The sequence below is a fragment of the Marmota monax genome, unplaced genomic scaffold (assembly GCF_021218885.2).
Source record: "Marmota monax isolate L192 unplaced genomic scaffold, Marmota_monax_Labrador192_F-V1.1 WCK01_AAM20220418_F8-fsc00033, whole genome shotgun sequence".
NCBI lineage: Eukaryota > Metazoa > Chordata > Mammalia > Rodentia > Sciuridae > Marmota > Marmota monax.
The window spans coordinates 10,053,193-10,197,371 of record NW_026694282.1 but is presented as its reverse complement, the minus strand read 5'-3'; positions in this window follow the sequence as shown (position 1 = coordinate 10,197,371).

Genomic DNA, 144,179 nt, shown 5'->3' with positions numbered 1-144,179 from the left:
TTGATAAAATGTCAGGGTAGGAGTTCAGAAGGTTCATAATTAAAATGACCTGTGAATTAAAGAATGAACTAAATAAGCAAATATAGGCAGAAATTGATCACTCCAACAAAAAGAGAACAAATACAGGTAGCAAAAGATTATTTCAACAGAGAGAGACTCTGAAAAAAAGAGAAAAGAAAAAACAGTCTGAAATCCTTGAAATGAAGGGTACAATAAATCAAATTTAAAAAAAAAAACTCAAAAGAAAGCATAACCAATAGACTAGATCACTTGGAAGAAAGAACATCAGATAATAAAGACAAAATATACAACCTAGAACATAAAGTTGATCACACAGTGAAGAAAGTTAGAAACCATGAACAGAATATCCAAGAATTATGAGACAGCATCAAGAGACCAAATCTAAGAGTTATTGGAATGTAGGAAGTCACAGAATTTCAAACCAAAGGAATGCACAATCTCTTCAATGAGACAATATATCAGAAAATTTCCCAAGTATGAAGAACGAATTGGAAAACCAAATACAGGAGGCTTACAGGACACCAAATGTACAAAATTACAACAGATCCACACCAAGGCACATTATAATGAAATACCTACCATACAAAATAAGGATAGAATCTTAAAGTCTCAAGAGAGAGGATTCAGATCACATAGAGGGGGAGACCAATTCGTATCTCAGCAGATTTTTCAACCCAGACAGTAAAAGCCAGGAGATCATGGAACAACATATACCAAGCTCTGAAAGAAAATGGATGCCAAAAAGAATCTTATATCCAGCAAAACTAAATTTTAGATTTGATGATGAAATAAAAACCTTCCATGATAAACAAAAGTTTAAAAAAATTTACAACTACAAAGCCTACACTACAGAACATCCTCAGCAAAATATTCCATTAAGAGAAAATGAAAAACAATGATGAAAATCAGCAGAGGGAGGTATATACTAAGGGAAAATCTAACCAGAAGAGAAACCAAGTCACATTAAATACCAAAAATAAACAAAAATGGCTGGGAATACAAATCATGTCTCAATAATAATCCTGACTGTTAGTGGCCTAAATTCACCAATCAAAAGACATAGACTAGCATATTGTATAAAAAAATACCCAATAATAGGTTGCCTCCAAGAGACTCATCTCATAGGAAAAGATATCCACAGACTGAAGGTAAAGAGTTAGGAAAAATCATACCACTTATGTGGTCTACAGAAGCAAGCAGGGGTTTCCATCCCCATATCAAATAAAATAGACTTCAAACTAAAGTCAATCAAAAAGGATAAAGAAGGACACTACATACTGCTCAAGAGAACGATACACCAACATGACTTCACAATTATAAATACATATGCCCAAAACAATGGAGCAGCTATGTTCATCAAACTCTTCTTGAATTCAAAAGTCAAATAGACCACAACACAATAATTTTGTGTGACTTTAACACATCTCTGTCATCACTAGATAGACCTTCCAAACACAAGCTGAACAAAGAAACTACAGAACTCAATAATACAATCAATAACTTAGACTTAACTGACACATATAGAATATTTTATCCTTCAAAGAGAAAATACACTTTCTTCTCAGCATCACATGGACCCTTCTCTAAAACAGACCACATATTATGCCACAAAGCAACTCTTAACAAATATAAAAAGATAGAAATACTACCCTGTATTCTATCAGAAAATAATAAATGAAATTAGAAATTAATGATTAAATAAGAAATAAAAGCTACTCCAACACCATGAGACAAAATAATATGCTACTGAATGAACAGAGGGATGTAGAAGACATCAAAGAGGAGATTAAAAATTTTTTAAAGGTGAATGAGAACACAAATACAAAATATCAAAGTCTCTGGGACACTATGAAAGCAGTTCTAAGGGGAATGTTCATTGCATGGAGTTTATTCTTTAAAAAAAGAAAAAGTCAACAAATAAATGACTTAACATTACATCTCAAAGACCTAGGGGAAAAAAAGAACGAATTAACACCCAAAACAGTAGAACACAACAAATAATTAAAATCAGAGCTGAAATCAATGAAATTGAAACAAAAGAAACAATTGGAAAAATTGACAGAACAAAAAGTGGGTTCCTTGAAAAAATAAATAAAATTGACAGACCCTTAGCCATGCTAACAAAGAGAAGGAGAGAGGAAACTCAAATCATTAACATATGTGATGAAAAAGGAAATATCACATCAGACACTACAGATATACAGAAGATAATTAGAAATTATTTTGAAAACCTGTACTCCAATAAAATAGAAAATATTGAAGACATCAACAAATTTCTAGAGGCATATAATTTTCCCAAATTGAATCAGGATGAGACACAGTTTAAACAGATCAATTTCAAATGACAAAATATCAGACACCATCAAAAGTCTACCAAACAAGAAAAGTCCAGGACCAGATGGATACACAGCAGAGTTCTACAAGACCTTTAAGGAAGAACTAATACCAATACTCTTCAATTTATTTCAGGAAATAGTAAAAGAGGCAACACTTCCAAACTCATTCTATGAGTCCACTATTACCCCCATTCCAAAACTAGGAAAAGACACAACAAAAAAAAAAAAAAAGAAAAGAAAACTCAGAGCAATATCTCTAATGAACATAAAAGCAAAAATTCTCAGTAAAATTCTGGCAAATCGAATACAAAACCATATCAAAAAGACCATGCACCACAATCAAGTGGGATACATCCCAGGGATGCAAGGTTGGTTCAACATAGGGAAATCAATAAATGTAATCCTTTACATCAATAGACTTAAAGATAAGAATAATATAATCCTCTCAGTAGACAACAGAAAAAGCATTTGAAAAAATACAGCACCCCTTCATATTCAAAACACTAGAAAAACTAGGGGTAACAGGAACATATCTCAACATCATAAAGGCTATCTATGCTAAGCCCCAGGCCAACATCATTCTAAATGGAGAAAATTTGAAGGCATTCCCTCTAAAAACTGGAACAAGACAGGGATGAACTCTTTCACCACTTCTCTTTAACATAGTTCTTGAAACACTGGCCAGAGCAATTAGACAGACCAAAGAAACTAAAGTTAAAAAAAAATAAATAACTCAAATTGGCACTATTTGACGATGACATGATTCTACACCTAGAAGACCCTAAAAGTTCCATCAGAAAACTTCTAGAGCTAGTAAATGAATTAAACAAAGTAGCAGGATATAAAATCAACACCCATAAACCAAAGGCATTTCTGTATATCAGTGACAAATCCTCAAAAAGGGAAATGAGGAAAACTACTCCATTCTCAATAGCTTTAACAAAAAGAAATTAAAAAAAAAATACTTGGGAATCAAACTAAAAAAAGAGGTGAAAGAGCTATATAATGAAAATTACAGAGCCCTAAAAAAAAGAAATCAAAAAATACCTTAGAAGATGGAAAGATATACCTTGCTTTTGCATAGGCAGAATTAATATTATCAAAATGACCATACTTCCAAAAGCACTGTACAGATTTGATGCAATTGTGATCAAAATCCCAATGACATTCCTCAGAGAAATAGAAAAAGCAATCATGAAATTCATCTGGAAAAATAAGAGACCCAGAATAGCTAAAGCAATCCTTAGCAGGAAGAGTGAAGCAGGTGGCATCACTATACCAGACCTCAAACTATACTACAGGGAAATAGGAACAAAAAAATATGGTATTGGCACCAAAACAGACTGGTAGACCAATGGTACAGAATGGAGGATGCAGAGACTAACCTACAAAACTACAATTGTCTTATGTTAGACAAAGGTGCCAAGAACATGCACTACAGAAAAGATAGCCTCTTCAACAAATGGTGCTGGGAAAACTGGAAATCCATATGCAGTAAAATGAAATTAAACCCCTATCTCTCACCATGCACAAAACTCAACTCAAAATGGATCAAAGACCTAGGAATAAAACCAGAGACCCTGCATCTAATAGAAGAAAAAGTAGGCTCTAATCTCTATCATGTGGGATTAGGTCCCAACTTCCTTAATAAGACTCCTTTGGCATTAAGAATTAAAATCAAGAATCAATAATTGGGATGGACTCAAACTAAAATGTTTATTCTCAGCAAAAGAAACAATATGTAAAGTGAATACAGAGCCTACACCTTGGGAACAAATCTTTACCCCTCACACATCAGATAGAGGACTAATCTAAGTTAAGCACCAAAAAAACAAATAACCCAATAAATAAATGGGCCAAGGACCTGAAGAGACACTTCTCAGAAGAGGATATACAATCAATCAACAAATTTATGAAAAAATGTTTATCATCACTAGCAATTAGAGAAATGCAAATCAAAACTACTCTAAGATTTCATCTCACTCCAGTGAGAATGGCAGCTATTATGCATATAAACAACAATAAGTGTTGGCGAGGATGTGGGGGAAAAGGTACACTCATACACTGCTGGTAGGACTGCAAATTGGTACAGCCAATATGAAAAGCAATATGGAGATTTCTTGGAAAATTGGGAATGGAACCATCATTTGACCCAGCTATCCCTCTCCTGGGTCTATACCCAAAGAACTTTAAACCAGCATACTGCAGGGACACAGCCACATCAATGTTTATAGCAGCACAATTCACAATAGCTAATCTGAGGAACCTACCTAGATACCCTTCAATAGATAAATGGATAAAAAAAATGTGGCATACATACACAATGAAATATTACTCAGCAATAAAAGAGAATAAAATAATGGCATTTGCAGGTAAATAGATGGAGTTAGAGAAGATAATGCTAAATGAAATTAGCCAATCCCAAAAAACTAAATACCAAATGTTTTCTCTGATATAAGGAGGCTGATTCATAGTGGGATGGGGAGTGGGAGCATGGGAGGAATAGATGAACTCTAGATAGGACAGAGGGGTTGGAAGGGAAGGGAGAAGGCATGGGGTTATTAATAATGGTAGAATGTGATGGACATTATTATCCAAATTACATGTATGAAGACACAAATTGTTGTGAATATACTATGGATACAACCAGAGATATGAAAAATTGTACTCTGTATGTGTAATAAGAATTGTAATGCATTTCACCATCATCTACAAATAAAAAAATAAATTAAAAAATATTTTAAAAAATAAAGAGTGCCTATTTTTATTTCTAGGGTAGCCACTGTTTAAGTCAGCTTTTTCACTGCTGTAAGTCAAGGACACACCAGAACAACTATAGAGGAGGAAAAGTTTATTTGAGGGCTCAGGTTTCAGAGATGTCAATAGACAGTAAGCTCCATTCCTCAGGTCCCAAGGTAAGACAAGAAAAATCTGGTAGAAAAGTGTGGCAGAGGGAAGCTTACCTCGTGATTCGCAAGCTGAAAGAGAGTCTCCACTTGTCAGATACAAATATATTCCCCAAAGCCAGTCCCCAATTCCCACCTCCTCCAGCCATACTCTACCACTTCAATTACCATTCAGTTAATCCCTATCAGGGGATTAATTCACTGATTGGGTTAAGACTCTTATAACCCAATTGTTTTCCCTCTGATCTTTGCATTGTCTTATAAGTAAGCTTTTGGAGGAAATCTCACATCCATAAAACACTCATAATAGGAAAAAAAAAACTTATAACCTTCAAACTTGTAAATACATGGTGTGTTGGTGTGTTTGTCTGTGTGTGAATGTACATGTGCAGGAATCAAGAGAAAAAAGGAATATGGAATAGGCAAAACAATTCTAATCACATAAGAGTATAAACAATTTAAAACCAAATAGTTAAAAAATTATAGTACATGGAAATCAACTAAAAGCCATGTTTGTTATACTACTTATTTTTAAAAATAACAATTAGTTATAAATGTTTTGTAACATACATATTTGAAACTGGGGAGTTTACAGAAAGTTCGAAAGTAAAATGATAGAAAAAAGAAGATAAGCCAAACACCAGAAAAAGCTAATGTTACTACTAAAAACATCAATTAAAATATATTTTAAGACAAAAATAGAGAGCCGCCCCCTCCCCCTGCACCGGCAAGGTAGAGGGAACTGTGACCACGCACAGAGCAGGCCCAGCGGCCTGCTGAGGGGCAGAGCCACCCCCCACCCCCCGCGCCTGCCAGGTAGGGGAACTGTGACCACGGACAGAAAAGGCCCAGCAGCCCTCGGCGGGACAGAGCTTCCAATCACTCCTGCAAGGTAGGCGGGCCTGAGACCCACCAGCAGAGGAGGAGCAGCGACCTGCTGAGAGGCAGAGCCGCCCCCTCCCCCTGCGCCGGCAAAGTAGAGGGAACTGTGACCACGCACAGAGCAGGCCCAGCGGCCTGCTGAGGGGCAGAGCCGCCCCCCACCCCCCGCGCCTGCCAGGTAGGGGAACTGTGACCACGGACAGAAAAGGCCCAGCGGCCCGCGGCGGGACAGAGCTTCCAATCACTCCTGCAAGGTAGGCGGGCCTGCGACCCACCGGCAGAGGAGGAGCAGCGACCTGCTGAGAGGCAGAGCCGCCCCCTCCCCCTGCACCGGCAAGGTAGAGGGAACTGTGACCACGCACAGAGCAGGCCCATCGGCCTGCTGAGGGGCAGAGCAGCCCCCCACCCCTCACGCCTGCCAGGTAGGGGAACTGTGACCACGGACAGAAAAGGCCCAGTGGCCCGCGGCGGGGCAGAGCTTCCAATCACTCCTGCAAGGTAGGCGGGCCTGCGACCCACCTGCAGAAGAGGAGCAGCGACCTGCTGAGAGGCAGAGCCGCCCCCTCCCCCTGCACCGGCAAGGTAGAGGGAACTGTGACCACGCACAGAGCAGGCCCAGCGGCCTGCTGAGGGGCAGAGCCACCCACCACCCCCCGCCCCTGCCAGGTGACCACCGACAGAAAAGGCCCAGTGGCCCGCGGCGGGACAGAGCTTCCAATCACTCCTGCAAGGTAGGCGGGCCTGCGACCCACCTGCAGAAGAGGAGCAGCGGCCTGCTGAGAGGCAGAGCCGCCCCCTCCCCCTGCACCGGCAAGGTAGAGGGAACTGTGACCACGCACAGAGCAGGCCCAGCGGCCTGCTGAGGGGCAGAGCCACCCCCCACCCCCCGCGCCTGCCAGGTAGGTGGAACTGTGACCACCGACAGAAAAGGCCGAGTGGCCCGCGGCAGGACAGAGCTTCCAATCACTCCTGCAAGGTAGGCGGGCCTGCGACCCACTGGCAGAAGAGGAGCAGCGGCCTGCTGAGAGGCAGAGCCGCCCCCTCCCCCTGCACCGGCAAGGTAGAGGGAACTGTGACCACGCACAGAGCAGGCCCAGGGGCCTGCTGGGGGGCAGAGCCGCCCCCCACCCCCCGCGCCTGCCAGGTAGGTGGAACTGTGACCACCATCAGAACAGGCCAGACCTGCAACCGAGAGACAGAACAGGCCCAGTGGCCTGAGGAAGGGTAGAGCCGCCCCCCCTCCCCGCACCTGCAAGGTAGGCGGACCTGCGACCCACTGGCAGTACAGCCCCAGAGGCCTGCAGAGGGGCAGTGCCGCTGCCTGCACCTGCAAAGTAGACAGAACTGTGACCACCCACAGAACAAGCCTAGCGGCCCGCAGAGGGACAGAGCCGCTGCCCGCGCCTGCGAGGGAGACTTTGCAACTATACAAGACCAATATAAATATATAGGGGGAAAATTCAATAACACAACAGTTTCACTAAGTAGAAAGGAACGCGAACAGTATGAAGAGACAAGGAAAGAAAGGACCACAAGCAATGCAGGTCAACTCAACGTTAGAAGAGGTAATAGCTGCAGCAGAAGGAATGTCAGATAAAGAATTCAGGATATACATGCTTCAGATGATCTGGAGTCTCAAGGAAGACATCAGACAGCAAAATCAGACAATGAAAGATCACTTCAACAATGAATTACATAAACAAATCCAAGAAGCAAAAGATCAACTACACAGGGAAATAGAGGTTATAAAAAACAAACAAACAGAAATCCTAGAAATGCAGGAAGCAATAAGCCAACTTAAAAACTCAATTGAGAATACTACCAGCAGAGTAGAACACTTAGAAGACAGAACATCAGACAATGAAGATAAAGTATTTCAACTTGAAAAGAACATAGACAGCTCAGCAAGACTGTTAAGAAACCATGAGCAGAACATCCAAGAAATATGGGATAACATCAAGAGACCAAATTTAAGAGTCATTGGGATACAGGAAGGGACAGAGTTTCAAACCAAAGGATTGAGCAATCTATTCAATGAAATAATACGAGAAAACTTCCCAGACTTGAAGAATGAGACAGAACCCAAATCCTAGAAGCCTACAGGACGCCGAATGTGCAAAATCATAAGAGACCCACACCTAGACACATTATAATGAAGATGCCCAACATACAGAATAAGGAGAGAATTTTAAAAGCTACAAGAGAAAGGAAGCAGATCACATTTAGGGGTAAGCCAATCAGGATAACAGCTGATCTTTCAACACAGACTCTGAAAGCTAGAAGATCCTGGAATAACATATTTCAAACACTGAAAGAAAATGGGTTCCAACCAAGAATTGTGTTTCCAGCGAAATTAAGCTTCAGGATGGAAGATGAAATTAAAACCTTCCACGATAAACAAAAGTTAAAAGAATTTGCAGCTAGAAAACCATCTCTTCAAAACATCCTTGGCAAAACATTACAGGAAGAGGAAATGGAAAATAACAATGAAAACCAACAGAGGGAGGTAGGACACTAAAGGGGGGAAAATAATCAAAGAGGAAAACAAACCATGTTTAGTAACATAAATAAACAAATATGGCTGGAAGAACAACCCATATCTCAATAATAACCCTAAATGTTAATGGCTTAAACTCACCAATCAAGAGACACAGGCTAGTAGAATGGGTCACAAAACAAGACCCAACAATATGCTGCCTACAGGAGACGCATTTGATAGGAAAAGACATACATAGGCTGAAGGTGAAAGGTTGGGAAAAATCATATCACTCATATGGACTTCGGAAACAAGCAGGAGTATCCATACTCATATCAAATAAAATAGATTTCAAGCCAAAGTTAATCAAAAGGGATAAAGAGGGATACTACATACTGCTCAAGGGAACCATACACCAACAAGACATAACAATCTTAAATATATATGCCCCAAACAATGGTGCAGCTATGTTCATCAAACAAACTCTTCTCAAGTTCAAGAGTCTAATAGACCACCATACAATAATCATGGGAGACTTCAACACACCTCTATCACCACTGGACAGATCTTCCAAACAAAAGTTGAATAAGGAAACTATAGAACTCAATAACACAATTAATAACCTAGACTTAATTGACATATATAGAGTATACCACCCAACATCAAGCAGTTACACTTTTTTCTCAGCAGCACATGGATCCTTCTCAAAAATAGATCATATATTATGTCACAGGGAAACTCTTAGACAATATAAAGGAGTAGAGATAATACCATGCATCCTATCTGATCATAATGGAATGAAACTGAAAATCAACGATAAAAGAAGGAAGGGAAAAGAATACATCACTTGGAGAATGAACAATAGGTTACTGAATGATCAATGGGTTATAGAAGACATCAAGGAAGAAATTAAAAAATTCTTAGAGATTAATGAAAACACAGACACAACATATCGGAATCTATGGGACACATTGAAAGCAGTTCTAAGAGGAAAATTCATTGCTTGGAGTTCATTCCTTAAAAAAAGAAAAAACCAACAAATAAATGATCTCATACTTCATCTCAAAATCCTAGAAAAAGAAGAGCAAAACAACAGCAAAAGAAGTAGAAGGCAAGAAATAATTAAAATCAGAGCTGAAATTAATGAAATCGAAACAAAAGAAACAATTGAAAAAATTGACAAAACTAAAAGTTGGTTCTTTGAAAAAATAAACAAAATTGACAGACCCTTAGCCATGCTAGCGAAGAGAAGAAGAGAGAGAACTCAAATTACTAACATACGGGATGAAAGAGGCAATATCACAACAGACACTTCAGAAATACAGAAGATAATCAAAAATTATTTTGAATCCTTATACTCCAATAAATTAGAAGATAGTGAAGGCATAGATAAATTTCTTAAGTCATATGATCTGCCCAGATTGAGTCAGGAGGATATAGACAACCTAAACAGACCAATATCAATTGAGGAAATAGAAGAAACCATCAAAAGACTACCAGCTAAGAAAAGCCCAGGACCGGATGGGTATACAGCAGAGTTTTACAAAACCTTTAAAGAGGAACTAATACCAATACTTTTCAAGCTACTTCGGGAAATAGAAAAAGAGGGAGAACTTCCAAATTCATTCTACGAGGCCAACATCACCCTGATACCTAAACCAGACAAAGACACTTCAAAGAAAGAAAACTACAGACCAATATCTCTAATGAACCTAGATGCAAAAATCCTCAATAAAATTCTGGCCACTCGGATACAAAAACTTATCAAAAAAATTGTGCACCATGATCAAGTAGGATTCATCCCTGGGATGCAAGGCTGGTTCAATATACGGAAATCAATAAATGTTATTCACCACATCAATAGACTTAAAAATAAGAATCATATGATCATCTCGATAGATGCGGAAAAAGCATTCGACAAAGTACAGCATCCCTTTATGTTCAAAACTCTAGAAAAACTAGGGATAACAGGAACATACCTCAATATTGTAAAAGCAATCTATGCTAAGCCTCAGGCTAGCATCATTCTGAATGGAGAAAAATTGAAGGCATTCCCTCTAAAATCTGGAACAAGACAGGGATGCCCTCTCTCTCCACTTCTGTTCAACATAGTTCTCGAAACACTGGCCAGAGCAATTAGACAGACGAAAGAAATTAAAGGCATCAAAATAGGAAAAGAAGAACTTAAATTATCACTATTTGCAGATGACATGATTCTATACCTAGCAGACCCAAAAGGGTCTACAAAGAAACTATTAGAGCTAATAAATGAATTCAGCAAAGTGGCAGGATATAAAATCAACACGCATAAATCAAAGGCATTCCTGTATATCAGCGACAAATCCTCTGAAATGGAAATGAGGACAACCACTCCATTCACAATATCTTCAAAAAAAATAAAATACTTGGGAATCAACCTAACAAAAGAGGTGAAAGACTTATACAATGAAAACTACAGAACCCTAAAGAGAGAAATAGAAGAAGATCTTAGAAGATGGAAAAATATACCCTGTTCATGGATAGGCAGAACTAACATCATCAAAATGGCGATATTACCAAAAGTTCTCTACAGGTTTAATGCAATACCAATCAAAATCCCAACGGCATTTCTTGTAGAAATAGAGAAAGCAATCATGAAATTCATATGGAAAAACAAAAGACCCAGAATAGCAAAAACAATGCTAAGCAGGAAGGGTGAATCAGGCGGTATAGCGATACCAGACTTCAAACTATACTACAGAGCAATAGTAACAAAAACAGCATGGTACTGGTACCAAAACAGGCGGGTGGACCAATGGTACAGAATAGAGGACACAGAAACCAATCCACAAAACTACAACTACCTTATATTTGATAAAGGGGCTAAAAGCATGCAATGGAGGAAGGATAGCATCTTCAACAAATGGTGCTGGGAAAACTGGAAATCCATATGCAACAAAATGAAACTGAATCCCTTTCTCTCGCCATGCACAAAAGTTAATTCAAAATGGATCAAGGAGCTTGATATCAAATCAGAGACACGCCGTCTGATAGAAGAAAAAGTTGGCTACGATCTACATACTGTGGGGTCGGGCTCCAAATTCCTCAATAGGACACCCATAGCACAAAAGTTAATAACTAGAATCAACAAATGGGACTTACTCAAACTAAAAAGTTTTTTCTCAGCAAAAGATACAATAAGAGAGGTAAATAGAGAGCCTATATCCTGGGAACAAATCTTTACTCCTCACACTTCAGATAGAGCCCTAATATCCAGAGTATACAAAGAACTCAAAAAATTAGACAATAAGAGAACAAACAACCCAATCAACAAATGGGCCAAGGACCTGAACAGACACTTCTCAGAGGAGGACATACAATCAATCAACAAGTACATGAAAAAATGCTCACCATCTCTAGCAGTCAGAGAAATGCAAATCAAAACCACCCTAAGATACCATCTCACTCCAGTTAGATTGGCAGCCATTATGAAGTCAAACAACAACAAGTGCTGGCGAGGATGTGGGGAAAAGGGTACACTTGTACATTGCTGGTGGGACTGCAAATTGGTGCAGCCAATTTGGAAAGCAGTATGGAGATTTCTTGGAAAGCTGGGAATGGAGCCACCATTTGACCCAGCTATTCCCCTTCTCGGTCTATTCCCTAAAGACCTAAAAAGAGCATGCTACAGGGACACTGCTACATCGATGTTCATAGCAGCACAATTCACAATAGCTAGACTGTGGAACCAACCTAGATGCCCTTCAATGGATGAATGGATAAAAAAAATGTGGCATTTATACACAATGGAGTATTACTCTGCATTAAAAAATGACAAAATCATAGAATTTACAGGGAAATGGATGGCATTAGAGCAGATTATGCTAAGTGAAGCTAGCCAATCCCTAAAAAACAAATGCCAAATGTCTTCTTTGATATAAGGAGAGTAACTAAGAACAGAGTAGGGTCGAAGAGCATGAGAAGAAGATTAACATTAAACAGGGATGAGAGGTGGGAGGGAAAGGGAGAGAGAAGGGAAAATGCATGGAAATGGAAGGAGACCCTCAGAGTTATACAAAAGTACATACAAGAGGAAGTGAGGGGAAGGGGAAAAATAATATAAGGGGGACAAACGAATGTCAGTAGAGGGAGCAGAGAGAGAAGAGGGGAGGGGAGGGGAGGGGAGGGGAGGGGAGGGGAGGGGGGATAGTAGAGGATAGGAAAGGCAGCAGAATACAACAGACACTAGTATGGCAATATGTAAATCAATGGATGTGTAACTGATGTGATTCTGCAATCTGTATATGGGGTAAAAATGGGAGCTCATAACCCACTTGAATCAAATTGTGAAATATGATATATCAAGAACTATGTAATGTTTTGAACAGCCAACAATAAAAAATTAAAAAAAAAAAAAAAGACAAAAATAACCATAGAGCAATGGTTGCATGTGGAAAAAAAATGCTAAGTATACCAAAAATACAGATTAACAGACACCAAGTGTTAGAATAAAAGTAAAAGAATTCAGACCTTGTGATATAATAATGGTAAAGATTAGTAGTAGACAAATTGTCAGAATAGGGTTCTAAGAGATTCATGAACATATGACACTTGATGATAAAATGTGTTTGTTTTGGTTACCAGAGTTTTGAACCCAGAAGCATTTAACCACTAAGCCACACACCCAATCCCTTTTATTTTGAGACAAGGTCTTGCTAAGTTGCTTAGGGCCTTGTTGAGGCTGGCTTTGAACTCATAATCCTCCTTCCTCAGCTTCCAGAGCTGCTGGGATTACAGGTGTGCACCACCATGCCTGGCAGGAAAACAATTTTTAATATGTGATGTTGGGACAAGCAAGCATGCATATAAACAGAAAGAAATTAATTACTAATCTTATAGCACACATAATAATCAATTCTAGGTGAATCATGAGTCAGAATGTGAAAGGCAATTCTAACAATAATAGTTTAAATAAAGCTTTGAGAAGATAATAAAAAATAGCATCACAGACTTCATGTATGAAGTTTGCATAACAGAGTCCCAAAGTATTAGCCATTAAGGAAAAGACTAAAAATTGGAACTCTGCTAAAATTAAGAATGTCTCTTTTTTACACCATATGTAAAAAAGAAAGCCAGAATGGGAAAAAATGTTTATGGGACTTAAAATCAAATGTGTTATATTCAAATTACATAAAGAACTCTACAAATAAATAAGTAAAATAACCCAACAGGAAAAAAAACAGGCAAAGAAAGAAATTTTAAAAAATTGTAAATGAATGTCACAAAAATCCAAATGATATAAAATAAAAATATATCCAAACTTTTATAATTGTAATACAAATTTAAACTACTGTGGATTCATTATACTTTAGAATTTTTAAGTGTAAAAATCTGACAATTAGTAATAGGACATAGGGCAATAAGAATTCTTTTATATTATTTTTTGGTATGTAAAAATGATATAACTCTGGCACACTATTGGTATTAACCCACTAAATTGAAGATATGAAGACTCTTGACCTCACACTTCCACTGCTAGACACATGGTAGTATTTCCCCAAGCATGGACCCCAGACCAGCAGCATCAGCATCACTTGAGAAAATGTTAGGATGCAAATCCCATCACAGGTCTTCTGTAACAGAAATTCTAGGTTTGGGTCCAAGCAAACCCATCCCTGTTTTCATAAGACCATCCAATGATTCTTACACTTGCAAAAGTTTGAGAAGCCCTGTCCCACACAAAAGTGAGATTATGTGCATCAGGATACATGCATAATTGTTTTCATAATGGCATAGCTTACAATAGCAAAAAAGAAACCAAAATTAGCAATATGCCCCCAAATATAATGAACAATGTGTTGTTTTTATTAAATGAAATATTACTGAGAAGTAAAAATAAGTAAATTACAATATAGAAAAATCTTAAAAATACAATAAATTATGTTTAGAAATCAATTATGCTTATGAATAAGAATGAGAGGGGAAAACAGAAAAAATAAGCACAAAATGCATTAATTCAAATAAATGAAATTTAAAAACAGTCAAAACTAGTCTAAATTGGCTAGGGATGTGTGATAGACTCTTAAGATGCTCCACGATCTCTGCCTTCTTATGTTCACTCTTTTGTAACTCTTTCCTCTTGCATGTGTACAGGACAAGTAACTTACTTTTAACCGATAGAGCACAGCAAGAGATAGGAAGTATATAATTATATGTGCATGATTACATTATATAAGATGTTAGCAGCAGCAGGGTGACTAGGTAACAATAATGTGCTGTATATTAAAAAAATAGAAACTAGAAGGATTTTGAACATTTTCCCCCACATATGTAAGGACGCAGATGTATTCACCCTGATTTGAAAAATATACAATGTATACATGGATCAAACATCACGTAATATTCCAAAAATATGTAAATTTTACATGCCCATTAATTAATTTTTAATAACTTCATTTACTGGTTGTCTCACTTTCTGGTTCTGATGAAGCAATGTTGGGGACCACATGTGAAAAGGATTTCCAGGTCAGTGCCTGCAACAGTTTCCAGATGAATGACAGACAGCAAGAAGAGGAAGCCCTCATTCCTACAGCTGGAAGGCAAGGAATTCTGCCCCCAATTTGAGTGAGCAAAACCTTCCATAGCCATCTATTTAGGTAAGACCCCAGTCCCAGCCCACATTTCAGTTGCAGTCATGCAGTTAAGGCATAACTTACCTGCTCTGACCCAAAGAAACTGGGATGTGATAAATATGTGTTTCTTCAAGCCATGAAGTTTGTTGTGATTTGTTAGGCAGCAATAGAAAACTTATATGGGGTGTGTGTTAGCTCTGCCCTAGAATCAGACACAAGGCAGGGGTTCCTATTCATGTGATTCATTTGATGGGAGGAGCGCTACTAAGAGAAGGGAAATAAAGGAGACAGGATAGGTTAGAGAAAGAAGCCAAAAAGAGATCTCAGCTAGAGACCAGCGTGAGTCTGATCTCAAGGCCAAGCCCTGGAGCATCCACAGTTCATCCCACCTTGAATTAGGAAACTGGCCTTTGGGGCCACAGTCAATAATGAGGTTGCAGGGAGAGAAGAGGCAGGATCTCCTCAGCAGCGGTTCTCACTTGACCAAGGGCAATTCTCCAGCTAAGCAGGCAGCTGTGAGCTTTTGTCCTGTAAAATTCACAGCTTTTGGTAAAGATGTGGGAGACATCTTTTAAAACAGACTGCATAACTGAGGTAATATTTGAAGAAAAGTTAGGAAGTGAAGAACAAAAAACACAGCAAGTTTGGGATGGGTCATGCAGAGACTTTCTGGATTCTGGAAATGTTTTATCTTTATTTTATGCATTTTCTACATGTCCATTATATTCACAATAAGACAGTATTTTAAAAATTCTGCAGGTGCAGAAATGGAATCTCTAAGCTAAGGAAATCTGGAGAGTATCTGAGGATTTCATTGGCCTCTGTAATACTGTTGACATTTCACTGTACTTTGGTACATCTGATACATTTTAATTGTGCTATCCCCATTAGTATACTGTTATTATTGCCAGATCAAAAACTCAGAACATTTTGTCACACTATTATGGAAAAAGTTGGTGCCACATCCCTGAGGGACTAGACAGGAAGCTAGCTCTGGGGTAGAGAAGGGGAGAAAATGTTCAAAGGGTAAATATATTAACCAGAAAACAAAAGACCCATCATGATCCTGAAATTTCTATTCATCAAAAAAAAAATTTTTTGGATGAAGATGATTCTTTTCATTCTAATCACTCGAATTCTCTAATTAAAAAAAAAGTCTAGAGAAGAGCAAAGATATGTAGAATAAGCAAAATAAATACAGCTCAAATTTTAAATATGAAGATTTTCACTAAATAAAATTTAAATAATAAATCCCAATTTTCATAATAAAAATGAAAAATATCAGACAGGATCTAGCATAAGCCACTTGGGTCATTTTAGGCTGAAATTCCTTCTGTTTCTCATACTGTTTTTCCAACAACATGATGGAACCCCAGGAGACAGATTCCAATGTGATGGCCATCCACATACTCTCTGGAAAATTCCAAGCAGTTACATCAATTACAGGCAAGTAATTATCTCTTGGTGACTACCATAAACCATTAGTTTTCTCTAAATACAGAAAAGAAATTAAAAAGGTAAATGAGGATGAATATCTAAGGAAATTAATATATTAGCATGCTTCTACCATGCCAACAAATAATTAAGAAGGTTTCACTTTCTTATAATTTTTTCCAGCTAGATTGTCAAGTTAGGATGGGAAGATAAAATACACAAAGACAGAAAGTATTTCAGAGAAAAGACATAAAATGTGATATCAGTGCTGGTGAATTCTCATGGAGTCTGAAAGTTGGAGTTAGAGAGCATTATTTGGGACATATACCAGCCAAGCCAATGCAGTCGTGTCACTTCCCAGAATCCTGGTTTTCTCATCTGTAATTTAAGAACCATGACATTGGTTGAATCCCTTTCATAAGACCACTATCTATCAAATAAGATGATACACAGAAAAACATTTTTGCAAGCTACTCTATTTTAGAAAAATCAAAGGTATTTTTGATTACTTATATTCATTTTTAGCTGAATAACTTGGAAAGCAGATTTTTTCTGACTTGTAAGTCATATTTCAGAACATTTTAAGTAAGGGTTAGTGAAAAAATATAAAATTTTGATGATAGTCGAAAATTACCAGTTTATCTGTGGTACTAGCTTTTTACACAGAAGCATGACCCACTGTATCAGAAGCATGGGAAAACATTTTCACCTGGGAATGCACTGTGAAAATATTCCAAGCCACAACTCAGGACATAATGTTGGAGGAAAAGATAGCTCCCCAGGTAAAACTTTTTTCCTTTTCCACTAAGTGGATCATGAATCAGTTTTAGCCTATGGTGTTCTACTTCATTGAGCCCATAACATCCAGCAGCTTCCAGAATCTGCCAAACCATCAAGCACAGCAGACAATTCCCTTTAAGCCAATTCAAGTGCTGAAAAGCAGTGGGCTAGAACTTTTCCCCAAAATCTAGAGCTCAATGATGTGTGGGCTTCATTCTCCTTAAGAAAAATAACTCAAACTCTCTGGTACTTCTGCAGCATTCAGTTAAGATATATTTCTAATTTGAGTACTTTCCATTTCATGCTTTTCTTTTGTTTTATTTCTAGGTGAATATAGAACGTTGTTGGAATTCTGATCATGACATTTGCTTCTTATCTTTCTAAACACTTTTCAAATGTATATTTGCAAAATAATTTATTTTATATGAATGAGATAGTGGAAATAGTAGAAAATTAAAATTATGAAATGAAAGCATTAAATTAGGAAAATATATCAAAGGTGATATAGTGCCGGGCAGTAATCAAATACCCAAATAATACACTAGTAGAATATAATTGGTAATAGATGACCAATCCATCAATAGATAGATAGGTGAGAGTGATAGGTGATAGATATATAGATAGGTGATAGATATATAAGAGCACAGCTCAATATATATCCACTGAAGAAGAGCATTAAATAGAATTAAAATAATAAAGGAATACAAATGTAGCATAGTGATAATAGAATATTATATCATAGAGCAGGATGATCATTAGAGAGCTGTGGGGATAAGTAATCCTAAGAGAGACTAGAACTTACTCTCTACCAGTAAAAGAAAAATAAAATTGACAGAGACACACGTGGGATAACCAACCTTTTACTTTGTAATTTACTATAATTATTGTCAACAATAATCCCCACTATTTGCTTTTATAATGAATATTTAAACATCTAAGAAGAGGTAAAATACTTTAAATTTTTGTAAAAAATAGACTTAATTTAGCTTCATAAGAATACATCACACTGTTTTTATTTTTTTATCTCCTTGACTGACTAGACATATTTGTCAGACTCTCTTCATCCACGGATAGTCATTTTAATTTTTTGAGTCATCATCATAGATCATTTGAGATATACATTCTTATAACCATAAGAGATAAGCATCCCAGCTGACTCAAAAGCTGACCTGTGATGTAATGCCAACCTTCCAAACACATGGTTCGGTTGAAAAAGATCATCAACATATGGGAATTTTGAAGGCATCAGGAATTTGGAATTTCTTATTAGCTTTGTAGTTGCCATACACCCTGTTTAACTATATTAAATTTATAGTCAGGTAGTTACATTGCTTATTATGCTCAAATTTTATTTTGAATATTTTCAGAGTTGTCTAGAAAGGTGATCTAAGTGAAAATTTTGGGAAATTTGACAGTGCACTGACATGGGCAATATGTTCATAAGTTTCAAGTTAGTATTGAGTACCTTCTTCAATAATGTAGTTTCTTCAGATCTAATGATATGGGTGTGCATAAATAGTAGCTATTGACTAATATTTTTTAAAAGTTTTGACTAATACTTTATAATCCAAAGGTGTCAATTCGGCACCCACTTTTAACTAAGACACTGGAGAAATCTATCTGGCAAAGTAAATAAAAATGTTCTGGTTCTATCTCTGAAGAAAATCTTTGATTCAAAGCACTTAATTATCCAATGAAACATTATTTCCCCCATTATAGTATGAATAAAAGCTCTAATACAAGTGCTTTACTTCTCTCACTATAAATAAAATCATCATCATAACTGTTAATATTAACTGAGCTTTTACTATGTGCTTAGCAAGGCACAGAGTGTTTTGCCTGTATTATTTAATGTAATCCTCACAATAATCTTATAAGGCAAGCACTGTTATTACTTTTATTTTATACATGAGAAAATTTAAGGCTTTAAAATTTAAGCAGCTTGTCCAAAATGTTCCATATGTTTTGTTTTCCTATTTTGTTCTTTCATTTATTCAACAAATACAGGTGTCCCTTAGTATCTATAGGGAATAGGTTCCAGGACACTGTCCCTCCTCTACAATAGCAAAATCCACGGATGTTTAAGTCCTTTATACAAAATGGTACAGTATTTATATAGAACCTGTGCACATCCTCTTCTATACTTTAAATTATTTCTAGATTATTTATAACACATTACTATTTACAATGTAAATAGTATAGCAACGGTTGTTACACTATATTATTCAGGGAATAATGGCCAAAAAATCATATATATATTCATATATATATATATTTATATATATCATATATATATTATATATATATGTGTGTGTGTGTGTGTGTGTATTCAGTAGAAATGTGACTTTTAGATTTTAAAAAATATTTTCAATTTTCACTTGATCGAATCCTCAAATGCTAAACCCAAAGGTACGAAGTGTCAATTTTATTATTGACTACGTAGTGTATATAAGATCTTCAAGTACTATAGAGATTCCTAACAGCTCTTAAATAAGGATCTACCTGAACAACAAAACATTTTTCCTCTACAGACTACCTGCCCTAGTCTATTGAACAAAGGTATACTTTGAAATTTTCAAGAAAATGGCATTCTCTCTCTGTCTGGAGTTTTGCTCCCAAATCAAACTGCTTATCAGCAAACCCATGTTGCAAAAGTAAATTTGGAGGCATTCTGTGAATCTACCTACAAGAAAAAATCCTGCTGACCTGACATTGAGAAGCCATGAATGCCACAAAACAATAGAAGATCTTTTGTGGAGCATTTATACTGAATGCAGTTTAATAAATCTGGTCACTATCTTCTCTTAGATGTCTTACTTAAAAAAAATTGAAATGTTTTAAGATAGTTAAATTAGAAGGAAACATGTGTCATCTATATCTATTAAATATTTACTTTAGCCAACATGAATCATCAAAGTATGTTCATTATTATTCATCCAGAAATCTTTCTTCTATGTACAGGTGTATGTGTGTCTTATGAAAAAGGCATCTTAAAACGTTCTTGATGAAATGATAAAGACTAGGAATAATTTGGCATTTGCAGATATGCCCTGAAAAAAAATAGAAGTAAAAACTTATGTCTGAGAATAACAACTGTATAAATTTTCTTCTTTGTTGATTACTAGCAATTGTTGCAGTGACCTTTTTGTAACTGCAGATAATCAGGCTTCATCTCAAGAGCACAGCTCTGGCACTTCAAATTTTCCTGACATGTTGCCATTTATTTTAAATAGTCCTCAAAGTTGTTTTATTATTTAAAAAATAGTAATAAGATAGTAACACATAATAATAAAAATCAGCAAGATATTAGCTTCATCTGACAATCAGTACATGAAGAGCAAGTTAAAAATTGTACGCTGACTGATGCAATTGTAGAGATAAGCAGTTTCACATACTGTTGATGATATTGTGAATTAGTACAAACAAATCAGGAGAGAAAAAAAATGCCAATATCTATAAACAATTTTTAAATGCACATATATTCTTAGATACAGCAATTACACTTTCAGAAATTCGTCAGATACACTCATATGTATATGCAATGATAAATAGCCATAGGTTTTGCTAGTAAAAATGGCTGCCTCAAGCAAAGGGAGCTGGATAACTGGAGGGCTGGGTGAAATGACTGAATGATTTCTCACTATGTCTTTCTATACTTATTATATTCATTTCATGTATATGTACTACCACTTAAAATAGATGAGTTTAAATAAATAATTAAATATACAAATGGAATGAAAAAGGAAAACAGCACTTTAGAAACTTGCAACCAACCATCTTTCTACCCCTATCAATTAACATCTTCTCACCTGTAACCATGTATAAAATAAGAGCATTTGGATATATTTTTATAGCATTACTCATCACCATTTCCAACATATGCTATTAAGTCATGTTAATAAATTTCTATTACTCTGAAAACAGGTCAAAAATTGTTAAATTGTTTATATTTATAGGTTGTTTATTTGTGCGGAATGGTATTCTTAGAAACGAATGCAAAATTTTACACTAACAATAATCCTGGAAGGAGGGTAATATGACACAATCTTTTGATGAGTGAACTATGCTCTGCAATGCTGTTCACTAAACCACTCTGCTGTGCACATGCCATGGAGAGTATGTTTATGTGATTGTGCTCTCTGATTTCTATTTTAAACATCTCCGCAGGTCCACTAATTAACTGCTTTATATTGTGCAGCCCATGGTTTTCTAGCCTGCATGTGAAGCAGCAGATAACGTTTCCAAATGTACCTCCCCAGATCAGGATTGATTCTACACTGCCACAGTATAAATATGATCCAAAATTTAACAGTGATTTAAAATGGTAAAATTCAAATCTCACCTTTCAGTTCAAGAGTAGCTTTCCAATTACCTATTCAACATTTCAACTTAAATATGGAATATATATCTCAGATATAGCATGCCTCAAATTCATCTTTTCTTATGCCCTTTGCTCATTTCAACGGAACCAGTCCTACTCACAGTCTTCCTCATCTCCTTTAAGAGCTCAGCTCTCTTCTACTAGTTGCTTGGACACCCCCCTACCTCTCTCCCCCTCTCTCCCTCTCTCTCACTCTCCTTTATTAGCCTTCCTCCTTAGTTCCCTCCCGCCCTTCTCTTCTCCCTGTCCTATATGCAACGTATTGACCTATGCTGTTTACTGTCCAAACTTTTCTCACTAGTTAACCAACTATTCCTGTAGTTCTAACCATCACTAAGATCTGGTGACCCAGATCCACCCACTCCAACTGGATTACTGAAAATACCTTTTTAGAACTCTCCCTGCTTCTACCAATGTCCCCTATTATATAATTTTTACTCAGCAGCCAGAGTTACCCATTTTAAACATGTGAGATCATGTTATCTCCACGCCCTCAAACCTCTAATGACTTGGAAAAAGAGCCAGATGTCTCCACCCCACATACTGTGACGCCCTCATCTCTCCATCTCCAGCTCTACCACTTGCCCCTCCATGCCCTCTCATCCTCTAGCCATGCTGGCCACTGTGCCAGTTCTCACAGCTTCCCAACCTCAAGGCCTTCACACTTGCTCCTTCTCTCTGGAAAACACTAAAGCACACACATATTGGCACAACTTTCTCCACCGCCCTCTTCAAATCTCTGTTCAAATGTCACTCTTCCTAAGAAGAATTTCAAGATAACCCATTACAAACTCTCGTCTCACTCCTAGAAACCTGTGTATTTCACACCGCAGTGGCTCCTTCACCTTCTAATATACTTTATCATTTTTTTTGCTATTTTCTTTATTGAGTATCTTCCCTACCAAATGTTGTTTCCAAGAGGATAAGATTTTTTTGTACTATTTTAATTTCTTTCATGTTTCTAGTACCTGACACATAAATATTTATTGATAGAATGAATGAATAAGTGACATTTTTATAACATATTCCATATTAGATTATTCTTCTGAGATGCTGTATTTAAAAAATAGGGTAGAATGGGCTCATGATGAATTAAATTTGGAAAGTTTTACCCACTACATTCTCTTTTTGCATATTTCTCTCTACATATATAAATAAATATATCTAACAAATGATTATAAAAATTAACAGTATAGGCCCCTTCTGACCCGTGAAGTATGGCGGGAGCCAAGATCCAGCCCAGCCCACCCATACCAGCCCACACAGGTTCCAGGCTCTCAGTAGGCCTGGTTCACCCTTCCCCCCCGGTGGGGCCAGATACCATCAGAGCATAGCCTTTGGCACAGGACTGCCCCTTCCAACCAGCAGACTACCACAGGAGCAAGCCCAGGGGCCCAGATCCACCCACACCCACCTGCTCTGAACCCAGGAGCACAGCAGGCCCAGTCCACCCCTCCCCAGGCGGGCCAGACAACTAACAGAGCCTAGCCTCTGGCACAGGACTGCCCCTTCCAATCAGCAGACTACATCAGGAGGTCAAGCCCAGTGGCCCAGCCGCTCCAACTTACACAAGCCCCAGATCCAGAATGCAGTAGTATCCATTGAGGGACACCAGCAGGGTCTGGAAGCCCAACATCAAGGTGAGGTACAGACAATCTACATGGGTACTACAAGAATATAGGGAAGAAACTGTAGTATCTCAGATCCACACTGAAAGAAAAAAAGACACTTAGACAACATGAAAAAATAAGGGAGGAAAGTGTCCCAAACAAACCAGGACCTATGGACAGCAAAGTTGATGAAATGTCAGAGAAAGATTTCAGAAGATTCATAATTAAAATTATCTGTGAATTAAAGTATGACCTAAAGGAGCAAATACAAGCAAAAACTGATCACTCCAACAATGAGATAAGAGAGCACATACAAGTAGCAAAAGATTAATTCAAGAGAGAGATAGAGACCCTGAAACAAAAACAATCAGAAACTTTGAAATGAAGGATACAATAAATCTAATAAAAAAAAAAAAACTCAATAGAAAGCATAACCAATAGACTAGATCACTTGGAAGAAAGAACATCAGATAATGAACACAAAGTATACAACCTGGAAAATAAAGTTGATCACACAGTGAAGAAAGTTAGAAACCATTCACAGAACATCCAAGAATTATGGGACAGCATCAAAAGACCAAATATAAGAGTTATTGGAAGAGAGGAAGGCACAGAGTCTCAAACCAAAGGAATGCATGATCTATTTAATGAGATAAGATCAGAAAATTTCCCAAGCATGAAGAACGAATTGGAAAACCAAATATAGGAGGCTTACAGGACACCAAATGTACAAAATTACAACAGATCTACACCAAGGCACATTATAATGAAAATACCTAGCACATAGAATAAGGATAAAATCTTAAAAGCCGCAAGAGAGAGGAATCAGATCACATATAGGGAGAGACCAATTCATATCAGCATATTATTCAACCCAAACCCTCAAATCCAGGAGATCATGGAACAACATATATCAACCTCTGAAAGAAAATGGATGCCAAAAAGAATCTTATATTCAGCAAAACTAAGTTTTAGATTTGATGATGAACTAAAAACATTCCTCTTGAAACACTGGCCAGAGCAATTAGACAGACCAAAGAAACTAAAGGGATACACAGAGGAAAAGAAGAACTCAAATTGGCACTATTTGTTGATGACATGATTCTATACGTAGAAGACCCTAAAAGTTCCACCAGAAAACTTCTAGAACTAGTAAATGATTCAGCAAAGTTGCAGGATACAAAATCAACACCCATAAATCAATGACATTTCTGTACATCAGTGGCAAATCCTCAGAAAGGGAAATGAGGAAAACTACTCCATTCTCAATAGCCTAAAAAAATTAAATTTAATTTTAAAAACTACTTGGGAATCAACTTAATGAAAGAGATGAAAGAGCTATATAATAAAAATTTCAGAACCCTGAAGAAAGAAATCAAAGACCTTAGAAGATGGAAAGATATACCTTGCTCTTGCATAGGCAGAATTGATATTATCAAAATGACCATACTTCCAAAAACACTATACAGATTTAATGCAATTCTGATCAAAATCCCAATGACATTCCTCAGAGAAATAGAAAAATCAATCATGAAATTCATCTGGAAAATAAGAGACACAGAATAAAGCAATCCTTAGCAGGAAGAATGAAGCAGGGTGGCATCACTATACCAGAACTTAAACTATACTACAGAGCAATCATAACAAAAATAGCATGGAATTGGCACCAGAACAGACTGGCAGACCAATGGTACAGAATAGAAGATCCCCCAAATTACAATTATCTTATATTAGACAAAGGTGCCAAGAACATCCATTGGAAAACAGATAGCCTCTTCAACAAATAGTTCTGGGAAAACTGGAAATCCATATGCAACAAAATGAAATTAAATACCTATCTCTCACTATGCAAAAAACTCAACTCAAAATGGATCGAGGATTTAGGAATATAACCAGAGAGCCTACGTCTAATAGAAGAAAAATTAGGCCCTAATCTCTATAATATGGTATTAGGCCCCAACTTCCTTAATAAGACTCCTTTGGCATAAAAATTAAAATCAAGAATGAATAAATGGGATGACTCAAACTAAAACGTTACTTCTCAGCAAAAAAATAATAATAATCTGTGAAATGAATAGAGAGCCTACACTTGGGAGCAAATTTTTACCCCTCACACATCAGATAGAGCACTAATCATTAGGGTATATAAAGAACTCAAAAAGCTAAGCACCAAAAAACCCCCAAATAACCCAATCAATAAATGGGCCAAGGACCTGAAGAGACACTTCTCAGAAGATGATGTACAATCAATCAACAAATACATGAAAAAATGTTCATCATCACTAGCAATTAGATAAATGCAAATCAAAACCACTCTAAGATTTCATCTCACTCCAGTCAGAATAGTAGCTATTATGCATATAAACAACAATAAGTGTTGGCGAGGATGTGGGGAAAAAGGTACACTCATACATTGCTGGTGGAACTGCAAATTGGTATAGCTAATATGGAAAGCAGTATGGAGATTTCTTGGAAAATTGGGAATGGAACCATCATTTGACCCAGCTAGCTATCCCTCTCCTCGGTCTATACCCAAAGGACTTTAAACCAGCATACTATAAGGACACTGCCACATCAATGTTTACAGCAGCACAATTCACAATAGCTAATTTGTGGAATCTACCTAGATGCCCTTCAATAGATAAATGGATAAAAAAATGTGGCATATATGCACAATGGAATATTACTCAGCAATAAAAGAGAATAAAATCATGGCATTTGCAGGTAAATGGATGGAATTAGGGAAGGTAATGCTAAGTGAAGTTAGCGAAACCCAAAAAATTCAAATGCCAAATGTTTTATTTTATATAAGGAGGCTGATTCATAGTGGGATAGGGCAAGGGAGAATGGGAGGAATAGATGAACTCTAGACAGGGCAGAGGGGTTGGAGGGGAAGGGAGGGGGCATGGGGTAATTAATGATGGTGGAATGTGATGATCATTATTATCCAAAGTACGGGTATGAAGACATGAATTGTTGTGAATATACTTGTATACAACCAGAGATATGTAATAAGAATTGTAACACATTCTGCTGTTATATGTAAATTTAAAAAATTAACAGTATATAGTATTTTCACAATATTACATAAATGTATCAAGTGTTTACACACAAATATATAATATATTACTAACCATATGCATATAAATTTTAAACTAATTTAAATGAATTTAAAGATGGTAAATGTGCTGTCAGAATAAAAATAAGAGTTCCAACTAATAAGAGAGAAAAAGTCAAGAATCACTACAGATATTAGAAATGAGAAAGAAAATATTTAATGGAATTAGGTGAGATTAAAAAAACATTGTGAATGTAGTTCAAATGTTTGAACTTATATCAAAAAGTCACTACAAGAAGGAACAGAGAGATAAAATGCAGATAATGAACATTAAAAATGTTGTATGTCTAGAAATTATTCTAAATTCTTCTTCATTTTTCATAGAAATTATTTATTGGCATATGCTAACAAATCTTACTCTTTTAGAATGCAAAATAGGGGAAGTAGATACAGGGACCCCATCTGTGAGTTCATAATAATCTAAAAATTTTAAATCAGATATGCATGGGACTAAACAAAAATATATATTATCACAGTAAGGACAATGTGGGATTTTGTGTTCTTCCCAATTTATGTCATCACCTTAACACTACTAGACACAAGAACTGATGAAACTTTTTTCAAGCTTATCCTGAACTTGACTGCGCTGGATTTGCTTACATTAGCATTGATTATTTTACTTTTCCTTGAATGAAGAAGTTGTTGTTTTAGATTGGGAACCAGAAAGTAAGACTTTCCTCTCATAGCCAGTTCCCCACTTGATTAAATATAAGATAGAAAAGTTTTCTTATTCTCAATATAACTCTCAACCCAAGGCTAAAACACAGTGCACAATCATTCTATTGGAGTCCACTACATGGCTACAAGTCATGAGTATAGAACTACACTGATAAAAGAATATTTTTCTTCCATCTGCGGGCAGGGGGGGTTCACAGTTAATTTAGTAAAACTGTCCATTTAAAGACTAGATAGTGCTTACAAATGAAAAACAGGTTAGGTAGAACTTAGATCCTAGAATAGGGTATGGCTTAATAGCATACAAATTTGAAAAAGAACTATTTTCCATATTCCTCTGTTATGCAATTCAGATGATTAATTTTTAAAAAATAAAAAGATTAATCATATTTGCCAAAATGAAAACAGATCTGTATAAAAAAATCTAACCCAGGTTTAGAGGTGATGGAATTGATCACATAGCTAACTTTGTTAAAGGTTCTGAGAAAAACAAACTGTTGACTTCAGTTATAAGGGCAATTTATTTTCCCAATAATTTTTTTAAATATCATGAATTAATGTAACATCAAATTATAAAGGCACATAAATTAGGTCCTGGAAGCAACACCAGGGCTTGGGATAAGAAAACAAAGAAAATCCATTATTTACAAATTGCCAGTTAGCTTGAAGTCACTAATAATGGAAAACCATTTGAACTCATTTATTCATTGAGCAATGTTTGTGTAGTAGGAGCCTCAACAAAGTATAGTAAAAGCAAATGAAAATAATGATATTGCTTCAAAAGTATTCTTAAAGAGAAAAAGGGTCTAAGACATAAAATAAATATATACATAATAAGGTAATCCACAAAGCATCATAGAACCAACTTAATTTCCATCAGGGAATTGGAGAATCAGTGTTTTCTGGTCTTCTAGATGTAGAATTATAGAAATTATCTTACTCTCTTGCCACTATGGGTGATCATAAGTGTGTTCCACTGGCTTAGGGGGTCATTTAACTTAGGTTTGGGTCAATTAGAGAAATCTCTCTTTTTGCAAAACCTCTCTTGTGGAGCAGCAATGGACAGCTATGCTGTTTGCAGCTGGTAGCTAACTGGCTGCAGAAGGGAGAGTTCTAAATTGCTCAGTTCTCAAAGTTAAATTACAGGAGAGCTTTCTCCATTGTACCTTCTCCAGGAGGTGAACTTCGAATGTTTAACTTGAATAATTCACATGAAAATAAAACGATTTGGGGCTTGTCACTGCTTAATGTAGAAATCCATCATGATTTTAAACAATTGGATACACTTGGTTCTTCAGTTTTACCAGAGAAACTCAGGAGGCTTATAACTATATATTCATTCTCAGTAAAACTCTTTGTTGCCAAGATGAAGTATAAAAGCTGAGAGGTCAGAAAAAGGGTACATTCTTCCAGTGTTTCAGTTCTGAGGTGACTTCACTAGATTGCAGAACACTTGACCCCAATCACATCTGGCCTTCTTCACAAGAGTGGCGTGCAAGGCTTTAGATGTACTGCAATGATTTCCCAGAAGCATTCCCTCCTCTTCTGGGATTTGAAAGAAACCCTAGTCTTGAATCAAATAAAACACCCTTGGCAAGAATATCAGCATTGTCATCAGAGGTGGCATTAAAGAATGCAGTTTGAGAACTAAACGAAAAGAGACACACAGTTCAACTGGAGATAAAGACATGTAGTTTTATTGATAGCCGTTTCTAGGAAAATTCCTCTTCAAGAGTCAGGACCTTCTAGAAAATACTACTTCAAAGGCTTTTCCTTTTGTCACAAGATGGTCTTCTAATCCACAATAAGTGAAACTTATTGAGGTTCTACATTATTGGAATAAAAATAATCGAATTCTTTAAGTTGAGATTATTTGAACTGAGGTATAACTGCTATGTTTATTTATTAGAGGGAGACATAACTAGATAGATGGATAGATAGATAGATAGATAGATAGATAGATAGATAGGTAGATAGATGATAGATAGAGATATAAACTTAAAATGATCCCCAAATTATTTACATGAACTTGTGACTCATCTCTGGAATCCCTCCCTGATTATACTCAGATCCAGAAAGGAAAAGTCTAACCTTCCTCCATTGCTGAGAGCAGAATTTGAATGAAGATTTTAAGATGAGCTTGCACTGGATCAGCTTAACAAAGGATGGCACATGATTCTGTCCTTGGCATTGATGTTGCATCTGTGGGGATATGCTAACCCGAAAAGCTGTCCCTGTCCTGCTTGAACAATACACACACCAACATCAGCATGTGCCCTGCCTGAGTGGTGAGACATTATACCTCTCCTCCCCTCTAACTATAGAAAGACTGGAGGTGGAAGAAGCTAATTCTCTGTTTTGCTTTTATGATTTGAGTCTCTGTTATTTCTCTCCTTGATCAGAGGAAGGATCTGCTTTGAGTTTCATTTTCAGATCTAAGAAAGTCTTCTTCAAGCAGACCAAAATAATAGTGCCAAAAGAGAAGCATGTACAGATACATCATGGCAGGAAGGAGGCAGGGAACCTCTAAACCTGGGATAAACAGAGCTGAGTACTTCATAGAGGAGGTATACTTAATAGAATTCACCTTCCTAGAGTGGGTGACTCTTGAACTTGTCCTTGAAGAATACATAGATATTTTCCATGAGAGTAAAGCAGAAAGAGTACAACCAGCAACAGAAACAGAATTTGCAAAGTTATAAATAAAATGGCAATATTTTCCTGAAGAAATTAAACAAAATGTATTAATGAAGCCTAAAGTATAAAAGCAGGGGTGACTCTAGTAGTTAAGGGCTCCAATTGTGAACTGTATGCAAATGATACTAGGCTTTGATTTCTAAAGGTTATAACTATGCAACTCAGGGAGTGCTCTAGTACAGAGCTATATCCCCAACCCTTTTTATTTCTTATTTTGAAACGTTTTCTCTAAGTTGCCTAGACTGGCCTTTAACTTGCGATCCTTCTGCTTCAGTCTCCAGAGTAGCTGGGATTACAGATGTGGGCCACCACACCTAGCTTCAATGAAGGGTTTTGATCAGGAAAGGGCATGATTAGATTAACACTGTAGGCTGACCATGAAGACTGTCACAATCAAAAGGCTCAGGAAAGCAACTTCTCACATCATAGAGATAAGTGTGTTAAACTACTCCTTGTCTTGCTATCTACCTCACACAAAAAAAGGTCTATGGTCATATAACAAAATATCAAAATTAGTCTCAGGCTATATGTGTATGTCTTTTGGTCTCACATCAGCATCTAGAGAATGATGCAATTTACAAGAAATGCCAGCAAGCATATTTTTTGGATGGAGAGGGGTGACATTTGGCCACAAGAAAATGCCAAGGTAAATAAATTAACACTATCTCCTGCTCTCAGCAAAAAAGCATAGAACATACATACACTCTCCAGGGATTTGGAGTCATAGGACTTTGATTTTACCCTAGGCACCATCCTCTACTTAGCTAATAACAAAAATATTATCATGTTCCTTAAATTGTTTTTAAGTTTAATCTATCATATAAACAATATGACATCCCAATGACAACCTGTAGAGGTAGGCAAGAACAACTATCATTTTTTTTAAGATACAGATATAAATATAGTTCTCAAAATAAAAGCCACACAGCTAGAATGTAGCAGCATCCAAGTAGTAGGTCTAGAATCCATGTCTAACTTGGGTTTATTGTTTTTTTCTTCTACTCAAAATAGTATAAAAATAACAGACGTCTGTACATCCCTTCCTCTAACAACTAAGGATTTTGGAAAAACCAAGCTAACTAGTTTTGAATTGACTGGGCAAGCTCCTCTTAAGATCTCCATTCAATTCCTGCTCTCAGCAATGGATGAAAGTCAGGTAAAGTAGGTCATCTCAAAGACAAATCCACTGGACACTCCCTGTGATCTCTGTAGCACTTTTGCCCCCAATGTGTCCTTCCTGCCCCTTTATTCCCTCCCATGGAATTATTACTCTTTCAGTGGGTTAATTTTACTCTTCAGAATACCAGCATGATAATAAAAACAACCTTTCATTTATATAGTATTTTTTATTTCCAGAAAGTCAAAGTACTTTTGTAATTGCTTCAGGGGAATTGGTGGGGAGTTTTTAAAGAGTCTTTCTTTCCCTCTGAGCCAAGTTGTTTGACTCTGTGGTATTTTCCCTTTCTGACCCCCTGCATCTACTGAAAAGTAGCAGATGAAATGGAAGGAAAAGAAGATAGCATATGATCATCACATAATTAAAATCCCCACCACCATCTTTCAAACATGGTTTATGAGAGAGGAATGCCTAAAAAGCTGGATATTAATTCAAAACTGGAGTATAATCAGACCACTGGGCAGTTCAGCTTTCTGGGTTTTCCTATGGGGTGGTAACCAGCGCTCTCCTGTCTGCCACGAACACCATTGTGTAGCATAAAAGAGCTGCGATAGCTAGCGTTTGAATTACACAGTAGTCAAGCTAGATAATTAAATTTCCCTTCCAGAAAGAATATGTCCCTGCTGAGTAAACCTTATTGCATACTGCTGTTCATGGTGACCATTATTAAATTTGTAGGACATGTCCCTGTATTATAACGATTCATTTGAAAGTTATCATTACACAACCCAATAAGGTTAGAAAAGGGAGCAAAAATTCCAGCATAGTCTGAAAAAGGATCTGAAATTCTCCCAAGATTTACTCAACAAAGTGCATCCTAGCTCTGCATCACCAGCAAAGAGAACAATTGCCCAAAGAGTTCTGCCTTTTCTTGATGGAGGATGAGTGGGGAACTCTCTGCCTCAGGAAAAGCATATCCCTTAGCAGCTTCTTTTCAAGTGTTCCTTTGGGACATTTCAGCGACTTGAGTTGATTCTGTATGGAAAGAAGGTGAGATGGTGACCTACAACATGAAAATCAGTCCTGTTTACGTTTCAGAGAATCAAATTCCCATAGAGATTCCAGTTTGGAGCATAAGTTACTCTAATTTAGAGTATATATTAGTGTGAATTCTTTCCTCAAATATTAAGCAGGCACATTATTGCGCTGTATTTTTCACATATGGCACAGACACAATTTCATTAGGATCATAATGATCTCTCCAAAGTTTTGGCTGTTGTGGATATTTTTCATATTTTAAAGAAATATGAAAGAAAAAGAAGGGCACAAATGTCATTATTATACAGTGTGACCTTAAAGTGCATATGTCTGTTGGCTCTGTATGTTTGGAAACAAATGTAACAGCCAATGACCAGTAGCTATATCATATGCCTTAATAAATCCTCAATAACATCTAGTTCAGAGTTAGTGCCAAAAAATAAAAATAAGAAAGAATTCATCAATCACAAAATAATTACTATCTTCTGTGTATCATGTAAAATGCTCTGCACGATGAAGGATAATAACTCATAAGAAAATGACCTTGCTTTTAAGAATCCTATGATATTGTTGCAGAAACAAGTTCAAGTTAGATGCACAAAATACTAATATTTCCAAATGTCAAGATTTTAATCATCACAACAATTTTAAACTAGACCCACAACTATACATGTAATTTGGGCCTTTGAGGGTATATATTTTTTGAATTTATCATATCAAACTATTTTATTGCTCATTTTTTTTTCTGCATCCCTCATATATTTCAAAAGAATAGGTATTTTCCCATCAGTAAGAGTAATGTAAATAGTTGTGCAATACAGGGGAAGTTTTTAAAAAAGTACTGTTTGCTTAATTACTGTAGGACTTTTATAAAATATATGCTCCCAGGTATTTTTCCTGCTCTGGATTCAAATGACATTTATCAGTGGAAAAAAGCATATCATATTTTAAAATGGTAATATATTTTGACAAGGGGCTGGGGATGTGGCTCAAGCGGTAGCGCGATTGCCTGGCATGCGTGCGGCCCGGGTTCGATCCTCAGCACCACATGCAAAACAAAGATGTTGTATCTGCTGAGAACTAAAAAATAAATATTAAAATTCTCTCTCTCTCTCTCTCTCTCACAATCAATCTCATCTCTATCTCTCTCTATCTATCTCATCTCTTAAAAATAAAAATATATATATATATATTCTGACAAATTTGGGGTTGAGATTACAGATATAGTTTATTTTCTATTACTGAGGGGGCCTTAGTTGGACTCCTTCTACTAGCTGCTTTCTGATTTTATCATTAAAATTTTTTACTCCAACTGAAATGTATCACATCACTCCCCTCTTAAAAAATGCACCTGGTTAACTGTCACATAGGATAGGATCCAAGCATTGTACCTTGGCAGAAAAAAGTCTTTTCATAATGACCTCTTATCTACATTTCCAGTCTCATCTTGGGAGGAGGAAGACAGCAATTTCCTAGTTGGCTTTGGGAAAGTAGACAAGGAGGGTCACTCCTCTTTGGGCTGAAAGTGGAATCTAACATTTTGGAAATTTTCACCTAAAAAAAAGACTTATAACTGTACTTGATTCAAAAGAGATTAATTTAACAGCACAAAAAGAGGCAAGGAAGCCTAGATGTTATCAAGGAATCAAGAGCATGGGTTTGAGCAAATTCTGCAGCTGATTGCTTTTTATTAGACTGCAACATATATCAAAGAAGTAGAAATTCCAGACAGCTCATAGTTAAACAGAAAGATGAATAAAAGCAGACTGCATTTTATCTAAGTTATCCAGCTGATCAATCAATTCAAATGAGACTTTCTATTACAGGGATATCAGCCAACCTGGCACTCCAATCACTGATTGATAGGGGAGAGTAGGATTAATTTTAGGTCATAAGAAAAGAATGAAACAACCATTCTCTTTTTTACTTATAAATCTCCTAAAGAGATGATATGTTCTTAGATGGTTACATAAATAAGCAAGCATATCTAGGACGATGTTTCTGAAAATTCCATACCACTGTTTGTATAATTTGAGTGCTAAAGAGCTATCATATAATTCTCTCTTCTTGCTCATAAGAATTTAAATTCCCAATGACTCAACTCAGATTCCAAGAATTGTAACACGTCTTATAAAAAAAAGTTGGGGTATCTGTCTTCACCCTTCATACTTGATACAACCCAATAAAGGGGTCTTTGGGCTACCCATGGTTTTGACTAGATTTGTGCTTCCTTATCAGCTCTTCTGCCCCTTCGCCTAGCTTGAAGGTCCCAGGGATGCTATGTTGATCTTAAATGGGCAGTCTGAAATGTGCTGCAAGTGACAGATTATGGTCAGGAGCCAGCTGCTCACATATTTGATCAGCCAGCGGGAAATCTTTCAGCAGCTCTTAAATAAAAAATACAGGATGGTGTCGGTGTTTGGTGACACTGTTTTTAATCTTCACATTTCTCACTGGCAGGAGGTAATGGTTATCCATGGGAGACCTGTCACATGACAGCAGCTTCTTTACTACCAGGAGAGTCACAATATGGCCTCTCAAACTACTTTAATAGTCAGAGCATTTGGGACTATTTGTTCCGAAAAGACCATCTCAGGCCAGGGAAGAAAAAGAGAGAAAGAGAGTCACAGAGAGAGATCTTTATTAGTTTTTAAATTTCTTTTCAACTTGTAAATAATCATAAAAGGCCTTCTCTGATATCCCTGTTACTATAATCACAGAATTTAAAACAGAACATAAGGTTGCATTTCTATTCTAATAGCCTTAGAATTAGACCATGAAGGAAGCAGAGTTATTGGTAGGTCAAATTTATCAAATAATTAGTAGCACTATACTGAAATCTACAATTCCAGTAATCATCTTCAGGAAGAAAAACCTTACTTCTACTATTGATCAGCATGGAACAATGTGTTTCATTAGAAAGTCCTGTGCTAAAGAATATTTTATTCCTAATTCCCAAACTGTTTCAGTAATATTTATCATCAATTTATAGAAGGTCCAGGGATGACTTTATTGTATTTTGTACTCATTCACTAAAAATCAGCATATCTAATAACAATGCAAACTATCCTGACATAATGCTATATAAAGCCATAAGTTGATGAATAGTTTTTAAAAAGAAAGCTTCAAAACAAAACAAAGCATCAAATTAAAACAAGATCAGAAAGAAACTAGTCCTATTTTTTGTGACCATAGCTTTAATTTAAGTTTTATTAGTTTGTTTTCATGTAGTGATGAGGGAAAATAAAATGTGAGATAATTTCCAAAGCTCACTGCCATATCAATGATAGAGAAGATAAGTGAAGGAGAGTTTTTTTCCTAATGTGTGTGAGTGTATGTATATGCACACACACATACGCAGGTAGTTTACTTTGACATTAGAATGTGGAGACTGATGATAGAATATATTCGTTTGAATATATCAACCACAATTTACCTCAAGCTTTCCTAGGCCCATAAAGCAATCCCTTCGAAATATCTAAAGTCCAGTGTTTCTCAACCTCAGCGCTAATGACATGTTGGATCTGATTGTTCTTTATTGTGAACAGCTATCCTTTGCATTGTAGAATGTTCAATAATATCTCTGGCCTCTATCCACTAGATATCAGTAGTCTTCCTTCCCCTCACCCCAAATTGTGATCATCAAAAATATCTCCAAGCTGCGCATGGTAGTACATGCCTATAATCCCAGTGGCTGCAGAGGCTGAGGCAGGAGGATCACAAGTTCAAAGCCAACCTTATCAACTTAGCAAGGCTGTAAGCAAACTAGTAAGATCCTGTCTCAAAAATTAAAAAAAAAAAAATGGGGAGGGGTGCTGGGGATGTGGCTCAGTACCCTTGTTCAATCTTTGGTACCAAAAAAAAAGTCTTTGGGCATTGCCAAATATGGCTTGGGTGACAAAATCATTCTCAGTTGAGACCCTGATCTAAATAACCAAAGATTAGTTCCTTCCATTCTTTTTATTTATTTATTTATTTATTTATTTATTTATTTTTGTAGTTGTAGATGGACAAAATGCCTTTATTTTATTTGTACATGGTGCTAAAGATTGCACATGCTAGGCAAGTACTTTGCCACTGAGTTACAACCCCAGCCCTCTTTGCATTCTTTTACCATGTAAATTCCCTAAGAAGGACTGAAACTAAGCTGTTAACTTTTACTTAAACATTACTGAAGGTTTGAAGATTTAAAAACTAATGTAGTTCAAGAATAACTTAGAGTGTTATATATAGTAGTTCACAATCCTCTGATTCCGTTCCTGGAAGTCATTCTGCCTAGCTCCCATGTGACTCTTACATCGGAACAAAATAATTCCCCACTTCCAACTATGTTCTGAACACATTTTACCTCAGACATCAGGGTTTCAAAATGCGCAAAGAAAGGAAGAATTTCTTAACTGCCATTCAATCAGCACATCATTCAGAGCTGCCCTTTCTCTTCAGGGCAGGTAACAGCAATGAACCAATATCAGGAACAACTGAAACTCTCATTAGCTGTGAATTAAGTCCTGGGTTTAGAGGCTGAAACATGAGAAATCTAACTTCTTATAAGTTTATAACTAAAGATGATCTATTTTTTTTTTTAATTTTCTACCAAATCACTTATGGGCCTAAATCTATGACTTCAAAAACAATAAACAAACCAACAGTTTTCATCACTCTGCTCTGATTATCCATTCTTCACTAGTACCATCTATCAACTATTCACCATCTAATTCCTTTTTTATACTTTTTACTCTAACGTGAGTGGGTTCCACAGTTGTCATCATCTTCCGCTAGAGATGACATACTCATCATCTGCATTCATCATCTTCCACTAATTTGGGGCAAATGTAAAGCATCCAAAACTATTTGGACAAGTCACGTTTTGTGTTCTAAATACATACAAAATCAATCCTTTTCTTCTCTGAGAGATGGGGGCAGGGCGAGAGGGGGAGGGGGACAGAAGGAGGAGGAGAAGGAAAGAAGGAGAGAAGGAAAGGAGGAGGAGAAGAGCAAAGTTCCTGAGGAACAGACTCATAATTTGCACCTTTGCACACTCAATCTCTTTGTGTGAAACGGAGGCATCAGCAGTAGTACTTTACATTCAGAATCATTTAAAGACTGGAGTTTCAAAGCAATGAAACTGTTTGTAGCTTTGAAAGGGAAGCTTTTAGGAATCTAACTTAAGATTTCAGAAATTATAGAGGCTAATCTCAGCCAGATGCCCCATTCCATGTGTGCTTCAGTGAACACAGTCTGGCTTCTCTTAAGTATTTATCAGCTATTCACGTATGCTATGCAGGTAGCAAACAAAAGTATTAGAGTTTTAATAGATGCATAAATATCTTTGTGTTTGAGCAATAGGGAACATGAAAATGTCATGCACTGAATAAAAAAGGACAATGAAATGTTTAGAATGTTACCATAGAGAACTGCCTTAAACATTTTTAAATACATAGAACATGAATATTTATAATTATGTTGTTGATCTAAGTAAAACTATATTTAGGTTATTTTTATCAACATCTGTCAAATTTTTACAACCGCTGGAGTTTTGAATTTATACTTTTAACATACTTACAGTGTTTACTGATGCTGAAATCATTGGAAATGTATAAAAATTAATCACAGCTGACAAAAGTAAAAGTCTTTCTAAGTCTTTTAAACTGCATTATTGTGCTAATAAAACCAATTTTCTCATTTATAGTGGTCCAAAAGGCCTATTTAAAGTGAAGTAGACAGTTCAAAGGTAGATAGGTAAATATGTAGGAGGCAGATAAATTGGAAAGATTGGCATTTTCCTTTTTGAATTCCCAGGACATGTATTCTTCACTATGCCACTTTTCCTAGTGAAAGGGTCACTGAAAGCACGGAAATGGTGTAATCCAGGGAAATCATAGACAGCTAGTTCAGCTGATAATTTTTTCAATAATCCAATTCTGGTTTTATTTCAGATAAGTACAGAATTTGGAAGTCATCATTCTTATCTTTAAAAAGCTGAATAAACTGAAAATGAATGGGAGAAATATCACAAGTAATGAAAGGAGAAATTCAGAATACTCCTTTATATATGCCTGGTATTATATATTCAGCAATTTGGTATTATTTAATGATAATTTTAAAATGGAAGTAGATCAGTTCAAATACGTACTACAAAATCTGGTAGAACCAGTAAAACAAACAAACAAAAACAACAATAGCAAAAAACTACCAGAATAAGAAGTATCGATACCCTGAGAAGAGATAAAATAAAATAACACAAAATACTCAACTAAAATGAGAGGAGTCTCTTTAAAAGAGCAGTGGGAAGAAAATAATATATAAATGTGACAAATAGAACAGAGTTTCAAATATAAAATACATTATCTAACTATGTTAACAATCACTTTAAATGTTATTGATCCAAATTCAGCAATTAAAAGTCAAAGACTATCAAAGTGCTTGAAATTTAAAAAAAAAAAAAAGACCAGTGTACATGTTGTCTACAAGAAACCTCCCTTAAATACGAAGATTCAGATAGGGGCAAAGATATGGGTAGGGAAATGTATACCAAACTAACATAAAACAAAAAATATCTGGAATAACTGCAATGATTACAAGCATTGTGGACTTTAAAACAATAAAAATTATCAAAGATAATAGTGGTAATACAAAAATTATAGCTAGATTACCATAAAGATCACCATTCTATCAACTATTTCTCATCTTCTTCCAAGTCATTTAGTTATGGGCCTGAGTCTGTGACTTCAAAAACAACAGTATTATCATCACTATAATCTGGATTGTTCATTCTTCCTTAATACCATGTATTGACTATTTATAGTCCAGTTCCTTTTTCATATTTTTTACTCCAACTTGAATTGATGCTATAGTTGCCATCCTTTTTCCTTGAAGATGATGTAATCATCATCTGCATTCATTATCTTCTGCTAATTTGGAGCAAATGAAAAACTTCCAAAACTATTTGGTCAAGTCATGGCTCCTTATAGAATGGTGTATTCTAAATACTGACAAAAAACAAATTTTTTCTCTCCACAGAAAATAAAGAGAAGGAGGACAAGGAGAAGGGAGGGGAGGAGAAAAGAAGAGATGCTCCTGAGAAAACTCACAACTAGCACAGGGAGCAGTTATCCACATAAATATAATAATTTCTAATGTTTAAGGCAAAAAAATATAGAACTGAAATATGAATTAGGTAATTCTAATTTATAGTTAGTGATGCAATGCTTTCTTTTAAAAATTGATATGTAGAGCAAACAATAAAACAGCAAGGGCCTAGTTGACCTACATAGCACTGTCAATCACTTTGATCTAATTTACATTTATAGAACAGTCTACCCAACAATACCAACATTTTTTTCACATGAAACACTTATCAAGATAAGATTATTCACACTCAAAAGTTTAAAAATAGTTGAAAAATCCAAACCATTTGGATATTAAATAGCATACTCTTAAAACAATATGAGTAAAAGAAAAGGTTCAAAGATGATATTTTAATTAAACCAATGAAATAAAAATACAACTCATCAATATTTTGGCGATTATGAAAATAATAATTAGTAGAAAATTTATATAATCAAATAAATATATATTAGAAAAGAAGAATGAACTAAAATAAGTCATAAAGAACATTTACCAAGTAAGAACACAAAGAATAAAAAGATCAGAATTCTAATACCTCCCCCCACCCAAAATACTAAAGCTCCAATAATGGGCCCTGATAGAGACCTATGAAATGAACTGCCAAAGAATTCAACATAATCCCCTTTGAAAAGTTCAGTGACCACAGAAATTATAGGTAGAAAATTTAGTAAAATTTGAAAACAATACACAAAATTCGACATAAAAATAGAAATTCTCAATGAATAATACAATAACTGAAATGAAAAATTCAATAAAAAGCTTCCACACCACACTTAATAAAACAGAAGAAAGAATTAATAAGCTCAAAGACAGCACATTTTAAATTATTCAGCAAAAAGAAAGCAGAATGAAAAAAAATTATGGGAATTATCAAGAAATGTAAGTTTTCCATAAGAGGAATATGAAAAGGATGATCATGAGAAAAAAGAACACAGAGAGAGCTTATTGAAAGAAATAATGACTGAAACTTCCCAAATCTGAAGAAAGACGCTAATATCAGGATATAGTAAACTCAAAAATCTCCAACAGAATTCAAAGCAGAGCTCACCAAGACACACCATAATCAAACTAACAGAAAGCAAAATGAGGAAAGAATTCTGAAGTACACAAATGATAAAAAAAATCATATTCCATACAAGTAAGTTTAAGTATAGTTATCACTGGATTTCTTAGCAAAAACTCTATAGGCTAGAAGAGAGAGGGATAATATATTCAAAGTGCTAAAGGACAGTAACTGCCAAACAAGAATCCTTCACATGATACAGCTGTCTCAAAAATTAGATAAAAATAAAAAATTTCCCAAACAAGCGAAAGCTAAGAGAAAACATCACCAGTCTGCCTTTCAGGAATTACTAACTGGAGTTCTTTAAGTTGATGATTAATAATCTAAAACACATAAAAGGACAAAGTCAATGGTATAATAAATACAAGTTCAGAATACTCTATTATTGCACTGTTGGCATATAAAGCACTTAGCTCTAGTATGAGGATTAAAAGACAAAATCATTAAAAACAACTGTAGCTACAATAATTTCTAAAGAGATACCTTTTTAAAAAATTTTGTTCTAATTAGTTATACCTGGAAGTAGAATGCATTTTGACATCATACATAAATGGAATATACCTTCTCATTCTTCTGGTTGTACGTGATGTAGAATTACAATGGTCATGTAATCATATATGCACATAGGGTAATAATGTCAGATTCATTCCACTATCCTTCATACCTCCATACCCCCTCCCCTCCCTTCATTCCCCTCTGTCTAATCCAAAGTACCTCTATTCTTCCCTAGACCCCCCAGCTTATTGTGAAGTAACATCCACCTCTCAGAGAAAATATTTGGCCTTTGGTTCTTTGGGATTGGTTTATTTCACTTAGCATGATATTTTCCAGCTCCATCCATTTACCTGCAAACGCCATGATTTCATTCATCTTTAAAGCTGAGTAATATTCCATTGTGTTTATATACCACATTTTCTTTATCCATTCATCTGTTGAAGGGCACCTAGGTTGGAATCCATAGTTTAGCTATAGTGAACTGAGCTGCTATAAACATCAATGTGGCTGCATAGCTGTAGTATGCTGATTTTAAGTCCTTTGGGTATAAACCGAGGTGTAGGATAACTGGGTCAAATTGTCGTTCAATTCCAATTTTTCTGAGGAATCTCCATACTATTTTCCATCATGATTGCACCAATTTGCGGCCCCACCAGCAATATATGAACATATCTTTTCCCCCACATCCTTGCTAACATATATTGTTGCTTATATTCTTGATAATTGCCATTCTCACTGGAGAAATAAAATCTTAAGGTAATTTTGATTTGCATTTCTCTAATTGCTAGAGATATCCAACATTTTTTCATATGTTTGTTGATTGATTGCATTTCTTCTGTGAAGTGTCTGTTCAGTTCCTGAGCTCATTTATTGATTGGGTTATTTGTTCTTTTGGTGTTAAGTTTTTGAGTTCTTTATGTATCTTGGAGATTAATGCTCTATGTGAGGTGTATGTGGTAAAGATTTTCTCCCATTCTGTCGACTGTTTCTTCACAAGGGATACCATTTTTTAAAGTACGTAAATGTTGACATCAAGATAATAAAATGGGGAAGAATCAAATTGTAAGTTTTTTATATGCCATCACATTTAAGTTTTGTTCAGTATAAGAGAGTTTATTTCGGGTATAAGATGTTTTCTTAAGCTTCATGGTAACCACAATGCAAACCCTTACAAAAGAAGTACAAGACATAAAAGAAAGGAATCAAAGCGTACCACTACAGAAAATCATCCAACGACCAAGGAAGACCACAGGAGAAAAAGACTGAAACCAAAAATATATAAACAACTACAAAACAAATCGCAAAATGGTAGTACTATGTTCTTATCCATCAAAATTATTTTTAATGTGTATTTATTAAAAGTTTAAATGACATACACTGTCAGAATGAATTTTTTAACACTCAGCTATATGAGACTCACTTTATTTTTAAGATGACATATAGAAAGCAAAACGCATGGAAAAGGGTATTCCATACAAATGGAAACCAAAGAGAATTATGGTAACCATATTTGCACATAAAAAAATAGACTAAGCCAAAAATTATAAAAAAGAGATAGTCATTTTATAATGATAAATGGTCAATTCTTCAAGAAGATATAAATATTGTAAACATTTCAACACCCAACATTGGAGCACCTAAATATATAAAGCAAGTATTAAAATATTAAATAATATGAAGGGATAAATAGACTACAGTAAAACAACAGATCTTAATATCCAACTTTTAACAATGGATATCTTATCCAAACAAAAAAATCAATAAGGAAACACTGGACTTCTAGGTGTATACATAAAGAATTGAAATAAGGATACAGAAAATATGGCTGCACCCCCTACTCATTGCATCAGTTCATACAGTAATGCAGGTGGAGAATCACCATGAATGTCCATCATTCAATGAATAAAGAAAATGTGGTATATATACACAATGTAATATTATCCTGCCATTTTTTTATTAAAAAAGCAAATTCTGTCATTTCTGACATCATGGATAATCTTGAAAGAAATTATGCCAAGTGAAATAAGTCAGGCACAAAAATCCATTATCCAATGATCATTTATACATGGTATCTTAAAAGACAAAATTATTGAGTAGATAGTAGGTAGAATGGTGGTTACCAGAAGACTGGGCAAAGGTGGGCATGGAGAATGGGGAGATGTTGATCAAAAGTTTCAAAGTTCCAGTTAGACAAGAGTAATACATTTTCAAGATCTATTGCATAGCAATGTGTTCACAATTAATAATAAAGCATATTTTAAATTACTAAAAAAGATTTTAAATGTTCTCACTATAAAAAATGATATGTGAGAAATTAGATACTTTAATTAGCATCATATATAATTCCACAACGTCTATGTATATGAATATCGCATGATATCCCACAAACATATACAATTATTATTTGTCAATCAAAAATAAAAACTTTAATTAAAAATCCCCAGTAAGTTATTCTGTAGATCTTAACAAATTGATTTTAAAGCCTATGTAAGGGCAAAAGAGCAAGATAGCCAACACAATACTAAAGAAGAAAATTAAACTTGGAGGATTTATCTACTCAGATTCAAATTTGATTATTAAGTTTACATAATCAACACAATATGGTAGAGGCAAAAAAAAGAAAGAAAGAAAGCCACATAGATGAGTGAAACAGTAAATAAGCCACAAATAAATCCACACAAGTATAGTCAACTGATAAAGAGGGCAAACACCTCACAAATGTGATTAGCCCCTTTATAGGGTAAAACAGGAACCTGTTTGCCCCTTCTATGCGGTAAGGACACATTGAAAAGGCTCCATTTACAAAGCAGAGAGCAAACCATCTAAACACCAAATCTGTTGTCACTTTGATCCTGGACATTGCAGCTTCTATAACTATAAGAACTACATTTTTGTTGTTTGTAAGCCACACAGTTTATGAAACTTGTTGTAGAGCAGCCTGATTTGACTGACCCCACTCAAACTGCTATATGAGAAATGCTAAGGGGAGTTCTTCAAACTGAAATGAAAGGACACTAATTAGCACCATGAAAAGACATGAAAGTATAAAGCTCACAAAAAGATAAGTGCTTAGTCAAATATAGAACACTTTAGGGTTGTAATGGTAGTGCATAAATCACTCCAGCATAAAAGTTGAAGTAAAAACAACTCTAAGTATAATAATTTGTTAAGGGATACATAACACAGAAAGTTGCAATTAGTGACATCTGTAGCATAAACTGCTACAGGAAGGAGGAGGGGGAAAAATAGAAGAATGGAGTTTTTTGTATGCAAAGTTGAGTTGTTAGCAGCATAATATAGACTGCTAAAATTATATAATGTTCTCTGTAGGCCCCCTGGTAACACAAATAACAAACAATAGAAGAAGAATGTTTTAGTCAGCTATTTTGCTGCAGTGACTAAAATATCTGACTAGAACAATTTTAGAGGAGGAAAAGTTTATTTGAGGGCTCAAGGTTTCAGAAATCTTAGTCCAAAGAAGGCCAGCTCCATTTCTCAGGGCTCAGGGTGAGGCAGGACTTCATGGCAGAAGAGTGTGGCAGAGGGAACCAGCTCACATGGTGATCAGAAAGCAGAGAGAGAGAGAGACTCCACTTGCCAGATACAAATATATACTCCAAAGCCACACCCCAATTCTCACCTCCTCCAGCCACACTCTACCACTTAAATTACCACTCAGTTAATCCCTAACAGGGGATTAATTCACTGATTGGGTTAAGACTCTTACAACCAAATCATTTCTCCCCTGAATCTTCTTGCATTGTCTCACATGTAAGCTATTAGGGGCGGGGGGGGGACACTTTACATCCAAACCATAACAGAAAAATAGTAGGAGACTTTGGTAACCCACTTTAAACAAGGACTAGGTCATTTAGACAAAAAAAAATGAAGAAGAAAACAGAACTTGAACAGCATTATAGCCCAATAGACAAGAAATGTATAGAACATACCATCCAACAGTATCAGATAAAGATTCCTCTCAATGCACATATAATGTCTTCAGGATAGATCATATTTTAGGCCAAAATAAGTCTTAACAAATTTAAGATTAGATTCAAATCAAGGATCTTTTTTAACCTCAACAGTATATAACTAGAAATGAAAAGTTGAAAAATTCACAATTATGTGGACTTACAACTTGCTTCTGAACAACCAATAGGTCAAAGCAGAAATCAAAAGGGAAAAATTGTCAGGAAATAAGTAAAAATGGAAACACAATCTATCTAAACCCCATGCTGTGAAAAAGCAGTTCTAGGGATGAAATTTATAGTGATAATTGCTACATCAAGAATAAACTAAAACCACCAGACATTACAGTCCAAAGAATGAGAAAAAGAAAAACAGACAAAACAGAGTTAGCACAAGAAAGATATTAACACGTATCAGAGGAGAAATAAATGAAATATAGAATAGAAAAGCAATGAAAAGGGGCTGGGGATGTGGCTCAAGCGGTAGCGCGCTCGCCTGGCATGCGTGCGGCCCGGGTTCGATCCTCAGCACCACATACAAACAAAGATGTTGTGCCTGCCGAAAACTAAAAAATAAATATTAAAAAAAAATTCTCTCTCACTATCTCTCTCTCTCTCTCTGTCTCTCACCCTCTCTTTAAAAAAAAAAAAAAAGAAAAGCAATGAAAAAGGTAAATGCCAGTAAGAAGCGGTTTTTGGAAAAGATAAAATCGACAAACCTTAGCTAGACTAAGAAAAAAAACAGGCAAATAAATTCAATTAAAATCAAAGATAGAGATATTACAATAATTCCACAGAAACACAAAGGATCATAAGTGGTACTATGAATAATGATATGCTATCTGAATATATAAGCTAACAGAATCTGCATGAATTCCTAAACACAATGAGACTGAATCATAAACAAAGAGAAGATCTGAGCACACCAATATCAAGGAAGAAGATTGAACCAGTAATCCAAAACTTCCCAAAAAAGAAACACTTAGAACCAGATAGCTTAACTGGTGGATTCCACTAAACATTTTGAAAAGACTTAAGTGCCAATTCATCTCTAATTCTTCCAAAAAAAAAAAAAAAAAACCTGAAGAAAAGGAACATTTCCAAATTCATTTTATGAGATTAACATTTCTCTGACACCAAAGCTAGAAAAGGACTCTACAAGAAAAGAAAATTACAGGCTCAAATTCCCAAATACTATCCCCAAATACTATCAAACTGAATTCAACAGCACATTGAAATGATCATATATCATGGTTCAATAATACTTTCCCCTGGGATGCAAGTTCAATAGATGCAAATTGATGAATGTGATATAAACAGAATAAAGGATGAAATAACATGATTATCTCAGTAGCTTCAGAAAAAGCATACAACAAAACTCAACATCTTTTCAGGATTTAGGTGTAGGAGAAATGTACTTTGACATAATAATGACATTTTGGGAAAGCCTGCAGACAACATCCTAGTCAACAATGAAAAACTATAGAATTTTCCTCTAAATTCAGAACAAGACAAAGAAGTCCAGTTTACCACTTCTATTTAGCATATACTAGAAGTCCTAACCACAACCAAATGTTTCCATATTTCTAGTTAAAGCTTCAGTACCAAACCCAAACAAAAACTAATGGGAAGCAATGGTGTCTAGAAAAGTCCCTTGACAATTTGCTTATTAAAATTGAAAAAGAGATACTAGACTGGAAACACATTACAGTTGGAATTTTTCAAAGCTCAGCTCAATAGCTATACAACTCAGCTACTTTTCCCATCAAACCTAGAAAATTATCTTGTTGTCATTACTATGTTTTCTCTCTCTCTCTCTCTCTCTCTCTCTCTCTCTCTCTCTCTCTCTCCTCTCTCTCTCTCTCCCCCCTACACTCACACACACACACACACACACACACGCACACACACGCACACGCGCACACATATACAAAGTGTTTAAGGTATATTATCTCTCTAACTGAAATAGTGATTGCTGAGATAACATCATTGATTTTTAGGCCATCGGGTGTATTCCAGAAGTCTGTTTTCTCTAATGGTTAGAGATTTTATTGCCCAGTTTTCAGTTCATAGATGGGTCTCTGTTCCACCTCAGAGAAATAGCTTCACTGTAGGTATAATGGCCTTTTGATTCTTGTGCAAGTTATCTAGGGCCTCCCTAGAAGAGTGCCACAAATTGAGTGGCTTAACAGATATTTAAAAGCCAAGCACAATGGTACACACCTGTAAACCCAAATAACTGGGGAGGCTGAGGCAGAAAGATAGCAAATTGGAGATCATCTTGGTCAACTTAACAAAACCCTCTCTCAAATTTAAAACATAAAATTAAAAGGGTTAGGTAAGTAACTCAGTGGTAGAAGCTTTTTTCAAAATGTGTGAGGTCCTGGATTCAATCCCGAGCACCACAAGAAAAGAAAAAAGGAAAGGAATTTATTCTGTCACATTTTGGAGACTAAAAGTCTTAAATCAAGCTGTCAACAGGATGATTCCTCTTGGAGGCTTTGACAGAGAATCTGTTTTAAATCTCTTCTCCTAGCTTCTGATAGTTACCAGCAATCTTTGGTCTTCCTGGGCTTGAAGATTACCATTGCAGTCTCTCTTTACCTTCTCATGGTGCTCTCCTCTTGTCTTTGTGTCCCCATGTGATCACATGACCTCCTTCTAAAGATATCAGTCATCAGATTCAGGGTCCACCTTCATTCAGTATGATCTTATCTTGACAACCTCTGTAGATAAGGCCTCATTTCCAAATAACATCACATATTTAAGATACCAGAGATTAGGACTTCAACACAACTTTGCGGGAGACACAAGTGAAGTATCAGCCGCTCTATTCTGGAACTTTCTCCCAAATAAAGCACACAAGATTACCATGGATAAATATATACACCTTTTCTGAGTGTTAAGAATATAGTACATTTTTAGTGAGACAGAGTTGACTCTTCAGCATAGCCTCCTGAATCACACAAGCAAAGGGACCTTGGAGTTAAGCCTTGGAAAAGAAGGGGATCTCCATACTTTCCTTTCCTCTTTGCTATTTTCTTTTCCTCAGGCAGACTTCTCTTTTGAGCCTCTGAGTGTAACCTTCCATTGCCTTCAGGGGTAAACTCCAGGGAAGTTTTTCATTCTTCTTTTCTTGTGACCTATATAGGCTTACGTCTCTGATAACTCAAACCCTGCTTGGCTGCTGCTGACTCTAGTGCTGGAAAGTGGTGTTCCAAAGAGGTCAGCAGTAGGTGCTCCAGGTTCTGTGTAATGGTTAATTTGAATTGTCAACTTGATTGGATTAAGAGATGCCAAGGATTCAGAAGCTTATGAGTGTGTCATTGAGGGAGTGTCTAGGAATAATTGGCATGGGGGATAGCCAACTGAAATGGAGACCCTCCCTAAGTGTGGGCAGCACCGCCCAATAGGATGATGGCTTGGATGGAATACAAGTTGGAAGAACAAGGAAGCAGCAGCAGATGCAAACTCGACTCTTCTTGAAGGGGTTCTTGACTGCTGCTGTGATAGTCTGAGGATATTGGACTCTCGCTTCTTCACTCTTCCAAAGAGGACTCTGTCAGTGATTCTCCAGAAACCTTTGGTCTCACACGAGGGTAGCACCCTTGATCCCTCTTGTTCTGGGGCTTCAGCCTCTTGGATTGCGCAGCTACTGGTTCTTCCAGCTTCTGGTGGATAAATCCCCTTTTTATAATTATACTTCCTGTTGATTCTGTTCCTCTAGAGAACCATGACTGACACACCCTGCTTTTACACCAGCAAGAACAGAAAGTTCTTCATCTGAAAAGTTAACACATCTCTCCAAAGCAGATGTGGATTTTTCTTCAAGGAACAAAATCTAGTTCTCATATCAAGGAAAGAATAAAGCTCTCTTGAGCACACTCTCATCTCATTTTGAGGAAAAAACAGTTTTTCTTGGAGGGTATTTAAAGTGACCCTACCAGACTATACACATACTGTCCTCCTGGTAACTACAACTTCCTCTTCTTTCAGTCACCCTCTCTGTGACAGCCACATTGTCCTCTTTTGTTTTACTTAAATAAACTAGGCACATTCCAACCTCAGGGTCTTTGCACTTGCTGTCCCTTCTGCCTGGGCGCTCTACTTCAAACTGTCTATAAAGTTATTCCTTTACTTCCTTGAGGTATTTCTTACATGAAATCCAAGATCCTTGTAAAATAGCAACACCCTTATACCTCCATTTTCATTACTTATCCTCTTTATCTGATTTTTCCCCTCAGCTCTTAAGTCTTTGTGGTATATTAGATATTTCACTTGACATTTTCTGTCTTCCCTCACTTAAAAATTCCATAACAGCAGGAGTACTAGCACATATTTTTTCACTGATGCATCTTCAGTAGAAAAGAGCCTCATTAATGTAGGTGCTCAATATATAACTGTAATTGTTAAACGGACAAATAAATTGTGCAAAGACCATTTGACTTCTTTTGAAACCTGGCTTACATTGGAAAGACCTAACTCAAGAGCTGTAGGTAACTCTTTTGGAGGAAAGACAGAAAATCCTATAGCAGAACTGACTCCAATTTTTCTTCTGAAGGGAGCGATGTGAGTGTACATGTACCTATGGGGGCGGGGAGGAAAGGTACAGTCCATCATCCTGGTGAAATCTTACCAAGACATTGTATTTAAATCATTCATATGCCATCCAATTACATAGTTCCTTTATATATAATAGTATAACCTTATAATGTCAATTAAATTTCAGCATATTAGCCAGCCGTGGTGGCACATGCCTGTATTCCCAGCAACTTGGGAGGCTAAAGCAAGAGACTGAAGCAAGGTTAGTCTCAGGAATTTACCAAGATCCTAAGAAACTTAGTGAGATCCTGTCTTGATCTTGAAGATGTCATTCATGGTAAAGCATCCCTGGGTTCAATCCCCAGTACCAAAAACAAATTGTTATGGTTTAGATATGAGTTGTCCCTCAAAAGCTTATGTCTTAGACAATGCAAGAATTTCCAGAGGTGAAATGATTAGGTTATGAGAGCTTTAAACTAATCGGTGGATTAATTCACTGATATGGATTAACTGGGCAGTGATTTTAGGAAGGTAGGATGTAGCTGGAGAAGGTATGTCACTAGATGAATGCACTTCAGATGTATATATCGTGTCACTGGTGAGAAGAGTGGGATTTATACATCGTGTTTGGCTTCCTGATTGCCATGTCCTGAGATGCTTTCCTCCTCCACACCCTTTAATCATCCTGTTCTGCCTCATGTCAGGTCCAGAGATATGAGGCTGGCCATCTATGGACTGAGAACTTTGAAACTGTGAGCCAAAGAAACTTTCCTCCCCTATATTGTTCTCATTGGATCTTCTGGTCACAGTGGAAAAAAAAAAAAAAAAAACTAACTAAAACAAAATCCTAGTAATACTATGTTAAATGTGGTAAATGTTTGACACAGGTTCTAGGTACTTAATAATTTTCAGTAAAGCTGGGAACAATGAATGACACATGCTTGTAATTCCAGTGACTCAAGAGTATGAGTCAGAAGGAACACAAATTTTAGTACTTTAGGTAGGCTGTAAGCAACTTAGGCCCTATCTCAAAATAAAAAATAAAGAGGGCTGAAGGTATATCTCAGTATTAAGCACCCCTGGGTTCAATTCCCAGCACCAAAAATAAATAAATAAAATAAAACTAAAAAATAATAATTTCTCAGTAAATGTTAGTTGCTGAACAATGTCCTCTGGGAACGTGTATCTGCTATTTCTTTAAATAATCACCAGATGGCATTCTGGTTCACTTTGGATGTCTTCACAATATACAAATTTCCTCTGGAGAAAATCAAGAACATTAAGAAATGTTGACCTCACCTTTGGCTAGGCTAGTGATTTACTATAAAAAATTAAACATCAAAATTGACATAATTAATCATCTACATATGTCATAAACAAAAATCCATTACCATCACTCTATCTCAAAAGGGCTCATAAAAATCCTACATTGTTTAATACTGGTCAATTCACTCTTTCTTAAGTTCTCTAACTCAGTGAGTTTCTCTATCTCTCTACTTTGCAAGCCAAATATCTAGAAATCATGCTTCTCTCCCCCCCCTTCCACACATCAGAGCTATCTATTTCCAAATGCAGTTGACTTGATTCTCAAAATATTTCTCAAACCCAGCTCTGTTGGGATCATACCCAAACCCTGGATCAAGAAGCTATGGCCAAAAATTTAATATTAGGAATAGAGATGGGGGGTTACTAAGGGCTCACATATTTTTCCCAAATAAGCAGAGATAACTTTAAGCCAGAAGCTCAATGATTATCCTCTAGAAAAACCTACCACACAGGATTTTTACATGGAACTCATAATCACAGTGGTATAAGAAATGTGAACAATCAGGATGCTTTGGAAATTCTCATGAGAAAATCATACCAAATACCACAGAAGACCAAAGTGAGAAAAATAAAAGCCACAAGGTTCAGGCAACCAGATTTTCTTCATGGATATTCAAATGTGCACATGAAACATTCTCTTTCATAAACTGCTATTGGGTGTTTTATTCCTTCACAGGACAAATATGGAACCTACTCTCCTTTTCACTTAAAAAGCCTTAAAAAGGTTTCCCAAATTCCTAACTGCTGGCATCTATCAGCTATAGAAAAGCCCGACTCCAGTAAACATTTCCTTTTTTCTACAAAAACCCATTTTCCTACAATTTAACAGTGAAAGAGCTTCCCTAATAGTTTAAATTTTGTAAAGATTAGGATGGGAGGCAGATGGTGACTTACAGAGACTCCACATCTGTGATAACTTTCAAGTATCGATTCTCTCTTGCATTCCTTGATTCCTGGGCCTCCAGACTAAAATTGGATTTTTCCTCCAAGTGACTAATATTCTAATTTTCTCAGTTTTAAAGAAACTAGCTAACCAAACAGCAGAAATACCAACTTTCAAGCAATTGTTAACATCATGGGGCAGAGGGAGAATGTGAGTCTCAGTAAGAGCTGGTTCTGAAACAGTTGATTGGGCATAAAATATGTCATGCAATTACTTGGGTTTGACTAGTTTATAACGTAAGTTTTCTTTCAGAATTATATATTGAATCCAAACCTTTAAAAATCTATGGCTAATTCCTCTGAGACAGCACACACAACTCCTAAGCAATAGGCTTCCCTTTTATCATTTAGTAAACTGAAGTGCCCCCACCCAATCTGAATTGAAATTTCATTATAAATGTTAGATAGTTACTTCTAAGGGGCTCATATTATGTATACCATCATGAAGAAAAAGTCTATTTATTTTTGCTATCTGTAGTTCTCCATGTTTCTTTCCACTCATTATATATATATATATATATATATATATATATATATATATATATATATATATATATATGTGTATATATATATATACACACACACAGTAAGCTTTTTTAAAGCATATATATATATATATATATATATATATATGCTTAGTAAGCTTTTTTAAAGCAATTAATTCATTTTAGAATAAATTGCTCTTACCTTGCCTTATTAACCTATCACTTAGGAGTAGGAAGGATAAAGTGTACCTTCCTTCAGTATCTTACTTACACTAGAAATACACGAACATTTAACTGAAAACAAAAACCTCTGATCACGTAGAATGTGATATTAAAATGGATGTGATGAACCCGCAATCAAGCCTGAGTCAATGAACACACTATGCTCACATGACCAAAAGCACACACCGTGGATCAGCTCTCTAAAAACACGTCAGAGCAAATATTCGTAAATTTGCATTCACTTCTGTTGCACCATTGATCTCACCTTCTGAAAATGCTTGCTTCAGAGACAAAGCAAGTCACCCATGTTCAGAATCAGCAAAAAGAAATAAATGAACCACAATTACACATCACCGGGAGAAGAAAAGGTCTGTTGATTTGAACAATGAAGTGCACTAACGAGGGCTCCTAAAAAGGCCCAGAACTGCACACGACACTAACTCCCAACCCCAAATGCACAAGTGACACTGTGAAAGGAAGTGAAGGAGGTGTTCTGACAACTACATCTGTTACCAAAATAGATATGGTGACAAATAAAAATAGCAAGAACAAGCCTTGTAATGGGATTAAGACAGAGCATGGGAAACTAATGACGGAGGATAAAGACAAACGTGGAGGCAATGGCAGGTAGTGTGACAAATGAAATGCTTGGATAAGCAAAATCCAGGAAACCAGACAGCTGAAAGACCCAAGACCAAGACTAAGACAAATCTGTCAGCAATACAGATAGCATCACACTGTGCCAGAAGACAATGCTAAATTATAAATGTTAATGATCGATGGATTCAGCAAAGCCATAAGCAGAACAAAAGAAATGAAATGGAAAAGTACCCATGCTGCCGTGTTTGATTCAGGTCTTCATTCTAAGGAAGATACAATAGTCATGCTCTTCTCTCTTAGGAAGAGGATTTTGATTTCAGACAGAATGGCAGCATGCTATGAAGTACCACCAACTCTTTTGTACCATCATCCTTTAGTCATCAGAAAAAAAAACTCACTTCCATACAGAATCTTGAACTCAGCACTAAGAATCTTCAGAAAGTAACATGAGATGGGTATACAGGGGATGTAGATTAACAGAGGGAAAAAATGAATGTAAAAGGATTAAAAAAGAAAGACAAAAGATTAAAGAAAGCAGGAAAAGGAGGGAGAATTTCAAAATCAGCTATTCAAATAGTCATTGAGCAACTACTATGTGACAGATACCATACAAGTTAGTAATGATAATTAGATAGGGGAAAAAAAGAGCCACAGTTTCTGGTCTAAGGCGCTTATAATTTGGTAGCAAAAAAAAGATAGTAGTTAAATAACCACACCAAGAAATACAAAATTAAATGTTGCTATGTTCTGAAGAAAGGATGTGTGATACTACAATTGCATATAACAGAAATTGTAGGAAGGTCAGGGGAGCCCTCTCTAAAGAATTAATAATGAAACTGAAATGTAAAATGGGTAGTTTGGAGATGTTGGTGCCGAGTCCTCCAGACAGTGGGACTGGCATACAGAAAGGCCCTGTGGTGAGAACAGAAGAGAGAGAAGAGCCAAAAGAGACTAGAGGAAAGAACCTAGGAGAGTGTGGCATGCCAACGAAGCTGTGGCAGAGGACAGGCCATGTGAGCTTTCGCATCTTCATCCCACAAGCAATAACAGCCACAGAAAATTTTAAACCAAGAGTCTTATTATTCCTTACTGAAGAGCCCTCACTCCCACCCTATAGGGCAGCTTGGCTGTCCAAACTCCTCATACCTCACTCCTCCATCATCCACACAAGTCTTCTCACTTTTTCTTCCAGATGGCCTGACTATTTCTCAACAGAGAGACTTGGCACTTGCTTCTCCTCTGCATGCAACCCTTTCTCCCAACACCCACAGATCTTACCCCTTCCGCACCTCAGGCCTCTGCTCAAATGTCTTCTTGTGCATACCTTTCCTAAAAATTGAAACAGAAGTCCCATGCTACCCCTATACTTCTGTACCTTCTTAGTCTGCTTTGTTTTCACTATTTGTTAACTTTATAAAACATACGTGCATGCACATAGGTGTGCACGTGCACAAGACACACACATACACACACACACATACAAATAGAATTTGGCTCCTCGAAGGCAGAGAGTTCACAACTAGTGCATGAAGTATTCAACAAGTATTAAGTGAATGCACAAATGATTCATCCAGAACACACATGAGACCTGTATATTCTGGCCTGACAATTTTATTATATAACTTCTCTCCACAATTTCATCCAAACAAAAAAGCCTTGAATTTAGAAAGAATTATCAATCAATCAGAACTGTCTACCTTCCTTTCCTAGTGGCATCAGAACATAAGGGAAAAAACATGCACATAAGATCAATCTTCATTACACAAACCAAACAAAGAATATTTGCAACATCACATATAGAACTGGTAGGAATAAGTAAATATTATTTGCAAAACCAAGAAAGAAAAAAGAAAAGAGGTGTTGCTGTCCTAATTTAAAAGGGCACAAATACATAAAGAACTAAGAATATGTGCATCACTGGCACGGAAAAATGGAAAACCCAGAACCCACTTATATTATCCTTATGTCATTAAGAACCATCATGAAAAGGAGCTACCTCTAAGAGTCAGGGTAATCAAATGCCATGAACACTTATATAGTGTGTATTCATATAATGAGAATTTATTATACAGACAATTTTAATGTACTTAGCACCATTCTAGAGATTGCAGCAAAATTAAGCCATATTGCTAGATACATTCTGTAAGATTGGTAGAGGGAAGAATTTTTTTTTACTGTGGTTTTGAAAAGACAATTACAGAGAACAAGAAAAGCAAAGTAAAAGATATGTTTTAGAAAAACAGAATGCCATAGGGGCTGGGGAGAAAAGAAGAAAGAAAACAAGTCTCCCAAGTTGAAATAAGAACCCACTGCTCTGATCACTTAAGAAATAAAGAACATTTAGTATGCATGTGTGTGTGTATTCTTCATAAGGCAGATAAAATAAAGTCAGCTTCTTGTGTATGAGAAACTCTAAAACTACATTTGAGAGAAAGAGAAAGAGAGACTATGAAGTCACCTGCTGGTGGCTGAAATTTGTGATGTAAAGGGAAATGTGCCTGATCTTCAGGACCACCACAAAATGAGTCCAAAGGGGTTTACAGAGTGGACCTGATTGAAAGGCATAATAACACCTGAGCAGATGTCAGGATAAAAGGATTATAAAAAACACTCCTGCCTAAAAGTTTCATGCTGTCATTTTTAGGTTAAAATATTGATGTCCACCATTAAAATACAAGTATGTTATCTATCATAACAATTGCCAATTGCCTTGTTGGTCAGGGTGTGATCAGTGTTCAAACAGCAACAGCATCTCCAAAGAGCCAACATATAAGTGCAGAATCTCAGGCCCCATCCATTCTGCATTTTAACTGGCATGCACGTTAAAGTTTGAGACACACTGGTTTATTATCTATTCCCTTGGAAGGTAATTCATTAAAGAGTTGTTTGTCTCAATAGCCTCATATGACTTTCACTCTATCCTGAGAGAAACAAAGAATTCCAGAATGACTTAAAAAACAAATAAAGTGTTTTTGGATCAAGAATAACAGGAAAGTTATGAATCTCTGGACAGAGCCAAAAGGATACATTTGAATCTAAGACAACAGTAAATGTATGTAAAGATCCAAGGTCCAGCGGAGCACAGTGGCACATGTCTGTAATCCCAGTGGCTTGGGAGGCTAAGACAGAAGAATCAAAAGTTCAAAGCCAGCCTCAGCAATGGCCAGGCGAGGCATAAAGCCTCATATGAGTCTCAAATACAAAATAGGGCTGGGGATGTGGTTCAGTGGTCAAGTGCCCCTAAGCTCAATCTCTGGTTGTACAATTGTACACAATACCATCCCAGTTGTATTGTATCTATCTATAACTTAAAAATATTTTTAAAAAAATTAAAGTGACTATGCACCTTAAGAAAATGCTGGTGTGTGGAAGGGTTGCTCTTAACAGGGCAGAGCAGCTCGTTCTGTTTATAACCATCTGTTCTTCTCTTCTCTTCTTCAAACTTCAAATCTCATTCCCAAGAGAAATTTTCTCTCTCAGTATCAAGGTGAAAGAGGCATAAAGGATCTAGAATTAAAGCCATAAAAGAGATCTTAAGTATGTGTGTATCCAACAAACTCAACAGATGTACCTACATCCACAAGCATTTATTATTTAGAAGCTGTAACACTTTTCTTGTATCATCCCTAATATTTCATGAACTTTTTACTTTAATTTTACAGTTGTTTTAGTTATCACAGAAAGAAATTGATGGAAATGATCCCTCTTTACATGTGGAAAATGCATTAACCTGAGGGAATCCCTACGTAAGATATTGCACAGGAAGACTTCAGAAGGGGCCTGGTTTATGAGTGGAGTGAAACCATGCCCCCAGAACAACTTTGTATAACATACACACATCCTCCAAGAAGTCCCCCAAACCTTGAGAAGGTGATCCTACTAAAAAACTCTCTCCTTTGCTAATGAATGATAAAGACATCAAATTTGAATTTGAGGTTTAATTACAGAAATTTTACAAAAGTACATTAAAAAAAAAGCACTAGTCTTGGTGGTTTAGATCTGTGTGTGTGTTTTTAAGTTAACTTCATATTTTGTGGGAGCAGGATTACTGACAATTTTCTAAACTGACGTGATGGGAGAAGATTGTGCTTGGAGGGCTGGTGCTGACCTAATACTTGGATTTGTTGAATTAGGATCCTTTTGTAAATGAATGATACATCTGGTTATATTGTAGTGAATACAGAGATGAATCAGACCCAAATAAAATCAAAGTCTCTGCCCTTTCTGCTGGTACCCACATAGGCTAGAAGGTGTGAATGAGAATTCTCCTTAAGTTTCTCTCTGCCTAGTATTCCCACTCTGGGATGTAAAGTTCCCAATGTGGCTTCTGAAAATGTCCCTTTTCCTGCTATTTCACAGACTAGAGAAAACCTTCTTGATTTAATATGCCACCGTATTCTTTCCACATTTTGATTCTTTCATCAATGTTGTTATTAAGTCAGCCACAGATGAGTCTCCTTATATTCAACAGAAACATCAGCTCCTGATCCATGTATCTGCACTCCATGAACCAACCACCTTGTTTTGTAGGTTATGTTCTCTTTTCTTTGGTAATCTGCCCAATTGTACAATAGTAAACAGCTGGGTAGTAGCAGGGCCTGCTGATCTGAGCACAAGTCAGGGAGTCAGAAACTTTGAATTCAGATTCCTCCTCCACCACACATCTGTGCTGAAGATAGGGGGCTATCCTATGGAAGCACACACCATGGTGGCCTTCCAACAACTCTGGAAGCTGACATGCTAATACCAAGAAATCTATGAGGTAGCATTTTTTGAATAGTCTTCTAATGGAGGTTTTGGTTTGCCATGAAAAAAGAAAAAAGGAAAGGGAAAGAGAGAGAGAGAGAGAGAAAAAAAAAACATAGTAAAAGACAAAGAAAACAAGAGAGGCATAACTAGCCCTTCAGTCAGAAAAACTGTGACTGCTCAGAGTCCAGTACACAGCAAAAGGAAGATTTCAAGGTCAAGTTCCTCACCTTTCAAACCTCTGATTTCATATTAGAGGAGCAGGCTGTCAGCCTTCCTGTGTCAACAATTCTCTCTGGGAAGGTTAATGTCACTTCTAAGCTTAATAATGGCCCCAAAGTTAGGAATGTACTGTAAACATCCTGAATGTGATGAATAAGTCAAAATAAACAAGAATGATAAATGCAGACTGTTACTGAAATTCTTTAAAGCTAATATTGGTTACAAAAGAAGAGGAAAAGTTAGCTAAAGTTGTATCCATCAGGGATCAAGTTTGTATATGAAAATAAGAGCCTCCGCATACTGTAGAATTGATACTTCCACTAGGAAACTGTACAACATATAATGCAAACCTTCAGGAAAGTACCAATATCAGTACATAATGAAATTTACAAAATTGCTGGAAGATTTCAACATTCTCTTCTATCAAATGAGTATAGCATCATCTGTCTTGCTCAAGTCACAAGATCATGGTGGGTTTAATTGTGAGGTTTGTATTTAGGGAATGAAATGAATTATTATGGATTTAGCCATTGATCTTGAAAAATTGTCAAACTTTTTTTTCAGTTATTTGAAGTTAATTTTGCTTCCCTCTAGTACAAAATCTAGTGAATTTTATCATAAGTTGTACTTTTCTCTAATGCAGTGGTAAAGGGTCTGGCTGCACATTACAACATCTACAGAGGTTTTTTTATACACTTCCAGTTCCATTTATAATAGGATGTTTTCTCCCAAAATTCATAACTACCAGTGAGATGGTATTATGTGGAGGGGCTAATGGGAGGTAGTTTGGTCATAGAGCAGTGTCTTTGTGAGTGAGATTAAAGCCCTTTTAAAAGAGGCCCTAGAGAATTGCTTTGCCCCTTCCACTCTGTAAGGACGGGGCAAGAAAATGGGCCCTCTCTGAGTATTAAATCTGACACCTTGATCATGGACTTCCTAGTCTCCAGAACTATAAGAAATAAATTTCTGTTATTTATAAGATTCCTAGCCTCTGATATTTTTTTTTTTTTAATTTTTTATTGTGGGTTGTTCAAAACATTACAAATTTCTTGACATATCATATTCCACACTTTGATTCTAGTGGGTTATGAACTCCCACCTTCACCCCATACACAGATTGCAGATTCACATCAGTTACACATCCATTGATTTACAAATTGCCATACTAGTGTCTGTTGTGCTCCGCTGCCTTTCCCATCATCCAACCTCCCCCCTCCCCACCTCTCCCCTCCCCTCCCCTCCTCTCTCTCTACCCCCTCCACTGTATAACCCTGAGGGTCTCCTTCCATTACCGTGCAATTTACCTTCTCTCTCCCTTTCCCTCCCACCTCTCATCCCTGTTAAATGTTAATCTTCTTCTCCTGTTCTTCGTCCCTACTCTGTTCTTAGTTACTTTCCTTATATCAAAGAAGACATTTGGCATTTGTTTTTTAGGGATTGGCTAGCTTCACTTAGCATAATCTGCTCTAATGCCATCCATTTCCCTGTAAATTCTATGATTTTGTCATTTTTTAATGCAGAGTAATACTCCATTGTGTATAAATGCCACATTTTTTTTATCCATTCGTCTATTGAAGGGCATCTAGGTTGGTTCCACAGTCTTGCTATTGTGAACTGTGCTGCTATAAACATCGATGTAGCAGTGTCCCTGTAGCATGCTCTTTTTAGGTCTTTAGGGAATAGACCAAGAAGGGGAATAGCTGGGTCAAATGGTGGCTCCATTCCCAGCGTTCCAAGAAATCTCCATACTGCTTTCCAAATTGGCTGCACCAATCTGCAGTCCCACCAGCAATGTACAAGTGTACCCTTTTCCCCACATCCTCGCCAGCACTTGTTGTTGTTTGACTTCCTAATGGCTGCCAATCTTACTGGAGTGAGATGGTATCTTAGGGTGGTTTTGATTTGCATTTCTCTGACAGCTAGAGATGTTGAGCATTTTTTCATGTACTTGTTGATTGACTGTATGTCCTCCTCTGTGAAGTGTCTGTTCAGGTCCTTGGCCCATTTGTTGATTGGGTTGTTTGTTCTCTTATTGTCTAATTTTTTGAGTTCTTTGTATACTCTGGATATTAGGGCTCTATCTGAAGTGTGAGGAGTAAAGATTTGTTCCCAGGATGTAGGCTCCCTATTTACCTCTCTTATTGTTTCTTTTGCTGAGAAAAAACTTCTTAGTTTGAGTAAGTCCCATTTGTTGATTCTAGTTATTAACTTTTGTGCTATGGGTGTCCTATTGAGGAATTTGGAGCCCGACCCCACCGACTGTAGATCGTAGCCAACTTTTTCTTCTATCAGACGGCGCGTCTCTGATTTGATATCAAGTTCCTTGATCCATTCCCTCTAAAATCTGGAACAAGACAGGGATGCCCTCTCTCTCCACTTCTCTTCAACATAGTTCTCGAAACACTGGCCAGAGCAATTAGACAGACGAAAGAAATTAAAGGCATAAAAATAGGAAAAGAAGAAATTAAATTATCACTATTTGCAGATGATATGATTCTATATCTAGCAGACCCAAAAGGCTCTACAAAGAAACTATTAGAGCTAATAAATGAATTCAGCAAAGTGGCAGGATTTAAAATCAACACGCATAAATCAAAGGCATTCCTGTATATCAGCGACAAATCCTCTGAAATGGAAATGAGGACAACCACTCCATTCAAAATATCTTCAAAAAAAATAAAATACTTGGGAATCAACCTAACAAAAGAGGTGAAAGACTTATACAATGAAAACTACAGAACCCTAAAGAGAGAAATAGAAGAAGATCTTAGAAGATGGAAAAATATACCCTGTTCATGGATAGGCAGAACTAACATCATCAAAATGGCGATATTACCAAAAGTTCTCTATAGGTTTAATGCAATGCCAATCAAAATCCCAATGGCATTTCTTGTAGAAATAGAGAAAGCAATCATGAAATTCATATGGAAAAATAAAAGACCCAGAATAGCAAAAACAATGCTAAGCAAGAAGTGTGAATCAGGCGGTATAGCGATACCAGACTTCAAACTATACTACAGAGCAATAGTAACAAAAACAGCATGGTACTGGTACCAACACAGGCGTGTGGACCAATGGTACAGAATAGAGGACACAGAAACCAATCCACAAAACTACAACTATCTTATATTTGATAAAGGGGCTAAAAGCATGCAATGGAGGAAGGATAGCATCTTCAACAAATGGTGCTGGGAAAACTGGAAATCCATATGCAACAAAATGAAACTGAATCCCTTTCTCTCGCCATGCACAAAAGTGAATTCAAAATGGATCTAGCCTCTGATATTTTGTTACAGCAGACTAAACAGACTAAGGCATCCCTCCTAGACCAAGATCTAGAGGAGAGACTAGGAATCACTACTTTCAAACACTGCCTTGAATATGTCCCATAGATAGAAAGTAATTCTCAAAATTGCAGAATCATTGCTTTAAGGGTTGAATAAAATTTGAAGAGTAGTTACTAATATTAATGAGTACTAAATTATGAGAGTCCCCAAAACACCATTCTTCAGACAGTATCCCATCCCTTATTAATATTCTCCAGTGTCCCTGTCCTCCTGTCCTTACTTTTATTCCATAGTAATGCTGAGATCCTGCCACTATCTAGTCATTATCATGCCTCCATTTTCACGAATATGAAAATGTTTATTAAACTACCATCTGGAACAGTCATGAATGAATGTACCCACTGCCTCAAGCAACAACCAATCCTACATCAACTTCCTCAACAATGCAAATTATCCTGGTTTGTCCAACTTACATAGCGGTGATTTCCTAAACCAAGATTGAATGAATTAATCCTTGAGCTTTGTACAGCAAAGTACCTGACTATAGTCTACAGCTAAATGTGTCAGTTAACCTCAATATTAACTCATCTTCAAACTGAGGAATTCAGTTCTGAACACCTCATGTTTGAAATGACTGTTAGATATCTAACAGAAGCTGTAATGTGGGAAGTACACAGAGGAGTGCACGTAATGTGGAGTAATGTGGGAAGTACACAGAGTTCAGGGGCAATTACAAGCTGGAACTATCCATGTGTGAATAGTCGATAGACAAATGATACTCAAAACCATGAGACTAGATGAGATCACCCCTGTTAGTTCAGGTATAGAATGGTACTGAGCCAGTACTGAGCCTTAGGAAAAAAAAATCAGTACAGGACAATGACAGGAACCAAATAGGAGCTCTGGGCTCAAAGTTTTCTGTCACTAGAACTTGCTATAGAGTCAGTAGAGTAATAAACATTGAGTACTTACTACCTGCCAGGCACAATTCTGTATAAAGTATAAATGTCTGATAATATTAAATTGAATTAATAATGAAGATAAGATTTTATGAGGAAATCCTACCCTAGCTAAGGAGGAATAATTTTGTTTCAGTTAGCCCAGTTTGAAAATAAATGGTATCTAAATTAAGGAAAATTTACTGTTCTCATTGTAAACTTATAAAACAAACAACCAAAAATAATTCTAATGTTATAAACTAATATTATATTTCCCCTAAATGTCTAAATGCCAGATCTTCCCTGAAATATGTCCTGATTGAAAACCATCAAAATTCTTCTTACTTTTAACCAACTACATAAATATTTCCGAGTTCCTCCTAACTATATGTTAATTCTCCTTCTTAACTTTCCACCACTAATGGGTTTGTTGACCAACACTTAAGCATCCAATTTACTTCAACTTGTAGTAGACATTAACAGATGTTTTTTTTTTTTTTTTTTTTTCCCAACATTCTGCATTCACGAATGTCTTCACCATTTATTCCATCAAGGAATAAGCATGTGCTAGGTTCTGTCCTCAGGGTATGACCCCTATTTCACTTGCATCTGTAACCTGGCAGGGACCCTTGCATTCTTCAGGACAACAAGAAATATAAGGTAATTTAAAGAATAAATTTCTCAACTGTTTTTCTGGAAAATGTCTTTTTCCTTAAGTCCAAATATCTGTATCACTCCATAAGCAGAGTCCAAGCAACAGAACAATGTGAGAGAGTTTGGCAGGTAGTCTCACTCTTTTAGAACACAGCTTAGTAGCTGTTGGTCTACTGATTTTAGTGCTGATTTACAAAGAAGAACACAAAAAGTTGAAATGGGCCTCAAAGCCCCATGCACAAATTCAGGCCCAATAATACAATCAGAATTCAGCAGGAGCTCACTCTCAATTGGATGATTTACTTCTAAGACTAACTCAGTAGCCATATCTGCCTTTTGGTTCCTTGTTCAAACATTCTTTTCTTTTTTAAAAAAATGAAGTACAGCTTAATTATTTCACAAGAAAAGGAGCAAACACCTTCTTTGTTGTATTTATGATCAAATTGTTGCATGCTTAACCAAGCAGCTAAGTTTTCAACGTTCCTCACTTTCCTTTTTTATTTTAAAAATAAGAATTAATTTTAAAAAATATTAATGAAATCCCTCTGTAATCTCAATTTCCAATGATCAAAACTTACTATTTTATTTATGGGTAGAACTACTCTGTGCAAAAATATCCTGCCATACAGGAAATAAAACAAGTGAATATGGCATATTGTGTTTGTGTTGGATGCTACAAACGATAGAACAACATCATAATAGACTTTTTAATTTCTTCATGTAAAATATTAGGGTTTATGCAAACAATAAACTTGTCATATTTAGATTTGGAACCCAAGAATATAATCCTAAAGCAACAAATATACAATTAAATATGAGGGGATAAAATGATGACTTTCCTCTTCTGTTGACAGAATGACCTAAGTTAAATTATACTCTGTTGAAAAATATGTGGTAAATATTTGTTCTAAGGAATTAAAGAGCAGAAGTTTGATAAACATATGTTTCATCCACTTAAGGGTATGTGATGTTCTTAATCATCTTTCTCTATGTATAATCTCCAGACGATGGAAACCAAGCCCTTGAAAGTATTTGAAATTACTAGTTTTGTAAAGTGGTACACACATGTAATCCCAATGACTGTGGAGGCTGAGGCAGGAGGCTGGCAAGTTAAGGTCAGCCTGGGCAATTTAGTGAGACTGTCACCAAATAAAAATATAAAAGGGCCTGGGGGTATAGCTCAGTAGTAGAGTGCCCCTGTGATAAATCCCCAGTACCACAAAGCAAAGAAAAGGAAGAAATAAATTGAAATTATCTTGCTTTTCAGAAATTTTGCAAAAATTTACATGGCTAGTTACGTCAGAAGAATAAAACACAAAATAAGCAGGCCATTCTTATCATTTACATTCTTCTTGTAATTCAATACATGTCTAAGTAAAATATATATCTTTACTGCAATATATTACTTGTAAGTATCAGCTATTACAAGTACCTCCTATTAGACCCAAAAAAAGAAGTTCCACACCCTGAAACTTTCACAATTTTCAGAGAATTTAAAATAATAATGTATACAATTTTTCAGTGGTGATTTAAATTCATTATAGACTAAAAACATATGGAATATATAAATTTACTTTTAATATTTTGGCTTTTGTGAGATATATATATGTAATAATAATAAATAACACACATAATTATACTATCTATAATTGCTATAAATTATGAAGGTAATTCCTGTGTATCATCCCAAGGTCAAGTAAAGGGCATTTTCAACATTCCATCAAGTAGAAAACTGCTGTCCTGAAAGACGGAAGGAAGGAAGGAAGGAAGGAGAAAAAGCAGGAAGAAAGAAAGGACAGAGGGAAAAATTTTATTAATATTAGTTAATGTAGTTCACCAAAATTTACTACTTTTTGGTATCAAGGAGGAAAATGTAAAAATTCATTAAAAATTTAAAAATCCAAGAAAAATATGAGTAAATAGATAAAATTATGGATTTGAAACCAAAAATAATTCCTAATAATAATATAAATCAGTTTCTTAAATTAGTACTATTAGTTTTATATCATCTACTGAAAAAATGTTGAGAGAGTTCTATGTAATGAGAGACAAACAACTTTCATAGTTCTAAGTCTATCTGATACACCTCTGAACTATGTATATCCTTGTATAACTATCTTATACAATTCAAATTTTGCAGGATTCATGAATTACAAACAATATTAAAACAAGAAGTCATCATCAGCTGGAATTTATCCTTGGTTTGGAATATAGTCAATCTAAAATTCTTAATGCCCTTGTTGTAAGCATGCCCAGTGATCACGTCGATTGGAAGGCATACTGGCATACTGTACTCATTTGAGAACAGGATGAAAATTGTCTCAAGTCTTGCCCTACACTTGTATAATACCTCTGTTACTCACTTAACCTTGCTTCAGTTTCTTCCTCTTAAAATGAAGATATATTTTCTAGTGATTCACTCAGACATTCATAAAACAAATATTTATTGGAAACCTAAACCCTCTCAGTGCCTAACACTGTTTTTGACACAGTGAAAGCAGCAGTAGATGCCTATATCTTGCCTTCCAGGGAATAGGCAGAGGGCAGGAAAGAGACCCTAAGCAAGTGAACAAGTGACAAGAAGAAGTAAGAGGAGCTATGAAGAAAATCAGCTTGGAATCCAATTTCTCAGTAACTAGAATTTCTCTCTTTGAGTTTAAACAGTTTCACGCTAGGACACGAAGGTTCACATTTATTTCTAACCATATTTATACTCATCTATATTGATGTTCACTTGTTCCCAGAGGAACATGACAGACATCTCACGCAAGGTATTCCATTCCCTGACCAAAGATCTACATGATTCCCAGGGTATTGCACCAGGAGAAACGACTCCTCATGAACATAAAAGTGCAAGGAGGAATGGACTTTTCATTTATGTGTTTAGAAGACTGTATATTGCATGAGCTTACCATAGAGAAAAGTTAACTCTACTAGAACATGAACAAAAAGAGTAAGTACCTGGTTTCAAGAGCAGATGCTTTAGGAACTCATGTGTCAAAGATTGACTTTAGAAAATTCAATTTGCTCTTCTACCCCTATCTGTTTTGCATCGTTTCTCTATGATTACTTAATGGGATGAGCCTTTATAATCCAGTATAATCCTCTCAGAACTTTTTTTCAGGATATTTACCAATATTCTCAAAATACAGTTTCCAGAAATTAGGGATATGTTACACATTTGTTACAGAAACCAACTGGCTTTCTGATAAATCAATCTACTTTCAATAGCTTTTCAGGCTTATTCCAATGCAAAGAACTATTTAGGGAAATTCAAAACAGAAAAGAGGGGAAAGCATGTGAATAAGATAATGCCACTTGATCTTAGAAAAATAAGTAAACAAATAAACAAACTTCCGCTACCACAACTACAATGAAATTGGGTCCTGGGAACAAAACAGCCCTGCTAGGGAAATGCTAGCTTTCTACAAATGGATCACAGAATTTGATAATCCCAGTGGTGTTTCATAATTGCATATAGGATTCATTCTTATTCATAGAAATGTCTTGAAAAAGGAGGAACAGGAAGCAGTGAAAGTACAAAAAGGTGTAGAGAAGCATGAGAGATAAAGAAATACCTAACCTGAAAAACAAGGATGTGATTTTAGCTCTTCCCTCCTCGTCATATTTCCCCCATTTTGAACATGATCAGCCTTGTTGTACATTCTCTCTCCTCCTCCCAAGGTCCACACTCACATCTCCAGCTATCTTTTGGATATTTTCTGTATTTGAAATCAAATATCTAGGAAATTCCTCAAACTGTACTCCTCTTTGGTATTCGGCTGTTCATGACTATTCAATTTGCAAAGTCAACTCTGACTTGTAAAAAGTTTCCTGTATTTTATTCAAAACTAGACACAGGTTTTGCATCGTTTCTCTATGATTACTTAATGGGATGAGCCTTTATAATCCAGTAAATGGGCATAATTTAAATATATATAGACCTTCATCAAAAGCTTTAGACGTTTTTGTTTAAATTCCAGTGGAACCATAATTCCATTCAGAGTAGGGGGCTTAATCCAAACCAAAATTCACTTTTTAAGCAAAAACGGCACTTTTTTTTTCACTCTGCAAGGTAAAATTCAGCAGAGTAGGGAAAAGAAGTATAAACTTCGAATTCTGAGTTAGCAACATACATGGTATTTGACCTTGAAAAAGTTTTCCCATCTCTATCATCCTATTTTCTCCTTTACAGAAGATAGTAATCTCTAGCTCATAAGTGTGAAAATTAAATTAGAGATTTAAGCCAGGGAAAGGCATGAGCTCTCCCTAAACCAGAAGCAAGAGAACTGAGTACAGGGAGTAAGAGTCATGGGGTGCCTACAAGTCGTGGACTGGCTAGTCTCCTAATAAGGTCCATAATACCTTTGCCAAACAGATGAACTACAGCAGTTTTTGGGGTTTTTTTTAACCAAAGATTCCCCTCAGACATGAGTCCCAAAAGAGGGCAACTCTTAAAAAGCAAACAAAAAGATTCCATAATCAAGTGAATTTTGGAAATCCTATTTAATAGCTACTCATGATTCATCACGTGCTCATTAGTTTATTAAGCCCAGAAATCTTTCAGTAAAAATATTTCTAACTTTTTTGATCCATCGTTCCTGAATTACTTTTTGACCTAGAATGATTTTTTTTTTCAGAAACTAAATTAACAAAAATTTTTAACACAAAATAAAGCAGTCTGTAGCCTGACTTCAGTATTAATAATGTATCTTGTACATATTATACTCTGCCTATAAAGGATTATCTTTCATATCTGTTTTTGCCCTATGGAATCTGCAGTTGATTCAACTTAAAATAACTCTAGATTTGTTTTCCCCTCACCAATAAATGAAGCTTCACATTTATATTTTTATCATCATTACCTATTTAAATATTTTGAGACGTGGTTTCATTAAACTGTCTTGCCTGTTCAACTTCTTACTTTTTAAGCAAAATTCATATTTAAAACACCTCCACGAGGACTTTTGAAGTGTGTTTTATAACATTAGGGTATTCAGAAGAAATATTTCCTTATCCCTGTGAGTTTATTTTGCTTCGTTAATAGAATCTGAGAGAACTTCACCTTTGCATTTGACGAGGCTTCTTTCAAGCTGTGTTGATGTGTCAGTTGATGGTCTAGCAATTCTATTAAAGATCTGTAGCTGTTAAAACGCTGCTTTTCTAAAAATTTATACAGCACTTGAGAAATCAATCCAGAGGGTTCTCTAGTTTGATTCTTGCCTCTGTGCTTTAATATCAGTTTCACTGCCAAACATGGACTAACTGGAAACTTGGTTGACCAGATTACACCAGAACCCTCAAAACACAGATACCAAGTCCCTACCTCATTCTCAATTTTTAATTTTCTTGCTCTGTCCAGATCTGGAGCTCTCAATAATTTTATACTCTTGCTTATACCCTCCTCTACTCTTACTTGAAATATCAAGGGATTTAAGTGACACATCTAAAAGCAAATTTAAAAAATCAGAAAGTTAACTATGAAAATTTCAAACACATGCTTGGGCTTCTCCTGGAAGCATATAGGAGGAACGGAGCTATTGAAGGGGATGTTAATTAATATTTGACCCAGACAATTCACAATAGCCTTTAATTGCTGCCAGGATTTTTCCTTTCTGTTCTTAACTCCTGCAGATTCTCTTCATATTCACCATTCGTTCATTCTTTGGAGTTCTGAAACAATCATTTATGTTCTTGTATGCTTCATAAATTCAATATTGCATACAAATAACAGGAAAGAAACAAAAAAGTTCTTTGGATATTTATTATTTACTAAATACTACTCCACCTAGATCATTCTTCATTTCTGAATTGGTAGTATAAAACTCTGGATATCAAAATATATATTCTATAAGAGTGTTCTGTTGCCAGATGATCTAGGTGTATGGTCAAATGAGTTTAGAAACACTGAGGTAAAGTCAAACTGACTTCCTCAGCTCAGGACCACTCAGATTGTTAATTATTCAAACCTAATTATGACTCTCTACAAGAAGCTTAGAAGATACACTTTGCCTAGGTAGCTTTTATTTTATCATATATTAGTATATCCCAGAAGAGAGTCCAGTAGAAACGTAACCCAAGCCAAGAACAATGTCTTCCAGGAACTAGCTACATCAGGCCTCCACAATGATTACTCCAGCTACAATGAAAGGGAAAAGAGCAGAACTCTATAGGAATTCATAGTTATTCCAAAAAGAAGGCAGAAACTAAAAAGAACACTGATATATTTTCCAAATGGCAAAATAGGCTGAAATGAGCCACTGAACTTGTCATTTTAGTGACTTCAAACTTTGAAACACTAGGGAAAGTAAAGCAAAATTGAAGTTTTCCATATTAAATTAAATTTAGAATGATATATTACTTATAAAAGGCAAAGTATAAAAATCATTTGTTTATAACTTTTTAATAACCTATATTCTTCAGGATATGACATTTGTTCTTGAAATTGTTCCAGTTGCTTTTCTTGCATGAAAAAAAAAAAATTACCCTCAAAATTCAGTAACATAAAAGAATTATGTTCGTAGATCCTGTGAGTCAAGAATTTCAGGCAGAGCATAACTTCTTTCTAAAATCTAGGACAGCTGGGACTGGGAACTCTTCCAGATTGGTTCTTCCTGGCTGACCTTAAGTAGAATAATGAGTTAAGCCCACGTACCCTTGCCCATACCAGAATGGAGCAGGGTAAGGATAGACGAACATCTCATGTTACAGCTCCGTGTTTCAACAAACAAATCAGAAGACTCCAAACCTTTTATGATCTGATCACACGAAGTCACAATATGTATCTTCTGCTGTGTGTGTGTGTGTGTGTGTGTGTGTGTGTGTGTGGTGTGTGTGTGTTTGATTTCAGCAATCACAAACTCACCAGATTCAAGGAGAGTAGAAAGAGTCTCTGTATCTCAATGGAAGAATTGTCAAAAAAATTTTGAGAATTATATAAACTGTCAAGAGAAAAATGATAGAGCTTGAGAATTGGAACTTGATAGAAAATTAAGTGTAAGTGTTGGGTTATGGGAGATATTTTCATTTTTGCAAAAAAGAAAAAAATAGACATACATGAAATATGAGACTTGTTTAAAAAACTAAGAAGAGACATTATAATTTATGTGAAATCTAATCCAAGTTCTATTACTGACATTAATCAAATCTGTTGCCTCAATACATTAGTAAAATGCATGTTTTACTGGGTTAGAAATTCAAATCTGGATTTAACAAACTAATCCTTATTGAGATATGAATGAATCAGTTCTTAAAGTGGATATAAGCATTTGTGCCTTTGTTCTGTAGTAGTATATTTATTCATGAAGTCCTTCAACAAATAAATACTGATAATATCCTTTGTACTTAAACTGTGCTATTTGTTGAAAACACATGTTGTATTAATCCATTTTCCATTGCTGTAACAAACTACCTAAGGCCACATAATGTATAGAGAAAAGAGGTTCTTAGCTTTTATTTCTAGAGGGTCAAGCATCTGATTGGCTCTGGTAAAGTCCTACTTGGCTGCATAACAACATAGCTGATAGTATCATGGTAAAAAAGGGAGATATTATCTAACAAGACAAGGAGCCCAAGGAATGTGAAGGGGTCAATCTAGCTCTTTTACAGCAACTCAAACTTGGGTGAAAAACTACCAATGTACAAGACCAGCATCATTCCTTTCAAGAGCAGCACTCCCAATGACCTAACTCTACCTCTGTTTTTAAGGCAATTCTGATCATAACAGAAAATTAAAATCTACATCTGTTAATAAAATATATGAGCTAAGTGGTTGGACACAACCAAACAATAAAAAAAAATGAAAGTAGTGTATTACTGAGCCATGGAACAAGTAGTATAGATAGTAACTTCAGAGTTCTGAGAGATCCCTATGGAAATAAGTAAACCAAGAAGACTTCATGGAAGCATTTTGTAGATGGCTGTCTTAAAAAAGAAGAGAACTGACCAAGGACCAAATATGTGTCTCTTCTTGTACCATGTATACATTTTCAAAAGGATATGGCAATTCAGAATTATACCACAACACATAAGGTACAGGAAATGTTATGTGCTTTTAACTTATTCAAACCAAATTATATTTAACTCCCAGTCACTACTGGCCAAGCTCACTGAAAACACCAACACCAATAACTTTTGTTTCATAACTACATTCCCCTCCCCTGCCTCCCATCTCTCTCTCCCCTCTCCACTCTCCTCTCTCTTTTCCTGACCCATTCCCACTTACTCATTTTATACTGAATCAGAACAACAACAACAACAAAAAAAAAAAAAACTTATAAAGTCCAGGACAAGTAGAAGTTCCTGACCAAAGGAAACCTGGAAAATATTTAACATGGTTAAGACAGTCATTGTCCTAGTTAACATGGTTCACTCAGAAGTGGCAGATGCCACTGCTAACCCCATTCCACATTATCAAAACTGACTCTATGGGCTTTCTCCTCACCTGTCATGTCAGGGCTTCCAGCATCTCAAGATGCTTCTACATAAAAAGGCTGGTATGAACTTTTCTTTAGAGCAGGGGAGACTAGCATACAAAAACACAAAGGACTGCTTGACCTTTCTGTCCAAAAAAAATGTGTAAAAGTATTTTTTATTCTGTTGTTGGTAAATCTATTTGGCAAAGAGCCTAACGTCATGGTAATAAAATTATTAATATATTGCTCAGCCAGAAGTGATAATTGCACTATGTCTTTTGCTTAAAGTTTAACAACTTTCAGAAAAGAACTACTCTGTTAAAAAAAAAAAAGTGGAGATGAAAGCACATGCATATGGAATACTCACGAGCTGTACAAATATGAGAGGAAATGTGTAAATGGCTCTGGTAATAAGAAAATAAAAAGGCATTTCTGTTTAGTTATGCATCTGACACCCAATATCAACCATTTCACTCCATGCTGTCATTTTTAAACTGTTTGGTATTCACTATAGCTTATCCAATCATAATAAATTCATCTGACATTTGGAGATTGTAGCATACATATTATCATCCAATTTCTATATCTTTTAGGATCAATTGCTAACCAATGCTATGAATTTTAATTCCTAATTTGAAAACTCTGTTGAAACAATATTTCATATGGGAAAAGAAACACCTACCAGTAACTCTGGGGATTTTTCTTTGTTGTTGGTCGTTTTGCCTTTTTGATGGAGACACTTTTAATTTGCAGTCTCTCGGTGTCAGAGATTCCTACTTTTATCAGTTGTTGCTTCAGTTTGTCTTCAGTTTGTACCACCAGCTGAGGGATATTAACCATATCTTGCATTTCAGTAGTCCATCTGCCTTTTCTATTTGCACTGTGAATAAAATACCTAGATATAATTCTTAGCTGTTTATATGAACAAATAGTATCATTATGGGCATAAAATAATACTATTGAATTTAAATATGATTTCTAGGTTGAAAACCTCATTTTATAAAAAAGTTAAAATCACTCCCATCAGGGATATAACAAAATTGTTTTGCCCAAAACGCTGAGCTAAGATAATTAAAAACATTTTTCCTAGGTTCCAATTTTTATGTGTACCTTTATCCCCCATTCTCACTGAGTACTATCTACAAAATGAATAAAGTCTGCACATGTTTTAGCTGCATCTACCAAAAAAAAAAAAACTATATAGACCCATGGACTCATGGAATATTATTGCTAAAAAATTCTTTGAAGGTTTTAAAACTTGGTTGCACATTGGAATCACCTGGGGGAGCTTTTAAAAATACCATTGTCTGGGTCACACCCCAGAGATTCTAATTTAATTGGTATAGAGTGAGGCCTAAGCATCAGGATTTTTTTAAAGGCTCCCCAGGTAATTCTAATACACAGCCAAAATTGAGAACCACTGTTCTAAACCACTTGTTTTATAGATGAAACTATTAACCCTATCAGTGACGCACACAAATTTGAGTTAGAACACTGCAATTGAAGACTTTGAAATTCCAGTTCTCTTTTCACTAACCCAGAAGTTTCAAATATGTTTTCTCAGACCTGGGATTCCTTAGAGGTTCTGCAGGAGCATAGAGATGGGGTTGGGGCCGGGGGTCGGGGGTGTAAAAGAGCCAGCAGAGGTCTGGACCTGCTCACTCCTCTATCACAGCAGCTCTGATTTATCTTTTTCATATGCTGGAAGCCTTTGCAACATTCTTTCTAAGGAAAAGGGGGAGGGGGAACATATCTGACTGAAGGTAAAAGCTTTAAGCTGTTGTAAATAGATTATTTATACATCAATAGCTCTCCTTCTCAAAAAAGGGGGGTTAAACGTTCTGATGTTTTAAGGGTAAAATCAATCAGTGAATAAAGTCATATATGTTATAATGTATATCTGAGGATTATGATCAGTTTAAATATAAAAGGATGAAAAATCCCTAAAGTTATAAGGTCACTGCTTTTAAGATAACTGCCAATATGTATTTTGTTCTTCTTAAGGAAGGTTGTGTCCATCTGCAGTGTGAGCTGGATTTAGAATGCCCCTAAGGAGCCAAGCTTTGAGAGGAGAAGAGGGCTTTTCAGAACACTAACAAGAAAGGGAAATTGGACAAACCAGGAGAAGAGGCCAGAGAAGATTGTACAAACTAGAAATGGGGGCAGAAAAGGTGGAGAGAGAATGCTAAGACTGAGAACTGGTAGAAACTGGATTCCTGTATACTGTATATGCTTAAAAAACAAAAGCACAGAGCCTGAGAAGAAGGGTAGGGTAGCTCCTTCACTGTCATACCCGCTATCTGGAAAACTTCCATTCATTTACCATTGGACCAGACTGGAGCCATGAGAGGGTTACAGTGCTGAACGTAGCTATTCATCAGTTGTGAGACCAACACAGATATAAGTGGCATTTACCAGAATCTTGCAAGTTGCTACTTAACATTTGATGTTTGTACTTTCAGCTATTCACATCTTTCTGCTTTAGAATTTGCAGTGGTTATCTATTTTTATTTTGACATGTTTATATTAGTACCCATTACTGTATAGAATCTGGAATAGAATCCTCTTGATATATTTTTATTACTAATGGCAGAGGATAATATATAATTTATAGAAAAAATAGTTCCCATACATTGATTACCAACTACCTGCCAAAAATATGTCAAAAATCTGTAAATATTATTTTCAAACTATAAAGTTGATATTGTTATCTTTTTTCTACTCACAGAGAGCACTGAGATCAAAAGGGTTATTTTGCCCAAGGTCACTACCTTTAACGTACTTTTAAAATTTCTAAAGTCCATGTTATTTTCTCTACTACACCATGCTGTTCTGTTTTCTTTCTAAGACCCCTGAGTCAAGTAGAAAAGCCCCCAAGCTGCTGAAATATGTAATCCAGCAGAATTAAATACATTTGAAGCTCCTTTTCCCCCCCAAAGGGGACGCCATTTTCCAGAGACCCTTGGAAAATTACCAGTTCACCATGAGCTGAAAATGACAATTTTTTAAGTAATTATAAAAATCATTACATGACATAGAAGGACATATATTTCTGAATGGAACTTTGCAAAATTTCATCAAATTTTATAAGCTTTAAGCATTGTATAGTAATGAATCCAGAAGTTCATCTCCACATAGTTATGCAATACTTAATCTTCTGCATATCTACCTCATAGCAGCCATTAAATATACTTACTTTTTTATCTTTATTTTATTTATTTTTGTTTGGTGCTGAGGATCAAACCCAGTGTCTCACACATGCTAGGCAAATGTTCTACCATTGAACCACAACCCCAGCCCTAAATATACTTACTTTCCAAAATCCTTTTTCAATCATGCTGAAGAATTTCTAGTATAAAATTTCAACATTATGATTATGACTCAAAGTTTAAAATGATAAATTTTTAATTTAAAATATTAAAAGTATAAGGTAGAGGTCCTTCCTTCTACCTGTTTATCAAGGATACAAATCTTAACTAGTCTCTACCATAAATCTGCCATTGTATAAATATTACCTATGTAACACTAAATTAAGATTTTGCTAGATCATTTTGCATCTCAAAACATGTTTGTGTATACTTGATATAGACTTTCAACATAATTTGAAATATTCAGCATCTTAGTGTGACTTAACTTCCAATTCTTTCTTCTTTGCTGTTTAAATCATGTTTCACTTCTCTGCTTCCTGAAATGAAAATAGATAACAGTTATTGAGCATTTAACTATCCTATGTATTTCAATCATATTAGTTAGGATATCTTGATTTATCTTCATAACAAATCTACAAAAACAAGTTTGATCCCCATAAGGAAGCTGAATTTAATAATAATCCAAATCAGTTAGCCAGAGTACAGTATTGATTCAATCCAGCTAGATCCCTTTAGGACTCAGCTACTTTTTATTGTTGTTGTTGTAGATGGACAATGAACACAATACCTTTATTTTATTTATTTTTTATGTAGTGCTGAGGATCGAATCCAGTGCTTCACATGTGTAGGCAAATGCTCTACTACTGAGCTACAACCCCAGCCCCAAGACTTAGTTACTCTTGAAAATACAACTTTCAATTCCTTTAGCCCCATCTCTCATTCTATCTTAAATTATTGTGTGTGTCACTGCCTGCACAGCATCAGTTGAGGACATAGTCTCTGTCCCCCTTGTTCTTTTAATTACCTCACTATATCTCATAGGGCATTGTAAAAATAAATGTTCAATAAATCTAATTTGTTAAATTGAACTGACTTGATTATGAGTCCATAAATTTGTACTAAGCCTATTGTAGTGAATTATTAAAATTTTGTGTTGTCTTGACATCCATTCTGAATCTGTTTAACTTCCTCATACCAGAAGCAAAGTCTAGGCATCCTGGACACAATTTCAAGTTCTCTTCCTTCTCCCAGTTCCTCAATGTGGTCAATCCAGATATCTGCCTTAACAAGAACATCCTGGTGACCACCTCCCTACAGGAAATTCAAACACAACCTACTTGGCTGACTTCATTATACCTCCTAACCTGCATTGGCTGTGCATCTATGCCACAATAACCAATCTCAGAGTGCCCCTACAGAACTTGTGCCTGTTCACTCCAAACCCACCAATTAGAACTCCTGTAGGAAAACTGCTTGTGTGATGCCCTGGACCCCATAACAGATTCAGTCCATAGATATAGCTCTGCACCTTCTGGTTGAGTACCTTGCCCCCACATCCTTTCTATCATCAACCCTCATCTCTCATGCTCCTGTGAGTAATAGCCTGCATCTGTTATTTTATGTGTTTTTGTTGTATAGCCTCCTTTTGTCTGATAGGGCCAATATACCTGAACTTGACTTCCCTCCCAGACAAGCCTCTCCTGTAGTTTCTATCATGGCAGAAATAAGCTGGACACAGCTCAGGCAAGAACCACAAGGATGTCTGACAGTATATTTGAGTTTTCTGTGAGAAGGACACAGGGTTGGACATTTCGGCATGAGGCTGTCCACTTTCATAAAGAAGGATCCCACAAAAAGCATAGTGTAAACATCCACAACTATAACTCCTGAATCTCTGTCAGGACAGACTTAGAGTTTATAGTCACTCTCCAGAGAGAGACCTCAAGAACAACTGGAGAGAAATATAATATGTGACTGTATGCCACTCACCATAACATATGATAGTAGAGTGGTAAGCAATCCAAGGAAGTCTTTCCTTCCCTCTATATTAGTCCGTTTTGCATTACTCTGACAAAATACCTGATACAGGCTAACTTTACTTAAAAAAACGTTTATTTAGCTCACACATTTGTAGGTTCAAGATCCGGTATTGGCATCAGCTCAGCTGTACTAAGGGTCCCCTTGCCCACATCACATCGTGGAAGTGGTATATGTGTGAGGAAGAGATCACATCTCAAAATGAGAAGCTAGAAATGCTGGAGTTCCACAGTCCCTTCTGAGGGTGTCCCCCAATAGACCCAACAACTTCCCCACTGCTTAAAGGTTCTACACCTCCCACACTGCCACACCTTGGACTAAGCTTCCAACACATGAGCCTTTAGGGAACATATTAAAACCACAAACAAACCATAGATTCCTCTGAAAATTGATGGTCTCCTTCTGTAACTCTGCGTGAGTGTGTGTGTGTGTGTGCGTGTGAGTGCGCGCGCGTATGTCAATTATAGGAAAAAGTTTTTCTATGGCTATAGTATGGGTTAAAACAATTATGATTAAAATAATCTAGAAGAAACAATAAAACATTTTGCTCAAATTTTGGTAATTTTTCAGATTTTTACTCACAGATCCATGCAGATGAGGGTTGATGAAAAGGACACAGGGGAAATGTGTGTGTGTGTGTGTGTGTGTGTGTGTATGATGTGTTTTTTAAAATTTTTCTTGGTGATAGACATCATTGTATGAGAATGAATCTTTGAAGGATTGAAGGATATGGTTAGAGAATTGCTTCTTGCTCAGTGGTTTTCTGGATTAGTTAACACTTTTGTTTCCCTGAAAATAATAGGCACATAAGTGTTCCCTTCTCCTATGTTCTAGAAATTTTCCCCTTATCTCAACATCTATCTCAGGGATAAGTGATGAGCCAACAAGTTGAGAAAAGTACCTAGGGACAATGAAGGAAAGCATGGCCGCAGAGATATTGACTTAAAATCATGAACGCAGTGGTACCTTGTCAAAGTCCAGTGAATAGCAACAATCCATTAGAAAGATGATTTCTTAAGAATTATTAGTAACAATTTTTTAAATATCAAATTATGTATGCATACTACCTGAACTCAGCTAAATAGGGACACAATAAATAAGGGCAGATTACATCACTGATTGTTTCAGTCAGCTTTTGCATCACTGTGACCAAAATACCCTACAAGAACAACTTAGAGGTGGAGCACTCTCTTTGGGGCTATGATTTTTAGAGGTCTCAGTCCATAGATGGCCAAATCCATTGCTCGCATGCTCTCAGCCCAAGGTGAGGCAACACATCATGGGGGAAGTGTCCAGAAAATGAAAATTGCTTAGTTTATGGCAGGGTCAGGAAGCAAAGAGCAAGAGAGAGAAGAGAGAGGAAGGGTCCAAAGGCAGAACAACCTGTCTAGGTCACACTCCCAGTGACCCACTTTTCCCAGTCATGTTCCTCCTACCTACAGTTACCATCCAGTTCATCCAAACTAGGATGGACTGACTAAGCTGCAACTCTCAAGCTTTTGGGCGACATCTTATATTCAAACCATAACAATAATATAAATAGAAAATGAAATAAAGGAATAAAATTGATTGGAGATGTCTCCTTTCTAAAGGATTTAGGATTATCAACATACCAGACAGGAAGATGTGCTCAAATTGATGAGCTCATGTATGAGAAACAGATTTCCAATAAGATGCTAGTAAAGAAATGGAGAACCAGATCAGGCCTAAAAAGCAGAACAACTCAGTATTTTTAATGTGTGGCAGAAAGAAACCTATATGTTCACCAAAACACATTTCATTATCCTGAAAAACAGCCCGATATCGATTTTCAGCCTCTTTTGCAATTAAGTAGGAAAGCATGAAAGCATTCAAGAGACCAGAATGAGGAAGTAGTAAGTCATACCTCCAGGCTTGGTCCTAAAATTTCCTAAGCCACCCTCCAAGTTCTTTTGCACTTATGTCCAAAGAGTTGATGAACCATTACATAAATAGGATGTAGAACCCTGAATGACTGCATGGAGCAGAGACTCTCTATGAATCCCCAGAAAATTATGATAAAAATATTAAAATTATTTTTTCTTAAATCAATAATGTCAGCCTACTCTAGATAATAGACAAACATAGACTCAGAGTTTACGGAAGAAAATTGATTTGTACTACACTATAAAATCAGATGATTTTTGAAGAGAGTTAAAGAGACAGAAGTTTTGCAGTACAACTAAATCTAGTGATCCATAAGGTTGAATAATCACTGATTGAAAATGGTACAGGGCAATGAAGAGAAAGCACGTCAAACATATATTTGAGTTATATGTTATGCTGTGCTGCATTGCACGTTAAACCCCCCTGGAATATCAAATATTGAGCAAAAAGTGTACTTTTCTCTTAGATTACTGCATTGTGACTGTGCAGTTAGAAGACTTTAAAAAGTTCTAGATGTGAGCTGTTCTTCATTTCTATTCCCTAGTTCTTAAATAATACTTGACTTATAGTGAGAGATCAGTAAATGTTTGATGAATAAATGAAATAGTTACTTCAATAACAATGTTTAAGAAGACTTCTAACTGATGACACGTTTTCCTGATAATGGCAACGTTAAATTAACAACAGCATTCCTCTTGGGCACCTCAAACTTAGAAAATCTTTAAAACAAGCCATATTGCATCCACATAAAATCATATTTATTTCACTTCTTCATCATGTTAGCTCCTGCCATTTCTTTCTGTATTATTCCTGGAATATTCCTAGATGACATTTAAGCTATTGATTAAATGGTTAAATTATTAAGATGTAATTTGAAATCCTCTAAGTAGAGACAGAAGATTAAAAATTAACATCAACTTTCACTGCTTCCCAAGCCCCTATTAAAATTACATTAAAGGAATTTTGAAAGCATATACCCAGATAGTTGGGGGAAATAGGAATGAAGACAATAACAAGAATTTTTTAGATAATAGAAGTCAAATGGTAAAAAAAAAAAAGTTGAGAAAACTGAGTACTAATCAAATATCATATGGGAAAAACATCAAGAACCAACCTGATTCACACTGGAAAACTACCAAATAATAGAGGTATCAACAACCTATAGAAATTGAAGTGAAGGAGTGGTGGCTAAAATAAGAAAGTCCAGCTTCACATCTGTTCAAGAAGCATGGAAACAGTGTAACCTAAACATAATCTGATAATTTTTCTCTGGCAGACTTTAAAATTCTATCCTTAATCTGTATGATAAGCATTTTCATAATAGTGTGCCTTGGTGTAGGTCTGTTGAAATTGTGCATTTTGGGAGTCCTGCAATCTTCTTGTATTTGATTTTTCCATTTCATTCTTTAGGTTTGGAAAATTCTCCGATATTGTTTCATTGAAAAGATTGTGCATTCCTTTAGTTTGTATCTCAGAGCCTTAATCCATCTTGATAAATATGAAGTTTGGTCTTTTCAGGTTTTCCCACATTTCTAGGAAGTTGTATTTATGGTGTGTTAACATCTTTTCTCCATGGTCAGCTTTATTTTCAAGAGTATGTATTTTGTCTTCATTGCCTAAAACTCTGTCCTTCAAGGGTTCTAATCTGTTGGTGATGCTTTCCACTGAATTTTTTATTTAGTTTATTGATTCCTTCATTTTGAGGATTTCTGCTTGACCTTATTTTTTTTTCAGAATCTCTATCTCTTTATCAAAGTGAACTTTCCCTTCCTGTATTTTCTCTCTGATCTTACATTGTTCTTTACCTTGCAGACCAGTTTAAACATGTGCATTCTAAACTCCTTCTCTGACATTTCTTCCACCGTGGTGTTTGTCAATGGATTCTGTTATCAAAGTATCCTAGCATGTTTGGGTTGATTTGTTCCCTTACTTTTTCATGTTGTTTGGGTTTCTATCCATTTAACAGTATGGATCTGAGGCAGTAGAGTTAACCCTGTAGACTCACATTGGTCCTGAAGGTTTCCAGTACCTTATTGTTTAGAGGGAGACAATAATAACAACCAATGCAAATATAGCATGAAACCAAATAGTTTCTGCTACAATGTCTACAATGTTTTCACAATAAACAGAAATGATATGATCAAGTTATTATCTACAATAAAAACAGTAAGTTTAATATCCAGAGTATACAAAGAACTCCAAAAATTAGACAATAAGATAACAAACAACTCAATCAACAAACGGGCCAAGGACCTGAACAGACACTTCTCAGAGGAGGACATACAATCAATCAACAAGTACATGAAAAAATGCTCACCATCTCTAGCTGTCAGAGAAATGCAAATCAAAACCACCCTAAGATACCATCTCACTCCAGTAAGATTGGCAGCCATTAGGAAGTCAAACAACAACAAGTGCTGGCGAGGATGTGGGGAAAAGGGTACACTTGTACATTGCTGGTGGGACTGCAAATTGGTGCAGCCAATTTGGAAAGTAGTATGGAGATTTCTTGGAAAGCTGGGAATGGAGCCACCATTTGACCCAGCTATTCCCCTTCTCGGTCTATTCCCTAAAGACCTAAAAAGAGCATGCTACAGGGACACTGCTACATCGATGTTCATAGCAGCTCAATTCACAATAGCAAGACTGTGGAACCAACCCAGATGCCCTTCAATAGACGAATGGATCAAAAAAATGTGGCATTTATACACAATGGAGTATTACTCTGCATTAAAAAATGACAAAATCATAGAATTTGCAGGGAAATGGATGGCACTAGAGCAGATTATGCTAAGTGAAGCTAGCCAATCCCTAAAAAACAAATGCCAAATGTCTTCTTTGATATAAGGAGAGTAACTAAGAACAGAGTAGGGACGAAGAGCATGAGAAGAAGATTAACATTAAACAGAGATGAGAGGTGTGAGGGAAAGGGAGAGAAAAGGGAAATTGCATGGAAATGGAAGGAGACCCTCAGGGTTATACAAAAGAACATACAAGAGGAAATGAGGGGAAAGGGAAAAATAATACAAGGGGGAGAAATGAAGGACAGTAGAGGGGGTAGAGAGAGAAGAGGGGAGGGGAGGGGAGGGGAGGGGGGATAGTAGAGGATAGGAAAGGTAGCAGAACACGACAGTCACTAGTATGGCAATATGTAAATCAATGGATGTGTAATTGATGTGATTCTGCAATCTGTATATGGGCTAAAAATGGGAGTTCATAACCCACTTGAAGCAAAGTGTGAAAGATGATATATCAAGAACTATGTAATGTTTTGAACAACCAACAATAAAAAATTAAAAATTAAAAAAAAACAGTAAGTTTGTAAAAAAGATTTACAATTTCAAATGGTGGACAGGGAGAGAATAGAAGTGATGTAGGATATGATGATTATGAGGGACGAGGAGATAAGATAGAGTAAAAAATTAAAGAAAGACTGAAAGAAATAACAATAGAGGTTGACTATTAGCAGAAGAAAATGAAGAAACAGAATCAAGGGAAACAGACAAGTGAGAGAAATATATATATATATATATATATATATATATATATATATATATATAAAGTAAAAATTTTAAAAGTTAAAAATAAAAATAAAAGAATACAAAGTAAAACTGAAACATACTAATCAAACATCCTAGTCCTCAAAAAACTGATCCCTAAAAAACAACTGGCTTTAAAACTACTAAAAATGAGAAGAAAAGTGAATATCTATAAATATCCATGATCCATTAAGGTCACAATTAAACAGAGAAAAGAAAAAAGATTGTTAAAAAAAAAGATCTTGATGAAAAGATAAAGAATTGTTTCTGTTGGAGTTCAAAAGATTCTCAGCTTCCTTTCCCAGAAGTGTTATGTGGGTTCATCTGGAGCTCAATGCTTGCTCCACCCTCAGGGGTTGCTACAGTGGGGTTGCTACAGTGAGAGAGTTTATCCCATAGAAGGAATTCCTGGAGGTAGGTTTTAGGCTTAGGTAGGCTCTTGGCTCTTTACCAAATACCAATTGGTCTGGAAATCAATTTATATCAGTGTACCCCGAGAGCCTAGCAATTATCAGTTCATACTGAAAGAAGATCCACCCCAGTGATTACCCTGGGTTCCATTCATGTGATGGAAGAACCAATTCTTAATCCACTACATTATTCCATGTTGCCTGGTTTGGGGTTCAGTCTCCAAACTCAATCTCTCCTGCCCACACCCTTTCAAATTTCCAGCCAGGTGTGTCTTTTTCAATCAGTCTTGCAAACAGCTGAATTGGAAGGGGAAGGGGAGAGCTGAATGGGTTTCCATGACCAGTAGTCTCCTGTATAGACCCTCTCCACATATGATATTCTCTTGGTCACTTAAGCACATTCTATGCCATGCAGTGTGGGTCTTCAAGGCCTGTATTTTGGGGCAAACTTGGGTTTGCCACGGATCAGCTCCCTCAGTTACTGGTCCCCTTGCCATGGCTGCAAAATGATCCCTTCTTCTGTCCTCCACATACAGCCAGGAGAAATGGGGTTTCTCTCCCACACAAGGATATCTTGCAGTGCACCTTTCAGTTTAGTTGGGCAGTGTCTTTGATCTCTAAATTCCATCTACTCAGGCCTCCTAAGAATGTGGGTTCCTTTATTTCCTTATCCCTCCACTTTGCTCATGGAGGGAACACTCTGGCTTGTGCCTCTGGCTGCGACAGTGATGCTGGGGATTTCTTCCTTAGTTTATTATACCCAACCTCCCAAGTCCCTGATCTGCTTTCAATCTCCAATATTAAATTCCAGTAAAGTCCTCTATATTATTGTTGTTGTTTTTGACCCACTTTGCTCAGAAGCCCATCATCTGCTTTCTTGATTTCATACCACAGAGCAGCCAGGAAAGCAACCCTTCTCTATTCCACCATCTTGAAAACCTCTCCTAATTATCATTCTTTGATTTCAACTTGAAGAAGTCCCTTTCACATTTCTTGTAGAATAGGGGAAACTCGTGATGAATTCCTTCAGCATTGCCTGCCAAAACTTTCTCTTCTTAATTTCTGAAAGACAGTTTAGTTAAATATAGTTATTTTTGATTGCAGGTGCTTCCCCCACACACACACACTTTCTTTTAGCACTTTGAATATATTATACTGGCCTGCAGAGAGAAAAAGTATTTTATAGTCCTAGGATTAGTGTCCATCTTTTAGTGAGCCTGTGTCCCTATCCTGTGAACTTCACAAGTGCTTCTAAGTTTGTTCTTTATTTTACTCCATTAGATAGTCCTGAATTGGCTACAGGCAATTCTAATTGTATAAATCTCTTCCCCAACATGGAAAGCTAGCACAGCTTATATTGAGTATGTCTTTTCCTCCAGGTGGGAACAGGTTTTCCTACCCTGTTCCCATGAAGGTAGAAAATCTTTTCCACCTGCACCTCAAAGCATTAATCACCAGGATATAAAAGGACCCAAAAAACTTGACACCAAAAGAACACAGAACCCAATCAATAAATGGGCAAAGGAACTGAAAAGACATTTCACAGAAGAAGAAAATATGATTGGTCAACAAGTATATAAAAAAATGTTCAACATCTCTAATAATTAGATAAATGTGATTTAAAATTACCCTGAGATTTCATCTCACTCCAGTCAGAATGGCAATTATCAAGAATACAAGCAACAATAAATGTTGGCGAGGATGTGGGGTAAAAGGTATAGTCATGCATTGTTTGTGAGACTGCAAATTGGTGCAACCACTCTGGAAATCAGCATGGAGATACTTCAGAAAACGTGGAATGGAACTACCATTTGACCCAGTTATCACACTCCTTGGCATATACCCAAAGGACTTAAAATCAGCATACTATATTGATGCAGCCACATCAATGTTTTATAGCAGCTCAATTGACAATAGCTAAGCTATGGAACCAACCTAGGTGCCCCTCAACAGTTGAATTGATAAAGAAAATGTGGTACATATACACAATGGAATATTATTCAGCCATAAAGAAGAACGAAATTATGACACTTTCCAGAAAATGGATGGAACTAGAGACTATCAGGCTAAGTTAAATAAGCTAATTCCTAAAAACCAAAGGCCAGTTATTCTTTCTGATATGTAGGGCAAAGTGAGGGAAGAATAGAATTTCACTGATTAGATAAAGGGGAATGAAGGGAAATGAGGGGTGATGTAAACAGAAAAGACAGTAAAATGAATCAGATATAACTTTCCTATGTTTCCTATATATGAATACATGACCAGTCAATTCCACATAATGTACAAACACAATAATGGAAAGTTATGTTCCATGTATATATAATATGTCAAAATACACTCTACTGTCATATACATCTAAAAGGATCAAATAAAAATCATACATTCAGAAAGAAAGAAAAGTTGCAACATATGGAGAAAAAGGAAGGACAGGCTGAAAGAAGCAGGAAAGAAAGAGAGGAAGAAGAAGACATTGAGTCTTCCTTAAAAGCATCAGGTGGATTTAAAATTTTATTGGCATTTATTAATATGGTATTATATTATTCCATATTTTACATTTACATAACTTCATCACCCCTAGGTTTGCTATGGCATTTTTTATTGAAGTACAGTTTCTATTGAGTTACATATCATGTGTATTGCAAGGTGAATAATTTTATGAGACTTAGCAAATGTGTATGGTCATGCAACCATCGCCAGAATTGATATATAAATATTCCATCACTAAAATTTTCTTTTGGCCATTTGCATTCAGTTTCTTTACTTCATTAAAATCTAAAAAAGCACTGATTTACTTGCTTTCTCTATTTAAAAAAAAAAAGATTGATTATTAGTAAAATGAGCACATTTTAAAATGTAAAACTCATTATCAAACATAAATATATAATTAAATTAAGAATACTCTGATTCATGTATGGTGGTACATATATCACCACTGACTCTAGTATAAAAGATAAAAGATAAATGAAGACAAAATGTAAAGAATTATAAATTGTGATATTAGTGGCATATAAAGGAAGGGACAGGAAAAATAAAGATGTAGAATATTTACATGCGACTGAAGTTAAATGTCCATCAGTTTTAAATGTAATGTTAAAATATATTTAAAATCATAACCATTAAAAAAAAAAACCTCTGATACAAAAAAAGAGAAGAATAGAAGCACCAAATAAAATCATTTTCAACTCACAGGAAAGCAGAAGAAGAAAAGGCAAAGGAATTATAAAACACAAAATAACAGAATAACAATAGTAAATTCTAACCTATCAATAATTATATTAAATGTAAGTGGACTACAGTCACCAATCCAAAGACATCGAAAGGCTGAGTGAATTAAAAAAAAGTCTCAATGTGTGCTGCCAAGATGAGGATTTTTTTTTTTTTTTTTTGGTTAAGAACACATACAAAAAGTGAAGAGATGGAAAGAATAACCAATGTAAATGGAAAGTGAAAGAGAGTAGGGTGGCTATAATTACAAAAGGCAAAGCAGACTTAAAAAAAAAAACTATCACAAGAGTTGAATGCAGTGGCACAACTGCTATAACCCAGCAAATCAGGAGGCTGAGGCAGGAGGATCATAAGTTCAAAGCCAGCCTCAGCAATTTATTGAGGCCCTCAGCAACTTAATGAGACCCTATCTCAAAATAAAAAAAATAAAAAATAAAAAGGAGTAGGAATGTAGCTCAGTGGCCAAGTGACCTTTGGTTCAAACAAACCAACCTATCACAAGAGACAATTAGTTCATTGTACAATGATAAAGAAGTCAACTCATCAAAAAGAGATAAAAAATTATGAACACATATACATCCAACATCAGAGCAACTAAATACATAAAAATAGTAAGAGATGTAAGGGAAACATAGACAGCGATAAAACAATACCAGGGGCCTTCAGTACCCCACTTTCCACAATAAACAGATCACCAAGACATCAAATCAGTAAAAAAAAAAAAAAAAAAAACAAACAAATGAAAAAAAAAAAAACAGAAGATTTGAATATAGCACTAACAGGTATATATAGAACATTCCACCCAACAATAGCAGAATAGATAACGTGTTGGTCCACAAATTAAGTCTTAGAAAATTTAAGAATATTGAAATCTTATTCATTATGTTTTCTGATCATAATGACAGGAAGCCAGAAATAAATAATGAGAGGAAAATTGAAAATTTTACAAATTTGCCAAAATTATATAATACACTCATGAAAGATGTGTCAAAGAAGAAATAAAACATGATATCAAAATACCCTAAAACAAACAAAAATGGAAATATAACACATTCAGTCTAATGAGATGCAGAACAATGAGTTACAGAAAAGAGAGAAGTCTATGGCAATAAATGCCTACAGCAAGAAAAATTGAAGATCTCAAGTAAACTACATAACTTTACTCTTCATGGAATCAGTAAGAGACACATATTCCCAAGTCAGCAGAAGGAAGGAAATATTAAAGCTTGGAATAGAAACAAAAAAAATAGATAATATAAAATCAATAGAAAATTTTAATAAAACTAAGAGTTGGCTTTTGAAAAGATAGACAAATTTGACAAAATTCTAGCTCGACTAAGAAAAAAGAACGTGCAAATAAATAAAAACAACATAAATCATAACTGAAATTACATAAATCCAAAGGACCCTAAGAGATTATTATAAACTATTATACACCAACAAATAGGATAATATAGAAAAAAATTAGGAAAACTCCTAGAAACCTATCAAAGTGAATCATGAAGAAATAGATAATGTGACTTAAACAGTGAGTAAGGAGATTTTATCTTGATCAAAGACCTTCCAACAAAGAAAAGCCCAAGGACTTTATGGCTTCATCAATAAATTCTACCACTTAAGGAATTAAATCCAACACTTCTCCAACTTTTCCAAATAATTGCAAAAAGGGAATATTTCCAAAATCATTTCACAAAATGAACATCAGCCTAATACTAAAAAGCCAAAGCAGGACATCATAAAGAAAAAAAAAACTACAGGATAAAATTGCTAACAAATAAAGATATATATATTCAACAAAATGATAGCATACTGAGTTCAACAGTATATTAAAACGCTTATACATAATAAGCGTTATATATAAGGTTTTAATATACATAATAAGGTAGAATCATCTCTGAGATTTTCAACAATGATTCAACATACATAAGTCAACGTGAGTGGTACACAGTATTAACAGAACAAAGGTATAAATCATATAATCACCTCAATAGACACAGAAAAATTGTTTGACAAAATTTCAATATCTTTTCATCATATAAGAAAAACTAAACAAATTAGGTATATAAGTATTAGAGAGATATTGTTCAAAGGATACAAATTTTATTTATTCAGGAAGGAATAATTTCCGAGGGTCTAATGTACAGCGTGGTATACATTAAACTAATACTAATGTATTGTATCCCTGAAATTGAATGGGTTTCTTGTAGATAGCACATAATTGAGTCCTATTTTTTTATCCAATAAGATAATCTCTTTCTTTGTGTATTTAGGCCTTTGATATTTATATTAATTATTGGTGCAGTTGGATTAGTAGCTATCATTTTGTTACTATTTTCTATTTGTTACCTTGTTCACTTTTGCTATTTTTGTCTTTTCTACCTTTTGAGATCATAATTGAGCATTTCTTCACATTTGTAGAACACTTTTTTAAAACTTATTTTAGTTGATGCCCTATAGTTTTCAGTATACCTTTGCAGCTAATCTAAGTCCACTTTTAAATAATACTGTAGAGTACCCTTCAGTAACCAATCCATAGGATTGGTTCCATGACATCCCATGATACCAAACTATAGGGATGTTCAAGTCTTTTACATGAAACAGCACAGTATTTTCATATAACCTGTGCACACTCATCTATAATTTAAATAATCTCTAGATTTCTTATCATACTTAATAACACATAAATGCTATGTAAATAATTATTACATTTTATCATTTATGGAATAATGATTTTTTAAAAATGATGTACCCTTTCAGGATCAATGCAATATTTTAAAATATTTTCAATTTATTTAATCTGCAGATATGTAATCCACAAATATGGAGGCCAATTTTTCTGTTTCTCAAGTATCATAAGTACCTTAATAACAAAATATTCCTAATACCTCTCTCCTACCCCTTGTATAATTGCTATAATTTGTTTCATGTATATGTAAACTGCAATCATCAAATACATGGTTGCCATTATTATTTTGAACAAGCTGTTATTTTTAATGTCAAGTAAGAATAATAAAAAATGGAATATTTTATTTCAGGAACTGGAGTTGTAGCACAGTGGTATAGAACTTGCCTAGAGTTGTGGTTAGGATTTAAAGTATTCCCCAAAGGCTCATGTGTTGAAGCCTTGAACTCCAGCTGGTTCTCCCCCGACCCCCTTTTCTCCTACTCACCATAAGGAGAGTTGCTTTCCTCCAACAAATGCTCCCTGCTGTGATACTCTGCCTCAACACGGATCCAGAAAAAATGGATCTGGTAGACCACGTACTGAAACCTCTAAAACTATGAATTAAAATAAATCTTTCCTACTTAAAGTTGATTTTCTCAAGTGTTTTGTCACAGTGATAAAAGGCTAACATGGAAAATTGGCACTGATAAGGGAAGTCATTACTATGATTATACCTGACAATATAGCTCAGAAGTCTTTGGTTTGCCAGAGGAACCTTGAAGTTTGGAGATACATACTGGAGAAGTCCTAAAGTGTTGTAAGCAGAGTTTAACGGACAATTCTGGTGTGAGGTTGGAAGACTACAATGCTGATAAAAATATGGAAAGTAAAGACTGTGCTCAAGAGGTTTCAAGTAAGAATGATGGTTCTACTGGGAATTAGAGAAAGGCCATTAGTGTTACATTCTGGCAAAGAACATTTCTATATTTTGTCCATGTCCTGAGACTTTCTGTGAGTCTGTGTTTAAAAAACAGAATAATTAATCTGGTGGAGGAAATTTCAAGGCTTCAGAGCATTCAGGCTGTGGCATAGATACTGATGGTAACTTTTAGTCAAATTTAAAGTGAGAATTTGGAGTAAAAGGCAGAGCAGAAAGATATGAAAAAACTTGTGGTTTGGCCTAAACAAAAAAAAATATTATAAAGTTGTGGCCAAGGAAGGCATGATTGCTGAAACTATTAAAAAGAAGACAGTACTTTGCATGAGAACAACAGGAAAGATGCCTGAGGTCATCTCAGGAATTGCCCAGACCCCTTCCTTTATAGGACCAAGGTATAAGGATACAAACACATTTGGAAGACTTTGCTTTGAGAAAGAGCCCTGGGTGTCCTGCCTCCACAAAATCTCCTTGAAGTTGTTTCCCCAGGATTATATATATATATATATATATATATATATATATATATATATATTTTTTTTTTTTTTCATCTTTCTAGGCACCTAGAGGTCACTGCACTTATGGCACAAGTGGGCCCAGCTACTATTCCTTTTTGTGGTTGACCTGGGCATGTTCCATGAAGTGGTGGTCTTACAGGCATGCGGAATTCAAGAGTTGTACAGTCATGGAGGCTTCCAACAAGATTTCAAATGAAATCCTGGGAGGCCAGGCACTGTGTGGCAGGGTCAGGGTCCTTGCAGGTCGATCCTAAAAGGATGATGTGTGAAGCTATGATAGTGACGTTCAGGCTTCAGTGGAGACCCCAGAAGGTTAGAGATGCTAAGAACATAGAATGTGTCCCAAGGAATGCCACAGGCAATAAGTAGAACCAGCCCAAATTAGAGGCCATGTGGGCTACAACTGACAAGGTGATCAGGACAAGGAAGCCCAAGTCCTGTGGATTCCTATCTCACCACCATGTGCCCCAGATACCAGACAAGGAGCTAAAGAATTTAGTGTTTTCCCTACCGGGTTTTGGTTTTGCTTTGATCTCATTCCTACTTTCTGTGTCCCCATTCTTCCTTTGGGGATGGGAATGTTTACCCTATTCCTATCCCACCATTGTATGTTGGAAGTATATAACTTGCATTTTAATTTTTACAGTTGCTACCAGCTGAATGCTGCCTTGAGCCTCAGAGGAGACTTTGGAATTGGTCTTTTGAGCAATGCTGGAACTATTGAGACTTTGCAGATTCTTGGAGATGGAGTAAATGTGTTTCACATTATGCGATGGACTTAAGCCTTTGGGTGCCAGGAGCAGAATATTAGAATTTTCAAATGAAGTGTCCCCAAAGACTTATATGTTGAATATGTGGTCCCTGGTTGATAGTATTATTGGAAGATGATGAAAAGTTTAGGAAATGGGACCTAGTTGGAGGAAGTAGGTCACTGGGGATATGTCCTTTAAGGCTGTATCCTATCTCTCTCTCTCTCTCTTCCCCCCTTCCTTCTTCATGTCTACCATGAGGTGAGCCACTTTGTATTTCCTCATCATGATATTCTGCCTTCACCACAGACCCAGAAACAATGGACTAAGGTGACCATGGACTGAAACCTCTGAAACCATGAACCCAAACAGATGTTTGTTGCTTTAAGTTGGTTTTCTCTGGTATTTTGTCACAGTGATGAAGGCTGACTAATACACCGAGCATGCTGTTTTGGTTATGTTGTGAAATGGCTTCCCAAAGTTCCTTTGTTAATGAAGAAATGTTTGGAGATGAAATGATTGGATGGTGAGAGCTGTAACCTAATCAGCTTATCCTAATTTTAATGGACTGGGTGGTCACTATAGAAAAGTGGGGCAGGATTGGAAGAAACAGGCCACCAGGGACACTCCCTGAAAGGCTTCATCTTACCTGTGGTCACTTTGCCTCTTCCCTTTCTCCTCTTCCCTTTCTCTGCTTCCTGGCTGCCATGAGGTAAGCAATGGTCCTCCACTCCATTATTCAGCCATGATGTTTTGCCTCCCTGTAGGCCCAGAGCACTGGATTCAGCATACCACGCACTAACCCTCTGCAACTATGAACCAAAATAAACTCTCCCTCCTCTAAGTGGTCCCTGTCAGGTATTTTGATCACAGCAATGAAAAACTGACTAACACACATGCAAAGACCTCATAAACGAAAACACTGTATTTTACTTTACTTATTCCTTCTCTTGTGTTCTCCCTTACTTTAAGTATGTCTGTGTATCTGACCTAAATAATTTTCTTTCCCTCTGAATGAATTCTTTTAACCTTTTTTGCAAGGTAGATATATTGGCAAAGTATTCCCTGAAGTGCATTTTTACTGTTCTCAATATTTTTTCTTGTAGTAAAATATACATGACATACAATATATCATCTTAAGACCATTTCATGTGTACAATTCAGTGCAATTAGGTACACCATATTATTATGCAAATATCACTACCATTTGTCTCCAGAATTCTTTAAGCAATATAATTTTACAAATTCAAAAATAAAATGGAAACCAACGTTTATCTTCAAATCATGGAGACCTGGTATAGACTAAAAACTCCACTGTGACTGGCATATGCAGTTCTTAAATATGCTGGGGAGTATTAGATTCTATTCTAATATGTACACAAGACAGTCTTAGCAGAAAGATGATACTCTTCCTGGTGCTGGTTGTCAGAAAGGAGACAAGGCATTAGATGTTAAGCCAGCTCCACGCAGATGAGCCCTGTTGGAGGGTAGAAGAAGAAAATCAGTCCACCCCTGTACTCTTAGAAGATGACAAACCTCTAAAAGCAATTCCAGTAGAGGGATTTAAAGGTTATATGTACTTTGTAAAGGCAAAAGTAGAGATGGGAAAAACATTGGTAGGTAACCCCTAATGCAGGAACATAGCATATGCATACCCTATAAAAAGGTACTCAGGTTGGGGCATGAGTTAGGGTTGAAATTGTGTGCTACTATTATCACCCCAACTTGGAATTTACTTGAAGAATGTGGCATTGCAGGTTTTGGCAATTTATATGCCCAAAGGAGTCACCTCTTTATGATTTGTTATCCCACAGGGGACATATGCTCAACTGCAGAAACTCCCATTAAATCCAAAAAGGTTCTGATGTGCATGAAAAAGTGTCCAAAACTGAAAATGAATATGCCATAACTCTAAAGTCAGAATACATAAAGCCATGACTCATACTATCCTCTGGGTTTTCATGCCTTCATTAATCTGTAGTATTCAATAAAGATGCATTTAAACATGACAACCTTGTCTCAGTTGACATATGTTGTCTATTCTTGGGACAAAGTGTTAAAGCGGTATCAACACTCCTTCCTGCAAAAGACGAACTTGATGGTAACAGCTATAATGAGCAGAAAACTGTCAAGAAATTGAATCCTTGAGATTGACTCTACGCCACCTGGTCCAGTTGTTCTCCTTGCCTATGGAAACTGAACCGGATGATCTGGTCCTGATTTTCATTAGACAAACATCATTTCCTTGAAAATGGAGAGTGCATGGATTGGGTGAAATTTCAGAAGGGGAATATTTATTAGACTTTGGAAAATAAATATTTTAGCACAGAAAATGGAAAATAATTTGAACATCATGAGAAACTTAAGAAAAATTAGAAACTCTATACAGCTTTTTTCACTCTAAAAAAATTATATGGGTATATTTTGAAATTTTTGCAAAAGACTGTGTCATAAAGCTATATTATATTCTATCTGATTAACCCTAAACTTTACTCTATTACTGTAATGGTTTAGATATAAGACATCCCCCAAAGATTCTTGTGTTGAAGGCCTGGTCCCCAATTGAGTAGTATTCAGAGGTGAGTCATTGGGGAAGGTGATTGAATGAGGGCTCTAACCTAGTCAATGGATTAATCCATTGATGGGTTAAGAATCTGATGACATTACTGGAAAGTGGTAGAATCTGTAGGAGGCGGGGTCTAGCTAGAGGAAGTAGTCACTAGATCCCTGGAAGGGTGTATCTTATCTACAATCTCTCTCTCTCTCTCTCTCTCTCTCTCTCTCTCTCTCTCTCTCTCATGACTTCCATGAGGTGAGTAGCTTTGTTCCACCATGCCCATCTACCATAATATTCTGCCTTCTGCTGCACCTCAAGCCCAAAGCAATGGAGGCAAAATAAATCTTTCCTCCTTTCAGCTGTTTGTTTCAGGTATTTCCTCATAGTAAGGAAAATCTAACATGATCACTAACCCTTTATAGGAAGATTTTGCTTCTGTTTACTGAAAATATTTAGAAATTGCCAAGAGCCAAAGTTATAATCTACATAGTGTTAAAGTATTACACTCCCCTTCCCCAAATTAAATAGATATGGTACAAAACTAAATCTTCCATATCTTCAAGCCATATTAACCTCAAATTAAACAACAAATTATTATAATACGGATACTAATACATAAAGTCAGTCTCATTTTTATACTTTTTTGGGGGGTAACAAGGATTTAACTGCATCTTCAATTCTTTTATTTTTTTTTTTGAGAGAAGTTCTCCCTAAGTTGCTGAAACTGGCCTTACACTTGAATTTTCAATCCTCCTTCCTCAGCCTCCTGATCTCTGGGATTATAAGTGTGCAATACTGTGCCTGGTACCATCAAATATTTTTGAAATCAATATAACTTTAAAAGAGAGGGTTTATAAATACCCGTTGCTATCTACTCATTCTTTCAGAAGAAATATTTCACCATTGTATTTTTTATTAAATATTAACTGGTTAACGAAAAATATATGACATAGATTTCCTCATCTGGGCAGAGACCACCCAGAATTTTGCTATTTAGCTTTCTGCTACTATGCATAATTGTGTGTGTGTGTGTATTTGATTATATATGTTTATTATTTATGTATCTTGGCTGAAGTTTTAGGGGTTTCAGTCCATGATCATTTGGCCCCATTGCCTTGGGCCTGTGGTAAGGTAACATGTCATCATGGGAGTATGTGATGTAGAAAAAAATGCTCACATAATAAGCCAGGGAGCAAAAAGAGAAATAAGGACACCAGGACCCCACAAGCTATTTCCAGGAAATTCTTCTAATGACCTAAGGACCTCTCATTAGTTCCCACCTACCCAAGGTTTAACCATCTTCCAACAGTGCCATCTTGTGAGCCAAGCCTTTAACAAGAGCATGTTGGCTTTCACCTTAGTTTCTGTATTGAGTTTTGCCATCTGGCCTGAGGCATTGATCTATCTAGAACAGGATGTATTCCTGATTACACAACTTCTGCCTCAGATATGGTCTAGGAAATTCCATCATCCATGACAGCACTGGTCAGTGAATGACTGTCAGGACTGAAGTAGCTTTCTTTTAAAAGCTTAACTCTCCTACAATTACCCTTAAGGTATTATAAGTGAAATACTAACATTAAATATTCACAACAAGTTCTTACCAACTGACTAGCCAAGCCAAATAGATAATTGGTAAACTGGATTAAAAAATTGGAGAGAGGATCAAAGACAGAATATACAGCAAGAATATTTATCACATATTTAATTGGAGTCTAGAAAAAAGGAAAAAGAGAGAAGGGTGAAAATGGAATATCTGAGAAGAAATGACTTAGAGTTTTTAATATCTGTGGAACATACCAGTCCAGAGATTTAAGGAGCCCAAAGAATATGAAACAGACAGATGAATGAACGAATGAAAAAAAAGAAGGCATGAAAGGACAAAGTAACAACACACATACATTAAAAAATCCACATATGGAAACATTAATGTGAGACTACCAAATACCAAAGTTTAAAGAAAAATCTTTTAAAAACCCAGAAAAATAAAAACCTCCAAAGAGTTTCTAACTGATGCTTCACTTCTCAATCACAACAATGGGAACCTCAGACAGTGGTATGATATCAATTTTCTAAAGGAAACAATTAACAAGCTTATATTCCATGCATAGAAAAAATTTATTTGAGGATCAAAATTAAAATTAAACAAATTTGCACAAAAATAAGAGACAGTTTGCAATAGCATACGTATACTGAAGGTACACTGGAATCAGAAGAAAATGATCCCAGGTGGAAGCTTGGAAATGTGTAGGTAAATCTAAATAAATATTAACTGATTGTTATGTTGAATTGTGTACCCCTTCCCCAAATAAATTGAAAACCTAATCTCCAATACCTCAGAAATGTATCTTATATGGAAACAGTGTCATTTATGATGTAACCAGTTGTAATGAGGTCATCCTGGTGAAGGGTGGGCCTCTAACTCAATAGAACTGATATCCTTAAAAGATGCACAACACACACACACACACACACACACACGACCACACACAGAAGATAGCTATGGAAAGTGAGAAGAGGCAAAGAGGCAGAGACCAGAGATTTGCAGGCATGAACCAAGGAATGCCTGGGGCTACCAGTCAAACTGGAAACGGAAGGAGACTCTGCCCCTAGAGGCTTTGAAGAGAATGTAGCTATGCCACCTGGTAACTTCAGATTACCAGCCTCCAGAATTGCAAAAGAATAAATTTCTATTGTCTTCAGCTATCCTGATTGTGGTGTTTTGTTACAGTAGCTCTAGGAATAATACACTTAATAAAGCAAAATCCAAATAAAATTACTTTGTGGTATTAAGGAAACAATGGAATAAAAATTGAAGGAGAAAAAAGTGAAAGGACTTAAATATCTATGTCATTATTATTATACAGGAAGAGCAAAAGATATTATTCTCTCTGATAAGGGTTATTAACCACTAAATGAATAAAAACAAAAAGCATAAATTCAAAGCTAGTGAAGACATAAATACTATACCCCTATAATCAATACAAAAGAAGGCATGAAAGGACAAAGTAACAAACACAATACATGCAGGAAAATTAAAAAGAATAAAATAAGACATAAGTCTTAAACCCAAGCGTAGCCATGCTTACATTAATTGTAAATGCTCAGGTTAATGAACAAAGGATGTCAGACTCTATTTTTAAAATTTATTTACCTTCAGTTTATAGAGTGCAGCTAAAATAAAATGGTATATGAAGGCTGAAAGTCAAAGCATGTACCATTCAAACACCAATCAAGTGAAACAAGCCCTTCGTACATGATTAGAGAGATGAAATGGCTTTCTTATCCAGAGTTTTATACCTGATCGGTGTAGGGTGTAGAGTAGACCATGAAACAAGATGTTCAAAGATAGACTTTATAAGGATAGTGAGAAATCAGGTGATCTTTAGAAAACAGTGTGGGCTGGAATTAGGAAGAGCTCCAAACACAGAAATATATCATCTAGATTAACAGTTCACCACAATGGTGGAATGAGAGATTGTTATGGTTTAGATATGAGATGTCCCCCAAAAGCTCATGTGTGAGATAATGCAAGAATTTTCAGAGATGAAATGATAGGGTGATGAGAGTTGTCTCCTAGTCAACGGATTAATACACTGATATGGATTAACTGGGCAGTAACTGTAGGTAGGCAGTGTGTGGCTGGAGGGATTAAGTCACTGAGGTGTGTGCCTTTGGAGTTTGTATTTTGTTCTTGGTGAACAGAGTGCTCTCTAAGATTCCTGGTTGCCATCTCCCAGTCTGCTTTCCTCAGCCATCCACTTCTGCCATGATGTTCTGCCTTATCTCAGGCCCAAAGCTATGGAGTCAGTTAGCTGTGAACATAACCTCTGAAACAGTGAGCCAAGAAACACTTTTCCTCCTTTAAGTTATTCTTGTCAGATCTTTTGGCCACAACAATACAAAACTGACTGAAACAGAGATCAACTGAACAGGAAAACTAGTAACTTTTATTACAAAATCCTGTGTGGTGCTTAGATTTTGAGGTGTTGATGGAGTTGAATAAAAGTAGAAACTCCAATACCTGAAAGTATAGCCATAGATATTTGAGCTCAAATATTGACACGAATAAAAGGGCTGTGACAAGAATTGGGGGTTGGACTAATCATAGGTGAACTCAATCTAATTAAATTTATACCTCAGTTCCAGCTCAGTTTAATGGTAAGAAGGATATGAAAATCAGTCCCTTAGCTGAATAACCTGACAAGAAAATGGTTTTGTTCTCTAAGAATTAAAATAGAAATCACAACTCAATTTCTGTATTTATTTATTTATACAATATCCATACAAGCATAAAAATATGGAAAATAAGAACAGCCCTGAAGATATAACCCATGATCAAGAGAAAATGGTCCATAGTAAATTCATAGATGCAATAGTTATTAAAATTAGTGATTAAAAGTTTTTTTAAAATAATAATTATGTTATAAAATATATAGGAAAACAAATACAATAATTGAAAGTTTGGGATATTTCAGGAGAGTAATAAGTAGTGTTAAAAAGCAAATAAAAAGGGGCTGCGGTTGTAGCTCAGTAGCAGAGCACTTGCCTAGCATGTATGAGTTACTGGCTCGATTCTCAGCACCACATATAAATAAATAAATATAGGTATATCAACAACTAAAAAAAAAATTTTTTAAAAAGCAAATGGAGGGCTAGGGCTGTTGCTCAGAACTTGATATTGCCTTTCAAATAACTCATAGAAAAGCAAATGGAAATGTAGAACTGAAAATTATAATGTGAATGAAAATTCACTGGTGATTCTTAACAGACAAAAGACCATGGAAGAAATAACCAATGACTAGAAGACAAAGCAAAAGAACTTATTTCAATCAAAGACGGTTGGAAAGTACAACGAGCATGAGTTATTTGAAAGGCAATATCAAGTTCTGAGACACCTCAGGTAGAATGGCTAAACTCAAAAATGGCTGACAAAGCCAAGGAAGTAACAGGAATGGGGCGACTAGAATTCCAGGAGGCAGAACAACAAAACTTTTCTATACTGCTGGTGAGAAGGTCAGATGGCATGGCCACATTGGAAAAGACTTTCAAGGTATTTATTGAAGCTAAACATACTGTTGTAGTCAGCATTTTCACCGCTGTGACCAAAAGACCCGACAAGAACAACTGTAGAAGAGGAAAAGTTTATTTTGGGGTTCACCATTTTGGAGGTCTCAGCCCATAAAGAGTCGGCTCCATTCCTCCGGGCCTGAGGTGAGCAAAACATCATGGAAGAAGTATGTGGAGAAGGAAAGCAGTTGTGAATATGTCACCAGAAAGCAGAGAGAGAGAGAGAGAGAGAGAGGGAGAGAGAGAGAGAGAGAGAGAGAGAGAGAGCGAGCGCTCTTCTCAATGAGGATAAAATGTAAACCCCATAGGCATGTTCCCAAGGACCCAGCTCCTCCAGCCATCCTACCTGCCTACAGTTATCACCAAGTTAATACCTAGAAGGAGATTAATGCACTGACTAGGTTATTCCTCTAACAACCCAATCATTCCATCTGTAAACTTTCTTGCATTTTCTCACAAGTGAGCTTTTGGGGGACATCTACTATCTAAACCATAACACATACATACAACCAATAACCCCACAATTCCATTTTGGGGCATATATCCATCAAAAATGAGCATTTATGTCTACCAATAGACACGCTTATAGTAGCTTTAATCATAATAAACAAAAACTTGCAATAACCCAAATGCCCATTTACAGTGAAATATATTAATATTAATATATTAATTATGGCTTATTCATATAGAGCATACATAATAATTAGACAAATCTTGATTACATACAACAAAATTGACTAATAAACATAATGCTGAAAGAAGCAAAAATCAAAAGAATACATTTAAAATGATTAATCCACCTCTATATTTCAATAATCACATATTATCTATGGTGATAGAAGAATTAAGTTAAAATAAGGATTACTAGGAGTAATGACTGGAATGAGGCATAAGAGAAATTTATGAAGTGCTAAAATCTATTATTTTAATCTGGTCATAAAGTGAATATATACCCTGTATAAAGTACTTTGATAATTTTTACTTATGTGTACGCTTTTTATGCTTTTAAGTCATACCTCAATAAAAAAGTTATTTTAAAGAAAATTAATGATTTTATTAATGCTATATTAAAAAAGAAATGCTAGATGGAAGTCAAGGGGAATGGTGTAAATACACTAAAAAGGTTTGAATTTTTGCATACATTGTAATAATTTAGAGAAAGCAAAAAAATCAGAAAACTGTTATGATCAACAACCCAAATCCAAGCACTCAGAAAACCACTATAATTTTTACAAGTATAATGTAATTTAATAGTTGTGATTACTTTCTACATCTCTATTTTTTACTAATTAATCTTTTACCACAGCCTAATGCTGTATCATAAAAATGTTCATAAACATTATTTTGTAGTGAATATGTCACACCTGTAAATAATATAAGTTACATAACTATTCCCCGCAATAGTATCATTTCTGTTGTTTCAAATTTGGTTAATTTTTAAGTGGTATGGCCATAATAAAAATTGTACATGCACATTTTTCATAGTTTGCATTTTCTTAGCATAAATTCTTACAAGATGATCATGGGAAATCATATAAACTAAAGGAAGAAAACACAGTGATTCTAGGTGCTTACTTTTCAGACATATTTTCTTCCAGCTACAATTATAACACTCTTAAAGAAAGTACATAAATCTTACTAAACTTAGCAATGGACCAGATGTAATGACATACTACAGATTAAGAGTATTTTCAAATAGAGTAGAATTATTTCTTGAACGTGACATAAGAAATCATAAAGGTGAACATTTATCTTGTGGAATAGATTTTTAAGTCCCCATACTATAGGGAATGATTTGTGCATTTGATATGGCGTACACCTACACACACACACAAAGCTGACATTTCATTTCAAATGTCTAAGATTGCATAATCACCAGTCTTTTCTAATTGGAAAACAGGCAATACTTCTCAATCTAAAAAGATACTGGAAAGATGCTGTTATGGTTTAGATATGACCTGCCCCCCACTATTCTCACGTAAGGCAATGCAAGAATGTTCACAAATAAAATGATTAGATTATTGGAGCTGTAACAATCAGTCCATTCTAATATAAATGAACTAACTGAGTGGTAACTACAGGCAAATGGGGGATTACTTGGCGTGTGTCTCTGGGGTCTACATTTTGTCCCTGGTGACTGGATACCTCTCTCTGCTTTAGGGCCTCCTTAAGCTCAGTAACTTTTCTCATCCAAGCCCTTCCACCATATTTTCTGCCTTATCTCAGACCCAGAGCAGGGGAGCTATTGGACCATGTATTGAACCTCTACAACTATGATCTAAAATAAAATTTTCCAACTCTAAGCTGTTGTCAGGTATTTTGATAACAGTGCCACAAAGGGAAGTAACATAGTGTCAACAAACCATAAGAAACAATGATAAATGTTTCAACCCAAACTCCTTGTTCTACAGTCTTTGCTTGTAAAATCAGTCAGTTTGGCATAGGGAAGTTGTCAATCCAAGACTTTTTCTTCCACTTGAAATCCAGCTGCATCCTACATTGCTAATAATTGAAAGATCATAGACCTGACTAAATGTCATTTCTAGTGGTGCTTTTCCAAGATGGCAAAAGCTATAATAATATTGACTGAAATCAAGAAACTGCTGAAGTTGTTGTAATAAAGGATGACAAATAACTGTGCTCTTTCAAGAAGAGCACCAGCCCCTGGTTTCACTTTTAGGCTGTACTCTGAAAGCAAAGAGATGGGATTGGACTAATCCTTTTTTCCCCCTTGTGAAATTTGGAATTGAACCCAGGGATGCTCTTCCACTGAATTATCCTCTGACCTTTTTACTTTTTATTTTGAGCAAAGCCTCATTAAGTTGCCCGGGCTGGCCTCAAACTTGTGATCCTCCAGCCTTAGCCTCCAAAGTAGCTGGGATTACAGACATGTGCTACCATGCCCAGCTTAACTAATCATATTTCAAAATACATATACAAAAACATAACTTTATAAGTATGGTACTTTCTTGTATAAAAGAAACTAATTGACAAAAATAGAAGTCAAGAAATAAGTACAAGCACGGAAATGCAAAAAATTTAGAATATAGAAATCAAATATAAGATAAAAATAAGTCAATAACTGATAAATTGAGTTTAAAAACACCATGGTGTTATGAAATATCTGGGAAAAATAGTTTTCAATACTGCAAATCAGTAAATATTCTGAAATATAAAAAATTGAATGTAAAAATAAAACCATAATAGCTCAGAAGTGAAGATGGGGAAAACTTGCCTAACCCAGGAAGACTTTTTAACTGATAAAGTAAAGAAACTATTTGAAAAAGATGTACTAATTGGACCAAATTTTTAGAAGATAAAGTCTGAGTGACAAAAAAAATAAAGAAAAAAGAAGAATATTAACAAAGTAACAACATGAGAAATATTTGCAATCCATATTACAGACAATGGACTAATTTTTCTAATATAAAAAGCATCTACAAGATGGGTACACGCCTGTAATACCAGAAGCTCAGGAGGCTGAGGCAGGCAAATTCAAAGCCAGCCTCAGCAACAGTGAATTGCTAAGCAACTCAGTGAGACCTGTCTGTAAATATAATACAAAATAGGGCTGGGGACGTGGCTCAGTGGTTGATGTCCCTGAGTTCAATCCCTGGTACACTCCCCTCAAAAAAAAAAAAAAATCTACAGGTTGAAAAGAACAATGTTAAAAAGCAATAAGAAATATAGGTAAAGAACATAAATATACATTTCATAGAATTATAAATACAAATAATTAAAACTAGTAAAAAGACTCTGGTAAAGAAAAAAGAATTGTTGACTTTACCTTCAGAATTTATCATTATTCACAAATAATGTACAAGGCAGAATGTCAACATTTTAAAAACAAATCATTAAAAAATTCTGAAAAGTACAAAAGGCATAATAATAATAACCCATAATCATACTTAAAAATGGTACATTGAACATTTTAATGTAATTTCTCCTTCCATTTCCTCTATAATTATACATTCCTTTAGAGACACCGTATATACAATATACATTGTGTATAGGAAATACAATATACACTATAATTTAGTGGAATTTCTAATCTGAAAATTTCACTGAACGTATTATGAGCTGAGAAAAGAGTTTTAAGCAGATCTGAAGAAAAATGAAGTCAATTTTATGAAATAGAAGTTCCGACCTTAAAAAAGAACGGGGATTAGGGAAGAGTGGTTGATCCGAGGAATCATAAAAGAATATGAATGTGTCTGTTGGGGAAACTTACTTTTCCTGACTTCACATTTCTTTTCCATGCACAAAGGACTTCAAAAATAGCACTTGTTTTTTTTTTTTCTCTCCCATGTTGGGTGAAGTGACTTATCAGATTGTTGCATTTAAAAATCGAACTGGCCGTGTGTAGTTCTGCTTATTTAGGGTCCTCTTTGTCTCCCTTCAGGAAGCATTCATTCTCTCTGTTCTATGCCCTGCAGTATGTTACCTGTTCCAGTGGGTAAGTCTTGTACCTCAGAGGCATGACTGTACCTGTGCAGGTAAGATTAATTTTAGAGTAAAGCATTGAGAAGCACATTAAAATAACAAAATTTAATCCAGTTTTATTAAGGAAATTGCTACTTTGATCTTGAAGTGTCTGCCTCATCTCATGGGCTTGAATTTTCAAGATGAAAAAAGAATACTCTATTTTGACTTCTAAAACTCCAACTTCATCTGTTCCTATCCGTTTCCAACTGACAAAGCAATTTCATACCCTTTATCTTATTTGATGTTCACAATAACCCTTAGATATTAACATTTATGGAGTGAGTGCCTACTGTTTGTCAGAAATGAGCTGACAGATTTACATTTTTATCTTAATTAACCCTCACAACTTTGCAAAATAAATATGTCTTTATTTTACAAATCAGAGAATGAAGTACCAGAAAAGCAAAATTATTTGTCTAAGGCTCAATCCAAATAGTAAGAATCAGGATCATGTCTTTCATTTATTTATTATTCACAAATCCTGGCCTCATGCTTGGCACAAAGAAGGAATTTTATAAATATATTGAATAAATGATTCTAAAACCATGTTCTTTCCTCTGCACCATGGTTGGGGAAAAAATAATTTGTTTTTGGTTTTGGAACACCAAACTCAGGGAACTTTCAAGCTACAAAACCATGTGAACAGGGAAAGTGACATAAAGCTCATTTTTAGAGATGTTTCTAGAAATTCTATGAGGCTGTATGTGGCACAGCAAAAAAAAAAGAAGAAGAAGAAGAATGAATCATAAGGTTTGAGACCTTGTATTTCACAGGGACTAATCACTACTAAAGTTCCAAGATTTTAACAAATCATTCGCTTGCCCTCCTCCATAACTCTCATCTGTAAAATGAGAGTGTTAAAAAAAAGTACTTAATCTCAATATTCTGCCAACATGTAAAGCCCAAAGTTCAACCTTATAAAGAACAAGCACAGCTGTTTTCCAAGGAACAAAGGCTGTGTATTTATTATACAGTTATATAGAGGAATAAGAATTTAACCTATCAAAGCATCTGTACTTTTAAATATAACATTATTCTTATATGACCACAAATCTGCAATCCAGAAACTCCTGGGGATAGGAAGACAAAAGATGGTAGTCCATAAAACCAGAATTTTCTAAGCAAGCATAGATTCTGTTTGAAAATGTGTTCCAAAAGTAAGTAATGGAGACAAACCACTGTGACTCAGCGCTAAACGATCCCACTGAAACAACTTGTCGGCCCTTCTGAACCTGCAGAGGTTAATACCATCTGAACCTGCGGAGGTTAATACCAACCGAGCCTTCATAGGCAGTGACCACAGGATTGAGAAGGGGCTTGGGAGAGCCGGTCAGGACCCACACGTTGCATCTGTCACCCGGCAAAGGGAACGAACTGTCGCCATTCGCATGGGATATCAACATGGCAGAGAACTGACGTCACCAGAATGTGGCGAAGGAGATAACTTCATTGAAACCGGCGGCAGCAGGTGTGTAACCCCCAAGCCCTCCCTCTCCACACACCGGGGAAACCTTAAGGGCCCCTCCCAGAACTCCCGTGAGCGCGATAGTCAGACCTAGGGAATCAGGAGTGGCGCAGGACCCGCGATGAGGACCCCCTGGCTACTGCTCCCACCAGCGCTGACAACTGAGGTCTCTTGCACCAGCTACCAGGGGCGTGGCTACTGGAGGGCAAGCAAAATACGCTGAGGGTTCTCAGCCCCAAGCTCCACAACCTTAGGGTCTGAGGGAATGGCAAGCAGGGAGAGTGTGCCCAGTTGTTCAAGAAAATAGGGCTCCTGTGAGCAGCAGACCTGGCGTGTAGCCAGTATTGTGGTGAGCGTTACCCATGAGCGGGGCCTGGCTGGAGGAAAAGTGGGGAAGTGACTAGACACAAGAAAAGGTCCTAGGCACTCAGGATTGGAGACCCGCCCAGTCGGGGAGGAGGAACTGCTTCACAGTGATTGGTTCCTGCATATTGAGAGGAGAAGCTTGGCCGGGTGGGCACAGCTCCACCTACTGGAAGAGAAGTTAATCGAACTCTAAGACTGCATTTTTTAATTTTTTTTTTTTAGTTTTTTTAAATTTTTTATTTATTTTTATTTTTCTAAATATTTTTTAATTTTTTTTGATTATTTTTTTAATTTTTTTTATTTTGTTTTTTTTTTTAATTTTTATTGTTGGTTGTTCAAAACATTACATAGTTCTTGATATATCATATTTCACACTTTGATTCAAGTGGGTTATGAACTCCCATTTTTACCCCGTATATATATTGCAGAATCACATCAGTTACACAACCATTGATTTACATATTGCCATACTAGTGTCTGTTGTATTCTGCTGCCTTTCCTATCCTCTACTATCCCCCCTCCCCTCTCCTCCCCTCCCCTCTTCTCTCTCTACCCCCTCTACTGTCATTCATTTCTCCCCCTTGTATTATTTTTCCCTTTCCCCTCATTTCCTCTTGTATGTTCTTTTGTATAACCCTGAGGGTCTCCTTCCATTTCCATGCAATTTCCCTTTTCTCTCCCTTTCCCTCCCACCTCTCATCTCTGTTTAATGTTAATCTTCTTCTCATGCTCTTCGTCCCTACTCTGTTCTTAGTTACTCTCCTTATATCAAAGAAGACATTTGGCATTTGTTTTTTAGGGATTGGCTAGCTTCACTTAGCATAATCTGCTCTAGTGCCATCCATTTCCCTGCAAATTCTATGATTTTGTCATTTTTTAATGCAGAGTAATACTCCATTGTGTATAAATGCCACATTTTTTTGATCCATTCGTCTATTGAAGGGCATCTAGGTTGGTTCCACAGTCTAGCTATTGTGAATTGTGCTTCTATGAACATCGATGTAGCAGTGTCCCTGTAACATGCTCTTTTTAGGTCTTTAGGGAATAGACCGAGAAGGGGAATAGCTGGGTCAAATGGTGGTTCCATTCCCAGCTTTCCAAGAAATCTCCACACTGCTTTCCAAATTTTTTCTTTTGTCTTTTCATTTCTTTTCAATTTCCTTATTCCCCTTTCCTTGAATTCTACCTGTCTACTCTCATTCTCTTTAGTGACTTCTTCCCTTCCCTTCTAATACCTTTCCTCCCAAGCATCATGACGCTGTTTATTTGTAATTTACTAAATATGTATAGGTAAATGTTCCGAGGCATTATATAGTGCTACCAAGTCCCTAGCTACCCCCAAATACTCCAGACCATTCTCCTGTTAATATCCCTCGTCAGTAGAGCAACCTTCCAAGGTTGCCAAGAGATACCAACCTCAATACTGTCACATCACTTGACCTAAATATAAGTCCCAAGACCAAACCACAGTCCGCTATATGCCATCAGAATCCATACACAGTTTAGGAAACGAATGAATCTGCATTAAAGTGCAACAAAACTCATCACCTCTAGTCATAGTTCCCATCACAAAAGAGAGACCCCAGAGACACACAAAACCAAATAAATTTATACGAGTAAACAGTAACTCAGCATTCAAACAGAACAAGAAGTAACATGCGCAGCATTAAAAAGCAAGGAAGAAAAGGAGTACAAACAATGCAGGACAGCCTAAATATTCAGGAGGACCTAGAGGCATCAGAAAATGGTCAAATAAAGAACTCAAGGAATAACTTAGACAGATGGAATGGAACCTTAAAGAGGATATGAGATAGCAAATTCAAACAAGGAAAGAACACATTGAAAATGAATTACATAAACAGATAAAAGAAGCAAATAAGCATCTTTATCAGGAGAGAGAGATTATAAAAAAATCAAACAATAATTCTAGAAATGAAGGAAACTATAAACCAAATTAAAAACTCAAATGAAAGTATCACTAACAGAGTAGAGCAAGTAGAATCCAGAACGTCAGATAATGAAGACAAAATATATCATCTTGAAAAGAGTCTAGCCAACTCAGAAAGGCTGGTAAAAAATCACAAGAAAAACATCCAAGAGACATGGGATAACATAAAAAACCAAACTTAAGAGTCATCGGGATAGAGGAAGGTATAGAGGTTCAAACCAAGGGAATGAGCAACCTGTTGAATGAAATAATTACAGAAAACTTTCCAGATATAAAAAAGGAAACAGATGTACAAATTGTAGATGCATACAGGACACCAAGCATACAAAATCACAGTAGACCAATGCCAAGACACATTGTTATGAAGATATCCAACATACAGAACAAAGAGAAAATATTAAAAGCTACAAGAGAAAGGAGGCAGATTACATTCAGGGGGTAAACCAATAAGGTTAACAATGGATTTTTCATCACAGATGCTGAAAGTGAGAAGATCCTGGAACAACGTATTTAAAACACTGAAAGACAATGGATGCCAACCAAGAATTTTGTATCCAGCAAAATTAAGCTTCAGGTACAACAACAAAATAAAAATCTTTCATGATAAACAAAAGTTAAAAGAATTTGCAGCCAGAAAACCAGCATTGCAAAGCATCTTGAGCAAAACACTACACGAGGAAGACATGAAAAACAATAACCAAAACCAACAGTGGGAAGTACCTCAGTAAAGCCAGAGGGCGGGGGGAAAGCTAATCATGGAGAAACAAACAAAATTAAAAAAAAAAAAAAGATAAATAATCAAACATGGCTGGAAGTACAAACCATATATCAATAGTAACTCTAAACGTTAATGGCTTAAACTCACCAATAAAGCGACATAGGCTGGTAACATGGATTAAAAAACAAATCCAACAATATTATGCCTCCAGGAGACAGATCTGACTGGAAAAGACATACACAGGCTGAAGGTGAAAGGTTGGGAAAAAACATACCATGCACATGGTCCTCATAAGCAAGCAGGGCTGGCCATCCTCATATCGAATAAAATCGACTTCAAGACTAAGTTAATCAAAAGGGATAAGGAAGGATATTATATACTGTTAAAAGGAACCATTCACCAACAAGACATAACAATTATCAATATTTATGCACCAAATAATGGTGCTGCGACTTTCATAAAACAAACTCTCCTCAAGTTCAAGAACCAAATAGACCACAACACAATAATTATGGGTGACTTCAACACACCTCTCTCACCATTGGACAGATCCTCCAAACAAAAGTTGAATAAAGAAACTATAGAACTTAATACCACAATCAATAACCTAGATTTAACTGACATATATAGAATATATCAACCAACATCAAGTGGATATACTTTTTTCTCAGTAGCACATGGATCCTTCTCAAAAATTAGACCATATATTATGCCATAGGGCAACCCTCAGTAAATATAAAGGGATGGAGATAATACCATGCATTTTATCTGACCATAATGGAATGAAACTGGAAATCAATGATAAAAGAAGGAAGGAAAAATCCTACATCACATGGAAAATGAACAATATGTTACTGAATGATCAATGGGTTACAGAAGACATAAAGGAGGAAATCAAAAAATTCTTCGAGATGAATGAAAATACACACACAACATATCGGAATCTATGGGACACATTGAAAGCAGTTTTAAGAGGGAAAATCATCGCCTGGAAGTCATTCCTCTAAAAAAGAAAAAAAAACAACAAATAAATGAGCTCACACTTCATCTCAAAGCCCTAGAAAAGGAAGAGCAAAACAACAGCAAATGTAGCAGAAGGCAAGAAATAATTATAATTAGAGCGGAAATCAACGAAATTGAAACAAAAGAAACTATTGAAAAAATTGACAAAACTAAAAGTTGGTTCTTCGAAAAAATAATAAGATCGACAGACCCTTAGCCATGCTAACGAAGAGAAGAAGAGAGAGAACTCAAATTACTAACATACGGGATGAAAAAGGCAATATCACAACAGATGCTACAGAAATACAGAAGACAATTAGAAATTATTTTGAAACCCTATATTCCAATAAAATCGAAGATAGTGAAGACATCGATAAATTTCTTAAGTCATATGATTTGCCCAGACTGAGTCAGGAGGATACACACAATTTGAACAGACCAATATCAATGGATGAAATAGAAGAAGCAATCAAAAGACTACCAACCAAGAAAAGCCCAGGACGGATGGGTATACAGCGGAGTTTTACAAAACCTTTAAAGAAGAATTAATACCAATACTTTTCAAGTTATTTCAGGAAATAGCAAAAGAGGGATCTCTTCCAAATTCATTCTATGAGGCCAACATCACCTTGATTCCGAAACCAGACAAAGACATCTCAAAGAAAGAAAACTTCAGACCAATATCTCTAATGAACCTAGATGCAAAAATCCTCAATAAAATTCTGGAAAATCGGATACAAAAACACATCAAAAAAATTGTGCACCATGATTAAGTAGGATTCATTCCTGGGATGCAAGAATGGTTCAATATACGGAAATCAATAAATGTTATTCAGCACATCAATAGACTTAAAGATAAGAACCATATGATCATCTCGATAGACGCAGAAAAAGCATTCAACAAAGTACCAGCAACTCTTTATGTTCAAAACACCAGAAAAACTAGGGATAACAGGAACTTACCTCAACATTGTAAAAGCTATCTATGCTAAGCCTCAGGCTAGCATCATTCTGAATGGAGAAAAATTGAAGGCATTCCCTCTAAAATCTGGAACAAGACAGGGATGCCCTCTCTCACCACTTCTGTTCAACATAGTTCTTGAAACACTGGCCAGAGCAACTAGACAGACGAAAGAAATTAAAGGCATAAAAATAGGAAAAGAAGAACTTAAACTATCACTATTTTCGGAAGACATGATTCTAAACCTAGCATACCCAAAAGGGTCAACAAAGAAACTATTAGAACTAATAAATGAATTCAGCAAAGTGGCAGGATATAAAATCAACTTGCATAAATCAAAGGCATTCCTGTATATCAGTGACAAAACTTCTGAATGGAAATGAGGAAAAACACCCCATTCACACTATCCTCAAAAAAAAATAAAATACTTGGGAATCAACCTAACAAAAGAGGTGAAAGATTTATACAATGAAAACTACAGAACCCTAAAGAGAGAAATAAAAGAAGATCTTAGAAGATGGAAAAATATACCCTGTTCATGGATAGGCAGAACTAACATCGTCAAAATGGCGATATTACAAAAAGTTCTCTATAGGTTTAATGCAATGCCAATCAAAATCCCAATGGCATTTCTTGTAGAAATAGATAAAGCAATCATGAAATTCATATGGAAAAATAAAAGACCCAGAATAGCAAAAGCAACTCTAAGCAGGAAGTGTGACTCAGGCAGTATAGCGATACCAGATTTCAAACTATACTACAGAGCAATAGTAACAAAAACAGCAATGATACTAGTACCAAAACAGGCGGGTGGAACAATGGTACAGAATAGAGGACACAGAGACTAATCCACAAAGTTACAGCTATCTTATATTTGATAAAGGGGATAAAAGCATGCAATGGAGGAAGGATAGCATCTTCAACAAATGGTGCTGGGAAAACTGGAAATCCATATGCAACAAAATGAAACTGAATCCCCTTCTCTCGCCATGCACAAAAGTTAACTCAAAATGGATCAAGGAGCTTGATATCAAATCAGAGACACTGCATCTGATAGAAGAAAAAGTCGGCTCCGATCTACATATTGTGGGGTTGGGCTCCAAATTCCTTAATAGGACACCCATAGCACAAGAGTTAATAACAAGAATCAACAAATGGGACTTACTAAAACTAAAAAGTTTTTTCTCAGCAAGAGAAACAAGAAGAGAGGTAAATAGGGAGCCTACATCATGGGAACAAATTTTTACTCCTCACACTTCAGATAGAGCCCTAATATCCAGAGTATACAAAGAACTCAAAAAATTAAACAATAAGATAACAAATAACCCAATCAACAAATTGGCCATGGACCTGAACAGACACTTCTCAGAGGAAGACATACAATCAATCAACAAGTACATGAAAAAATGCTCACCATCTCTAGCAGTCAGATAAATGCAAGTCAAAACCACCCTAAGATACCATCTCACTCCAGTAAGATTGGCAGCCATTATGAAGTCAAACAACAACAAGTGCTGGCGAGGATGTGGAGAAAAGGATACACTTGTACATTGCTGGGTGGGGCTGCAAATTGGTGTAGCCAATTTGGAAAGCAGTATGGAGATTCCTTGGAAAGCTGGGAATGGAACCACCATTTGACCCAGCTATTCCCCTTCTTGGACTATTCCCTAAAGACATTAAAAGAGCTTACTACAGGGATACTGCTACAACAATGTTCATAGCAGCACAATTCACAATAGCTAGACTGTGGAACCAACCTAGATGCCCTTCAATAGATGAATGGATAAAAAAATGTGGCATTTATACACAATGGAGTATTACTCTGCACTAAAAAATGACAAAATCATGGAATTTGCAGGGAAATGGATGGCATTAGAGCAGATTATGCTAAGTGAAGCTAGCCAATCCCTAAAAAACAAATGCCAAATGTCATCTTTGATATAAGGAGAGCAACTAAGAACAGAATAGGGAGGAACAGCATGAGAAGAAGATCACCATTAAACAGGGACGAGAGGGGGGAGGGAAAGAGAGAGAGAAGGGAAATTGCATGGTAAAGGAAGGAGACCCTCATTGTTATACAAAATTACGTATAAGAGGAAATTGCATGGTAAAGGAAGGAGACCCTCATTGTTATACAAAATTACATATAAGAGGAAGTGAGGGGAAAGGGGAAAAAAACAAGAGAGAGAAATGAATTACAGTAGATGGGGTAGAGAGAGAAGATGGGAGGGGAGGGGAGGGGAGGGGAGGGGAGGGGAGGGGAACAGGATAGTAGTGGATAGGAAGGGCAGCAGAATACAACAGACACTAGTATGGCAGTATGTAAAAAAGTGGATTGTAACCGATGTGAATCTGCAATATATATACGGGGTAAAAATGGGAGTTCATAATCTGCTTGAATCAAATGTATGAAATATGATATGTCAAGAGCTCTGTAATGTTTTGAACAACTAATAATAAAAAAAATTTTTAAAAAAGAATGTGAAGAAATGTCAAAAGAACTTCTTACATATGGGGCATGTTGTCAATATTTAAAGCCAGTATTTTCATAAAATAAATGCTTTATATCATAAAAAAAGTAAGTAATGACTTAGCTGACAGTTAACACTGACCAGAACTAAGACTAAATAAGAAAACATTTTTGCCTAGGAAAAGTAAGATATAAATACATGTATACCTTTTAGCTTTCTACTGCTGTGTGTGTATACACATATATGTGTGTGTGTGTGTGTATATATATGTATATATATATTTATATATATATATACATACATATATCACAAATGTATTTTGTATGAACACATACATATCAGTTAGTCGGAAACATTTCAAAATAAGGAAAAGAAAATTAAAAGAAGCACTTTTCTTTTACACATCTAACAATGTCTTCTATACCCATGCCCTCACCTTCTATCCCTCTACCCCACCCCACAAACCTAACCCCCCATTCTCAACCCCCAAGAAGTAACAATGATGGAAATTTGAAATGAGACGCATCCTGCTCTGTCTTTGCTGACCTGAATCTTTCACTTTCAAAAAGAAAGTAGAAAATGCCTCCATTAACGGAAGAAAAGCTTTAAAATTGCTCAAAGTTATAAATATCATTATCATGCCATATCATTTGTTAAGACGTAGGTTTAAGACTCAAAGTGAAAACAGAATATATATATCAAAAAATATTCTTTGCGGTAGTTTGAGAAAACAGAGAAGCCTGAAAATTAACTTGGTATGCTTATAACATATATAAAATCATAAAGTTCTAGAAAAATACCACAAAAAATTATAATTTAAGTTTATTATTATCCATATGCAAAGGCATAGACATACATATTTGATTATGGCTACCAATTTTAGCCAAATCTTTCCTAAAAAATCTTATCAAAGGAGGGTTTCTTGCTAGATGAGAAACAACTATTGTCTCACCAACATTCAAAAGGAAAATGGTAGTAAAAGTTCAAAGTATTACAATAGTCATCTTAAGATGTCTAACTTAAAGTTATTTTAAAAAACAGTTTTAGAACAAAATAAAAAATCAAGGAGGGAGGGGTGACCTATGTAATATTGATATGTAAATTATTATTTACTTCAACAAAACTATGTAGTCCTTACTCTTCACTTCATGTTTAAAAATTTAACCCTGATATCAGTTATCTAGTGTTAATATTAAGCAGCTTAATAGTAATGTAACCATAATTTGAAAATAGTCACATTTGTACCCTTCAACCTTCAAAGTATTTATATACATATTACCTAAAATTGTGGAGTATATATTGACAAAAAGGGATGTTAAGTATGATTTTATAAAATCTCCTTATTTGACAAAGTATTTAATTAAATAAATACCATTTGCATACATATCATGTAAATGCTATGAGGCAGATAGGGAGGAAAACAAAACATAAGAAAGCTATATACATGGAGTTTACTAACTTGTCCAAGTTCATCTATTTTACAAGAATCAGCACTTCAATCAGAATTCTTTATTCATTCATTACCCATGCTGTCATCTAAAAGTTTGTATACTTTTACATCATTACAGTGTGTATATGTAACAAGGAATCCCACTATCATATATAATTTTAATGCATTAATTTTTTTTCATACTTCAAAAAATTCATAGGTTGAAACCTAACCCCTGATGCAATTTTAAGAGGAGTTACATTTAGGACAGCAGAGCCCTCATGAATAGGTTTCGTGCTCTCTAAAAGAGAATTGAGGGAACCTGTTTATTCCTGTAACTACGTGAGAATGCAACAAGAAGGTACCACCTATAAAAGGGAAAAAGAGCCTTTGCCTGACACCAGATCTGATGGCACCTTGAACTTGGACTTACAAGCCTCTAGAAATGTGAGAAATAAATTTCTGTTGTTTATAAATCCCTAGTTCAAAGAATTTTGATATAACAGCTCCAATATACTAACACAAACCTATAAACCACATAGCTACTAATATTTTTATTCCACAGATAAGGAAACAGAGGACAACAAAATTTTTATTAGATGAAAATCTATACCTAATAAGATTAATAGTCTGATTTTATCTCATGTTGCCAGACACCTACTCCAGTATTCCTTCCAATATATCAGACTAGCAAGCAATATTCTATTACTAGGCATACTCAATTAAAAGCTACATCTCATATCATAAAAAATAAGACAAAAGGCAACATTACTAATAATATAATCAAACCGAAAGGGGTATACTGAATAACTTTGTCAAATAAATTTGGAACTTATAAGAAATAGAAGAACTTAAAAATCATAAAATAGTAAAGCTCAAATAACAAAAACATTGGAACTATCATCTATCAGTTTAAAATTTTCACTAGGTGAGGGGAATTAAAGAACATGCTCCTGATCATGCAATGAATCAAAGAAGAATTTTAAAAGAAAATATTTAAATATCTTGAGGTAATTAATATGGATACATAATATTCCTAGACATATGGGATATAGCAGAAGTAGTTATGAGAGGAAAGTTTATAGAAAAGAAGATCTCAAAACCAACTCAACAAACTCAAAAAAGAGGAACAAACCTAGTCAAAGTTAGTAGATGAAAGGAAATAATAAAGATCAGAGTATAAATAAATGAAACAGAGCCTGAACAAATAAGGAAAAGATCAATGAAACTAAGAGTTTGTTTTCTAGAAAGATAAATAAAACTGACAAAACTTTAACTTTACTAAAAAAGAGAGAAAGGACTCAAATAAAATCAGACATGAAAGAGAAGACATTACAACTGACAACACAGAAATACAAAAGATCATAAGAGACTACTAAGAAAAATTAAACAACAAATTGGATACCTAGAAGAAATAAATTTCTAAATACATAAAATCTATCAAAATGAATTATGAATAAATAAAAACACCTCAACATAATAATAACAGGTAAGGAGACTGAATTGGTAAAAATGGCTTACATTAAAGCAAAATCCAGGAACTGATAGCTTCACAACTGAATTTTCCCTGTATTAAAAAAAAAAAAAACTAATAATAATCCTTTACATACTTTTCCCAAAAAACTGAATAAAAGGGAATACTTCCAAATCATTACCCAAAGCTAGTATTCCTGATATCAAAGTCAGGCCAGGAACAATAAAAGAAAAGAAAAATATAGACTAATCTTCCTGATGAACAAAGATATAAAATTCTTCAATACAATACTAGTAAACCAAATTCTGTAGCACATTACAAAGAACATCAGATTTCAAGGATGATTCAAAATATACAAACTTATAAATGTGATTATAACAATGAAGGACAAAAAGCACATAATCATCTCAATATGAACAGGAATGTTATTTTATAAAATTCAACACCATTTCATGACAAAATCTCTCAATAAATCAGGTAGAGAAGAAATATGTCTAAACACAGTAAAGGTCACACAGGACAAATCCACAGCAAAAATCACACTTAGTGAAAAAAAATATTGAAAGCTTTGCCTTTTAAGATCAGGAACAAGACAAGGTAACCAACTACCACCACTTCCATTCAACATAGTATATAAGTCCTAGACAGAGCAATTAGGAAAGAAAAAAAAATGAAAGGCATCCAAATTTAAAAGGAAGTATAACTGTCTCTGTTTATAGACAACATGATCTTATAACAGAAAACACAACAGATTCCACCCAGAACTGTGAAAACTAATAAACAATTCAGAAAAGTTGTAGAATACAAAATCAACATATAAAAATCAGTGTCATCCCCACACACTACCAATGAACCATCAAAAATAGAGATAAGGAAAACAATCCCATTTATAGTATCTACAAATATAAAAATAAAATAGAAGCAAACTTAACCAAAGAGGTGAAAAGCTGTACACTAAAACTATAAAAAATGATAAAATAAAGAAAATACAAATAAAAAATACAAAACAATGATAAAGTAAAGAAAAAACAAATAATCAGAAAGCTATATAAAAAGAAAAAGAAAGTCCATGTTCTTGGATTAGAAAATTAATCTGTCAAATGTTTTCTATTATTCAAAGCCTTCTATAGAGTCAATGAAATTGCTATCAAAATTCCAATTGCATTTTCACACAAATAGAAAAAAATTCCTAAAATTCATACAGAAACACACACAAATAACTGAAATAATTTTGAGGAGGGTGAAAAAAAAGTTGGAGACATCACCCTCCTTCACCTCAAAGTATATTGCAAGGCAAGTAATCAACACACCATGGCACTGTCATAAAAATAAACACATACATCAGTGAAAGGGAATAGAAAACCCAGAATAAATCCACATATTTATGATCAATTGACTTCCAACAAAGATGCCAAAAAGACACAATAAGGAAAGAAAAATCTTTTCAATAATCAATAATTTTTATTGGAAAGACTGGGACTCCACATGTGAAAGAGTAAAATTAGACACTTATTTTACAACATATGCAAAACAAAGTATATTAAAGATTTAAACATAATATCTGAAATTGTAAAACTACTTGAAGAAAACAGGAAAATTTCTAATCTCTGTGACATGGATCTGAGCCATGATTTTTCAGGCTATGACCCCAAAAGCATAGGCTACAAAAGCAGAAATAAAGTAATTACATTAATTTAGAAATCCAAGGAAACAATTAACAGAATAAAGAGATAACCTACAGAATGAAGGGAAATATTTACAACCAAACATCTGATAAGAAGTTAAAATCCAAAATACATAAGAAGCTCAATAGCAAGAAAACCATATTTTAAAAAATGGGAAAGAGATGTGAATAGATATTTTGCCAAAGAGGACCTATAAATAACCCACAGGTATATGAAAAAAATGCTCAACATTATTAATCATGGGTGAAAGGCAAAGTTAACGACAATACAGTATCAACTCATACTTACTATAATCGCCTTTTATCTAAAAGACAATGACAATAACAGGGAAACACACACTTTTGGTGATAATGTAAATTACTGCAACCATTAGGAAAAACAGTACAGAGGTTCCTTAAAAAATAAAAAATACAACTACCATATGATCCAGTAATCTCACTACTGGGTATATAGTAAAAGGAAAAATAAATCAATAACTTGAGAAATTTGCACTTCTGATTTCATGACAGAATTATACCTAATAGTTAAGATATGAAATCAACCTGAGTCCTGAAGGAATACACAAAAATATGAATAGATAAAGAAAAGGTCACACACACACACACACACACACACACACACACACACCATGGGACACTATTCGGACATTAAAAAGAAGGAAATTTGGGCTGGGGATGTGGCTCAAGCAGTAGCGTGCTCGCCTGGCAGGCATGCGGCCTGGGTTCGATCCTCAGCACCACATACAAACAAAGATGTTGTGTCCACCGAAAACTAAAAAATAAATATTAAAAAATTCTCTATCTCTCTCTCTCTCTTTAATAAATAAATAAATAAGGAAATAAATAAATAAAAGAAGGAAATTCTGTCATTTCCAACAAAATGGATATATGGGGAGGGCATGTTAGCATGTTAAATGAAACTACCCAGACACAGAAAAATACTGCATAATCTTTTTATGATAAATCTTAAAAAATTAAACTCAAAAAAACCCCAGAGAGCAGAATGGTAGATAACAAAGAGAAGATGGGGACTTATGGGGGAGGGAATAAAGGAATGTTGATAAGAGGATACAACATTTCAGTTAGACAGGAAGAATAAATTCAGTAAATCCAGTGCACAAATAGCATCTATAGTTAGTAACAATGCACTGTATTCTTAAAAATCACTTAGATTATATTTTAAGCATTCTGACTACAAAATATGAGGCAATGCAAGTTAGTTAAATGGATTAGTCATCCCACAATGTATATATTTCACAATGTTACATCATTTTCTACTGGATGAACATATATAATTTTTGTTAATTTAAAAATAATAAAAAAGCTTTTCAACTAAAAGACAATTTAGAAACTGAGACAAAGAAAAAAGAAATGTAATTTTTAATTAAGAACTTTTCACAGAAGACCACTATTACACACTCTTGAATCAACCAATGAAGTAGCAAAATTATTGAAATAACAGCTTTCAAGACATCTGAAATTGGGCTGAAGGACAATGGTTGCTGGGAGAGGCAAAACAAGTGGGTTGAGCCCTACTCTGGCCACTACTTACCTCCTTTAGACAGTTTCCAGGCATCCTCATAGACAGAGGAAACCAAGGCAGAGAGCTCCACACACTCCCTGAGTTGAAGGGACAACTGAAAGCCTGCTAACCAAGGCAGCTAGAGTTTGCAGGAGAGCAGAGGACAACAGAGAACTGCTGAGAAGGCTGAGTCTAATCAGGACAAGAAGTTGAGGAAACTACCTGAGGCCAAGGAAAGAAAGCGGAAAGAATTAAAGAGAGCAATGTCCGATACTTACTCAGGACCATGAATATTGACTCTTTCCTTCAACAAAACGGAAAAATCAGTCATGATTCACAGGCAGTCAGTGAATAAGTGAAATACACAAAAGTGTTTCATCTGAATGGTGAAGAATAATTTACCCTGAACTGTGCATGGTTCTAGTCCCATCTAACAGATCTTAAAAATAATAGCCAAAAGATCTAAACTGTTTCCAAGTAATTTAATTGCATTCCAAGCAACAGCTGAAGAATATTTAGAGAAACAGAAAAGTATCCACTACTGAGGAAGGTAAAATTCACAACATTCTGACATCCAATCAATGATTACCAGGTATGCAAACAGGCAGAATAATATTACCCATAACCAAGAGCAGAACAATCAATTAAAGGCTAATAATGCAAACCAGAACTGACAGATGTTAGAATTAACAGATGATATTAAAGTGATAATGATAACTGTATTACTTATGTTCTAAAAGTTGAGATATAGAAGATACTAAAAAATCAAATTGACCTTCCAGATGAACACCATAATTCTAAGGAATAAAAAATTAAATAGCTATAATTGTGCACAGATTTAAAAGCAAAGCAATAAGAAATATAAAAATGAGACAAAGAGATAAGTATTTTTAAAAAAATGAACAGAATATCAAAGGGCTCTACTACAATTTCAAACAACATTATTATATAAAGTGAAAAGAAGAGTCCCAGACTGGAAGAAAACAATATAAATTTTATATATATTCTGATATTACATATATATGATATGTATGTTAAATGAAAGAAGCCAGGCAAAAAAATATATTTATGCACTTAGTATTTCCAATTACATGTAATTCTAGAATATGCAAACTAACACATAGTGACAGACTATTTCCTGGGATCAGAGAAATATGATGAGGAAAAGGAAAGGATTTCAAGGTGAAGGATATGTTAATTCTCTGGATTATAGTAATAGTTTGACAAAAATGTACATATTTGCAAAACACCAAATTATTTTGCAATTTCTGTAATAGATATCAATTGTACCTCAATTAAGCTTTTAAAACTTTCCACGAAGAGTATTCTCCAAGTCCACATGGCTTCGATTCTACCAAACATTTAAGAGAAAAATAATATAGAGAAATAATTTAGATATGAGGTGAGATATGTGTGCAATGCAAGAATTTTCAGAGATAAAATGATTAGATTATGATCATCATAACATGATCATTGGATTAATCCACTGATTTTATATATATATATTTGATACCAAACTTGGCAGGAACACTACATAAAATAAAATCATAACTCAATATGTTTTATTAACATTGAGAAAAAAAACCCTAGAAATGATATTAAAAAGTAAAATCCAGCAATATTAAAATATATGTTATTGAAAAGAAAGAGTATACAGTTGAATTAACACACGAAAATCTGTCAATGTAATTTACCATTTTGTCAGAATCAAAAGGTTGTCATTTTAATATATATATAAACTGTGTGATAAAATATAAAACCTCTTCATGATTAAAAAAACTCAGTATAATGGAAATAGAGGGGAATTATATAAATAGGATAAAATTTAGTCAAATATACAGTCAACATATTACTGTTAAAATATTGAAAATTTTTCTCTTTGGTTAGAAAACATTATCTATTATCCTTCTATTCAACATCATACTCTCAGTAATGTAAGAAAAATATGTAAAAATTTTAAAAATAGAAATCATACTAATAATATTCATGATGAAATGACTCTATATATAGAAAACCTAAAAGAATCTGTAAAGTATAAGGATTAATAAATAAGTTAATATTAGTCACAGAGAATTAATATTTGTGTGTACCAAGTAAACATGCAAAATTGTATTTTTATACACTGGCAAGAAACAATTGGCGAATGTAATTTTCAAATGAATGCCATTTTAAAATGAAGGACATCAACAATATATCCAAAAAGTAGGACTAAGTCTTCTAAAATCTGTATAAAGTCTCTACAATGAAAACAATAAAGCATTACTGAGAGAAGTTGAAAAAGCCTTGGAAAAAAGCAGAGATATGCCATATTCATGGATAAAAAGGGTAGAGGTTAAAACATCAATTCTCTTCAAACAGATCTACAGAGTCAGAGCAATACTAATCAAAACTGATCTACATTGAATCTGTATAGGTAGTATAACCATTTTGACAATATCAATTTTGCCTATCCAAGGGCATGGAAGATCTTTTCATCTTCTAGGTTCTTCTTTAATTTCTTTCTTTAGTGTTCTGTAGTTTTCATTGTAGAGTTGTTTCATCTCTTTTGTTAACTTGATTTCCAAGTTTTTGTTTGTTTGTTTGTTTGTTTTTAGGCTATGTGAATGGGATAGTTTACCTAATTTCTTTTTCAGAGGATTCATCACTGATGTATAGACATGCATTTGATTTATGGGTATTGATTTTACACCCTGTGACTTTGCTGAATTCATTTATTAATTCTACAAGTTTTCTCACGGAGTTTTTTGGATCCTCTAACTATAGAATCGTGGCAAGAAGAGTGAAACAGGAGGGATCACAATACCAGACCTTAAACTAAACTACAAAGCTGTAGTAACAAAAATGGCACGGAATTGGTACCAAAATAGACTGGTAGACCAATGGTCCAGAATAGAAGACAAAGAGACAAACCCATGTAAATACTGTTATATTAGTCAAAGGAGCCTAAAACATATATTGGAGAAAAGATATCCTCTTCAACAAATGGTGCTGGGACAATGAAAACCCACATGCAGCAAAATGAAACTAAACCCCTATCTCCAACCATGCACAAAACTCAACTGAAAGTGGTTCAGGAACCTAGGAATTTTACTAGAGATCCTTCACCTAATGGAGGGAATAGTAGGCCCAAATCTTCAGCACATCAGATTAGGCCCCAACTTCCTTAACAAGACTCCTAAAGCACAAGAATTAAAATCAAGAATCAATAAATGGGATGGATACAAGCTAAAAAGCTTTGTCTAAGCAAAAGAAATAACCAATGAGGTAAAGAGACAGCCTACATTTGGGGAGAAAGTTTTTGACACATGCACATCAGATAAAGCACTAATCCCCAGGATTTATAAAGAACTCAAAAAACTTAACACCCAAAAAGCAAACAACCCAATCAATAAATGGACTAAGGAGCTGAATAGACACTTCCCAGAAAAAGATATACAATTGAACCACAAATCTTTAAAAAAAATGTCCAACATCTCTAGTAGTTAGAGAAATGCAGTTCAAAATTACTCTAAGATTTCATTTCATGCCAATCAGAATGGCAGTCATCAAGAATACAAACAACAATAAGTATTGGTGAGGGTATGGGGGAAAAGGCACACTCATATATTACTGGTGGGACTGCAAATTGTTGCAACCACTCTGGAAAGCAGTATGGAGATTCCTTAGAAAACTTGGAATGGAACCACCACTTGACCCAGCTATCCTAAAAGGACTTGAAAACAGCATACTATAGTAGCACAACACATCAATGTTTACAGAAGCTCAATTCACAATAGCTAAACTGTGGAACCAACCTAGATGCTCTTCAGTAGATGAATGGATAGAGAAACTGTGGTATATATACACAATGGAATATTACTCAGCATTTAAACAGAATAAAATTACGGCACTTGCTGATAAATGGATGGAGTTGGAGAATATCATGCTAAGCAAAGTAAGCCATTCCCAAAAGAACAAAGGCGAAATGTTCTCTGTGATAAATGGATGCTGATCCATAATGGGGAGTGGAAGTGTTGGGGAAAATGGAGGAACTTTGGGCAAAGGGGAGGGAGGAAATGGGAGGGGGAAGAAAGATGGTGGAATGAGATGGACATTATTACCATAGGTACATGTATGACTGCACCTATGGTGTGATATCATATCGTGTACAACCAAAGAAATGAAAAATTGTGCAGAAATTGTGAATAGTGAAAAAAATGCATTCTGCTATCATATATACCTAATTAAAATAAATAAATAAATTAAAAAAAATTCTTTAAAAAACTGATCTACAGAGTCAATGCATTCCTAATCAAAATACCAGCATATTTGTTCCAGAGAAATGAGAAGTTGATTTGAAAATGTATATGTAAATTAAAAGAACTTAATAGCTAAAACATTTTTGAACAGAACCTGAGATATCCATGATAGTGAATTCCAAGATTTATTTTAAGGAATGGATTTGAAATAATATGGTACTGGCAAAAGAATGAACAAATACACCAATTGCACAGCTAGGAGTCCAGTAACAGATTCATTAACAACTAGTTACCTGATTATTCAAAGGCACCTCACCCTTTCAATACAGGAGGAATGGTCTTCCAATAAATGGTGTTGGACAGGATGTAAAGATGGGAAAGGAAAAAATCCATAACTACTTCCTATCGTATACAAAATTAATTTGATATGGATCATAGACCTAAATGTCAAATAATAAATCTTCTAGAGAAAAACAGGATAATATCTTCATGACCTTGGGTTAGGCAAAACTCTTTTAAACAACACCAAGACACTAATCATAAAAAACGAATCATTGAGAAATTGAGTTTCATTAAAGTTAAGATATTCCAGCCATCCAAAACATAATTAACATAATAACATAGCATAATCAACATAAAAACATAATTAAGAGTGAGAGGGAGAGAACGGATAAAAGGGCTTACATCCAAAAAACATAAAGAATGCCTATAAATCATTAATAAAGAAATAGACAATGCACTTTTTAAAAGGGCACAATGCTTAAAGTAGTACTCACAAAATAGGGTACATGTTTACTAGTGATATTCATTTGATGTAAATATAAATGTAATTAAAGTATATAATTAATCATCAAGGAAATTAAGATCCTTCTTGCACATTAACCACAATGGCAAAATTAAAAATGATTTATTATAAAAAGTATTGGTAAAAAATATAAAGCAACGAGAATTCTTACATGTTGTACCTTGGAATACAAATTGGTAAAAACTACTTTGGAAAACAGTTGGAATCAATTAAAGCTAATCATATGCTATCATATGGCCCAGCATTTCCACTCCTATGTACACATACCACAAATATTAATGTATCTGTAAAACAAAAATATTTGTAAAACAAAAACCATGGTTAAGTATGTGCATAATTTCTTTTCTTTATTATAAGGCAATGCTAAAAATAATCAAAACAACAATAGAATAAAAACAAAGTGTGATTAACATATGGGATATTGCATACAAATAATAACTGTTTTAGAAACTGCCATTCTGCAGCAGGCCAGATACAAAAGAGGTGATAATGCATGATTCTGCCTGTAGGAAGTTCACAAATGGCCAAATTAATCCATGGTGATGGACATTGAAATAGTGGTCACTTTTGCAGGGGGGCAGAGATGTTATTGACTGGGAAAACATCCAAAGGAATTTTGTGTGGTGCTATAAATGTTTTATACCTTAACGTAGATGACAGTTTCATGATTATATGCAAATGCAAAATGTCATATGTATACTTAAAGTTCAAGTCTGTATGAAAATAAATAGAAAAATGAAAACAAATTTTTAACAATTTTAACAATATTTTTAAAGTCTTTCATCTCAGTTAAGATAAAAGGCACACTTTTACTTTTTTTTTTAAATAAAAATCTAGTAAATACAAGAAGTCAACTTCTCCAGCAGCCAAATGGATCTGCAAGAGCAATGGGCAAATTCCAAATCCATTTTGTCAGCAAACACTAGATCAGAATAGGTTTTCTCTTCACCTACAGATGAATAAACAGAAGAAAGTGAAAAAGAAAAATTTTTTAAACACTGCACTAGAAAAAGGAGTATCACCCAAGAGTTTCAGAGGGAGGACTTATCATTCATTGATGTATTACAGGAACATTGGGCCAGCATGTAAAGGAATGTAATTTTCATAAGAGAAAGCTATAAAAATAGAATAAGTTAAAGGATTTAAACAATGGCGTAAGATGAAATGATAAGTTTGCACTCAATTCAAAAATATAAATTAGGTAAGTATAGGAATTGCTCATACAAAAATTGTAGTAATAATAAGGGTTTATTTGATAGAGAGGATAGTTGTAGTTAGAAAAGAATAGATAATGAGGAAAGTGTGAGAAGATCCTTGAAACCAAAGTTTAAAAAACAACTGAGAGCTATATAAGGTTAAGAAGAAAGACAGAACATGATTAGATAATAATAATAAAGTTAACTCACTCAGCAACCATTAAGTAAGCAAGAAAATTTAATATAAAGCAAGGAACATAATATAAAAGTGTACAATAAAATTCTTCCATGAACATATATGTGGGTCAAAAAAATTAAAGTTCAGAGTTATGTTGTTACAAGGTTGGGAGCAGGGTGCCCTGGTCTAGCTGCCAATTGGCACGACTTTCTGTTAATTGTCCCTCTAGTTTAAATAACATTCGGGAAACTCCTAAGATTTTTAGCATGGGGACAATTGTTCCAGGAGTCTCCCAGTTGGTGGCTGCACTTTGTTAGCTCTGCCAGGGAGAACGGGCCAGCTGGGGAGGTAGGACTGGAACTCTGTGCTTCCACCAACCCAGATGTGTTACCCACAGCTTCTCTCTTGTCCTACAATCACCGCCACCACTACCCAGCTACAAAAATAAAAGACGGAGGGCCAAGTGGAAAATGCATGCCAAGCAACAGCAGCATTATATCTGAATCAGCATTGTCAGGGAAGATAAAAACACTTTCACTTACCTCCATAGAACTTTGGGACTATGTCAATACTGGTTCTGTAAAAATATCTTAGAAATAGATAACAGGGACATTCTGAATTTTGTTTTTGTTTGTCTCTTTTGTTTTTTTTGTTTGTTTGTTTGTTTGTTTGGGGTCTTGTTTTGGTGCCAGGGATTGAACCTAGGAGCCCTTAACCAATGAGCCACATCCTCATCCCCTTTTATTTTTCATAGAGAGACAGGGTCTCCCTAAGTTACTTAGGGCCTTGCTAACTAGCTGAGGCTGGCTTTGAACTTGTGATCCTCCTGCCTCAGCTTCCCAAGCCATTCTGACTACAGGCATGAGCCCACTGAGCCCTACCCACAGATGTTCTGAAGAAAAGCAAATCAATTAGAAAACAAGACAGCAAAAGAGTGGGAAAGGGAGAGAAGAATGATAAATGTGTATAAAGAGACTTAAGGGGGAAACGGGGTGGTTGTAAAGGTAATTGATCCAAAAGATATAAAAAAGAAAAAGAAATTAAAAGAGAAAGAAAACAAGGAAGGAAGAGCAAGAGAATAAGGGGGAAGAAACAAGAGGAAAGAGGAAGGGAGGCAGGGAGGGAGAAGGATGCTCACAGCATTATTCTGTATTCTAAAGAAATTTGTCTGGCATAGAAAAAGCAGGCACCTTAATCTCATCTTAGAGTGCTTACCCAAGGTTTCCCAACAGTCTTCTCTTAAAATACTGTCCCCATTCTCTGAGATACTTCCAGGGAAAGTGGGAAAGTCCTAGAAGTGGTTTTGTCTCACAGGACAGAACAAAACAATGGCTCCTTCAGTAAGGAGAAAGTCATCGGATTCCATTGTGTCTTTTTTCTGGATCCATAAAATATGTCCTCAACGGGGTCAAATAAAAATCCACTGAGTATTATATGAAGATTTATATTCATAATAAAAGGGGAAAAAACAGAGGTGAATTTAGAGAGACTTAAACACTATTAGAAGTAAAGGAAATGTTCAAGATTAACAGGGTTCACAACAAGTGAACCAAGAGTAGAAATATAAACAAACTGATTCTAAAGGCAACTGAAAATACACTTGGTTACATGAAAGATAATTATGGAAGAGGATGATAAATTTCCAATTGTTTACACCCTAAAATTTATTAAAAATTATTGAACTAGAACACTTGGATAAGGGAAAGTTGAGGAAAGAGAAACAAAAATATTATCAGAAATAAAACAAAACCAGAAATTAGATTTTAGTGCCTAAGCAATATATATATTGCTAAATATTTTTAGCATTATTTGGAATTCACAAAGAGACTAGCTGCAGCAAAAAGGGAGGAGGGCAGCTATCTGTGAACACCTTCTGTTTGTTTTGTGTTTTTCTTAAGAAAACCATCCATGTTTCTTAACAGAATTTAATAGCATTACCTTATCTGTTCCTACTGATGAATGTTTTATGGCCAAAGGCAAGTATAGAAATGTTCTAAAGAAAAAAACAGTTCACCCTATTAAGTAAACCATTGATATATCGGAGACAAAGCAAGCTATGACATTGAAAATTAACAATTTAAGGATATAACCATAATAATAATTGCTACTTTCCAAGATAATTATTCAAAGCATCCACAAGAAACACCTCAGGCACTGAATGTTCCTCAGGGCAGCGGTCATCTTAATCCAAATTCTGTCATTACAAAATCCCTTCAAATTGGAGATTAATAAGAAAATAGTGCTGTCAAACTGACAGCAAAAGACATCCATTTAGTTCTATTTTTTAAAGTAATATGTTGTTGCAGAAACAAATGGAATTCTCACGGTACTCATTTTTTTTCTACTGTAACTGTAAAAAATATAAAAAACTTCAAACAATGAAAAAGTCTGACTTGGGTCTCATTGGGCTAAAATTGAGATTTTCGCAAGGGTATGCACTTTCTGGAGACTCTAAGGGATATGTGGTCTCCTTTCCTTTTCCAGATTCCAAGGATGCCTGCCTCCCTTGGCTCACGGCCTCCTTCCATTTTCTAAGACAGCAGTGGTCAAGTCTTTAATTCTTAATCCAAATTCTGTCATTACAAAATCCCTTCAAATTGGAGATTAATAAGAACATAACATCACATGGATACTGACTTCTGCCTCCCTTTTCTACTTTTGAGGACCTTTGTGATCAAACTGGGCCCCACACAAATACTCCAAGATAATCTCCTATCTTAAGGTCAGTCAGTGAGCCACCTAAACTTCATTGGCAAAGTTAATTCGCCTTTGCCCTCTAATGTGACATATTTATACGTTCTGGGGATTAGAATGGAAACATATATGGGGCCCCTTATTCTACCTACCACACCCAGGTACACATTCATGAAAAATTTCTTTACCTTTTCCATTCAAGATATTAATAGTTTTCTGATCTTGAGGTTTATAAAAACATGAAGATTTTAACCTATTCTGTATACTTACAGAGATAGCAATTTTATAGTGCTAGTTGTTCTAAAGTGTTTTATGGTTAATATATGTGTACATATATGCACATATATATTTAAATCTACAACTTCCATTTGCATTTGACTTTATGCTTTTGTACAGCCTTACTTCATTTATTTTGAGAAATACAGTACATCCCTGTGTCATAATGAAAGTTGTTATATACCAACTTGTGTTCATGTGTGAAATTTTTCCTAAGTAACTAAAAGTAGAATTACTTGGATGCAATTGCTTTCCAAGGTGTTTTTGCCAATTTATGTTTCCATGAGCAATACACTAAGATTTCTCTGTTCTCGAAATTCTTATAGAGCTTTAAATATTTTTCATATTCTTATGAGGCTGAATCGTGCCTCCGCACTGCAATTCATATTTTGAAGTCTCAAAACTCCCAGTGCTTAGAATGTGATTGTATTTGGAGATAGGAGTCTTTAAAGAAATTATGAAGTCAAACTAAAGCCTTTAGGGTAGACCCTAATTCAATGACAGTTGTCTTTCTAGTGCTTCTTTTTTAGTTTTAATTTTTTCTTTCCAGAATTCTGGGTTTTTTTCAGTACCACCTCCCAGTACATAAATTTCTTATTGTATCATTGTCATTTCTTGAGTTTTTTCCATTGTATTTTTTTGATTAATAGTTTAGTGATTTTTTAAATTTATAATATTTATAATTCATTATTTTTCATATATACATATTCTTGTTTAATTGCCACCAGTTTTATAATTTTTTACTCTTTGTAATTGTTTATCTCATTGTATGGCTTAGGTTTATTTGCTTTTTGTTTGACTGTTCCATAAAATTAAGTTCATGTGGAACAAATTTACATTTCTCTTCTGTTATTGGTGTTTAATATTTTCATAAAGTTTAAATTTGGGGGGAGAAGTTTTAATGCATTCTTTTTAGTCTATTTATTTATTGTTTGTCCTCCATGTTCACCCCTTTCTCTCCAGGAATTTTTCTTCAGAGTCCCTAATTTCATGTCAGGAACTAGGTCTTAAAATGAAATTAACAGCTTCTGTCTCTTGTTGAGACTGAGAATATCACAGACTCAGTCAAACACTAGTTGAATTTCTTGTAGATCCTCATCCTAAAGTGATAACTATAAAAATCTTCCTTATAAAACAATCAGCATGTTAAACGCTATAGCCACAATCATTGATCTGAGGAGAACTATGCATTGATCTGTCTTAACTTCCTTTACCTGTTAGAAATTCCTGTCCAAGGCCCTAATTTCAACCGGTACCCCTTAGCTCCTATCTGTCCCTTTGCCTTCCCTACCTCTGGTGTGGAGAACTTGGAGTCACCTTCCCTCTAAAGACACCCACTCCTGGCTGCACCTTCAGTACTCCATCATTGTTATAAATTATTTTCACGGATAAAGTTTTAGGAAAGAAGGAGTGAATAATAACTTGAATTTATGCATCTATTTTAGTTTTCACAAAATAACTGAAAAAAATTCCTCCATTTTCTCATTATACAAAAATATCCAGGAATTAAATGTACAGTATAAGAGATCCCACTATCCTGTGTGAAATATTGTCAGTAGGATTTTTTTCCTGAAATAAGAATAATTCATTTAAATCAGTGATTTTCAGAATTTAAGAGTTTTTAAATAACCTAAAGATCATGTTTCAAGTGTGAAATCTAGGTCCTAATTTTCAAAGTTTCTGATTTTGTAAGTCTAGAATTACACCATGGGGGGTGGAACAATTTTAGTGCACTGTAGATGAGAACCTAGAAGGATGATTTTAAAATAACATAAAGTTTAACCTCGTCTCTAGTGACTGGTTTTTAAAAACCAACCTGTTCCAAAGCTGCATGCCTTAGAGCAAAATAAGAGCAAAAGATCTTTTATACTGGAAAAATCTTTTTTTCTTTGTCTCTTAGAGTTTCTATTTCTCTTTTAGTTTGTTTAACTAGCCCCAACCCACCCACTTCCAAAAAAAAAAAAAATGGTTTAAGAATAAGTTACATCTAACAAAACTGACAAGAACTGAGGTTGTAATTCTCACCTTGATCATAAATGCCCTGTGTGCACTTTTTACATTAAATGAGACACTTATTTTTTCATAATGACTGCTTCTTGATGTTTAGTGAAGTTAAAAATAGCCCTCTTCCATGGATGGGTAGGTGTCCTCCATATTTTGAATCACTTAATTTTTTATTTTTTAAATTTTTTAATGTATAATAGCAGTGTTAAAGGGAAGGGCTATATTAGGCGCAATGAAATATATTCCAGCTTAAAGGTCATTGATTTAGGTCAGAGCAGAGAGAGAAACAGTAATGAATGCTAAGCTGTGTCAAAAAAGTCAAAGTGACTGACTAATTACTCCATACCCTTCTCCTCCAGCCTCACATTTAGTGAAGCTCTGTAGTTTAGTACCTTAGTACCGCCAAAGCCAATTACCAAAGCCAATTTCATGCATGGACAGCACTGAGTTTTACCCTCTTTCTTCTTCCTCCTCCCTGCTTAAGGCAGAGAAAATGTATTCCTAAACCATTCCAAATTCAAGTATATTAAGGAGCACAAAAACTAGGCTTCATATTTTTAAATATTTTGCTATCACTATGGCTCATGTTTCATCAAACCAACCTGAATGTAAGATGTGGCTGCTTATTGTGGGTATCCCACATTGAGGAGAGACAAATTTCATAAAGGACATTAAACATTCTACCCAGGGGAGCAAAAAAAGTTTAACTCAGAAAAAAATAATGCCATAGGAATGGAAATGTCAAAAAGTGTTTAGAATAAAAATAACTTTATAAAAAGGAAATCAGGAGAACTCCTTTAACATATTTATTTTATTACATATAACTATGCAGAATTAATAGGGCAGAAAATAATTATTTCTCTGGTCCCCAATAAAATATATGAGCATCTTTTAATAATACAGGAGACATAAAGAAAATGAAGAGGCTCACACTACAAGAATTTGATAGCTTTATGAATGTTTTAATTTTCTTGATTCCTTTCCAAGATCAAGACAACAACTTGGCAATTTTTAACCAAGAAGATATGTCATTCCTATCTAGAAAGTAGTATTGAAGTTTCCAGCTTTTCTAAACAGAAAGCAAGATAATCATTGAATCAAACTTAGACATGAAAGGGTTTTGCACAGTTTATTAAAACATGACATTATATCAAAGTTTATAGGTTCTTTCCCTGAAAGGTTCACATTGATTTTGGATGTGAAAAAAACTGATGTGGCATGATAGATTTAGATGATTGGAATTTAAAACATACGCTTAAAATCTGTGTCAAATAATGACTCCCAGCTACTTTGTAAAACCAAGAACTGGACAGGGCATCTTTTCGATTCTAAATCATATCTTCAGCTCATTCCACCATAAATGTCCTGTCTTCCCTTGTGTCCAATTTAAAAATTTTTGACACTAGGTAAAATGCTGCCTCATATAGCTAGAAGTAATCTCTCCGTCACATGAACACAACAGCAATTTTTCTATATCTTTGTCTCTCCATAGACTCAAAACTTATTAGTCTAGTATTCCAGTTATGTTGGATAAGTGATAGTAACCTCTGCTAGAAGGTAATTTTGTTTAGGGTAGGCTATTTGTCATATCTTTATAGCACCCAGTATTTTAAGATACTTCCTTCACCCTAGTAGCTACATAATTAATATTTTTGAAAATGTGAATGGAGACAGGAATGAAACCAAAACAGACTCCCCACCAAATAAGATATACATAAGACAAATAAGCATAGGAAAAGACGTTTTATACCACATCATCAGAGAAGTTCAAATTAAAATAATAAAGAGATATCACTATCCATGTATTAAAATGGTCAAAATCCAGAACCTTGATGAGTGTTTAAATATAGGCAAGGCTGTGGAGCATCAGGAATTTTTATTCACTGCTTGTGAGAGTGCAAATGGTACAGTCACTTTGGACGAAATGGGAATTTTCTTACAAACTAAATATGCTCTTACCCAACAATCCAGCAGTTGTGTTCTTGGTAGTTACCTACAGGAGATGAAAGCTTTTGTCCACACAAAGTCCTGCACAAGAATATTCATGGTAGGCTTATTCATAACTGCTAAAACTTGGAAGCAATCAATACGTCCCTTAGTCATTGAAATGAATAAATTGGACCATAGAATACTATCAACACTAAAAGAAATGATATCTCAAGCTATGAGAAGACATGGAGGAAAGAAATGTGTATTGCTAAGTGAAATAAACCAATCTATGAATGCTACATGCTGTATGAATCCAAACCGTATAACATTATGGAAAAGACCAAATTATGGAGACAGCAAAAGGATCAGTGATTGCCAGAGATTTAGTGGGAGAGAGAGATGACTAGGCAGAGCACAGAATATTTTTAGGGCAGTGAAATAATTTTGTATACTACCATGGTGGACACATTTTTGAAATTTCATAGAATATGCAACACCAAGAATACATAAACCTTACTATAAACTATAGACTTTGGTACTGATATGTCAATGCAGATTCATTAATTGTAACAAATGTACCACTATGATGAAAGATATTGATAGTGGATGTTTGTGGGGACTGGGGTATTGAGAACTCTCTGTACTTTCCATTAAATTTTTCTGTGAATCTAAAAATTAATCTAAAAAAACGTGTTAATTAAAAATAAATAAAAGCAGGGCTGGGGCTGAGGTTCAGTGGTAGAGTGCTCGCCTAACATGCACGAGGCACTGGGTTTAATCCTCAGCACCACATAAAAATTAAAAATAAAGATAATGTGTACCTAAAACTAAAAAATAAATATTAAAAATAAATAAAGAAATAAATAAAACAATGTGAAGACCTAAATAAATGAAGTTATGTATCATGTACCTGAATAGAAAGATGCAATATTTTAAAAATATCAATTCTTTCAAACTGATTGATACCCTTGATATAATCCTAATCAAGGCACCAGACATATTTTTTTTTATGAAACTCACTAGCTAACTCTAAAATCTATGCAAACAGAAAGGGTCAAAATTATAACTAAAAAGAACAAATAATTTTGTTTTAATTTTGAAAAAAGAAAGCATCAAAATTGCCAGACAAATCATAAAAAAGAACAGCATTGGGTGACTTACACTACTAGAGTCGCTATAAAAGCATAGTAATTAAGATAATTTGATATCAGTGACAGGATAGACAACTAGAAGAAAATGGAACAGAATAGAGAATCCAGGTGAAAACAGATATTGCATTTGATTAGCAACAAAGATGACACAGAAGTATAGCAGGGGAAAGAAAAGTCTTGGGGCCTGGGTTGTGGCCTCAGTGGTGGAGCGCTCGCCTAGCACATGCCGGGTGCTGGGTTCGATCCTCAGCACCACATAAAAAATAAAATTAAGGCATTGTGTCCAAGTAAAACTAAAAAACAAATTTGTTTTAAAAGTCTTTTAAATAAATGGTGCTGGTTCAGTTGTGTACCACATAAGGATCAAAAATGAAATTTGGCATCTTCTTCACCCTAAACACAGAAACCTATCCCAAGTCAACCACTGATCTACATGTGACCTAGGAGGAAATATCTCATGGAAGAATACTTTTATGACATTGAACAAGAAAAGATTGTTTTTAATTGGATTAAAAGGTCAAATCATGAGGAAAAGATAAGGAAATTAGATTATATTAAATTAGTTATTGCTGTTGAACAAAAAATGCCATTGAGTAAGAATGCAACAGACAGATGAGAGGAAATGTTTAGTGTACTGTAAAACTCTCATACAGAACTCTCTTATAAGAAAATACTAGACTAACCAGGTTTTTAAATAATTGAAATATTTCACCCTAGAAAATAACATATTTAAATGACTGAAAATAATATGAAAAGTTGTTAACTTCAGTAATTATTAAGACAATACAAATTAAAACCACAATATTGTGACACCATAGAACCTCCAAATTCATTAATAATCTTTAAATTGAAAAATACCACTCTTTGCAAGGATATGAAAAACTGGAACCCTCACACACTGTTGAGGATATGTAAACATCACTTTGGAAGACTAGAATTATATAATAAAGCTGAAAGTTTATAATGCAGCTCCATATGATAAAATTTATATATAAGGATATGCATAAGGGATATGTATAAAAATATTGATGCTTATAATAATCCCAAGCTATGAGAAACCAAAATATTATCAGTAGATAAATTATGAATTCATATAATAGAATATCTTTAACAGCTATGAAAATTAAGTTCTGCAATATATGCCATTAAAAAAAGTCCCACAAACATAATGTTGAACAAAGGAAACAAGGCAAAAAGGAATGTATAAATTTATAAGAAGCTGGGAATCAAGCAAAACTACTCTATATTTTGTAACTCAGAAATGTAGTTAATTTTGAAGTAGAAGCTGAAAGTAGTAGTAAGAGGGGTCACCACCAACTTTCTCCTTGTTGACCTGATTGTGTTCATTTGTGACCAAAAACTTAATTTTTGCATATTTGCACATATATGTTATCCTTCAATTAAAATTGTAAAATAAAATTCCCATTTTAAAATCTACTAAACTGTTCTAATTAACCAACTTTTTAAAATAAGATAATTTGGGCATGAACTTGTTAAAGTGAGTTCATTTGGGTAGAAGTGGTCAATATATTCTTTTTAAAATGCATATAAAGTTTCTGTTTAATAATCACTTTCTTTGCTAATAATCGTTGTTTGTTTGTTTGTTTTTTACTCACCATCAGATTAGCAAAGAGTGATCAACATGAAGCTTACCAATTCATAATTTCTATGGTCCACTCTTCTTGCCACTTTGTAAATTATGTGTTTTTTTCTCATGACTTTTTCAGTGCTTATGATTTAAAAGATTAGTGATAATTCAAAGAACAGATCCAATATGCAGGAGTCTTTCTTTCTTTTTTTAATACAGGAGTAAAGACTAATGGAAGGTAAAAGTAATAACTACAACTACAGAGAGACTTTCTGACTAAAAATAAATAAAAATCAGAGTCTACAGGTTGGCCATTTCTGAGCAACCATATTCTATGAAAAAAAATTAAAGAAAAAAACTAAATACCAACTCATATTTTCTAATTTAAAGGTTACGGGGGAAAGGTTATATAAATATCTAGACAGATAAGAAATAAAATAAAAGATTATCTGTAAGGGACAGAAATCAGAAGGCCTTCCCATTTCTAAACAACATAGAAAGCAAGAAGACAATGGCTAACAAGTCCAGTCCTGATTCAGTAGAAGAAAGGGAGGGAAGGAAGATGGGAGTGATGGAGGGAGAAAAGAAAGAAAACAAGAAAGAAGGGGTTCAAGCATGAACAATCTACAGATGTAGGACCCAAGGATTCTCTTTCTGTTGGGCTGTTACCATTGCCAAAGAAACAAAAAGACATTATTAGATTACAAAGACTGAAAATGCATTATCCAGATCCCCTACCTAAATGCTATCTGTGACACAATCAAAAGAAAGAGCTCCTGCCTTGTCAATACATACCCAGAAATGGGATTGCTAGATCATTGTCCTTCTATTTTAAATTTTTTGTGTACCTTTCATATTTTTTTCTATAATTTTTGTGCTAATTTACATTATCACCAACAGTGCACAAGAGTTGCTATTTTCTACATCCTTACCACTCTGTTAATAGACACTCTGACACACGTGAAGGTATCTTTGTGTTAGATTTACATTTTCCTGATGACTAATGATGTTGAGAATTTCCTTCATGTATCTGTTGGTCAGTTGTGTCTTCTTGTCAGAAATGTCTATTCAGATCTTTTGCTCATCAGGTTATCAGAGTCTCAGAGAGGTATTTGCACTCTTGCATTTATTGCAGGTGAGGCTGTTTTTACTCAATTGCCAAAGTATGAAATCAACCTGAGTGCCTACCAACGGATAAATTGATAAAAGAAAATGTGGTCTATATATATACCAACACCGTGTACACACACACACACACACACACACACACATTAATTATTCAGCCTTAAAAGGGAGGACATCAGTTGGGCTTGGTGGCATTACCTGTAATCCCAGTGACTAAGGGGGCTGAGGCAAGAGAATTCCAAGTTCAAGACCAGCCTCAGCAATTTAGGGTAACCCTAAGCAACTTAACAAAACCCTGTCTCAAAATGGAAAATTAAAAGGACTGGAGATGTGACTGAGTGATTAAATGCCCCTAGGTTCAATCCTTGGTACACAAAAAAAGGAGGAAATCCTAAGAAATCCTATCTGTGAATCTGTTGTAACATATGACACAATCTCACTTAGGTGTAGAATATAAAAACGTCCATCTCATAGAAGCAGACAGTAGTATAGTGGATGTCAGTGTTCTGAGAGTGGGAAAAAAAATGGAGAGATATCAAATGATACAAAGTTTTACTTACAAAAAAATAAATAAATTCTGGAGATCTAATTTACAGCTGGGTGGCTACAGTTAATATCTCTGTATTATATACTTGAAATTTGCTAAGAGAGCCCATCTTAAGAGTTCTCACCACACAAATTTAAAAATATTAACTGTAATATTACGGTTATGTTAGCTACCTTATGTGAACTGATCATTTCAAGAAATTGTTGTAAACCTTTAATATACACAATTTTTGTCAATGACACCTCAATAAAACTGGGGAAAAAAATGAAACAATGGGAAAAAGGAAGGAAGGGAGGGAAGGAAGAGAGAGAGGGAGGGAAAGAAGAAAGAGGGAGGAAAGAAAGAAAACAAGGAAGGATGGATTCGAGCATGAACAATCTGCAGATGTAGGACCCTAGAGTGAGGGTATTGTTGCTACTTGAACCAGTGGTGATCAAAGAGTGACTGTGGGCCCCGGGGCAGTGGCTTGGTGGTAGAATATTCACCTGGCATGCATGAGGCCCTACATTCAATCCCCAGCACTGTAAAAAGGAAGAGTTACTGAAATTATAGTGAATTCAAGTGAAAATATCAGAAATAATTCTTCAAAGAAAAATAATATAAAATAATTCAAGCATTTTGGAAACTTTTGAAGGTAACAAGGGTGTTATCAATCATGTGTCTCATTTTAGATGTCATGAGTAGGAACGGGAGTGTAGAGACAAGGGAACTTGATTCTAATCCATCGCTATTACATTCTCACTATGTTAATTGAAGCAAATCACTGATCTTTCTGGGTTTCTGCCTCCCCGGCTATAAAATAACCACCTTTTCTGCCTCCCCAGCTATAAAATAACCACCTTATCTGTGGTGATCTGAGGGATCAAATGAAAGAACAGACTGAAAAGCTTAACCATAGTAGATAAGTTAGTAATTAAAAGTCCAAATTCTCTCTCCACACATCATGAATTCTTCCTTTTCAAAAGTAATCCTTTTTAGTCAACTGACTAGAAATCTTTGTCCTGTCCTTACCTCCTCTCCATCCTTGGTCAGGCACTATTCTTCCAAGTCACTCTTCCTTATTTGTCCTGCTTCCTGTCAGAACCAGGTGCTTAGAGGCAACCATGCATTCACGCTGTGCTGCATAAGTGCCTCTCTATTTCCTTTGGGTGACAGCAGGGCGTTTGCCGAGGAATGTATATTATCTGCTAAAGTAATAATTATTTCCCATGATGTATGTTTTGATTATTCTAAAAAGTCCATCTTTTCTGTCCATATAAAGTTACATCTTTCCTAACAAATTTGTGATTGTGGAAATTCTTCATAATGCATATACTTCACACTGACTTAAAACTAACAAAAACTCAGATTATCTACCTAACACAAAATTTTGTGACTCAGATTATCTCTGTTTTCAGTAAAAGTTTTTCTTCAGCTATAATAATCCAATACTACAGAAAAATGCCACCAATCTTTATACAAATCAGAAGATTCTGACACTCATAGACTTTTATAGTATATAGGAAAACTATAAAACTAAATATTTGGAGTCATTCTTAGGGAATATTTAATTTACAAATGTCTGTCAATAAAATAAACAGTATACCTGATGTTGTACCTAATGTGGTATATCCATTTGATCAAGTTAATTGTAGAAATTTCATCAATATCATAATCTGGCAGCTCATTTCTAACAACAAGTAGAGAAAGCCCTACTTACGATTGATTATTATGTCAAGAAGAACAAAAAGAAACATGTATCTGATAAGATCAAATTCATCTACAGATGCACGTTAAACTGCTGTGTTCATAAAGTACAAATTATAAATTGGTGATTTTTGTAATTATAGAAAAGCAATTTTTCATTTCCAGAATCCCACCCCAAGCCTCTACTATCATGAATTTTTGAAAAGGGTTAGTCTTAAATTAATCTTTCAAAGCATTGCTCATAAGCAGAATAAAGAATCGACCAGCATTCATACATCTCAAAAAGTCACACAATGACTCATACCTCTGCTCTCTGAATCCTTTCCTTTCTGACCTCCTCACACACAATAAAGGAGAATTCCACAAGCCTTGAATATTCACTGACAGAAGCATATTCAGTTAATTTGAGCAAAGAGTAAGCCTTCTCATTTTTTTTTAGAAAATAGAATCCATGGTTACATACTCTGACACTAAATGACCTAATGTATTCTGTTGAAAAAAATACAACTGAACCAATGATCCACATGGCTTTAAACACAAAATAAATACTCAAACATTTACTGTTTTCATATATTTATTAGTAGTACCTGTTCTTTTTAGTAGTTAGATTTCAAAAAACATGTTTTTCAGACATTGTTAAGAGCATTGTTTCTTCCATCTGAGCAACTTGCATCCAAAATCACAGCCAGAGAGTACTCTCAGGCCTTTTGACAATATTGAGATGGCTCATGGGAAAATACAACCCCTTCTTCAAGTGTAATGGCTAATCTAAATTGTCAACTTGATTGGATTAAGCAATGCCTAAGATTAATAGGCTTCTTAGTGTGACAATGAGGGTGTTTCTAGGAATGATTGGGATAGCAAACTGGAGACCCACCCGAAGTGTGGGCAGCACTGTGCAATAGGTTGGAAGTTTGGGTGAAGTAAAAATTGGAAGAACGAGAAAGCAGTAACAAATGCAAGCTTGATTCCTCCTGAAGGTTTTTTTTTTTTTTTCAATTTGTGAGTGTACCTTTTCCCCCACACCCTTGTCAACATTTATTATTATTTGTATTCTTTTTTTAAAAAAATGTATTGGGTATTTTTAGTTATATTGAATGATTCTTGATTGCTGCTGAGATCATGTGAGGAGTTCTGACTCTAGCTTCTTTACTCTTCCAAAAAGGACTCTGCCAGTGATTCTCCAGGGAGTTTGCAGGTCTTTGGTCCAGACTGGGAGAGTATGATTCATCCCTCTTGTTCTGAGGCTTCAGCATCTTGGACAATACAGCTACTGGTTCTTGCAGCTCTCTACCCTACAGACACCCATTGTGGAACTATCCAGCTTTTACAATCCAGATATATATATCCTGTTGGTTCTGTTCCTAAGGAGAACCCTGATTAATATACCAACATTACCTGCAAATAACTGGGCAATGTCCACTCTAATAAGAACCTTCCATTAATATTAGATAAAAGCAGCAGCAACAATCCATTAGTTCATCTTAGCATCTTATTAGTCGTAAAAATTGATTTTAATCACAAATCTTGAACTGAGTAAAGAAACTATCACAGAGAAAAATTTTGAGGTGACCAAATTTGCAAATTGTAGTATCAGAAAAAAGGCAACACACAGAACAAGTTCAATAGATGGGATAACCAGTAAGTGATTCCAGAAAGAATTAAATGTGCTGAGTCAATTTTAGATATGTGTTTATACCCAAGAGGCAGAATTTTAAGTAAGCCAAAGCTAGTAAGATATTGTCAGTTGAGAATAATATAATACAATCAAAACTCAGGGCAAATGCATGAGTTTGCATAATTTTTCTCATCACTTGTATTAAAAATAAATAGTGATCTGGGTAGAAACTCACATTTCTACCTTTTTATTATTTTTAATCACAGTTTCTTCTGAGACCTCAGTGATAAGAGAATTTCTAAAGTTTTCCACATATTTCCATTGGAAAAGCTAAATATTGCATTCTAAAGAGAATCTAATTTTCACTCTGCTCTGGTAGTTTATTAATTAGTCATATGCAATTGATTAGGGCATATTTGTAAGAATATATTATTTTTAGTGTACATCATAGAAAGAAAAATATAAAAGTAAGCAATTCAACCTATGAACCTTGGTGGCTCAGGGGAGAATGAGCCTTAATAGAGCACCTCACCCTCCGTTACCAGTTTTTGTCACAAGCAACTTAGTTGTAACTTCAGAAGTTCTCTGCCCTCTGGAGATGGTTTGGTGACCTGTGAGAAGTGAGTTGCTCTGTCTGTTCCCTGGGTATAGGTGTCTGGTCAGCCCTGATGGTTACTCGGCAGGGTCCTCAACAGCAAGCCTAACACTAAATGAACAAACAGAGTAGGGTACTCTCACATTCCGATAGTAGCTTCTTCCAAAATAGGCTGGAATTCACTGATCCCTGAAGAACTGAATGAAAGGGGAATGTTATAGTACTCATCTGTTAGCCACATTCACCATACTGTACAACAGGTCTTGTTAGGGTCTGTAAACAAGTCAAGGTGGCGCCTGGCATTTTGCCAGGGGGAGTGGTTTGTGAAGTAACGCCAGAGAGCCATTAAGTGTGGAGATTCCTTATTGGTTGACTGCTGTATCTAGTTTATGTTAATTAAGATAAGCTGTGTGGAATGTATAAATACCTCTGTTGTCCTACAATAAAGGGCTTCCACTCCTGCTGTATCAATGTACACAAGTTGTTCGTCACCCCCCGGTTATTTTGCTGCAGCCGGACTGCGGCAAGGTCTCAAAAAAAATCAAACTTATTCCTCTTACTTAAAGGAATATAGTTAATAGTTGAGTACTGTACATTGTCTCTGGGAGGTGGATCTTGAATGTTCCCATCACCAAAGAAGTCAAAAGTCTGAGATGAGAAATGGGTTGGCTGGCTTGATTGGTCATTCCACATTGCATTAAAAATTCATAGCATCATTTTATACCCCATAAATATGTAGAGCTATACTTTGTCAATATAAAACTTATAAAGGAGAAGAATGACTACAAATTCAACAGAGGGAAATTAGAACTCATATTAAATGGGCATAAAGACCTCATCACTTTCTCCACTTTCAAAGTAACCTTTTTGAATTAACCAATTTAGATCTTCATGAGAAATAAAATAAAATTCTTTTCTGCTATAATTACGATTTCACAGAAATTCCTCAAATAGTACAATTTGCTCTTGAGAGAAAAGAGTGATAGTCTATGGTCATATGCCTCAGCTCATCTAATCCTTATAAGTCAAAGGCTTTTATTATAAATTCATCATTCCTTCTTCCAAATCATGCTTAACACACACTATTATTTTTTATTGAATAACTCAACATGTGGGACACATAAACATATTGAAGTTGAGGGGAAAATAATCTGGGATATATATTTTTCTCATAATATTCTAGTGCTATTCCATAAACAAATAATCAATGTGTAATTTGAGTATATGGTTCCTGTATAAACTAAGAAAAAATATGGCATTAAAAAGATATTAAATTTATAAATTTTGTTTAAAAATAATTAGAATAATTTTAAGATCTTTCTCCAAGTAAACAGAAAAGTCCAAATCAATAAAAATTAATTTAACATTTTCAAAATCCAGAGTGTTATTATTGTGCTTTCTTACTTATTTTTTTAAATAATGAATAACTGTAGACTCTATTCCATATATCCCTGAGTTTCAGAAGAGAGCAAAAGGAACTCAGCCCTTAGTTAATATATACAGACAAGAACCTTTTTTCCCAATATTGATAACATGGATGGAATAACAGCTGTTTCATAAAGTTTCTAGGTTAGAAAGATGTATTAGAAACTGAAGTGCATAAGGTAGATAAAATTGGTTTCAGAAAATAATCAACTAATTCCTACATTAAGGTACAGTATAGAAAGCTTTTATTTTATGGGTATATCCACCACAGGATACAAAAATTACTGATTTTTTTTTTCTGATTTTTTTTTTATGTTTTACAAAATCTCCACTATCTAATCAAAAGGTGATTTTGTAAAATGCTACTAATAGCACTCTTGTCCAGACTGGATTCATATGCATTGAATCTTCTACTTAGTTGTACATTTTTCTTTCTGAAATGTATAAACCCGATTACAAATCACTGCTGAGTGACATTCAGAAGATATTGCAAGGGCGTCTACCCTACCTCTCTTGTCAAGTGTGTTTCAGTGGAAGGATTATTGATGGAAGCCTGAGACACAGATGAAGAGAAATTAGAGCTGTGAGGTATAGAATTGCAGAAATTGCATCTATACAAACAGCTGAAAGCAAGATGATATTCTGTTCAAATGTTTCCTATTTCAAAGAATTCTCTAGAGTCCCATTTCCTCCTGACAAGTACTAACAGTGCTTATAAGTTTTTCTCAACCTGGAGAATTGCTCAAATTAAGAAAATAGTTTTAGTTAAAAAGAAAACTGCATCAGTACTTGAAAACTATGGAACAAAAGTTGGAAAGGATCTTGTCAGACACTACGATCTCTTTCTCTGATGCCTCAATATGCAAAACGGAATGATGAGGTAACTGGCTCTTACTTAATGGCATAATACAAGGAAATTATTTCAACCAGTCCTGAGCAAGAGCCAAAAAATTCTAATGTATCCTTCACAGATGATCCTAAAATAGTAGCACTGAGAAAGCATAGTGCATACATTTTAGTAGATATAAAATCCATCTCCCCAAAACAGCTCGCTTCTTCATATTATTATACATGCAATTTTTTTCCCTGATAATTAATTACAGAATTTTCCAAAGTGTGTTTTCCAGGTCACTAACTCAACAGGATGTTTATAAAAATACCTTGACAAAGGGAATCATCAAACTATTCCCTAATGAGTTGATTTATACTGCAAGATTTCCCAGAGTTTGTAAAATGCTAATGTATATTGTGATGGTTCATAGTGGGAATGTAATGTGCATCATTTCCAACTTTATTTGACCATGGAAATGCTTTTATTTTCCATGGAATGACTTTGACTACCTTTCTAAGGAGTATATATAACAATTTTGTAGGCTTGGAATTGAGATTATGAGCATAGACAGTTACCGGCTGTTTTCCCAAAGACCAACATCACCAGTTATTTGACTTCATGGGAAATATACAGCAGGATAAAAACATTTTTGTCTCAGTGACTGCAATTTTATCCCTACCTTTCCACACCCGCTTTCTCCACTCCTGTCAGTCACATTAGCAGGCTTACTATCAGTCAGGTAATCACAGTGTATTCATGTAATCACAGCTGCTCATGCTGACCACTCACACCAACAAGTTCTTCTGAAAACGTACCCTAGACATGAAAAGTAACATTCTTTTCCATTTTTATAATGGCTTCTCTTATTTGTGTTTGCAACATACCATTACTGTGCTGAAAGACTGTTACTTATGTCCCATAAATCTTTCTGCCTTCTCTCAGTAGTTGCCTTTCATTTTTGCCTTCATATAATGACCAAAAACTTTCCCGAAGTTCTATTTTACTGGGGAAAAGATGTGCAGATTTTTGTTTTAAAAAGAATTCCAGTTTTATTTTACCTTTTTGCCCACATAACAAATAGTTGAGAGTTGAAAAGCCTACCCCACTCAGAAATAAGAATTTGGCCCCACTGAACATGTACTACACTTATTTGCTTGGGAAGCGGAACCACTACTGATATAATTGACAACTTGCACTCACTTTAGTTGCTTATGATGGATTCCATTTAATGAGCACCTACTTTGTACAAAAGATATTGCTCAGCAGTATACATCTATCATCTTGATCGATTTTCACAACAAACTGAGCCGAGATTATTATTAGCCTCATTTTATAGGTGAGGAAACAGCCTGACAGAAAGTAACCTTATCACCTAAAATCACAGTTACTGAATTACAAGCTGAGCTTTCAACCTATGTCTATCTGACTTTTAATTTGCCAGTCTCTCCAGGATATTAAGCAGACATCTACATCATAATGAAAACAACCTCTTAATAAAGGAATAACCACTCATTATCTAAGCAAATAGAAGGGTCTTTCCCATTCCTGCCAGAAGTGCCTTCTTCTACTAGAAAACAAAGGATTTAAACTTGTATGAAATGGGGTCCGAATTGATGGATAAATGGAATCCAACAAAAACTGAAAAGCTCCAAGATGTGCTGAGTATGGTGGAGTGACTTATACATACATCACTTCCTAGAGACTCTCGCTTATTTTAGAGCCTGATGAGCTATACTGTCCCTTGTAATATTATTTATATGCTTTTTTTTGGTAAACATAGTACAGTATGTTCTTATAAAAGCATTGACTTCTTATATAAAGACTCCTCCCTACAGACACTGTTCATAAATCTTGGCTGTAAAGTGAAATGCAAGAGAATAATGTGTGTAAGAAATGCCCCTTGATCAGCTAGTGTGCTTACTAATCAGGCTGTGTGGTATCAGTGTTAATAATTAGGCAGAACTGAAAGGTCATGAGAGAAAAAAGCAGCTGAGGTTACTAGGATATGAATTTGTTAAAGACTTTCCCACTTAAATAAACAACACTATTATCAAATATCAAATATCTTGGCTATGTGATGCCTTAATTCATTTCTCTGCTTCGCTCAGTCTAGCATGCCTTTGTCATGCCATGAACGAGACAATCTATATGTTTGAGAATAATCAGACTGTAGACCTGAATATCTGAGCTTTTCCCATAAGCAACTGAGAAGTTTCTGTTAAACAAAAATAAAGGAAAACTGGACCCAAGCTAATATTTATTAAATACCTACTATGTTCCAGGAATTCTACAGTTACTTTATCCACTGATTGCATGAGTCCTCGCAGCTCTATAAAATAGGTGTTCTGCAAAAGAGATTTACTAATGAACTGAGGCCCTTGCTCCCTAGATCTATCAATTTGTATGAAGTTCAGCCAGGGTCAAAACAAATTTGCTGGCTCTGAAGACTGTGCTTATTCCATTACCAAGACTGCCTTCCTTGCATTATTTTCATGCTCTGACCATTTTATAGAATCAAAGGATATTTTAAAAACTAAAGGAGACCCTAAAGATCTCTTAGTTAACCCCTCAGTCCACACATGAGAACATGCAGACCCTCAGAGAATACGGAAAAACCCAAATCAAAAACTTCTTGGTGCCAAAATGATTTCATTTTGTCTTCTTATCACTTCTGACTGGATTTCTTGCTGACATGATGATTGGTGCTTTTAAAAGTTTACCTCTTTTCTCAAATCCACAAGATGCCATTTATATTACTATATCCAGAACCCCAGATCACAGCTGTTTCTCTCTTAATGTATGCATGCTTTTAAAATATAATTGCATTAAAATTTTCATTTACGTAGAAAATAGTGAACATGAGAAATTACTTGTACTGAAATAGCCAAGATC